This window comes from Scardinius erythrophthalmus, assembly GCF_964197995.2.
Source record: "Scardinius erythrophthalmus genome assembly, chromosome: 18".
Lineage (NCBI taxonomy): Eukaryota > Metazoa > Chordata > Actinopteri > Cypriniformes > Leuciscidae > Scardinius > Scardinius erythrophthalmus.
The window spans coordinates 14129849-14274027 of NC_138238.1; the positions used below are offsets into that span (position 1 = coordinate 14129849).

The 144179-nt window shown below is 37.3% G+C and overlaps 5 protein-coding genes across 8 annotated transcripts in view; 1 reads left to right on the forward strand and 4 right to left on the reverse strand.

Moving 5' to 3' along the window:
- glud1b (glutamate dehydrogenase 1b) overlaps positions 1-4048 on the reverse strand; it is a 20013-nt gene extending 15965 nt beyond the window's left edge. Inside the window, exon 1 of the mRNA XM_081392315.1 lies at positions 3415-4048. Coding sequence (XP_081248441.1) covers positions 3415-3811 — 397 coding nt within the window. The 5' untranslated portion in view covers positions 3812-4048. The remainder of the gene's footprint in view (positions 1-3414) is intronic.
- Positions 4049-13181: 9133 nt separating this feature from the next.
- On the reverse strand, positions 13182-38520 carry epas1a (endothelial PAS domain protein 1a). 2 transcript variants are annotated; one of them, XM_081392312.1, is made up of 17 exons: positions 38216-38520; positions 31229-31419; positions 27493-27644; positions 27274-27358; positions 25640-25758; positions 25345-25547; positions 23627-23733; positions 21105-21252; positions 20810-21027; positions 19728-19942; positions 19343-19453; positions 18229-18641; positions 16406-16532; positions 16197-16308; positions 15951-16106; positions 14778-15353; positions 13182-13984 (listed from the first exon to the last, which is right to left on the reverse strand). In XM_081392312.1, exons 1-16 carry the CDS (start codon positions 38239-38241, stop codon positions 15202-15204), a joined length of 2535 nt encoding a protein of 844 aa, XP_081248438.1. In that variant the 5' UTR covers positions 38242-38520; the 3' UTR covers positions 13182-13984; positions 14778-15201. The 2 variants fall into 2 exon arrangements, with proteins under 2 accessions (XP_081248438.1, XP_081248437.1); XM_081392311.1 differs by having other exon boundaries at positions 13182-14166; positions 14577-15353.
- Positions 38521-41563: 3043 nt separating this feature from the next.
- On the reverse strand, positions 41564-108644 carry prkcea (protein kinase C, epsilon a). Of its 3 annotated transcripts, XR_014032048.1 has the most exons (16): positions 107645-108644; positions 91400-91463; positions 77159-77324; positions 76621-76655; positions 75535-75623; positions 74302-74431; positions 74072-74214; positions 73744-73843; positions 71324-71529; positions 71077-71250; positions 58327-58481; positions 45330-45468; positions 45053-45241; positions 44828-44940; positions 43718-43864; positions 41564-41917 (listed from the first exon to the last, which is right to left on the reverse strand). XR_014032048.1 is itself a non-coding variant. In XM_081392313.1 (15 exons), exons 1-15 carry the CDS (start codon positions 107990-107992, stop codon positions 41771-41773), a joined length of 2232 nt encoding a protein of 743 aa, XP_081248439.1. In that variant the 5' UTR covers positions 107993-108644; the 3' UTR covers positions 41564-41770. The 3 variants fall into 3 exon arrangements, 2 of the variants coding, with proteins under 2 accessions (XP_081248439.1, XP_081248440.1); XM_081392313.1 differs by lacking the exon at positions 44828-44940; XM_081392314.1 differs by lacking the exon at positions 44828-44940 and having other exon boundaries at positions 71324-71526; positions 107645-108640.
- Positions 108645-125276: 16632 nt separating this feature from the next.
- On the forward strand, positions 125277-127446 carry six2b (SIX homeobox 2b). Its single transcript, XM_081393319.1, has 2 exons — positions 125277-126185; positions 126937-127446. Exons 1-2 carry the CDS (start codon positions 125626-125628, stop codon positions 127241-127243), a joined length of 867 nt encoding a protein of 288 aa, XP_081249445.1. The 5' UTR covers positions 125277-125625; the 3' UTR covers positions 127244-127446.
- A 4941-nt stretch (positions 127447-132387) lies between these two features.
- Positions 132388-135280, reverse strand: six3b (SIX homeobox 3b). Its single transcript, XM_081391988.1, has 2 exons — positions 134370-135280; positions 132388-133241 (listed from the first exon to the last, which is right to left on the reverse strand). The coding sequence occupies exons 1-2, from the start codon at positions 135059-135061 to the stop codon at positions 133052-133054; spliced, it is 882 nt and encodes a 293-aa protein (XP_081248114.1). The 5' UTR covers positions 135062-135280; the 3' UTR covers positions 132388-133051.
- Positions 135281-144179: the final 8899 nt, after the last annotated feature.

A 144179-nucleotide genomic window follows, 5' to 3' on the forward strand; every position in this document is an offset into this window, starting at 1 on the left:
AAACATGGAACATAACAAATGGAAGTACATGATATTCTGTCTGACCTGGAGAAGTAAAGGGTATCTGAATGTCATGTGTGCTGGGGGAGTCATGTGCATTTGTGAGTATGTGTGCGTGCGTGTGTGCGTGTGTGTGTAGGCTGTACTGACTCGGGCTACATCATGAATCTTGATTGATTGTGTGAAAGAGTGTGTACGCCCTGGCAGACGTATCAATCCCATTTTACGATTAACATAAATGACACTGACATTCTGCAAAAGCTGTAGAAAATGAGACTGGGAATTATTTAATGATATTTAATGACTGATTTGGTCACAACGTTTCTGTAAATGCAGACGAGGATGCCTGGCCCAAACGAGCCAAATTATGTGCTCTAATGTTTAATCGTATTTAATTTCATAATACTAGTGAGAAACCTGCCAACATACAGGCCAATAGATATGGAACTAGACCACTGAACATGACGTTTTATTGCTGAAAAAAATCAATAAGAAAATCAGCCCCTCTAGGCGTCGTTTTGTCTGCATCTAAAAGCTCACCTGCTGAACAGATGTGTTTTTTTCCGGCTATATCTGAAATGGTCTACACACAGAGGGGAGGGGAAAATGGTGTAAGAGAGCTGGCAGGGGCTCTTAAATGGAGGAATGACTCAGCACTGATCACCTACTAGAAAAATAAAAAACACAGGAGACCTTTCCAGAATCTCCTTCAACTCCACTTATCAAGCCAAATGTGCTTTATCATAACCAGGATGTGCACTTTCTGCACAAGTGTGACTCACAGCATCCTTTTTTTCCCATTACACTTGCATATAAAGGATATACAGCCAAAAAGTTTCTGCTGATCTAGTGATTCTGATATTCACGTGCACGACTTTGGCTGATGAAACTGATGTTGAAATGCACAGAGCCATTAGCTGACGGTGTGTTCTGGCTGAATTGCTCTTGTACTTTGTAATGTGTACCTAATCTTGTCTATTACATACAGATAATGTCAATCACAGCACTTTTGTCAGTGATTTGAGCCAACAAGATCAAGAGTCTGCATCACATTAATGATTAAAAGTGCTGAAACTGATGTCAAATGTTTTGATAACTTACGAACATTTGCAAATTTTAACTACAAACCACCTGAATATGCAAAATGATTGACAAGCAAGCGAGTGTTTCTGATTGGCTGGTTCAGATTCATCCAAGACACTTTGTGTCGGCCATGCTTTAAATGGGGAACCTTTCACTAAATGCAATATTTGTAAGGATATTTTATGCATGAAATTCAAAATTGTAATACATTTGCTAGCCGGCATTGGTTTGTGAAGAGATAATGATCCATCAAAAAAAGGTTGTTGTGCTGAGATGATTATCTAGCCTATATATGGTTTTATATGCATTGTTTGTGGTTTGGATTTTGGGATGTGGGCGTGCACTCAAAAATGGAGGATGTGCACTCAAAAATGGAGGATGTGCACTCAAAAATGGAGGATGTGCACTCAAAAATTTGCTCAAATATATATATATATATATATATATATATATATATATATATATATATATATATATATATATACACACACACACATTTATTATGTAAACAAGACCTTTTATGTTAGATGCGATTAATCGATTTGACAGCACTAGTTATTAGACCTTTTATTAAACATCACAAGGTCAATTTAAAAAGAAAAAGAAACATGCACAGATTAATTTTTTTACAATTAGATCCACAACATGCATTTAGAAAATAGAAAGGATGAATTTAATTTCATGCCAACTTTAAGTACTACTATTAAAAAGGAAATCAGTATCTTTCAGATTGGGAAGCTGTGGCCTTCAAGATTAAGGATTATTATGGACTCACTACAAGACACAGATAAACAAGTGAAAAGAGAGAACAACGCTTAGCTTCCACACACGGCAGAAGATTTCTAGTCAATATCCATTATTATATGCATTAACATGAGAACAAATACACACTGGTGAGTTAGATGTCTCCAAGCAAACACTATTCATTTACTCAGTAAATGTGAGCAGAGTAGTCCTATCATGCAGATGAAGGGTCAGAGCGCCTGAGCCCTACCCCATAACCACCCTTACAACCCTCTCTCACGATACGTCACCTCACAAATCACCCACAATGCAGAGCCATGATGACATCCCCCCCTCCCACTCTGCACAGCCTAAATCTCTTGATTGGCCACTGCTCCTCAACATCTGCTGTTAAGAATGAATGTGATTCTGTGGGCCTCAACGTGATTTACAACGTGCCTCGCTATGGACGTAAACCCCTTCTATTAGAGTATGCATGTCTGTAAATCACAGAAAGCAATCGGGTACAATCACATCTTATGCTTTTGTTTGGACAGAATATAGATTCCATAAAACCTCAAACTTATCAGCTAGCACCAAGGTAAATGTTTATTAACCTAACATGAACGAACCTAACTGAATGACATGAATGATCCTTTGTGTCATGAAAACACACAGTTGACTTGAAGCAACTTGTTTCCTTTGTTTGGCAAGAGGGTAAAATCAGTTGCAAGTTAGTATAAACAGCAGAAACAGGGCTGTTCACATTAATAACCTACAGTATAAACGTGTCAAGCTGGCAGCATATTCTGAGGGCAAACTGAAACCGCAGATATTAAAACAAAAAAAGTAACAAAACAAGGCAAACAAGGAACACTAAAGCCTGATAGTCCTGCTAGGGCCATATAATTTCCCCATGCTATTTCATCTGGAATGTTAAGTTTGATAAAAAAAAAAAAAGAAAAAGATTCACTAATACACATAGAAACACACAGGTCTTCACTTATTTTTCTATCAGCAACAAAATCTCAACTTTTCACACGTGACATTTTAAAAATAAAGACAAAAATAGATTATTACTGTAAAGTAAAATATAATATTTGGTGTAATAGTATAAAGTTGCACATTAAATAATTATCATTATTATTATTATTAAGAAAAACACAAGCAAGAGTGCTGTTGAACTGAATATCAGGCTGTGATTCAGCCATAGAGGTCTTCTGCGAAACTTTTATGAAGTGAAAGACTTTGTTTAATGTAAAAAATAAAATAAAATAAAAATATATATATATATGTTCCTGTCTACACTGTGTCTGGCTTCAGTCCCCAGGTAACACATACACCTGTGCAGGAGCAAGCTGTGTCAAGGTGATTTATTACTGACAGGGGGACCAGTCAAATCTAGCCAAATATTTCAAACATTTTAAAAAAGAAAGAAAGAAAAATAGAATAGGTTTGCAAGTCATTTCGCCAACCACTGTCAGCATCTGTAGGCCTTCTTGCAACTGCAAACTGCTGTGAAACCTTGTTGCGCAAAACACATGACAAGCAACCCGATCTGTTATGCCTTATTACAGCACGATATAAAACAAATATCTCTTAACTTACCTCCCTTGCAGGGAGTTCTGTGCTGGCTGTGTTGTGCCCGGTAACCCTCGATAACCTCCCATTCTCCGTTGTCTCTCTTGATGGGGAAGGACACGCTCAGGACGTGGTTGCAGGGCTTGATGATCTTGAGGATCCCCCGCACACGGTGTCTCTTCTGCTCCGGCGTCTCCCGGGTCTTCAGGTCCTCCACCAGCTTGTTTTCGACGATAGCAGCGCCGCGATCGAAGAAGCCCTCCACCATCCTGAAGAAGTTCGGGTCATCTTCCTTGTCAGCGGCATCGCTGTACTGACGCACCCTCAGCAAAGACGAGGAAGCCGGCAGAGCGGACTCGACGCATCCCGAGGCCAGAGCGTTTCCCGCTCCGCGAGTCAGCAACTCCCCAAAATACCGGTACATGGCGACAAGGGGCTTTGAAAGTTACGGTACAATGGAGAAATAAGAAATTAAAGGATGGTGGGTTATCGACGAGGTGAAAAAGGGAAACGAAAATGGGGGTAAATGAACGAGACGACAGAAGCTCCTGAGCCTGCCTCGTCCAGTGTCAAAGTGACAGCGCTCATGCCTTCTCGCGCTTTAAAAGGCAGCGGCGTGTTTAGAGGAGTCGCGCGAGCAGACGGAAGATCACTGCGTGTCAGGGAGGAGGAGGAAACGCACGCGCTACTTTTAAAACTCTTATTCTTTCAGCTATATTTTAATTTTATCTGATTAATTAATTTATGATATTATTATAAGTATTGCTATTATTTAACCTCGCTTATAACATAAAAAAACTTCATACATGTTTTCAAAATGACTTTTCATTTAGAAACATTAATAATGCACATTAATAATTTTTGTATGAATTGCAAATTTGCAATGGCAAAGAGTTCAATAAAAAAAACTTAATAGATTCAGAAATGACAAAAAAAGTTACAAAGTAAAAATAAAACAGGTCAAAATAAAATATAAATATGCAGATAAAATCAACTACAATACTATTGGTGATCTGTGGATGTGTTTCGCAAGAAACTCTTAATCCATTGAAATGTTCATTATTATTATTAAATTTGAATCACTTACAAAAGTCCATATTGGTTAAAAACAGTCTCACCAATTATAGCACACATTGTTTTGTCATACACACAAATTTATAAAACTTGCACACAATATTATGTTATTTGTTACAGTAGCAAAGCCACAAAGCAAATCAAAGTCCTTCCAGTTTCTCCCTGGAACCTGCCGTCTGTCCACCAGTCTCAAGGTCATTGCTAAATTAATGAGTTCCTGCTGTGTTTTTCAAAATCAAACAACTGAAAATGAATATGGTCTATAAAGTTTATTAAATCTTTAACAGAAAGATTTTTTATGACACACTCTAATAAACCAAGTCTTTACTTCCTGTTCTGTTGATCATCTGATAGGCTTGCTTTAAAGGGACAGTGCACTCCAAAAGAAAATTCTGTCATCATTTACTCACCCTCACATTTTTCCAAACCTGTATGAGTTTCTTTCTTCTTTTGAACACAAAAGACGATTTTTTGAAGAATGTTAGTAACCAGTTGGCGGTAAACATTGACTTCCATATTTTTTTTTACTATGGAAGTCAATGGCTGCCGTCAGCTGTTTGATTACCAACATAAAATATCTTCTTTTGTATTCAGCAGAAGAAAGAAAGTCATACAGGTTTGGAACAACTTGAGGGTGAGAAAGTAATGACAAAATTTAGAATATTTTGGTGAACTATCCCTTTAAATTCAGGCCTCTCCTCCAAGCCCCTATTTACCAGCTGAAGCAGCAAGACCACTTTTGACAGGAAACACGTTGAAAACCAAAACTGCTGTATTTAAACTGTTTTTCTATCCAACCAACTGCTGATTGATTTCTGTTTTTCACTCTTCATTCATCTTATCTAAAGAAACTGAATTATATCACTATGCACTCAGATTGTCTTTAGCCGTACACCTACAATGGCCAATACGGGGGACGTGTTTTGCTGTTATTGAATTCACACCAGTCTAACCTTTACACTGAGCTCACATTACCCCAATGGACTCTGCACAGAAGATAAGATTACGATTGATCCCCATGGAACCTGGTACAAATTGGCCCCAAGTCTAGTTAAGAAAATAAGCAAATATTAACTATAAGCTTTAGAAGGAGTATTTGCTGATTATTTGTCATCCATGGAACCTGATACAAATCAGCAAATACCTTTAGAAGGAGTATTTGCTACCCAAGAAAAGCACAGACTGGCTAGTCTCTTGGATAGTGTTTATGTGTAGCCAGTATGTGAGAAATCAATCCCATCATTCAGCAAAAAATAGCTGTTCATTTGTATGTCTTCCCATGACAGTTTGATTGTTTCTCAATGCATCTGTTTTGTTCTTCGCTGGCTTAAAATCAACCAAATTGTTTTGGTACAGTAAGACAAAACTCTACATTAGAAGCTCAGAGGACAATATGGAAACCTTGATGGTTTATAATGTTTCAGTTTTCTCATCATGCTAATTTGTAAAGTTCATTGTGCTTACAACCTATTCGTATTGACCGAAGGGTCAGTGTATCATGCTTTATGCTACAACCATTGCCACAACGATGAGTATCTATTGTCAAGGGATAGTTGAAGTCTCTCATCAGAGTCAAACAGGATAAGAGAAGATAACAGAGAGAGAAAGAGATGTTATGCAATTTTCAGTACTCTCATTCACAGCTAGTATCTGTGAAGTGGTGAAGAGTTATAAAGATATGGTAGGAAAAACTAAAAGCCAATGCAGTGATATAATAAAGTTGTGCTCAGTGACAGTGATGCCATATAGATACAGTTGCTTATTTTCTAACCAAATTAATACAAAAACACGATGGAATTACAATTATTATTGCCTGAAGGATTTATAAGAACGCATATCATTATTTTTTTTAATTTAATATATATATACAGTACCAGTCAAAAGTTTGGAAACATTACTATTTTTAATGTTTTTGAAAGAAGTCTCTTATGCTCATCAAGCCTGCAGTGAAAAAAAAAAAATTTTGAAAAAAAAATGAAAAAAATTCTTTGGTGTCTTATGATCCTTCAGAAATCATTCTAATATGATGATTTGATACTCAGTTATTATCAATGATGGAAACAGTTGTGCTGTTTAATATATTTTTTGGAATACTTTTTTCAGGATTCACTGATGAGTAAAACGTTAACAGCATTTATTCAAAATAAAAACATTTCTAACAATATAAATCGTTACCATCACCTTTTATCAATTTAACGCATCCTTGTTGAATTAAAGTACTAATTTCTTAAAAAAAAAAAAGTTATTGTTCCCAAACTTTTGAACGGTAGTGTATATTGTTACAAAAGATTTCTATTCTAAATAAATACAGTTCTTTTTAACTTTTTATTCATCAAATAATCCTGAAAAAAATATTATCTCAGCTTATAAAAAAATATTAAGCAGCACAACTGTTTCCAACATTGATCATAAATCAGCATATTAGAATGATTTCTGAAGGATCATAAGACACCAAAGACTGGAGTACTTGCTGATGAAAATTCAGCTTTGCATCACAACAATAAATTACATTTTAAAGTATATTAAAAAAGAGAACCATTATTTTAAATTGTAATAATATTTCATAATATCAGGTTTTTTTTTTTTTTTTTTTTTTTACTGCAGGCTTGATGAGCATAAGAGACTTCTTTCAAAAACATTAAAAATAGTAATGTTTCCAAACTTTTGACTGGTACTGTATATATATATATTTTTTTCTTATTGTTTCAATAACACATCAAATTAAAATATATTTATAAATAATTTAAAAAATCACCAGTAAATAAATCAATAAATAATAGCCTACAGTAACAAAAGCGGCAACAATAACACACACACACACACACACACACACACACACACACACGAAATCTAATATATTTTGCTGTTGCATTAATCTTTGATTAAGATGTTCATTTTACTTGACTTTTTAATAACCTATTATGATACAGATTGTTGTAACGGCAAATGTAATAGGGTACTGTTTAAGAGTAATATTTGATTTAATCAGCATGTTGATGATAGAAGAATAATTAATAGGGCCGGAGTAAAGGAAAGGATTTGTGTTTTGGTCTGTTCTGTCTCACCCCCCTTACATGGTTCCTCTTCACACAAGACTGACATACAATCATTTATCATGGTCGTGTTTCAAAGGGCAAGCGCTTGGCCATTATTGGTTCACACACCGACAACACCCTTTGTGTGATTGGATAAATGGGGAGGAGGGTGCGTTGAGGGCGGGGAGAGGTTGTAAATGAACTGTGCTTTTATGTGTCGTTCCAAGAATGGCTTCCCCTTTACATTGAAAAGAATGTGCAGCCCCCTCTCTTGCATTGTGTAGCATTTCTTCTTTCAGGTTTTGGGAATTTGTTACGTTTTCATGTGAGTCCACAACGCCCCAATGACACCCCAACTCCACCCCCAAGCTAAACTGCAACTCTGCATGTGAAGTCTCATTCAGTTAAAGGGACAGTTCACCCAAATTTTGTCATTACTTACTCAACTCACCCTCAAGTTGTTCCAAAACTGTATAAGTTTCTATCCTCTGTTGAACCCAAGAATGTTGGTAACCACCAGACAGTGGATGACGGCACCCATTGACTTCCATAGTTCCATACTATTGAAGTCAATGGGTGCCGACAACTGTCTGCTAACCAACATTATTTAAAATATCTTATTTTGTGTAAAAGAAAGAAACTCATAAGGTTTGGAACAACATTTTTCCACACTTACTTTTAATTTCTGATGAATGAATATTAGGTCATGAAGAGAACTGAAAAAAATCATTCTTAAATAGGCTATCACTGAATATTCCAGGTTTTAAGTATAGCCTACGGAATGCTCATATGAATAATGCTGTTCTAAAAAACCTGTCTTAGAAAGCATGAGGTTTGTGTGCACTAAATAAAAGGGAGGGTGTCCTGGGTGGATTCTGTCATCCAGTAGACATATGTTTGTCTCTCTGGCCTGTTTGCAGAGTTATTGGGTTGTGGTTATACAGTGTAAAGTGCTCCAATAGTGACATCCCTTGGCCAAACTGAGTAGGCCTACTTGTTAAAATGCACTCTGAGCCAATAACGATCCTGTAAATATGGCCAGGATAAAAGGAGTAGAACATATGATGTGCAGCACAGGGGCGTCGGACAGGGGGTAATAGTGGAACGGGGGGGGGGATATATTTATATATATATTGTGCTGTTGTGAGAGGCCCGCCCCTTGGTTCTGTGACCGGGGCCCAACATTTGGTGCTATGCCCCAGTGCAGCAGAATGCTACTTTAGCCATGACTATATATATTTTCCCAGAATGACCATTTGGAATGTGAAAAACAACAGGCCTACATTGAGCTAATATTTGTTTTATTAGGAAAATATGAAATTTTATAAATTAGGCAACTAAAAATGTTAAGAAGTTGTTTTTATTCTATAAAGTCCATGACATTTTGTTGCTATGCAATAAAAATTACGACCCATAATGCTGATTTGGTGAACAAAATGTTTTTCGTCGTTGAACTATCGAGGAGTTTTGACATGTATTACCAGAGTCGAGCTTGTGTTTTATACGAACATTTGTAGAAAACGAAACAACTGAAGTTTTCCTGTACAGGTCCAAGCTCATTGGATAAGTGAATTTAACTGAGGTGACAAGTTTGACATCATTATCAAACATTATTTTGATATCAGGAAATTCGAAGATGGCGTTTTGCTGTAATTGCCACTAGATGGAAGCCAAACGTCAAAAATGAATCGTTGGCCGTTGAACACAGGAAAAGAAACACTGTGCTAAACTATCTTGAGATTATGTGTATTTCATGTGAATGGTTTCATGTAGTTTCCCTTCATTTAGGTTCATTAAAATTTCCCCTCGCTCATTCGCTTTATAACCTCTTAAACCAATTCACATTAGCCTATATTATAGGCTGCCTGTAACTATGCTGAACTGATCATTATTCTGATTAAAAATAAAGATTTTAATATTTTTTGAATTTCCACAAATGTCCTGGTGTTTTGAATGGTGTTTTACATGACTAAGCTACATGCAGAGGCGACAGTAGAGGTTTCGTGATGAACACACATCTAGACAGCCGCACAGAAGAGTGTGAATATGAGAAAGTCAAGAGGTAAAGTGTCGAACAAGTTCCCACGAGAAAGCTCCAGTCGTGTGCCTTACAGCCGGAAATGGTGGTTATTGTGGTTTGAGTTTTTGCATAAAGTTCAATGCATCTGCCTGGCGGACACGAGTCACTGGTCTCGAATCAGTCACTATGTCAGCAACAGAGAATGTCGAATGCAATGTTTGCAATGTAGCTGAATAACAGTTCTACATCGTCTCGTTCCTGTTTTACAAATCACAGCTGAAATCTTACGCTTCTTCGTGTCTGGTATTCAGGTAGAAGCTGCATTAAGGTCGCCGTCAGGTCAAGCTGCTGCAAAACGGCACAACACCCTGTTGCACCTTGAGAACTATGACCAACGGCAGACTAACGTTAATTCCCCCCATCTATCCACCAAACTAACATTAAAAAAGCCTCACAAAATGGTGCACTCTGAATACCCCGGAAACATAACTCAGACATATTTATTTAGATTATTCCTCTGTGGAAATCATACTGTCCAAAAGGTCATTGTGTTACAGCATAACGCAAAGCTATGATGATGATCATAATAATAATAATAAATCATAACTAAACTATTGTCCTCACAACAAACCGACCAGCAAGACATACATAAGCACTCTTACGCAATGTTTCTATTAATAAGCGAACAATGGTTATTTCATTATTTTCCAGTAATGTTAAACATATAAGCTAACTCAACTTGAGAAACTATAATAAACATGAAAATGATTTAGAATGCCATATGGCTATTCTTATCCTTATTTCTAATAGGTGTAATTTAAATGAACTGTTACATTTTATTACATAGGCCTAATTCTGAGTGACTACAGTTCTTGATTGTGGCTTGTATTCTAATGATCTATTGACTCTTCCTTATTTGTGTTCCCCTTCTCCATGGAAAATAATGGTCTGCCACTAAGACCCTGCACATTATGGGAGGCTCTTAAAGAGGCCTGTAATCCCATTGGGAATAATCCTGCTTGGTTTCCATCCGCATCTTTCATGAGAAAATGCAATTTATTTGCATAGCAAAAATAAACAAGTTTGACAAACAGTCTATCAGTCCCACTTCTGTTATTTTATGTTATGCTCTCAGATACAAGTTTTATGTGAGCAAGAGGTGCTTTAACAAATCAACACATGAAAATAAAGTTAAAAAATAACTAGGCTATACTTGATGCAATGTTTAATAATTAATTTGAAACCTTATACTGTTATAGAGCACAAAATGTACCTGTACTCTACAAAATGTATAACAATGCACAAAATAAAAATAGTGTGTTACTATATATTTATTTATTCACTGCAAATAAATTACCAAAGAAATCCAGAATAAGGTAAGATGCATGGTTAAATATGAGGGTGAAAGGACTAAAAAAGCTAATTTAATAATTGCATGCAAAGTTATGGTGTTTTTGAAAGACTTATAAAAAATATAAAGGATTTGCCTGGTTTACCCAGATTATTTTGATTAATGGCTAGAAAGATTTCCAGGAACCACATGCTAGTTACATAATATTTAAGTTTGACCCCAATTGTAACAGATTGCATCAGTGACGTGATTTAGGTTATGAAACATCTATTGTCACACTGAAACAATTACTGGATACATATTGCTGACTTCATATGGGCAATATTAAACAAAATCACTCACTTTTAACCTCATCACATTGTGGAAACTTCCTCTCTGAAAGTGTGCCAGTGTTCTTGCAATCAGATTGTATCTTGCCTTAAAAATTATGATAATATTTCCATTCTTTTCAATTTTTGTTTCTCAGATAGACATAAACACAATGCCTTTTATTGTGGTTGTAGCATGGACGCACAAAGCCATCCTTGAAAAACAACATCTCAATAGTCACAAAATTGTATGATATTTCAATTCTTCTCTTTTTTGTTTCTCAGCTACAAATGAACACTATTCTTTGATTTCTAATAATAACCCTTATCTTATGTGAGTGTAGCATACCTATTGAAACTCTGAGAAATCCTCACACATCCAGTTCCACACATCCAAATCCATACAAGCCAGTCTGTTTATTCTGAATTGTGTGACATCCAAGCTGCAGCCTTTCAACATCATGATGCTGTTAGCTTTCTGAGGTAGTCAGCATCAAATGTAAGGATCTTACACATCTTACTCTCATCTCTTACTCAAATTATCCCACTGAATTCCCACCGGTGCTCCAAAAAATAAGTGTTCAAAAAGGGTGTTTTCACAGTGATGCCATATAAGAACCATTTTGGGTGACCATTGTATTGAGTGAAAAATATTTTAATAATCTGAACACATTAATAATCTGAAGATACTTCCATTATAAAGAACCTTTTGTGCAATTGGAAGATTTCATGGATGTTAAAGGTACTTCATGGAGCCATATGGCGCCAATAAAGAACCATTATTTTAAAGAGTGCGTCCTTGATCCACACATGAACACCTATCAATTTCATGCAGCCTGTATATTTTTGTTTTATCAATTCTCTCAGGTTTCCTCGACTCCCAGAAGCAGTTGATAGGAAGTGTGTGCCTGTTCAGTGTTTAAATATTTATCCCTTATATGGTCATTTGTGTATTTTGGCGCTACACATTTGTTTGCGGCCAACAGTATCATGGTCTTGTGGGATACAGAGGCCTGGATCGGAATGTTCCTGTAGCATAATTGTTATGTCATTAAAAACAAGTTAATTTTCTGTATCTCTTGCCATTTCTTTTGGTTTGCTTGAACATTCTTAAACTCCCATAAGTAAGGGTGATTAATCATATGCATAAGGTGCAATGATAATGTAAATTTGCTGATAATTCTTTTACATTTATACATATATGCTGCATAAAGGTCTGATAAACATCAATTTATTACCCTTTCCCCCAATATACTTTAAAATCACTATAGTTACTCATACTGTATCTATATGAGGCTCACTGACCAGGGTGTCATTTCCCCAAAGGATCGTAAGCCTACATAGCGTTATGAATTCATCAACCATCGTAATCATTGGCCTCTACGATCAACTTAGCTCACAATACTTTTGAGTTTCACGCAGCCCAGGTCCATAATCCAGCTCTGAATGCAGATGTTCATTTGTTTGAACGTGTGTGTGTGTGTGTGTGTGTGTGTGTGTGTGTGGTCAGTCAGTGGAAGTCTATAAGAACTGCAGTAGTGGAAAGATTGAGCAGATACTGTATCTCTCAAAATTTATATAAATAAAAGCCATACAATAATAACAATAGAACTTGGCAAACTATGAGATTGTTGAAACAATAAAGCAAAGTGATACACATATTTTTAGTACCCAAATTAGGTATCATTTGAAAGCTTAAACACTGCTTTGCATATAAACAGTACTTTAAATTTGGAACACAACTTGGTTAGATATATGGCTTTGATTTTCTAGCAATTTTAGAGTTCAAATAATTTTTTATAGATATATATTTTGTATGAAAAAAAAAATCTTTAGTTAAATTAGTAAATTTTGCAGCTGCTTCCACTTCAGTGTCTTCTTTAAAGAGACCAACCTTAGGTCTGTATTGCAAAGCATTCATGAATTACAACCATTTAAGTTCAGATCTATGCTCATAAAAGAAGGGTGACAGGTGAGGATGGAAATAAGCTGAGAAAGAATGATATGCAAGTAGCACCATTTACGTTTTAATTTGCTTTAGACAATGCAATCTTTCATATCTTTTAATGCTACAAAGAAAGACTGGAATACAAATGCTTGTTACTTTAAATGACTATCCTGAGAACAAACAATCACAGACTCTCTCGAAATCTATACGATAAAATTAGCTTTATATATTTTGTTAAGAAACACACAGAAACCCCAATGTATCACAAGAAGGTGATACACAATACAAAATCGAATAACCGTATATATTAGATATGTACTGTAAATGAGAAAGCTACAGATTCATCTCTGTCCACTGATAGGTGGACAAGACCAAGTACCAAGGCACTTCTGAACACCAAATACAAACATTTTTTCACGTGTTACAGAGATCCGGAGCATAGAACTCTAACCTCATCTAATGTAGACACAATATATGTTTGTATAAGAAAATAATATTTTGAATTTACAATTCAGTTATTACAGAGTAGGGTTAATGTTTGGTGGGCCTGAGAAGATGGCCAAGACATATCACTATACTGGGGCTTTTTCATTTTGGTCTTCCATTTGCATCTTTTAAAATAAAGTGCTTTAAATGACAGAAACTATACATTTATTACAGCATTTTTCTCATTATGATTGTGTTGAGGGGATAGTTGAGGCGTACGATTCCACTAATAATGTTCTAAACAGACACATTTCCGAGAGACACGGTTTTAAGCCACATTTGTTGCTGGTACAAATTCGAAGCAGATATTTAAGGCAATAGTTTTTGCAAAATCTCTTTCACTTACAGTGCTATGCATAAGTTTAGACACCCATACTAAAGTTGACTAAAAAGAGGAATAAAAAATCATCTTTTGGAAACTGAACTTAATGCCTTAATTTAAAAAATTAGGAAAAATCCAACCTTTAAGGACACCAATTTTCTTTGTGAATGAATAATGTATCGTAAAAAAATAAATGTTCTTCCTTAAAATACATGGTGCATAAGTTTGGACACCCCTATGTTAAATTCCCATAGAGGCAGGCAGATTTTTATTTTTAAAGGCCAGTTACTTCATGGATCCAGGATACTATGCATCCTGATAAAGTTCCCTTGGCCTTTGGAATTAAAATAGCCCCACATCATCATATAGCCTTCACCATACCTAGAGATTGGCATGGTTTTATTTCAGTTAGCCTAATAGCTAGTTTGATTTGCATTGAGAGATGATCTTATGGAAAGTACCCCATGCCAATCTCTAGGTATGGTGAAGGCTATGTGATGATGTGGGGCTATTTTAATTCCAAAGGCCAAGGGAACTTTATCAGGATGCATATTATCCTAAAAAAAAAAAAAAAAAAAAAACTTAAAAATAAAAATCTGCCTGCCTCTATGGGAATTTAACATAGGGGTGTCCAAACTTATGCACCCTGTATTTTAAGGAAGAACATTTATTTATTTACGATACATTATTCATTCACAAAGAAAACTGGTGTCCTTAAAGGTTGGATTTTTCCTAATTTTTTAAATTAAGGCATTAAGTTCAATTTCCAAAAGATGATTTTTTATTCCTCTTTTTAGTCAACTTTAGCATGGGTGTCTAAACTTATGCATAGCACTGTATATAAACAAAGTATTTGTATACCAAGCTGAATGAATAAGTTACAAATTAAACTACCATTATTTTATACTATGTATAATATTATAATTTGTATATGCTCTAGTTAGTTGTTATTCATATACATAGCAAAATCTGCAACAGTGAATCTGGCAAATCTGACCATAAATGTTAAGAACACTTAAGCATCTGAAGGCACAAGACAATATTAGAGTCTGAGATAGTAGCACAGAACGTGGTACGTCCGAACACATTCCAAACAAGTAACAATCAGATTTTTCAAATATATATTAAAATATCAAACAGATGTTAAAGGAAAATGTACAAATAGGTCTAAATAAAGGCTGATAATACATGCATACAAGACAACAGCATATACAGACAAAGATGGGATGAAAAAGCATTGGGTGAATGGATCGCTGAAGAAGCTCTGGGTCTACTTGATCTGGTCCAAGGCTCTCAGAAGGTCACTGCCCTGAAGCAAATGCAAGTTTCCCTGTAGAGGCACGTTTACCTCGCAGTCATATCGTGTCAGCTCCGGCAGACAGTACGAGTCAAAGGATGGGCCCAACAGTTGACTTATCATGCCTGTCAAAAATAAAAGAGACCTGTAACTCAAATGTCACATAGATAACAACACAATTGGTCCAATTCGGATCTGGTCTTCACACAAATCTATTGTATGACTTCCGAAATTTGGAATATATACACAAGGATTTTCAACAAGGACCTATTAAACCGGTCAAAAGTGACAGTAAAGACAGTAATGATACAAAAGATTTATAAGGTCGCTTTGGATAAAAGCGTCTGCTAAATGATTAAATGTAAACGTAAAATGTATTTCAAATAAATGCTTTTTTATTTGTTTCATACATCAAAATACATTTTGTTTCCACAGTATTTTTCATCAAATAAACGCAGCCTTGGTGAGCAGAACAGACGTCTTTCATGTACCAACCCCAAACTGTTGAACGGTTTGGCGTGAACATTCTCCTAAACATCTCTTTTTGTGTTTTACAGAAGAAAAATATCATACGGGTTCGGGATGATATGAGGGTGCGTAAATAATACAATTATTTCAACGATCCCTTCGATGCTGCCAAGATATGAATCATGTTGGAAATATCTGTCACTGTTGAAGAGTTGGTAATATTTTGGTTTGTGCTGTGAGGACTGGTGACTGACCTGAGTGTTTGTGTGAAGGCATCATGTGGTATTGTCTGTTACTGGGAGAGCAGAATGACTCTGTGAAATGCTGTTTGAGATCCTCTGAGGTCCCTTTGAGAGATTGACAGCAGCCGTGACAAGCAACCAATCCACTTTGCATGTATGGAAATTTGTCTATGAAGAAGGACCAACGAAGTGTGTAAATTTGGGTATTGAAACATTGGAAAACAACTAAAGATAGAAAGAGAGAGACAGCTGATGTACCTGTGAGCACACTCGTGCTGAGAGACTTTCTGACAGAGAAGGCACAGCTGTCGACGTTCATCGTCTTCATCCTTTTTCGCATTTCATCTGTAGACTTGTGAGGCGGTACCACCTGCTGAACACGCATGTTAAGTTGATATTCCGTCTTTGGTTTCACTATATAAACTTCACTCATTTACATTAGTCTATATTGAGATCTGAGAGCTTACCTTCGGGATGTCGGAGAAAGAGCATGACAAACCGAACTCTGACGGCCGTTTCCGTTTCAAGTTGTTGTGGAGAGCGATCTGTCCCATGCTCATGCCTTTCTGTACAGGGGCAAAGCTCTCAAAAAACCTAAAAATAGCAAGAAGAAAATAAATCCATCAATGAACATTATGACCCTATTTATAGTGCACTACTGTCCAATAGTTTGGGGTCATTAAAGTTTTTTTTTTGTTTTTTTTTTTTAAAGAAAAAGAAAATAATAGTTTTAATAGTTAAAGGGATAGTTCACCCAAAAATGAAAATTCTGTCAGTAATTACTCACCCTCATGTTGTTCCAACCCCGTAAGACTTTCGTTCATCTTCGGAACACAAATTAAGATATTTTTGATTAAATCTGAGAGTTGTCTCACTCCTCCATAGGCTTCTAAGGGACTGAAACTTGCTGGCCCAGAAAATGTATTAAAGACATTGTTAATATAGTCCAAGTGACTCCAGTGGCTCAATCTTAAGTTTATAAAGCGACGAGAATACTTTTTGTGCGCAAAAACAAACAAAAATAACGACTTTATTCCACTTTTCATTTCCTTCTCTCTGGGCCTCGGGTCTTTTCGCGTAGTGTTTAAGCGTAGCGCGTCTGTGTTGTACGTCACCACGTATCACACATGACCAGCGTCGGCCAATAGTGAGCCTACGTGGTGAAGAGACGCGCTGCGCAAAAACACTACGTGAAAAGACCCGAGGCCCAGAGAGAAGGAAATGAAAAGGGGAATAAAGTCGTTATTTTTGTTTTTGCGCACAAAAAGTATTCTCGTCGCTTTATAAACTTAAGATTGAGCCACTGGAGTCACTTGGACTATATTAACGATTTCTTTAATACATTTTCTGGGCCAGCAAGTTTCAGTCCCTTAGAAGCCTATGGAGGAGTGAGACAACTCTCAGATTTAATCAAAAATATCTTAATTTGTGTTCCGAAGATGAACGAAGGTCTTAAGGGGTTGGAACAACATGAGGGTGAGTAATTACTGACAGAATTTTCATTTTTGGGTGAACTATCCCTTTAATAGTTGCATTAAATCAAAGACTTTAGATCTACACAGACAGTGTACTCATTTTACTATGAATGGGAGACAGCTTTGTCAAATAATGAAAATTCAGCTTTGTCATCACAGTAATAAATCTAATTTTAAAATATATTCAAATAGAAAACAGTTATTTAAATTGTAATAATATTTCACAATAGCTGTTTTTAATTTTTTTTTTTTTATCTATCAAATAAATGCAGCCTTGGTGAGCAAAAAAGACTTTCAAAAATGGAGGAATGCATTGAAATTCCTTAAAATTGTCTGATTAGGTGTTTGTTCTAAAGCAGGGGTTTTCAAACTAGGGTCCACAGGTTAGAAAAAAAAATATTAATCTTCATCAAAACAGTATTCTCTGTAAAGCTTTGGAACAATGTTTTAATTGTGGAAATTGCTATACAAAGTCATTTTAATTGAACTCAAAAGTCTCTTTTGTTATATATCGAACAATGCAATTTAAAACAAATGACATTTTCCAGATAATATTTTATATTCTTTTGGCTTAAGTGCTATGAAAATATATATATATTTTTTTTTCAAATTGCAAACAACAATTTTCTCACAGAGTATAAATGGGTCTTTATGCATACAAATATACAGCTGCCTTTATATTTGGTTGCACTTTCATCAAAAAGTTTTAAAATCCCATTCAGCTGTCTGCTTGACTTGCACTAGTTAATCATTGATGCCTAGTTCATGTATTGCAAAAAAAATGCATTTGTTAGGGAATGATGAACTCTATTCACCTTTGCTGTGGCAGTACAGCAGTGAAATTGCATGTTTGTCCTGGATTTGTTGTGTTTCCGTCATCCATGCATCTAATATCTGTGCGTTGATATTGTGAGGGTGGGTCAGGGGGCCACTGAAGACTCTGTCTACCCTCTTCAGAAGAGAGTGGGACATTTGGTGCGGTTTGGAAAGGCTGCACATGAGCCGTGTCTGGACACGTGTGAGGACTGCTCTTGTTGTCAGGAGGGAATGGACTCAGGGGCTGGAAGAGGTCAGCTACACTGCTGAAGCTGTGCTGGAGGGCTTTGCTCAGGCCTGGACTTGTGTCAGGCGCCGGCTCCTCCAGACAAACGGGGTGCAGCTGGAAGTCTTCATCGTCCATTGGGATGTATGGAGCAAGAGTCTCCAGGTCCAGATCGCTCAGGTCCAACTGCACACAGTTAGATATCATGTCAACCAAATGTTCATTTAAAACACTTGATGTGAAAAAAAATTCTTGCAGTGCAATAAGAAAAATTCTGAACAAATCAGTAATAAGTATGCCCAGGAATTGGGGTGAAAGAGCTGATATATCATTATATATTCTTATATAATAATTTTGTAATATTGTCAAATATTATTACAATTTAAAATAGCCTAACTGTTTTCTGTTTGTCTGTCTGTTACTGATTCTTTGATGAATAGAAAGTTCAAAAGACCTTGGATTTTTTTTATAACATTGTAAAATTCTTTACTGTCACTTTTGACCCATTTAATGTGTCCTTGCTGAATAAAAGTATTAATTTCTTTTTAATTAAATATATAGTAGTGTATATGCGACTAATCAGCCATCTCCACAAAGTAAATGTAATATTACTGCACGTCTTGCATCTGCACAGGCATTGAAGTGAATGAAGGTGAACTTGAACTTACAAGCTAGTCATAATGTGCAACTCACATTGTTAAAGAATGGTCTGTTACAGTTTACTGTTTACTTAAGTTATATTTAATTGTAATCAAATAGAGTAAAATTGTCTAAATTAATGAATATGACAAAAGGATAAAGGATAAATCAAAAGACAAAGACTATGACTGAAACTGTGTAGAATCTGGATGTCATCTGAATTATTACGGATGAAATGCCTCACTCACCTGGGAGTCTGTGGGATTTGTTGCTACGGATTCAGGAGCAAATAGCTTCTCTGTCAGTTCCACCTTCAGATCACTCTCTCCACTGCCACAGTAATCTACTGGACTGCTAGGCTGCAGACACACACATTAAACCACTTAAACACCAACATGTAAAACAAATCATAATTACGTCACTATTTAAAGAGGTCACGTTAAGAGGAAACCAATTTTCCTTGCTCTTTTGAGATTTCAATGTACTATAAAAACATACTGTTTAAAAATTGTAATTGTTTGAATTTAGAAATCTTAAAGGTACAGCAACATAAATGACCATGAAAACTAAATGACTGTTTTTGAAAAACAGGACGATAATGTCCTTGGTGTCACAGATGGGGATGGGACGTACTGTAGAACTACTGCTGCAGCCACTCAAGCAGGGTGTGGTACAGGGCGTGCAATTGCCCGCAGGAGGCGCCTGGGGTACGGTGAAGGTGGAGGGAATGCTGGGCAGGTTTCTATCAGGACTGCCATCAGGTGGCGTGTCCACAACCCATGACGGTCCAACCTCAGGAAGCTTGGTGGACTTGGAGAAGTAAGAAGGTTCTTCAAACTCTGGCCTTTCTGCAAATGCATTGGACGCGACACAAGTCAAACAATGCCTCTGACGTCACAGTTCAACATGTGGGATAAAAATAACTGAAATGAGATGCAGTATCATAGAATTACTACATATAGGCTAGAGCAATGGATATACAGTGGATATACACACCTTAAACAACACAATGTGCAAAAGTTTAGTGCTGACTATGATCTGGGTCATTTTCAGAGTGCGAGTTACATGAGAATAAATGGTAACATAATTAATTAGGATGTTAAAAACAACCTCAGCCATCACCAAAAACAATTAAAACTGTTGAAAGGGTCACTAGGTGGTTATTTTCATTACATGCAGTGGTTGTACTTGTAAAGACATGCATTGTGATGAAAAGTGAAATTAGTATACCAATTATAGCCCCGTGGTGAGGGTGATAAACACACAAACACTGCCAGCTGTCATTGGTAAACCTTCAAAAACACAGGTGATGTTGAAATATCATTTACTTTTATTATAAAAAAAACGAACAAACAAAAACTGTATTTTTAATAATACAAAATTGTTTATGCTAAAGCCAACGCTAAGCCATAAGATGCTCATGTGCTGTGGAGCAGAAAGATTCAGCTTCCTTTTTTTTGTCACATATTGCGTACCCTGCAGCAAAGCCAAGCTACAGTGCCACTGAGCTACAGTACAACGTCTGCCGCAACTTATGACCTGGGCAGTGTATGTGTGTGGTTGTGATTGTGAGGTAGAATAAGGAGAGCCAAGGGAAGGAGTAAGAGTTCATGCATGCAGGATGGGAGTAGTTTTGTAATCGGGGGTTGAGGATGTGAAGAGGGTGAAGGTATTGTAGGGGTAATGGTTAAAGTAGTGCCGGGTGGCGCTCTGACCAAAGTCCAGGGCGATGATGGCATCTCCTGGCATGGGCGCTAATTGAGCTAACTCCTCAGGCTCCTCCTTTAGCTTAGTGAAAAGAATGTCCTGAGCTTCTGAAACGGAGGAAGCTCCACCCTGGCTGAACAGTTCTCCCATGCTACGCATGTGGTAAGGCTTGAAAAGAGCCTCAGTCTGATCCAGGGAGAAGATGAGGGACTGCTCCTCAACAGAACTGAAATACAACAACAGCGTGAGAACAGTACCATAAGTATCAATATCATCATTTAATATCATCGTTTAATACAGTACCTCAGGACGTAATTGATGCAGATGATGCACTGTGGTTGGGAGTTGCGGTTGTTGTAGATGACGGTTGCCTGGGTCTCCACCCAAACATAGCCCCCCTGCTTCGCTAGCATTCTGTACTGGCCACTCACCACTTGACCCTTATTACAAACTGAAGAAGAACACAGAAAAAGAGGGAATGGCCTAAATTGTTAAATGTAACTAATAATAAATGGATACACTACATATTTATGCCAATTTTTTTCATCAGTTGATGATCAAGTAAAAATTACATTGGGCAGGCATCTAATAATAAGTTATTATTTCATTTTTAAATGTAACAAACATTTTAAATAATTGTACACAATTTTTAAATAGTTTCATATAGTATATGTGTGTGTGTTGTGTTTAAACATCTTAAACATGTAGTTAATTAAATACAAAATAAAGTGTAAATAAAATCCACACTCATAATCCTCCTCCATAAAATGAAGTTATTAAAGGTCATGAAAAAGTTCAATATCTCCATTTAGGTTCAATAGTCAGGACATTTACGTACATGCATTCAACTAATATGACTATTGACAATACTCAGAATAAGCACTGCAATTGAACAGCATGGTTGCATTAATTTCAATGGCCATATTCAGATCTGGAGTAATAGATGGATTATTAAAGTAAATCTAACCATAATACAACTCTGTGTTTTTACAGTGTTTTGTAACATAAATGGCAAATTAATTATTTCCTTGTTAGACATTATTTGGGATAGGCTCCGGATCATGTAAACAATACTTCTTACAGTATTTATTAATCTTAGTTCATGTTAATCTCAGCATTTACTAATACATCTTTAAGATCAAAAGTTAGACATATACAGTATGTTAACATTAGCTAATGTACTATGAACGAACATGAACATTTTAATTAACTAACATTAACAAAGTTTAATAAATGCTGCAAGAATATATTGCTCACTGTTAGTTCATGTTAGTTAATGTTAACAGAGGAGATCTTATTGTAAAGTGTTACTGAATAGTTTTAAAATGTAACACCATGTAAATGGCTTACACTATACAGTCTTTGAATAAGGTCCATTACTGCAGATCATGTAAGTGTAGTCATTTTTCAAATCAAAAGATCTTACTATTAGGTAATGCTCCAGGTACTTATCACTGGAAGAGGCTAGTGAAGAATACCAGAGCACTGATCTGGATTAAAGACATCAGAGAAACCAGAACAGAGGTGCTGCACACTTCAAAGGCTTGTTAGCCGCTAATGCACTAGCTAATCAGGTGGGCCATCCTAAAGGAGCAAATCTGAGAGCTTTTGGGTTGTTATAGATGAAGTCAAAGGACATATAATGGGATTCAGGCCATCTACTCAGCCTCAATGTGGCAACAACAATCAAATCAGTGTCCTCTAAATATACAAAAAAGAAAATCACATTCAAAACAAGATCTGACAGGAGCATTTGTAAACAGTGGATTCATTTTGTGGTTTAGGATGAAACTGCAAGCTATTGTATGTGAGGGAACTAATCTCATTGCACCTGTAAAATAAAACGTTTATGCACTGCTTATGCCTGAGATAATACATTAAAAATAGAAATAATGTAAATAAATCAATAAGTAATCAATAAAACATAGCTATGGATTTACATAACTATGAAAGCCCATCTCCATCACATAAGAAAATAAATTATGCTTTGGTAAATCATAGTAATGAGATTAAAAATGCATAATTATAAGATAAAAAGTCGTAATTTATATAAAAAGTCAAAATTATGGGATAAAGCCATAAAGATGACATACTAAGTTATGACTTTTTAAGTTTTTATGCAACTTTTCATCTCGTAATTAGGTCATGTGACTTTTTATCTCAAAATTATGATTCACCAAAGCACGTTTTTTCTTCTTACGAACGAAAATGGGCTTCCATATATAAAAATGCACTACAAAATGTAGTTTTTTTTTTCAAATAGTCTTTAAGGTTAGAACTATATGGTAGGTTTAAGATAGCAGGCCAAAGTAAAGTGGCCGAAAACATTAAACGTAGTCTACGGCATCTGCTAAGCAAATAAATAATGCAATGCAACAACCATTCAGTTTATAAATATCCCTCAACAATTCCTGGAGCCCGGCGGGACATCTGTTTCCCTCAGTCATCAAGCCCATGGGAACACCACAGGTCTTCAAGGTTTTGAACTCACGTAGTTTACCCATGGACAGAGATGAGAGGCATGGTTCTGTTCCAGACTGTGAGTCATTTCAGGACGAAGTCAAGATTGCTTAAAAGATAGGTAAATTAGCCAAAACGGTATTCACACAATAAGCTACTGCGTTGTTTCTGGTGTGTTTGATCCAGTGCAGGAAATGGAGGTAAAGAGAACGGATCAAACACTTTGGCTTTGTTCAGACTGGCATCTCCAATTCAAATCTGTTGAGCTGTTTCATGTATAAACAGAAAAGGACCACACAAAATCCGACTTTTAATGTTTTTGTGTTTCCTGGCTTTGTTTTAGTTGGATGTAGACAGGTACTCACGATTTTGGTGGCTCTTTGTCATGCTTTCAGAATCCAAAGCATGGCAAAACTCATACATCGAACGGCCAAGAAGTTCCTCTGGTCGGTATCCAATCAAGCTGCTGATTCTGAAACACAAAGAGAAGTCAAGAATAAAACGAATGGAACCGTCAAAACAAAGTGTGATTGAATTAAAGCACTGAAGCCATCATTAACCAAGATTCATGACTGTTGATTACATCTAGTGAAAGCAATCAAACTTGTGCTGCTGGGAGCCAGGGTAAACTCTCTGCTTAGCTTAGTGAGAACAAATGATTACAAGCAGAACCCTTATTTATTGGAGCTATAAATCTCTCGTGCAAAAGAGTCGTACTTGGTCTGTCTGATCATTATCTGTGATGTCTGTTTGCTGGATTAAAAGACAGAACAGAACAGCACACACGTATCAACACAGTGCCTCCAAAAGACAAAGGCCACATCCTCTTTTGTGTTTGAAGCACTGTAGCAAATGCTAGATTGAAAGCAGATGTGGGCTTCTCTATTAATCACAAACGCATTTGTTGCAATGCTCAATATCTTCACCACATCATTTTTTGTGATGTTGAATACTCCATTCAAACTCATGCAATTGTTATTTTTCTTGTATTTGAACCTCCAGTTTTTCTCTGGAGTAGCCTCCTCTCATTTCCTTTTCTATTATGGGCTTTTAATGAACTCCATGCGGTCAATAATAAGCTCCATTAAATGGAAGCATGCAAATATCTGACCTCAGCTGTTAACCTTCTCCAAAACACACCCACTGCAGTGTACAGATGGGTGACCAGGCACTCAGAGCAGCCCCGGCCCCATATTGCCAGGGGACAAATTAACTCCACTGGTTTGTTATGCAAGATTTGTTAGAGAAGTCAATTGTGCCCCTTAGGAGCTTTCAAGAAATGTAGCAAGAAAACAAGAAAAGCTCATAATCACTCTCCCTTACCACACACTGATAACAATACAGGTAGTAGCACAACAGGATTAGGATAAGAGTTCCCAATAGTGACCTTTGAAACACACATATTAGCTCACTAATGTTGCTTACATGCACTCAACGTAAGCGCAAAACGAAAAACAGCACTGTTTACAGTGATCTTCCATGAAATCTAAATGAGAGCTTTGATAGTCCATGTGTGGCGATCCATATGCTACTGTACTCCTAAATGTTCACAAAATTACATTACCTTTCAAAGGTTTGTGGTCAGTAAGATTATGTTTTAATGCTCACCAAGGCTGCGTTTATTGATTGAAATTTTATATTAACAATAAATAAATAAATCAATCAAATAAAACTGACCCCAAACGTTTGAATGGTAGCATACAGTAAGTGTAAGCAGATACAAACACATAATCTATCAGAAAATAAATACAGTATGACTCATCCTGAACTACATTGATATTTGTCCAATCAAATGCTCTCTAGAATGAGTATGTCCCTCCCTCTAAAACCACCTGCAAATCATGATTAATGGCTGTAAACGAATGTAAAAAATGTCTGTGGCTAATAAATTAATGTCTAAAAATTGTCACTGTCCTTTTGATATATTCTACACAAAAGTCCTGTCTCAATAGGAAATACATCAGAGACTGTGTATTGTCTTCAGAGCTTCAGATATTTTTGGGCCCACTGTACATGCGCACACACATATACGCAAACACACATACACATGTGCATTCGCACTCTAATTACAGAAGTCCCTTGCCTCTCATCGCAGTAGATAAACTTCATGTCCATACTGTGTCTGCTCATGAACGTCTTGCTGTCAAGAGGTGTGTCGATATTAGAGGGGTGTGGGATCGGCGCACACAGCAAAGTGACGCATGTGAGGGGTGGCTCCGAAAACCCACACAGGACTTGAGGGGGTCGGCTGCTGCACACTTGCAGATGCCCCGTGCAATGCAGCACCTGAAAGACAGAGCGGCGACACAGTGTTTTACCTGACAGCACATGCATGTGTACGCTGCATGAAGCTTTATGATATGCTTATGCATTCTTACCTTCCAGCTGGCTGATTTAAGGTTCACAGTGCGACCTCTGTTGGTGACCGTACACTTCATCCTCATAAAGAAATCTCTGCCCGTGCTCATGTCTTTACCTCTTCTGCCATACACAGGTCCTGCCAATTAAACACCTCTTAAGATATATGCTTAAAAATCCTTTTTTGTATTTATAATTGACCATTGTGCTGCCCATAAAGCTTTTTTCTAGCACATTCAGAGGACTTTGCTCTGTCAGTGGGTCGTGGATGCCAGGTGCAAAGTTCAACCGAAGCTGAATCAGTCTGTCGAAACCTTAACTACAGTATATTGAGCTCTATGGGCTATTGCATAGGAATTATCTCCAAGTGGCCAATGAAATGGCAAGAAAATTACATCATTTGCTCTAAGCAGCTCTAAACAGGTCAGGTGACAGGCTCATGAAAGATTACAGGAAGAGACAGTGAGAGACAGATAAAACAAGAGGAGGAGGAACATTTGCTGTGGGAAAGGCCCACTTACTGTCATTATGAGTGTGTGTCTGTGTGCAAACACACACTGCTTATATGATAGCAACAGAAATGGTAATTTACATAAATTTGGGCCAGAGTTCACACAAAGTTTGGTGCCAATAAATGACATGAAAGTATAAAATTCACAAGCTATGTGTAGCACTGAAACTATTCAAATCAAGTCTGCTGAATTCCTGTCATCGTCTAAAATAATTCAATAATAAGTCTTTTAAAAGCCAAACATCTTTGTTATATGTAAATTATTGAATTAAACAAAATGAACGAATGAAAATAATAAAACTGAGTAAAACAATTCAACTTGTTTATGGCAATGGATTAGTCCAGCTCATATGACTGTATTTATAAATAATTATTTTATTTGACAGTGAAATAATATTATTACAATAGTAAACTAGTTCTTATTTACAAGTGTGTGTGTGTGTGTGTGTGTGTGTGTGTGTGTGTGTGTGTGTGTGTGTGTGTGTGTGTGTGTGTGTGCACTCTCAGAAAAAAAGGTCCAAAAGCTGTCACTGGGACAGTACCCTTCAAAAAGGTTCTAAAATGTACCATTTAGGCACTAATATGTAAAATTTTGGAACTAATATGTACACTTTTGGAACTAATATGTACACTTTTGGAACTAAAATGTACACTTTTGGTGCCAATATGTACCCTTGAGGGACTAATATGCACGCTTTAGGTACAAAAGTGTACCTTTTGAAAAGGTACCGCCACAGTGACAGCTTTTGTACCTTTTTTTCTGAGTGTGTGTGTGTGTGTGTATATCTGAAAAATTACAATTAAAATTTTCCCCAAATGTTTTAGCCATAGATAGATAGATAGAAGCTTTTACAGAAACACAAACTGTACAAACAAACTTTCCGAACACTGGTTTGAAAAAATATAGCCCTCAAGTCTTTACAGAAGAGACTACAGGCTGGACTCAACAAAAACGAAAAAAAAATTCGTTGGATTTGTCTTCACACGAACCATCACAGGAATGTACAAAATGTAACATCCTGACTGCGATAAGTGCAATCAGAAAAGGACATCTTCATGGCAAATTACACCCAGAGATAAAGAGGACTAGGAGATTCAGCCATTTTGGTTTTAAGGGTAACAGTGTATCCAAAAAATGCTCACCTGATTTGACACTGAGATTCTCTCGAATTTCTTCATGATCGCAGGGGTGAGTGAAGTCAAAGATGCTGTGGCCTGTCAGTTCCACCTGATGACATTTTGTGAGGCAAGTAAAATGAAATGCTCAATGAAGTAACAGAAGGCTTTTACAGGTTTTCTCTTTAAGAATAAAGAATTGAAGCTTTTCTTCTGAAAGAATAAAGGAAATGAGGTGAGACTCACCTGCGTAAGGCCCATAAATTTACTGACGTTTTCTGAAAGGAATATCATGTCCCCATCTGATGTTACCACAGCAACAAAGCCTTCCAGAGACTTCAGATATAGACTGTCCATCTGGCTGTCATCCTGGTACCGGGTTTGTTGCACTGTGCGGCCTGGGACAAAAGACAAGCCAACTTAGTATGTGTGTCTGTACAGTGTAAAATCGGGTCTTTTTTTGTAATTTACACTGGCAAATTATCAAAACAAATCCAAATCCAATGTTAAGGCACAATCACACACTTAGACTCATATCCTGTACCATTCACAAAAAAAGTAAACATCCCAAATTCAATTAAAAAGTAATTCACAGTAACATGGAATAAAAACGAGCTATTCAGCTGATCGGTAAAGAGGGGATGTTTGAGGTACACAATGCCATGAAAAGAATCAACAACTTGAGAAAATAATTAAAGCAAGGCTCCATGCTGTGAGTTTCATGTCTGCTTCCCTGCAGATAAGACCTCCTCCCATACTCATTCAGATCAGGCACTGAGGTCCTGAGCGCTGAGGCTTTGACCCTGCTCAGACATCAGCACTGTGTGTCCGCATTGTGCGTTTAGGTATCAGCAGGTGGTCCATGTCTGCGCTCCCACCTCAAGCCCCGCTGCATTCGTTCTGCTGCTATAAATACTTCACTGTTATGTCTTACTTCTCTGGCTCTCAGCCAAACCCAAGAACTCAGAATTTTCAGCCTCTGTCCATCTCTATAAGAATCATTTATGCCTCTGGTTGTAAACAAGGTTCTCTGATAGGCTTGCTCTTTCATGTCTCAGGAAGTTACAGTATGTTTAGTGTAGGTTCGTTTAAGTTCAAAAGTTTGAGGTCAGTTTGTCTTTTTTTTTTTTAACTAATAAAAAAAATAATCAGCAAGGACACATTGATCAAAAGTGATGGTAAAGACATTCATAAATGTTGAATTGTCCTTTACAGAACTTTCTATCGAAAACGGAGCCGTTTGAAGCTGGAAATTTGATTACAAGTCTCCATTTGCTCCCAATTTCATCTTGGTCAATCAGTTGTTAAAGTGATATGAGTTGTGATTTTTCATTTTGACAGGAGATTATCCTCTTTGGCTTTTCTGTCCTGGGCCATTTGCTAATGAGGGTTCAAAGATTCACATCTTCAGAAGGACTTTGCTAGTAATTCAGGATATAATATGATGCCCCAATGACTCCTTTTGAGGTAAGTTCATTATGGCAGAAAGATTACGACTGAGATATGGTTTAGATGAGAATCATAACAGCCCTGTCCCAAACGGAACCCTAAGCCCTCACAATCTTCCTCTAAGTCCACACGTTTTGCCGTAATGTCACTTTGACTGTCGGGTATAAGTCTGCAGGGGAGCTTGCATGCTAAGGCTAAAGTGCGCATCGAGCACCCTTCTGAAACCTACAGTGACAAATGGGACACAAATGTAAGGACACACACACGCAGCAGCCATTATAAGTCCACAAGATGCAAGTGCATATGAAGTGTGTCATTTAGGACAGGGCCAACCTCTTTAACACCTATAAGTAATACTATAATTTTATGACAATGCATCCTCACACCTCAACAATGAACATATCAGTTTATACAGCTTCTAGTTTTATAATCTAGTGACCTACAGTATCAAGAGTCAAAGAGTAAAACAGAACATCCAGACGGACACTGTACAGCACGTCAAATATCACAGGCAGACCCGCAAGGCGCCAACACAGAGATTATTGTGGCTAAGAAAAGAGTGTGAGAAGAATTCACTGTACAGTGTTCATAGAAAACAATACCACTAGCAGCCCCTAATTACTCCACATCTCGCTATCTCTCTCTTTCCCTGTTTCTCCACACACATCGATCTTCCCCCACCCACTTCCACATCACACACCAGATTCCATCTCTTCCCTTTTCATTGTTTAATCCCCCTCTCTCAGAGACATGCACACATACTGTACACATGTATGTGCGTCAGGACTGGAGTCTGGAAACAATGTGCAGTGCTCTTTGTCTGTCTTCCTGCATTTCTTATTGTATATATTAAGGAGTACAGGACATATCATAGACCTACCCAGCCCAACTTCACTGACACATAAACATGTTTACTTAGCTGTCTAAATGAGGACACACCACAGACCACTACTGTGTTTATGAAAAGCTAATTATAATGACTACAAACTAACCTGAACCCATTTCTTAGTATAAAACAACATTATTGTATTTCTAAATATCTTTCCAAATGAAGACATCTCCAAATGCAGGTTTGGACAGACATGAACTACAGCTCAAAAGTTTGGGGTTACTTTTGTTCAGCATGGATGCATTAAATTGATTAAAAGTGACAGACATTTATAATATTAACAAAGATAACATGTTGTTCTTTTGAGAAAAATGTATCACTGTTTTCACAAAAATACTAAACAGCACAACTGTTTTCAACATTGATAATGTTTCTTAAGCACCAAATCAGAGTGATTTCTGAAGGATCATGTGACACTGAAAACTGGAGTAATGATGAATGATAATGATAAATAAATGACAATAAAAAAATAGTCGTAATATTTCACTATTTTACTGTATTTTTGTAGCCTAGAAATCTAGACGCACCCTAGCGGCAGCAAAATGTATTTTGCAGCCAGGGTAGTCTAGCAACTCTCCATTGACTTTCGAGCTGCAAAAACCTAAACTGGGTCAGGCCAATCACATCGTGTATAGAGTAGGCGGGGCGGGCTTAACATAATGACGACAGAGTTGCGACGGTTCCTTGCTACTTGAAAACAAAGAATGGTGGCTGCTGCTGGAGAACAGTCTTTCGAATCGGCTTTGGCCGCGCCTCTGGAGGACTTGGAGTTAAGTTTTACTTTGAGAAAAGAGCAAAGAACGGCACTTAAGTCATTCTTAAAAAAGGAAGATGTGTTCGTAGTTTTGCCGGCCAGATTCAAAAGTTGAATCTACCAACTAACGTTAGCTCCGCTGTTGGGCAAACGCTCTGGTTGGTTGAAGCGCTGTCCTATTGCGTGCAGAGGGAATCTAATGCCGCGTTCCAGGCAACCTGTAACCCGTGTTTTTCCAACTCGTAACTGGGAGTACATCGACCTAGTACGAGTTCACGGGTGGGAAGTCATGGGTTTAACTGCCGTTCCAGTGCACTTTCACGGGTATAAGGTTGGAAAAACACGGGTTACAGGTTGCCTGGAACTATGTACTCCAAGTTACGAGTTGGAAAAACACAGGTTGTCTGGTTACAGGTAATCTGGAACGCGGCATAAAAGACAGCCGTTCATCCTGCCCCTCGGATTGAGCCGTGTCTATGGTGAGTTGCCAGACCTAACATCTTGATGTAGGTCTGGCTTGCCAGGCTAGTATTTTTGATCAAATAAATGCAGCCTTAATGAGAAGAACAAACTTCTCTCAAAAACATAAAGAAATCTTACAGACCCCAAACTTTTGAACAGCAGCTACTGTAAATTTGCAAATAATATATACAACCATTTTTTACGACAATATGTAAAGCAGCTACCAAGGTGACAACATACAGAACTTCCTATTAAACATCCTCACCAGCACATTTGTTAATGTTTTTCAAAATCACGATGTCGACCATCAAAAACATAAGCCAAAATTTGGAAAATTGTACAAGCAAAATAACAAAATCAACAATACGCAAATCCATTGAAAATCCAACAGATAGAATATGCACAAAAATATTTGTGTAGCTGTGTACCTGAGTTGAAGAGTTTGTGTGTGCGCAGAAAGCTGATAGCTAGTCTCATGATGGAGGCTTTGTCCAGGTGAGAGCTGATGCTGTGGGGTAAGGGCAGCTGATGGGCCAGCTCATAGAACACCTCTGTCTCTTTACTGCGCCTGCTGCGTGCTGCATCACGAGACTTTTCCTTGCGCCTTTCTGAAGGATGCCTGGAAAACAGAGGAGGCTGATGAAAACAGCATAGCCTATCGGCTGAGCTTCAGCTTAGATACTGTGTGCATGTTTTTAAATTGGTGATTAGAGAGATATATACTCACATACATTAATTGTACATTACATTATTTATTGTTCTTAATACATTTTTATGTGGGAAGGAGAGTAAAACAATGAACTTTAACTTTGATTGAATATTGTCTTTTTGTTGGCACAGTCACAATAGGGAAACTTTGTGGGAAAAGAAAGTCTATTGTCTATTAACAAAAAATTAAGCACTGCTCATGCAGGGGTCACTTCTAAACCAAGCAGCTTTATATTGGTGGCAAATTCGTGTGCCAAAGTTCACCAAACTTGAACCTGATGCAAAATCTGTGAGGTAAAAACGTTTCCGTCCTCATGTGAAATACCAGATTGCACGGATTAAGATTGAAATGATTGGATTTCACCAGTGAAATTTCTCTGTGCAAAGATAAATGTTCATAAAAATGAAAAATTACTTTTGGACCAAACAAAAATTGGCGAAAGTGCTTCTTATTCTCAGCCCAGGTTTACAAACTGCCAGATTTTGGGACAAGTTTGGGTCCATTTTAATAAAAATAAACTATTATTCAAAATATTTTGTTTTATTTTGAGCATACTTTTTTTAAACTACAGACGTCCTCTTTGAGTCAAAGCAAAAGCATTGCAAAAACCACACCTGTGAGAATCAGTGCATCAGGGTTTATTTTACTCACTTGCAGAGGGAAAAAAAACTGAGTCATTACAGGTTCAAGAATAGTTTTTTCTTAAAATTTGACACAATAAATGAAATACAGTACCAGTCAAATCGGGCTGGGTCAGGTCAGGTCAGGTCAGGCTCATGCAGATGTCTATCTTGAGCTTGTTAGTGCATGTTATACAGTATAACCTGACAGTCAAGTACACTACACTTTAAATAGTTTTGAAAGAAGTCTCTTCTGCTTACCTAGGCTGCATTTATTTAATCACAAATACAGTAAAAAACAGTAATATTGTGAATTATTCTTACAATTTAAAGTAACAGTTTTCTACTTTAATATATTTTAAAATGAAATTAATTCCTGTGATGCAAAGCTGAATTTTCAGCATCATTACTCCAGGTGTCAGTGTCACATGATCTTTCAGAAACCATTCTAATATGCTAATTTGATGTTAAACTATTTTTTATTATTATTATTAATTCTGAAAACAGGGGTGCGGCTTAATACTTTGTGGAAACCATGATAAAAAATTGATGAACAGAAAGTTTAAAAGAAATAGAAATCTTTAGTAGATTGTAGACTTTGTAGATATTTTGTAAACTTTTCAATTGTAGTGTATGAGTTGACAAAAAGTAATGCAGCATATACTTCAATAAATTAGTCCATATAGCATTCTATATATAACCGTACAGCTTAAAAGAATATTCACCCAAAGTTGAAAATGTAAAAATGAGAGTGAAAGGAAAACAAAAATGCACGAACATTTATCTTGCCAGGTGACAGATTTCTGCGGTTTGTGGCTTGCCAGTGTGTGAAAGAGAGTGTGGCACAAAAAAGTGAACTCTCAATGGCCTCTGAGTGTGGTGTGCCACAGTGCACTGTGCCCTCAAAACAAAAACCAAGCCACAGCACTGTTTGTTGGCGAAACACCACAAGTGCTATAACAACACACTAACACAGATACCAACACATGACACATGGCCTGTATGCAGCACTAAGTTTCAGTGTCTGTGGGAGACCAGGATCTAGCGGTGTAATTCCAGGAGCTGCCTCCCAGTGTGGGTCCCCCATTCCCCGGCTCTGGGAGTGTTTGTAAAATGTGCACAGCACAGTGCGGGGGTGCAGGAATGCGATAATCAGCCCTCTATTATACAGCAGCATATTTGGCAACCACAACATTCCCCCTTTATGCCCTTCCACTACCCCCATTTTCAGAAATTGTCATTGTAATAGTAACTATGGATACTTCTCACAGAAAATGGCTGATTGTTTTTAAACCAATGGGAATTAAACATGAATTTTCTGTCTGCTTTTTCTCAGGGCTAAATGAGGAATGGCAACTTCCATTTCAACCCAAACAGTTAGCCTACTGCCTTCTGTCTCCAACCATATATGAAACCTCATCAGGTTTTGACGAGCAGAAATCAAGTGCAGCTCTAAAAATACAGACACAATGGTTAAATAAATGGGGAAAGATAATGCAGACTCATACAGAGTTCACATGTTCAATTCATTCATTTGGGGGGGGGGGGGGGACTATTTTCCTTGACATCAGCTGATTCTGCATGATGTCCTTCCAAAGCTCGAGCGCTTATACAATCAATTATATAATTAAAGGAACCGTATGTAAGATTGTGGCCAAAACTGGTACTGCAATCACTTTCAAATTACTGTAGAGCAGTGTATCCCCTCCCCCCTGACTCGAGGTTGCCAGATAGGCTGCAGGATCCAGCAGGAACGTAGGCTGCTAGTACAAGGAGCTTTCAACTAGAGCAGAGCTGGCAACCCGGATGCCGAAACACTACTAACTTCGTGATTGGTAGATAGGTGGAGGGTGGGGCATCAGGCCAAAACACAACATGACAACATCAACATCAGTTGAGGGCTGCAACTTCACTTTCAAATGACAATATCCTGGCCGGACTACTGTTGTCAGTGATATAAGTATTTGAAATGTGACATATTAGGGCCATTTTATGATTAATTGAAATACATTTCTTACATACGGTTCCTTTAATTTACAGCTATAGAGAACTACGCAGCAAAACACTAATGAAATGATTTTATGTAATCGAGAGCGACCAGACAATCTTTAACGGCATCTGCCCTTTTACAAATGCTCTAATTTCTTATCATTTCCTGGAAACTACCCAAATCTTAAATTCATTTTTTTTTATAGCAGGTCATTTTAATTTAACTATAGCACAAGAGATAACAGACAAACTGCACAATATTGCATATGTACAATTTTGATATGCTTTATATTTTAAAATTTGCACAATGTATCAGTTTGCTTGCACATTGCTCATTGTTCCCTAATTCTGATAGTCTGATATGCATTGAAAATCGTGAACCCACCGGTCACAAACTGCTTTGAGACAAGAAGGTTGAGGATCCAAATGCAGTATTTATTGAACAGGGTAATCCAAAGACGTAATCCAAATAACAGGCAAGGGTCATACACAAACAAACAATCCAAACAAGCAATAAAAGATCAAGGCTGAGGCAAAGAGAGAAATCCGAGGGAACAGGCAGAGAATCAAGAAGAAACGGGATACAAAAACGCTGCAGTGAGACACATACAAGACTTTGCAGAGACTGAACCAGGCTTTTATAGTGTGCGCTGAACAGGATAATGAGACGCAGGTGAATGTGATAATGGATGATGGTCTGGGCAAAGGATTATGGGGAATGGAGTATGTGGATGTGTGGTGATTGTCCGGGTCGGAGTGCCCTCTAATGGTTAACCCGGGCACTCTCGCTGGTGATCGTTACACCACCAGACAACATTATAAACTAAAATAGAAACTACATTTTTTTTTCCAGAGAACCCAGGTGGATCTCTTGAGTTTGAAAGCAGTTACACCTATCAATGCCAGAAATGTCACTTGATTCACATTTCATAACTGAACAAATCTATAATAATAAGTTTGTAGTAACTTACATTTTAGAGACAAGTTGCCAGTTACCTTGCCTATTTTACATCCACGGAAATATTAATTTACTAACAAAGTCAAAACAGAATAAACTTCTGCACATCTGCAAGAAGACACCATTGCGAAGTTTAGTTCTAAAGAAATCGGTATTTTAAACTAATCGGTTGAGTAAACGATACTTATAAAGACAGTAGTCATAAGCTATTTGTTTTATTCCTGAATAAATCAGTGGTCCGAATTAATCTGTTGAGTGAATAATATAGATTGACTGATAGAGATTGCTCAATATGGGTTTGATAACATTGACTAAGACTGTCACTTACTGGCATATCGATGTAACCTACCTGTTATGAGTTAACACGCTTAAAAAACCCATCAGCATTATGCATATTGCCCATAACATGTTAGACTTGATTTATAATAACAAAAACATATCTGACCATTCCAGTGGTTTTGTTTTAAACCATATAGAAACATTTCTCTCACAGCCAGCTGAAATCAGAAACCATCACCTAATGTGTGAACTCCGAGTCCTAACTTATTTTTTCAGTAAAACAATCCAGATCTACACTGCCCAAACAGCCCTTGGATGCGAGCTGAGCGTAAAGCTTTATCTCTCTGCTGAGATGTAGTTATTACAAACCCTTTGGCCTCATTCAGACTGGATTCAATCTCTCAAATGAAGGGGAGTTGTGTCCTCTGCCCTCTACTAGGCTACTGAGTTCTGTTCCCACACAGTCCAGCTGCTGACCTCAACCCCCAGTTACGCTGCAAACGCTTTCGACATTAGCTGGCTAAATAACTTCTGAATTATATGCGCTACAGGTCAAGGTATAGCCTGAAGACAGAGGCCTGCTGGCCGTTTTCACTTCTTTGTCCCCTCTTTTACAATCTTTTCACCTTTCGTGGAATTACTAGAACAAAATAACAAGACCGACAGCTATGTAGCCTCTCCCGCCTGTTATCAACATGCAGTGTTCTTTACATCAAAAGTGTCAATCAGACTCTCAACAGGTATGACACGAAAAATAGTCAGTATTTCAGCAAAGGATCTAAAGAACTGTCACGACTCCTAACGACCTTGCAAACACAATGGCAAGATAGCTGTAACTATCACCTATTGCCTCGGGCGTCTTCACGTACAACCAAGGCAAAACCTGTCAAAGGGAGCAGATCATGTGATTAGCAGGCCGACGTGAACCCATTTCTCCCTTTATCTCTCTCTCTGCAACCAGATTAGGCCAGAGTTCACAGAAAGCCAAAAGCCAGACTGTACAGAGCAGCCATTCACTACAGATAATCCTATTTTCCCAAACCTCAAAGAGATGGCCAACCTTTAGTTTCCCAATTAATAAACCAATGAAAGAATCAGTGTTAAACACATATGATAACTGAACCCATGGGTGTCCTAATAATCCTATTGCATATGTATTATATTGCAAATTGCTGAGATGTTGTGATGTATGTCATTAAACAGCAAAGTTAAATGATTACATTACCCCACTGGCACCAATTACAAAACACATCACGGTAAATCACAGTGCTAATGAAAACTCGTAGAGCAAGTTAAACAAACCAGATAAGAGATAAGAATCGGATAAAGTGATGGAAGCAACCAGAGCAGGGACACATCATGGCCTGTTTGCGCTGTCCGTATTAAAAAGAGAGGTGAGCCCTGATCTGATCAACTCAGTTTCAATTGGAACATTACCTTCCTGTTAACAAGCCAGCAAGAAACACATGGAGGAACATATAACCATCTTCAGTATGCCTTAGCGTCAGAGAGCCAGTGCTGGTTTGTTTTACTATCTGGCAATATCTGAATTTAGAATGTCATCCATGCAGTTCACCAAGTCCCAATTTACACCGAGCAACAAATGCATATTTTTAACAACTGATATTCTTATATGGGTTTGTATCTTGGAGGATAAAGACATTTGTGTGATGGGACAGTGAAAGAGAGGGTTCAGTGTCTGAGTAGAATATGAAATGGGATTGAATTAGGTCATGTGAATTTGATCCCAAATGTGTTTGGAAAACAGCAATAAATACATGTATTATTTATTGCTAATTATGTATTATTTAATTATGTATTAGTGTAATAGTTAAGATCAAAATGACAAAGATATTATCAGAAGTGTTGGTGAATTACAGACTAAAAAGACAAAACACTTTTTCATAATGTTTGCACTACTTCATATTGACCTTTTCGTCTAAATTTAGCATGATTGTCCAAACGGATTGTACTGTAAACAATATATTGCAAAAGAACAAACACAATAAAGATTTTTAAAACGGTTAATTATGTTACTCAGGTTAGAGAAAATCACAATAGCTACAATTCTGAAATAAATCGGAATATTTAAAAAATATTGTAAAATTTTGTTTAATAGCTGCCTTAATTTTTTAAGTTCAGTGCACTCTTTTGGCCACTTTGACCAGCTCTAGAAATTCATGAAACGAGTAGAAATGACAGAAAATATGATGGATTTAAACAAAGAAACGTATGATTATTATCAAATATTTATCAGAGTATGATATTTAAATTCAACAGGTAGTTATCTATTATTAGTTCTTTTTATGTTCAGTCTGACAGTCTCTGAGGATCAATTTGTTTAATAAATTGTTTTGTTTTATATAATGAATGTATTTTGAACATGTCCAATCATGATTGCAACATAATTATTTGTATCTAATCTTTTTTTAACCCGTAGGCATATTGAGATACAGCGAGTGTGTCATTCGTTGTTATTTCTTAGTAGCAATGCAACTCTGGTGATGACATTTTAATTTAAGCCATTTATACGAGTCCATTAACAAAAGCGAGCCAAAAATAGGTTCCGCGCGGACCTCTCTAATATCAAAGTCTTGAGAAACTAAAATTAAGGGGGAGATTATGTAAAAATATATATATATAAAGGAGGGGAAATATCAGTTTAAATACAACACCAGTAAGATTAGGAATCCTTTAATTCGATATGTGGCTAAAACAGCAGTTTTTTTTCCGCTCTGGTGCCACTGCCAGTAGCCTATTATTGCAAATCTCAGCTGAGAATCTCAAATTAAGGTAAACAACAAAAGTAAATTCATAACTGATAGTTCAAGCAGTAATAAAATGATTTCTTGCGACTTACCTTTTTTTCTCTCTCTCGGCTGTCATGATGCGCCAATGCTGAAGACAACCTTGTCCTGCGTATAATGAATTCACTTAACTTTTCCGAAAGAAGAAAAACGCGTATTATTCTCACAAATGACTTTATTTAGTTTTCGTAATGTCCATTCTCATGAAATTTCCAGTAATGACCGGAGCAGTTAGTGCAGTCTCAGAACACTGCCGAGGATCGCACTAGCTCTCCAGTGACACTGACTGACCGGACGCTGGTAAAGAGCTCGTGAGCGCCACTCCTGTGTTGCGCGTGCTATCAGCACTATTGCGCGAACTGATTGGTGCACTTCTCATCTACCGGCTGCCTTCCAGCGCGCGATCCCGAGACTCTGGCTTCCCAGTCACACGTCATGCGCGCGTTCTGAAAAAGTTCAGTTTCAGAGTCGCGTATTAAACAAACAACGGCAATCCAATGTGAAGTGTCCAAGATGGATCCAAAATGAGCGAAAGTTCACCAGGGCTGAATATTAATCTTTAAACGTGGATAAACAAGCAAACATGACCGTCGACCAAGGAAAAATAGGCTATAACGTAGCTTCTTTTCCAGGAGTAGGACTTAATTGGATCAAATTTGACTTTAGTTCAACTCTATCCTGGAGCCATTCCCTTTTAATAAGACAGGCTTCTACCAATATGTAAACAAACATGTAATCGATCCCCTTTAACCATATTATGACTTAAACCACGTAGTTGATGGAAAACAGTCATACACTCAAAAATGAATGTTCCAAAAGTGGGTTTCACAGCACATAGAACCATTTTGAGCCCCCCTAAAGAACTTTTCACACTCTTTGCGTGAAGAACCTTTTAATCATCTAAAGCACCATGGAACCATCAATGCCAATACAAAACCTTTATTTTTAAGAGTGTATCAAAATGGTTTATTTTTAAGAGTGTATAAGAACGTTTAGAGAAAGCCACACATTTTGAAAAGTCTGCATCTCTAAGCGTTGCCAGGCCTAAATGACTATTGAACTGCTTACATCACACCTATTGCAAAAATGCACACATATGCATGTTGGTTTCACCATATTAGCGAGAACATCTCATTGACACTGTTTTTGGTGAGAACTCAAAACCCTCTGAGAAACCTATTGGTTTCAGCAGATTTAAAGCAACACATGACTTGGCTGATTTGTGAATCATTCAACAAAAAATATATAGATAAAAAATGTAATGTATATTAAAATGTCCTTACACGTCATTTTTTTACGTTTCACTATATTTGTGAGGACATTATTACAGTTTTAGACTTACAAGTAATCTCTACTCGCATATTTTTCTTTTGCAATTTGATGTTCTGTTTCCTCGGTATGGGTGTGTGCACATAATACTCTTTCAACAGATCACAACAAAACACAGCATTTTTCATACATCTTAGGGTTTAATAGGTTAAACAAAACATTCACATCCTTTAGATGACAGTACATTTGGCACATAGTAAAATGCTTACAATGAGATAACGCTAGTGTATCCAGAAAAGAAATACCTCTGTGCACATGAAGCTTCACCATACAGAAACTAAAGTCCAATACCAGATGTATGTAATACAGAACTATCATACATTTATGTATTTTAATACTGTATGCGCAAATATTCAATATTCAGCCAGAGAAATCTTTGCACTTATTTTAAGAGGTAATTCTTAGTTTATTTATTGTTTTGACTTTGAAGACAGACCATGGATGCATCCTATACATCAAGTTAACTCCTTTACACTTTAAAAGGAAACGACGGGAGAAAATAAAGCTGAACGAGACGTTTGGCATGATACAGTGAGGGCGACAGACAGGAAGGTGCCTGCGAGAGAAAAGGCTTCAAAGACAATCGGCAACATTGACCTAGCTACCATAATCAACCCACAGACGTGGTTAAAAAAAGCAATGGAACATTTTGAAACAAAAATAAACTTCAGATGGAAACAAACATTTAAAGTCAGCAACCACTTTTAAAAGAAAATTAAAACACATCTTCAGATCGCCATTGAATTGCTAAAGCAAAAGTCATCACATTCCAGAAGGTTTTAATTAGTACGCCTGAAATGTACCCTTTTCGTTTAGTTCACCTCTTCTTTAGAGCCTTTCACATTGCACAAGTAAATGATTCAAATACAGGGGGTTCACAAAATGTTTAAACGAGACTGAATAGTTTGAAAGATCTAGGGAGGTGTGTAACAAGGCTTAATAGCCTGAAATAAAGTAACAAAAATAGACGATTGAATTGTTGACGCAAAAAGGAAGCGTAGCTACATGTAAATTGAATAAATTAAGAGCGTACACATTTTCCACTACATTCCACAGCTTATGTAATTCAGAAAACTATGTACACGAGAATGGCAGAGAGTAGCATGAGAGAGAGAGAGAGAGAGAGAGAAAGAAAGCCTTTGGTGAAGCTCTAACCTATGGAACACGAGAAAATCAGCACACACGAGGAAAAAAAATCAAAAAGAAATGAGGGGAAATGTGTTCAGGGTATTGCACATAGAAATCAAAAACATGTTCGTCTTTCCATAAACTGATGCTACTCAATAACGACACAATTTGCAAGACCATGCAAACAATTGCCTATTCTAAGAAGCTTTCACAGGCTTTGGGAGCGAATACTATGTACATGTTACGTTCTGTACAAAACGTTTTTCTTCCCACAACTATACCATCTTATGCATAGCGGTGGGACACGGCGCACACACACACACACACACACACACACGCACACGCACACGCACACGCACACGCACACGCACACACACCACAGTCTTTACAAATGAAAAGCAATTGCAAAACAACATGAAAACACCTGTAGAGCTTCAGGAGGGCAAAGGCCTCTCGCTCTCACTCATGCAAACACATGCACACGGACACATACATGTCATGCACACACCTACTCAGGCCGACACTTCGTAACACAACCCATATACAGCAGGTTATCATTCCTAATGAACCTTGAAAACACTGTGATGGAATATATATATATATATATATATATACTACAAATGTCTTTGTATATTTTATAAAATTGCTCCCAAAATGTCACCTGAATACACAAAAAGGCATTTGACTGCACAGCACAGAATGTCTCATTGTCACGTATGCAGGGTAAATTCTTCCTCAAGGGCACAACCTTTCCATCAGGGGATTACCAAAACCCAACCAGTGTCCGAAATGGTAGTACAATCATTGGTATGGTCAATTTTGGTTTAAGGTAGTGCGTTCCAACCCTTCCTTCTTGGGCTCTGGAGAACATTCGTTTTCTGATTGGTTGTCAAACTCGTTGAGGCCTGGGACGAGATCCATGTGCAGTACTTTTTTTCTTTTTTGGAGATATAGAGAAGACTAAAAGAGCAAAAACAGCAGTAAAGGGGAAGTGAACCACAGGGACTGGCCGTTCTGCTCTGGTCTGGTATGAGCCCCATCTTCAGCGCATCTGTGGATTGTGTGTTCATGTATTGCGATGCGATGTGGGTTTTTGAGTGTTTGTGGGTGCGTTTAACTTCTATTTAAGCTGACAGATGCCAGGTTGGGCTTTAAGACAAAGCTTCCTCTCCGAAGTAGGAGAAGCCCTTGAATTCATCCTGGTTGATTTGTTTGATGATTGCATCGTCAACTGGCGTGAGCACTGGATCCTCGCGAGTGAAGTCCTGGTCGAAGTTATTCACATCGCGCTTGGTTTTCTATAGCAAAAGAGAGATAGATACATGGTTGTATGAAGGTATTCTGAGGTTCAACTTTAAAGGCATTGCTCACTCAAAATGTTTAATTCTGTCATCATTTACTCATCCTCATGTCGTTCAAAACCCACAAGACTTCTGTTCATCTTCGAACACAAATAATACTTTTCTGTCCCTCCATTGAAAGTCCATTCCACAAAAACTTTGATGCTTCAAAAAGATCATTTAAATAATCCATATTAATTGCAGTTTATGAAGAAACACTATAACTTTATATAAGGAGCAGTTTTAATTTAGGCTTGTATTCACAGGCAACATCGATCTATGCACATACATTGAGCAGATCAAATACTGTAAACGAAAGTTCAACCGTACTCGTTATTGGCCAACTCCTGCGTCGTGATGCTCACGTGAACAGCGTCGGCCAATAATGAGCCAGCGTTCTGACGTAGAACCCAGAAGCACTGCACTGTATTTACAACGTGAACAGCGTAGGAGAATGACGTGGAAGAGAAGAAATTGTTGAATAAAGTTGTTATTTTTGTTAGTTTTTTTTACACACAAAAAGTATTCTCGTTGCTTCATAACATTAAGGTTCAACCACAGAAGTCACATGGACTATTTTAAAGGAGAAGTTCACTTTTAAAATGAAAATTCTGTCATCATTTACTCACCCTCATGTTGTTTCAAACCTGTATTATTTTCTTTCTTCTGCTGAACAGAAAGGAGGATATTTAGAAGATTATCAGTAACCAGACAGTTTTTGGGTCCCATTGACTTCCATAGTATATTTTTTTCCTACTATGGAAGTCAATAGGACCCAGAAACTGTCTGGTTACTGACATTCTTCTAAATATCTTCTTTTATGTTCAGCAGAAGAAAGAAATTCATACAGGTTTGAAACAACATGAGGGTGAGTATATGATGACAGAATTTTCATTTTAAAAGTGAACTTCTCCTTTAACTAGCTTTATGGGCCTTAAAAGTTGCAATGACGTTGTTGCCTATAGCTGGTTCAGAAATTTTATTTCATAAAAAATATCTTCATTTGTGTTCGAAGTTGAACGAAGGTCTTACGGGTTTGGAACGACCAAGCTGACTGTTTGAAATGAGTAATTAATGACAGAAATGTCATTTTTGGGTGAACTAACTCTTTAAGACTCATATTTTGACCCAGGTGCTGTTCTAATAAATTCTCTTGACATTCAGTTAAAAGCCACAGGTGCGTATATAAATGTAGAGAGTTGCTGGTAAGCCTATGTGGTGACAGAACACCAGCTCAAAGTTACTCAGAGGGCAAGAGAGCAAGTGGCGGTCGCGTTTTTTCTCAACCTTTCTGTGACCTTTCGATCTAAAGCACCCACTTGTGTACATATACACACGCGCGCATACACACAACACCACCAGCCCTTCCCCCCGCCATGGGAAAGCAGAAGTCGAGAAGCGCCGTTGTGGCATCCGACTTTCAGTCTAGACCACAGACAGTAAAGACAGAGGAACATGAGAGATAAAGTCAATGTGCACATGCTGTATCGGAACATTTAGCAGAAAAAAAAGTTGTGTTGTGACGCTGTGTCATAAAAAGCATTTTGTGATTTATATTTAGTATATAATTGAGTAGCCACAGATACTTTTATCCAAAGTGACTTACATTACATTCAAGGTATATAAAGAACATTTCTATCAGTCCTTGCTTTCCCTGGGAATCGAACCCATAACCTTGCCATTGCAAGTGTCATCCTCTGTAGAAATATGTGATCTTACAGGATTGAGTTCAATGTATGAGAAAGCAAGTATGCTTACAATGCGAGGTTTAAAGGGGGGCTTGACCCTCCTCTGCTCCAGCAAGACCCAGTCGATCTCTCTGAAGAAGGGATGGACTTTGATGGCTTCCTCCAGCCCCTGGGTCACCACACAGCCCAGACGCTTACCCGGGTTCTTTGTCATGAACTGAGGAAAGGGAATAAATGTCATTTTACATAATTCATAAAGAAGTGGTAAATATGAACAGTGTGTGTAAGGAGCTGTAAACTAATTTTGTGAAATTCCACACATGCAATGCAAGGCAGACATCACTGAAAAAAGTCCTGAAGAAATCACAATTGTCTTTCTAACAGCAAAAATGGAAAAAATAAAAAAGGAAACAACAACCTTTTTAGCTAAATACAAAAAAAGTAACGCTTTACAATAAGGTGCATCAACTAATAACATTTCTGAATTTCATATCATATTTTACCAAAGAATAATTGTTTCATAATATTAATTTTAAAACATTTTATACATACTAATACATTTTAACAGTATATAACCACATTTGAACAATATATATTATATTACAGTATTATATACAGTAATACAATTATACATTTATATATATATTTACATATATACACACACATTTATATATATATAAATAATTTACCATTATGTATAGTATTTAAAATGATAAATAATTGTTATTAATTGTGTTATATAATAATGTGTACAATAAAGTGTATAATGAACATAAACTGTGAGCAACAGTATATACAAAAATTTTTGGTTGTTAACTTGTTTATTGTTAGTTCCTGATACCTATGTATCAACCTTATTATAAAGTGTTACTCAAAAACCTAGCCAATCAGAAACACTCTCTGCCTGTCAATCATTATGCATGTTTGCTGACATCAGGTTGGAGGACATGTCTTTGGAGGGCGGGGTTTTGCTGTGAGGCCATGCGGTTTGGCTTTGAATGGTCTAATTCAGTCTGGTGGAAATTAGCAAAGCGGCTAAAACAGCTTACAACACCTTTCAGGTTATGTTGCTAAAGCCTTTCCTGGCAATTCGTGCATTTTTGGTGCAATCACATAAAATCCAGTCAAAGTTTTTTAAATATGCCACAAAATTAGTGTATTTGTAAGTCTGTAAATGTACCAGAACAGAGAGATGAATGAGGAACAAAAGGGAGGAAAATGAACAGAGGAAGGTTGGTGAGGTCTGAGGGAAATTGCAGCCAGGTGCATGACCATATAGTGGAGCTCAATGCACTGCAGGAAGAGAAAAGATTCTGAACAGACGTTGAATAAGAAATGATAAATGGGCCAACCACAAACCACATACACAAACAAATGAATAGATTTCAAGAAATGGGCCGCTTACAGATTTCAGAATGCTGACGGCTTCTTTACTGAGCCACACGGGGTAAAGCACGTCATCGTGGAGGATGGACTCAAAAAGGTCGTCCTCGTTGTCAGCTTCAAACGGAGGCTGACCGGCCATCATTTCGTACATGAGGACACCCAGAGCCCACCAATCCACCGATGGGCCGTACTCCAACTCCTGCAGGATCTGAACGAGAAGAACGCAATAATGAGGTTGAAAATAATGTCAAACACCTCAGCTGCTGGTTTTGTCTATTATGATTTACTAGTCGTACCTCAGGTGCGATGTAGTCAGGGGTCCCGCAGAAGGTGGTGGTCGTGACCCCGTTCAGAATGCCCTCTTTGCACATGCCAAAGTCAGCCAGTTTACAGTGGCCTTCAGCGTCCAAAAGAATGTTATCCAACTTCAGATCTCTGGAGTGATGGAGGGGTAAAAAAAAAAACAATTAGACCATATTTCACATTTTTTTGTATGCTTTGTTTAAACTCTTTTATAAATTGCCAGGCTGTTTAAAATGGTGGTGTGAAGGGGTCGACACGCCTGTTAAGACAGTAAGCTGATAACTGATCTATGGGACCTTGAGGGCCTGACCTTTCTGTAGACCTTTACAACAATAATATATAGCACTGGGCCGCATTTATAGCTCAAGCTGCTCTCTGCTCCATTCCTGAGATGGCTGCATATAAGTATAGGTGTTGGGAGTGTTCAGGGCAGAACATTTGTGTAGGTAAATATGACAGCAGCCTCAGGTGAACTGTTAAAAGCTGCCCCTTCACAACATGCACATCAACATTCTGAGCCCTCATTTACACACACACACACACACACACACACACACACACACACACACACACGCACACACACGCACACACACGCACACACACGCACACACACGCACACACACACGCACACACGCACACACGCACACACACACACACGCACACACACACACACACACACACACACACACACACACACAGTCACATACAGGGGTTGGACAATGAAACCGAAACACTTGGTTTTAGACCAGAATAATTTATTAATATGGTGTAGGGCCTCTTTTTGATAGCCTGGTCCTACCAGACTCTAGTACATTTCATTTGTACAGAGCGTCTGGCCACTCTCCATTGACAAGCGTTAACTTCCTTGAAGGTAGGTACTCTGTTGAAGTTTAAAACTATTGTATCTGCCCAGAGTCACTCTGGATCTGCCATAACCAATCGCTAATGTTTGGTCTTGACGTAACCCTACATCTCAAACTAGTGCACAACCTCAACGTCATCATTCTCAGCCACTCCCTCTGTTCGCTGATTGGACCAGTAAAAATTTGGCGGAGAAAACCTAAGAATATACTGCAAACCCAGACGGATGGTGCGTTCTATTATTGTCAACGAACCGACTCGGACCTCGGATATGACGTCACTTCAACGCTTCAAGCGTTCTGGTATGTTTTGCGCGTCCGAGTCGGAGAAAAATGGACGCCACCCGGAAAGCTGTTGCTATGTAGCTCTGGCCGAGTACCAGGCGCTCCAAAATAAGTAGCACGTGCTTCACCTAGTAACTAGTTTACCTTCTGTTAGCAACGCTAGCCACGTTAGTAACACCTGTTTGAAACAAGGCTTCATTCAATATTGCACTCACAACAAGACCGATTCCCACACCAACAGTGATACGGACGCAGTAGACAAGTGATTAAAATTTAAACAACGTCATTTAAACAACCAAAGCGGTACACAAACAATGAAAACAAGTCACACAGGGCGCAGCCATCTTGGATTCCGTCTCGGAATTCTTGCTCGGTGTCCTCACGGTTGTCCAAACTTCCGAGCGGCAAAATCCGAGGAAAGGGGGTGTGTTGGTGCGTGTTGCTAGGTAACGTCTGTCTTTCTAGTCGGAGCTCCGACACGGATAAATAATAGAACGCAGCAGGAGTACTGAAGGAAAATGAAAATTGAGCGAAAGTACGTAGGAGGGCGGAGCCATGCTATCTTTTTGAGGCCAATACAGCATCAATTGATCTTGGGAATGACACATAAAAGTCCTGCAGAGTGACCAGAGGGATTTTGAGCCATTCCTCTTTCAGAGCAGTGGCCAGGTTACTAGGTCATGCTGGTGGAGGAAAATGTTTTCTGACTGGTTCCTCCTGTGCAGGCCAAGGGAGATGTTCAACTTCACTTTCATGTTCATCAAACCATTCTGTCACAAGTCTTGCTGTGTGTATTGGTGCATTATCATGCTGATACATGGCACCCCGTGTTTGAACCATTAGGTGCACATGGTTCTCCATTATGGTTTGGTAGTCCTTGGTGGTGATGTGCCCAACAAGCACAACAGGGAATGCCATGATGTTGCAACCCAAACCATCACTGATCCACCCCTGTGATTAACTCTGGGCATGACACGGCCAGGGTGGTATGCTTCTTTGGGGCTTAACTGTAACTCTCCCAGATGTGGGAAACACATAGATGGTAGACTCATCAGAGAACAATACATGTTTCAAATTTTCCTTAGCCCAAGATTTCCTCACCTGGCACCATTGAAATCGACATCTGGCATTGGCATGAGTGACTAAAGGTTTCTCTATAGCAGCCTGACCACGAATAATGACCCTGTGGAGCTCCCGACTAACAGTTTTGGTCGAAATAGGAGAGTCGAGGTGTGCGTTTAATTCTGCAGGGATTTCACATAAATGCATAAATACGGCATGCAAAAAAAAGTGAGTCTGTAAAGGGGAGATTATTGGGTATCACCACAACATATATTCATTCTGATATATTGAGGTCCAAGTTCAAGGGACCCCCATTTGACCACCTTTTTCCCCATTGCTAAAATTGAGCCAAACTGGGAGCATTATTTATTCCACTTCCCGACAAGTTAGCATGGCATGGCTGATATCTATTATATTAGCTAATTTAATATCTCCCCAATTCACATTAGATCTCATTTCTGTAATGCAGAATATTATTTAACTAATTTATTGCAAAACAGAAAAAATACTGTTACAATAATGAGAATCAAACAACCATCACCACTGAAAATAATGGGAATTATTATGATTATTTAAAATTTGAATGGAAATTCATCCCCATACTTTCATTTACTTTAACCATTCATGAACATGGACAATACTGTTCAAAACTTTGGTGTCTGTAAAACTGTTTAATGATTTTGACACTTATGCTCCTTACAAAAGCAGCATTTATTTGACCAAAAATGTAGTAAAAACTAATTCTGTGAAAGTTAAAATAACAGTTTTCTATAAATATATTTCAAAATGTTAATTATTTCTGTAATGACCAAACCGAATTTTGAGCAGTCATTACTCATGTCACAAGAAATCATTGTAATTTGCTGATTTCTGTACGTAACAAGCCAAAGGACATGATAACTCTGCCGAGTGTTACAGTAGACTCTAGAGATGTGCCAAGCACCTCAGGATGAGCATGCACACAATGATGATATCTGAATTGCAGCGATTGCAGAGACTTGTCCCGGCGCAGGTAGTTTGTTTTGCACAGGGGGAAGTTTGTGCTCCGTGCTGAAGAGTGGAAACAAACTACACATAGAGAGGGGTGTAGATTCTGTAATGCCATTTTAAAGGTTAAAGGATGAGACCCTAGTACATGTCAGCCAGGACACAGTCACTGGAATCTGGCTGAGGGCATTCAGTGTCAAAGGACGTTTCAAACATGTAGAAACATTAAATACACTGAATGGCGGTCACATGACAGTTTGACATGTCATTTGAGACATGCCGACCATCTCAGTCAAGTGAATAAGAGCACTGACTGCATAGTTTCAGATGGTCAAATCGGCACTATTACAGGTTTGCTGATGATCAAAATATGTGAAGTGATTTGCATATCTCACAACATACATGTACAGTATATGCAGGACACCAGAGTATTCCTCTTTATGTACACATATGTATGTGTGTTACAGTACATGCACCTGAACAAACTAGCTGGAACCTGAAATCATGCTGGAATGTTCAGAGGAACTAATCTGATTGTCATGCCTGATAAATCCTGTTTTCTCAGTGTGTCAGAGCAAAATAAAGACAAGAACTAACAATACAGAAAAAGACCCAGTCGAGCCTGGTGACTGCATGCTCAAGTCAATCCCACGAATGAAACGACTCCATTGTGGTCCACAAAGACACTGATGCGCCGGCAGGGACGTAAATAATATATTTTTACTCCATTTTAATTCCATTTAGCCCTTAAAAATACATATTTTCAGCTTAGCATGACTAAATATATTTCTATGTAAAATGCCTCAGCTATGGCCATTCATCTTTTGAACAGATTGCAACAGTTATCACAACATTTACCTAAAACAATAATTCTAACCATCATTGAAGACAAACTAACTTGACATGGCTGGTGTTCAGTCTATATCCAACCTGTATACTACCTGCACACCACACCTAAAGTCAAACAACTATAAAATCAGTTGCTACTGAATTTAAAGTTTAACAATGTCAGTTAACAGGCTCCAGGATAGACCCTTCAGTTTACCACCTGGTGTGTCCTAGAGCCTTGCAAAGTCTAATAGACTGCTTCTTGTGGAAGCATTTACATTTATGCATTTTATTATGGAAGTTTAAATAAAGGATAAAAAAGGCAACTGTGACTTTTTATCTCAAAATTCAGACTCACAAGATATAAACTCGCAATTGCAAGAAAAAAGTCAGAATTGCGAGGTTATATCTCACAATTCTGACTTTATTTCTTGCACTTATGAGATAAACTCACAATTGCAAGTTATAAAGTCAGAATTGATATATATAAGAGAAAAACCTCACAAAGCTGGCTTGACACTTGAGTTCAGTACAATTTTGACACGGTAACTTAAATATATCTCTCTACTTTTTACACCCCATAATTCTAGCATATGGGTAGATTGCACTGATAAAGAATGCTGCAATACATCTGAAGACGTCTCTTCAGACGGATCAGAGCGTGGTTCATGATCTCTCTGTGATATGTGCCTTCCTCAGATTGCAGTTAATGAGCCATAGAGGAGTCTTATATCAGTGTACTATTCACCTGAGAATAGTCCACTCTAGCTTGTGTAAGAATGTGTAGAGCCATTGTTATATTAGCCTTGCCAATGCATCTGTCCCTTCTTCACAGGTAGCATGTCTTCAAAAGGTGAGTGAGACTGAGAGGATGTGTACAGCCAATAAGCTCCTGCCATGCTCTATCTAATAGATACCTTTAATGAGGGAGGTGGAGCAGAAAGGGTTTGCGGAGAGAAATGTGGGTGCCAGAGCATACAATGACCTCTCGATGACACTGTGTGTTTATATGCGTATGTGGTTATATTGAGAAATACAGAAGCCAGGGTGTAGATCAACACACATCAGTTGTGCATCCATTTAAACACTTCGAAGATAAGGATTCACATACTCCCATAAAACATGTCTATCATACTGAAATATGAGCTATTGTATTTTATGATACTAGTCAAGTAAAGAGAATTAAGACAAGCATTCGTAAGGGAGCTCAAGTTAATTTACAAGTGTGCTCAGTAATTGCTGTCGTGTGCAATTTAAGTACACTTATATGATATGAATAATATATTTAAGAATATGTTTCAAAATATAACTGTTTTTACTTTATTTTACACCGTATCAAATAAATTGAGTTCATAAGTGCGTTTTGTGTGTCAACAGTTCAATAAAGCTTTACAGGACAAAGATAGCACACGAGAGCCAAACAGGCCTGGTCTTTGATGGTTGATTGGCAAAAAAATGTCAACAATCCTTTGCTGGCATCATTCAAGCACAAATCTTTTTGTGAGGCAATGTTCTGACATGAGGGCGGACAGCCCAGGTTTATGTAACTGTTCTATTTTTGACAGCAACCATTAAGGTTGGAGTGATTTTAGAGATAGGCACTTAACATGACAATAGCCAATAGAAATTAGCGGATTGGACCCTAGCTTCTTTAAAGCCAGGAGCTCCAACAAATGCTTCAGTGTTCATGGCTCTTCAATGGACACAACACAGACAATGAATTTCTCTTTTACACATACATAAATCAGTAGGGGCCAAATTGAGATAAGTCTGAGACCAAATAAAAAAATTAAAAATAAAAAAAAAGATCTATACACACACACACACACACACACACACACACACACACACACACACACACACACACACACACACACACACACACACACACACACACATATATATATATATATATATATATGACACATGAAACCCCACTTGGAATTTGCAAAAAGTCACCTTAAGGATTTTCTCAAACTCTCTGGTCTGATGAACCTCAGTTCCAAGCCTCATGTATGGAGGAAACCAGGCAATGCTCATCACCTGCACAATACCATCTCAACAGTAAAGTGTGTGGTAGAAGCATCATGCTGTGGGGGTGTTTTTTAGCGACAGATGCTAGGGGACTCGTCAGGGTAGAAGGAAAGCTCAATGCAGCAAATATAGAGATAGCCTTGATGAAAACCTTGTCTGGAGCATTCAGAACCTCACACAGGGCAGAAGGTTCACCTCCCAACAGGACAATGACCCTAAGCACACAGCTAAGACAATGCAAGAGTGGCTTATGGACAACTCTGTAAATGTCCTTGAGTGGCCTAGACAGAACCAGGGCTTGAACCCAATTGAACATCTCTGGAGACACCTGAAAATGGCTGTCCACCAATGGTTCCCATCCAACCTGACAGAACTTGAGAGGATCTGAGGAGAAGAATGGCAGAAAATCGCCAAATACAGATGTGCAAAGTTTGCAGCATCATACCCAAAAAGATTTGCGGCTGTAAAGTTGCTTAAAAGTACAAAGGGCACAAATTCTCAACTCAACTTTTATTTATAAAGCACTTTCAAAACCATTAGAATGGACCAAAGTGCTGTCCATAAGTAATCAGTAACTCTAAAATACATACAAACATTAAATTACATTAAAACAGGACACCAAGAGAATCAAACAACAAATCACTCACAGTTCTCAGACCTAATCAAACACCAAAAGCTTGATAAAATAAATAAGTCTTCAATTCCTTTTTAAAAATATCCATGCCTGACGAGGATTTTAAAGACAATGGCAACACATTAAAAAATGCAGGAGCCGCAACAGAAAAAGCGCGATCTCCACTACGCCTCAAGCGAGACCGTGGGACGGTTAGAAGCATGTTCTGAGAGGAGCGAAGGTGACGTTGAGACTGATAAGGAATTAACATGTCCTTTATATACTCAGGAGCTTGATCATGTAGTGCTTTAAAAACAAACATTAACACCTTATATTGTATTCTGTATCTAACAGGTAGCCAGTGAAGGGATATCAATAAAGGTGTTATGTGATCCCGTTTTCTGGTATTTGTTAAGAATCTCGCTGTAGCATTTTGGACACGCTGAAGACGAGTAACCAGTTATGCCTAGATAAAGAGCATTACAATAGTCTAACCGGGTTGAAACAAAGGCATGCAAAACAATCTCCAATTCCTTGTATGAAAGGATTGGTTTCAGTTTAGACAGTTTTCTTAACTGAAAAAAAGATGATTTCACAACTCTGTTAACTTGACGATCAAAGTCAAGCACTTATAATAATTTGTAAAAGATGTACAGCCATCACACTCCAAAGGAAAGTACAGTTGTAAATCATCAGCATACAAGTGATAGGTAATATTATGCTGCTTAAAAATGGACCCCAGGGGTAACATATATAATGAGAACAGAGTCGGACCAAGGATTGATCCTTGAGGAACCCCCCAAGAAATAACAGCGGATGCAGAGACATAGTTTCCAATTTTAACAGAGCATGTCCTGTCATGCAAATAAAAGGAAAGCCACTTAAGGGCTACACCATTGATCCCTACATAATCTCTAAGGCCGTCTATTAAAATTGTGTGATCTATCTAGAGTATCAAAGGCTGCACTTAAATCTAACATTATTAAGGCAACACTTTTCCCGGAGTCAATACTTAACAAAATATCATTTGTAACCTTTAATAATGCTGATTCTGTGCTATGTTTGGTCCTAAATCCAGACTGAAAAAATATCCATTATGTTATTTACAGTCAAGAAGTCTGTAAGTTGATAATGGACAACTTGCTCTAAGATCTTATTCATAAAAGGCAATTTCAAAATAGGTCTGAAATTTTTTAAATCATGTGAATCCAATTTTTTTTTTTTTTACTGGCTCAATAACAGCATGCTTAAACCCTGATGGTACAGTTCCATAAAATAAACTACTATTGATAATCAATAATATACTGGGACCAGTAGTATCTACAACCTCTTTAAACAATCGCGATGGGAGAACGTCATAGAGTGAGGTAGTCGGCTTTAAATGCATTATTATCTTTTCCAACTGAGCTAATATCATAGATTAAAATTTACTTAAACAATGAAAAGGATTCATTATATCGGGTACAACATTGCCTACAGGCACAATATTCGAGCGAATAAGAACAACCTTATCAATAAAATATTTAAAAAAACTCACAAAGATCCTTAGACGGGGAAGGAAAATAATTAATACACGGACTCAGTACCTTATCTATGGTTGAATAATACCTTCGGGTTACATAATACGTACAAATACTTAATACGTACTAACAATGTACTCATTTCAGTTTTTCATTTAAATTTTTTTTGCAATGTCACAAATCTGTGTTTTGCTTTGTCATTATGGTGTATGGAGTGTAGATTGATGCAAAAAAAAAAGTAATTTAAAGTAGTTTAACATAGGGCAGCAACATAAAATGTGAAAAAAAAAATATGAAAGGGTACGAATTCTTTTGCAAGGCACTAATCTAATCATAAGTCTTAAACAAAATATATAATAAAATTATAAAAAATATTATAATAAATAGATAAGGAATATAGACAAAATATTATAAAACAATGAAATTCTATTTCTAGCTCACTAATTTAATAATAAGTGGACTTTTGGATCCCTTTTGGATTTGACTTCCACACTTCCTTTGAGCTCCAGTAGACAATTGCACACACACACGTACACATGCCATAATGCATGGACTCCCGCACATACACACATGTGCATGTACACATATAATTAGGCCCTATTGAAATGCCTTCCTGTGTTCCCTTTGTTTGTGGAGTGATTTTTCCATAGAGTCCCTCATCACTTCAACATGAGGCTCTGCAACTGATCAACATTCAGTCAAAAAAGAAATCTCCGATAAACATTCATGAACAGAGAGAGAAAGTAAAGTGAGTTGAAGCTTAGAAACTGAATTGTTTACGGGCTTAATCAGACCGCAAGTCTGTACGGAGGACAAGCATTGACCTGCACAACAGATATAGTCAACCACTTCTTGGCTCTGGCTTTCTCATTCACACCGTTTTCTCTCGTGTCTAAAAGAAGAGAATTAGGTTAAAAAAAATCTAATTTGCTCAAACAGCCAGCAAAAGTTGTGTTTTGTAGTTGCTATCAGTCTTTCCGTCCATCCGTCAGTCTTCAGTGTCACATGATCGTTCAGAAATCATTCTAATATGCTGATTTCATTCTCAAGAAACATTTCTTAATATCATTGTCGAAAACATTTGTGCTGCTTTATAATTTTGTGGAAACGGTGATACTTTTTTTTCTTTCAGGATTATTTGATGAATATAAATTTCAAAAGAAAAGCATTTACTTTTACTGTACTTTAAATATTTTAAACGTAAAAAACAATCTACTGGTTTGCTTTTGAACTGTAGCCAATATATGGTATAAACAGAGGCTCTGTCTCTCTGAGAAATGGGATAGAAAATAATAAAAGGATCTTCTTGACACATTTGATCTTATACACATCTCACACATCAACTGATATCTTAGAAGTGTACACTCAGTGCTTATGCAAATTAGAAGTGTACAGTATATATTTTTTTATATTCTCCCCAATATTACTCCTCAAGATGAGCTGGAGAGAAAAGGTGGAGATAATTCCTAACACCTAATTGGTGTTGCTGGGGGATAAAGAGGCCTCGAATTCATCAGAAAGGTGCTCTAATCCACTAAATCATCCCACCTCCATTTACATTCCTCAACGCTTCCCCGAGGCCAGATCTATCATGTAAAACCATCTACACATTTACAGTGACACTTACAAAACCTAATAAATTACAATCCACAAATATGGAAATATTCAATCATCATATGTTTAAATCAGGTACTGAACTATTAATATAATACTTTGGGGAACTTACTGCTATTCCTGCAACCATTTGTCGGATCTATATTTGGATAACTACTATTAACAAAACCTGCAGAAGGAGATGGACATTGACAGCTCACTTACATTTATGGGCTTAAAACACTTTACCAGACTAGAATAATCAATACAAACATCAGCACACTGATATGGCAAGCACCTTTGACAGGATAACATAGTTAAGTGATAGGAGATAGGGGCTTTAGTACTGCAAAAATGACGACTGTCTCAAAGGGGGTCGTGTGTAGTTTGACCTCTTGTATCTTGCAGCAGTCAGCAGTAGGATTATCACAGTACTACAGTGTCTACCCAAGCTGAGGATAAGAAATATTGCTTTTTGTGCTTTTCTCATGTCATGTGATCCATCGCAGCCTATCTATTCAGCTTCCAGTGGATATTTTAGCTTGTAAGTCTGATTGCGTGATAAACAGACAGAAAGACAGAGGGATTTTGCATATAAATGTATACAAGTTTGTCCCTGGGAAAGAATTAATGTGTTTGGCTACATTCACAACTTCACACAATGTTTGGGATTGACAACAGTATTTATCAACAGGTGTGACTCTCAAATTGTCCTGTGCATATGAGAGCAGACAGAAGCGTATTGAATAATGTATTCGGTTCACTTTGTGAACTGTATTTAGCCATTATCTCTCTAAACAAGACTAACAACTGTATTTTGCCATATTTATCACTCCAAACAAGACTAACAACTGTATTTTGCCATATTTATCACTCCAAACAAGACTAACAACTGTATTTTGCCATATTTATCACTCCAAACAAGACTAACAACTGTATTTTGCCATATTTATCTCTCTAAACAAGACTAACAACTGTATTTTGCCATATTTATCACTCCAAACAAGACTAACAACTATATTTTGCCATATTTATCACTCTAAACAAGACTGACAACTGTATTTTGCCATATTTATCACTCTAAACAAGACTGACAACTGTATTTTGCCATATTTATCACTCTAAACAAGACTTACAACTGTATTTTGCCATACTTATCTCTCTAAACAAGACTGACAACTATATTTTGCCATAGTTATCACTCCAAACAAGACTTACAGCTGTAGTTTGCCATATTTATCTCTCTAAACAAGACTTACAACTGTATTTTGCCATATTTATCTCTCTAAACAAGACTAACAACTGTATTTTGCCATATTTATCACTCTAAACAAGACTGACAACTGTATTTTGCCATATTTATCACTCCAAACAAGACTAACAACTGTATTTTGCCATATTTATCACTCCAAACAAGACTTACAACTGTATTTTGCCATATTTATCACTCTAAACAAGATTTACAACTGTATTTTACCATATTTATCACTCTAAACAAGACTTACAACTGTATTTTGCCATATTTATCACTCTAAACAAGACTTACAACTGTATTTTGCCATATTTATCTCTCTAAACAAGACTTACAACTGTATTTTGCCATATTTATCACTCTAAACAAGACTTACAGCTGTATTTTGCCATATTTATCACTCTAAACAAGACTTACAACTGTATTTTGCCATATTTATCTCTCTAAACAAGACTTACAACTGTATTTTGCCATATTTATCACTCTAAACAAGACTGACAACTGTATTTTGCCATATTTATCACTTTAAACAAGACTAACAACTGCCTCTTGCCATTTTTATCCCTTTAAACAAGATTTACAACTGTATTTGTTGCTTTATGAACGTAGTGTTTGTGTGTGTGTGTGTGTGTGTGTGTGTGTGTGTGTGTGAGTGTGTTGTGAATGTTAGAATGGGTGAGTGTGTATGAATAAAGAAATGCTAAGAAAGGGGGCTTCTTTGTGCAGATTTGTGCAGACCCTGACAAAAGGTTGTGGATTAGTCCTTTGAGACTTTTCACAGTTGTTTCATCTTATCAGCCTCTGTTCAAAAAATCTGAACTGTATCAAGAGCTCAGAGATGAAGTCAGCCCACAGTATACACTGTATCTTCGGCTGTCCCTGGGGAGCATGAAAGCTGCTCTGGCCTGAATGGTGACTTTATTTCATTGAGGGAGGTTAGCTGATACTAAATGCTACAGAGACAATGGCGTGATCTTTTTCTAACTCTCCAGGGTCAAATGGGATTAGCATCTACCTCAGAGTTGGAACAAAAACAAGCATTTAAAGTCTTTGAGTGCCAGTTAGCATGATGCCTGGGTAGGATTGGCATCATTTGTGGGAGCTGAAGTCACACTGCAGTCTCATGGTATGACTAGCGTGTGTCTTTAAAGTGTGCCATTTTTACACAGCTAGTGTCAGCAAAAAATGTAACATGAAATAATAGTCAATTTTGAGACCAGGAATATAAATGGGCATTAAGAACATACAAAGGGTCAATTGTGATTTCATGTTAACGTTTAAGGTGAAGTGTGCACTTTTTGTGCACTTTTGTTTAGTCAAAATGGCTGTTCATACCATATCTTAATATGCAGAGACGAAATATAAGCAACAACAACAACAACAATGTATTATTGCTGTTATTGTTATTATTAAATATTAATGTTTATTACACATTTATTTCTTTTTTGGTCACACTTTAGTTTAGGGTCCAATTCTCCCTATTAACAAACTATTAACTACAACGTTTGCCTAAATAAACTCCTAATTACTGCTTATTAATAGTTAGTAAGGCAGTTGTTAAGTTTAGGTTTTGGGTAGGATTAAGGGATGTAGAATATGGTCATGCAAAATAAGGCATTATTATGTGCTTTATACGCACTAATAAACAGCTTAAATTCTAGTAATATGCATGCAAATAAAAAAAACTAGTTATGAGAATGGGACCCTAGACTAAAGTTACCAATTTATTTTCAATCAAAATGTCTAAACCACCTGGCTCCATTTTGGTATGCAATACCTATACTTTTCACAATCCAGTAGTTTTTTGATTGATAAAATTAAGTCCTGCCCTATATTTTTTCCGATTGAAAATCTATGTCATAAAACTCATCAATCATTCATAAAAATGACACATTATGAAAGTAAAACAGGCTCTGAATAACATTTCCTGTTGACTTCTACTCTGTGTGAGTATACCTGTAGATGACGCCGTGTTGGTGCAGGAACATAAGTGCTGATGTGACCTCAGCTGCGTAGAAACGGGAACGAGCTTCATCGAACTTTCGTGAGCGCTGGATCTGAAACATCAGGTCTCCTCCGTTTACATACTCCATAACAAAGAACAACCGATCCTGCAGAGATGAAGAGAGAATGAGAAAGAAGACAAAAAAGATAGTTCATTTTCATAGAACAGGACTCCACACCCAGTATTAGCGTGATTTAAAATCATCTACAGTTTCACTGTTAATCCTGTTGCAGTTTCTCATATAGCTGTCCGGATAACAGTTAGGCACTGCACATGGCACGCTAACAGACAACAAAGCAAATTTGCTTATATAATTACCAGAAAACACAATAAACATAAAATAATTCCAGCACAGGCACTTGGATGATAAAATGAAACTCACATTCTGACTCACAGTAGGAAACATTTCTTGTAATGTAACTCTAATAAGGAAACATGAAAAGAAAATTTGGGATTCTCGTGTTCCCTTCCAATAAATTAGTAAATAGGCATATCAATATAAAAACCGTATACACTTTCTATCATAATCCATTGATCTATTTATCCACGTAGTTTATGATCAGGAAGTTGAGATACATCTTTTATACTGCCCTTACAATAAAACAACACAAGTCCCCAATTCAGAGAAATGCATTTCCAGTAAAGCTACATGAAATCATGCAGTTCAAAGTTTACCCGGCTATCAACTGTACATGGAGACATTTCATAGACTTACGTTTTTAAAAATATTATAATAAATATGATATAAAATTACCATATTTTAGCAGTTATTTACCACTTATTCAACATCCCCCAAAAAGTTGTCAAAATTCAAATTACTCAACACCCCTGACCAGAAAAACGTTCTGCTGTTGTAAAGTAAATCAAAGTCCCTTTCAAGGAAAGTCTGTTCACTTAGCAGCCATACGTGCAATGCCTCTGGGCAGCTATTTCGGGCACCCAAGAACAAGTCCTATCTATTTGAATGGGGGAATACTGAAAACTCAAAAAACTGCTTGCCGAACTCACATTTAAAGAACATATTTCAAATCAGCAACAAAATCTGACATGAATTGTGCTATAAATGTTGTTTCCTATGCTCAAATAGCACTAAAAAAGCTTAGTTTTGTCCATGTCCATGTGCAGTCCTAAGCGCAAGTCTCTGGATTACATGGGAACCGGAGCTTCTAACGGCAGCTGCAGTGACGCATTGACTTTGCCAATTAGAGATTGGCTGTTTTATTTAGAAGGCGGGACTTATTCTGCAATATTATGCGTTGCAGTTTCTCCCATTCATAAGTAATAGGAGTGCGCCCACACTGTTTTTGTATATAGTCTTCGATTACTTTTTATGAAAACACTTCAACTAAGGTATCAGTAAACTATCATAGAAAGCTTATTAATACACATTTGTGTAATTCTGAGAATGTTAATTAAAAATGTCTCTAAACAACCCCAAAACATCAAACTTTGTAGCAAATCCTTTACTTTTTATAACCTCCAATAAATGTTGCCTCTAAGAGCATTAAAGCTTGTGTCACCTCTCTAGTGGAATCTTAGCCCATACCTCATGCGCAAAAGCTTTCAGATCACTGATAATCTTTGGTTTTCATGTTGCCACTGCTCTCTTAGAATCCCACCAAAGATTTTCAATGAGATTTAAATCTGGAGACTAAGCATGCCATTTAAGAACATTGTGCCGAGCCCTGAACCAGGTTTGGGTAGATTTGGATATGATCATTGACCTGCTGGAAAGTCCACTGATCATCAAGCTTCAGTCCATGCACAGAAGGCACCATACGCTCTGCCAAAATGGCCTGAGACTTCAAAGAATACATTATGTCCTTCATACTGTCAAGATTTCCACTTCCTGCAGAAGCAAAAATCCCCATAACGAGGCTGGTCCAGCTCAATCTTTGACCGTAGTGATGGTGTTCTTCTGGGCATAAGCCCTGATTTTTTTGCACCAATCATATCGCTGATTCATTGGTCCAAAAAGCTTCACACACACCCACTAACACTTAGCTATGCTAAGCAAAGGTCAATGGATTATAAGGAAACAAAACATAAAAACACACACAACACAATTACTGTAAGTCTTTGTTTAAGATAAAATACATCATATCAAATCATATATCTATTCTTAGCTAAATAATCACTTAGGGCCAGATTTACCAAACAGGACAAATTAGCGTTAAACCGCGATCCCATAAAAGCGCCGATGGGAGTGGAGAATTAAAGAGCACAGATGCTGTAGCTCATTTCCATTTTGACCAACGCAATCTACCAAGAGCAACGCAAATTAGCGTAGAGTCGCAAACAAACAGCCGATGATAATCAGGTGAGGGTAATTAACACATTCAGCAAATAAAAAATAATGTGGCTTGACAAACGCTATGTTTGTCTTCCTCTGGCATTCCAAAAAAATGAACACAAGTGAGAAAATTCTCCCTTCTATCACACACTCTCTTTGTTCACTGTGGTTCCTCCTCCTACAGCAAATATCAGCCATGTCAAGTGCAAAAAATTGTATAAAATATGCTTTATTTGGGTGTTAAATAATGGCACAAAAACCAGTAAATCAATCTCATAAACTACCACAAACCTAAGTAAATCACATTGCATAACTTATTTAAATACTCTCCCTCCCATAAATTTTGCATCAGAAAGGGAAACTCCTACAAATGTATATGCAATAAGGTCAGTCGCCTTATCATTGCTAATTTTTCACTGCGTGCCTTTAGTAAATCCTGACAGTAGTTTTTTAACGCCAAAAGAGGGTTTGCGCAGACACAAGCTTTGAGTTAATCTGGCCCTTAATCTCTTATCTGTAACGTGTATGTCCTGTTTCTGTTCAGTTTCTGTTTGCCTATATTCTCTGTCAATAGTTCACTAGTTTGTTCTCATAGTTACTGATTTCGTTCGCCTGTTGTTTAATTAGTTTCCTCATTACTCCATATGTATTTAAGCCCTGAGTTCTCCTTAGTTCTTTGTCCTGTACCGTCTTTGAGTTAATTGGTTGTAATAGCTGATTCTCCTTAGTTCTCCTGAATCACTATAGAATCACTATATTTTATTTACAGTATTCAACAATTGCATAGTACAGAAGTGATGCTTGCCAGTGCAAATGTCAACAACATCATTCTAGACTGGTGTAGGTGGTATTCATACGCAAAAGTGTAGGATTTGAGATTGAAGAGGGTTTCTATGTAGTTTCTTATTCAAGTTAAAAGCTCCGACCTTCAAGTGTCTATACTTTAGATATAAATAAGGTCCCTCACACTTTGTTGATTCATTTTGTTCGATTTTTTAAACATTTTATTGTTGTTTTTAAGTCTTATAAATGTAAAAGCATATATCACATAGTATGCCACATGATTTGAGGTATATAAATCATATCCATTGCACAGTGCGGGACAAACATTAGGTTTGAATTTGAAGAAATTTGAACGAATCAGAGTTTTAAAGTACTTTCATGAAAGGACCTTATTATTTTGTGCCAATATTATACTTCTTAAGCATTATGCATATGCAGGGAGGTTAATTACAATAATAGTATACTAAATCAATCAGAATATAGATATTTTAAATGAACCTTAAAGGGGTCATATAATGGTACATGCACTTTTACAAGTTGATTGTACTGAAATGTGTGTTGGCAGTGCCTGTACACAACCATCATAAAATGATAAAAATCCATCCAGTGTTTTTTTTTTTATCTCCTTATATGTTTGAACCTCTCTGAAATCAAGCCGTTCGACCGTGTGACGTCACACGGTCGGACGCCCCTCCCACGATTGTGATTGACAGCTGCAGCGTTTCAACACACACCCGCCCTCGCTCGTGAGTGAGCTGTCAATCATAGTCCGCGCGTCATTGTTGATACCCTCACTGGAGCGCTGTCTATGAGCATAATGGCGTCTGCGATTGTTCTTCGGTGTAATAAGGAACACAGCAGTCATTTGAATGTTCCTAAATCTGAGCCATTGAAGATGCAGTGGCTGAGTTTTGTTTTTGAAGCGATATGCCCAAAGGATTGACGCGGGGATTCCCTCACGGGGATTCCCCACGATCGTCTGTGCTTTCCTGTTTGCGTGAATCATTTCACATCAGACAGCGTTACAAACGAGAAAAAACGGATCGGTACCAACGTGTTACTGCTGAACCTCCAGAAGATGTGAGTGTAATGTTTTATTAACCTTTATATTAGTATTTATATTAATCTTGGCAAATTTGCAAACCTTGCTGCACGCTTCATGATGAATGCATCTAAGGTTTACACTCCGGGTACATTACGGCATGTTTTCTATGTACGACGTTCTCAATATAATTCATAATCCCACGTTTATAATGAACAACGCGTGGTTATTGTGTTAGAATTGGTGTACGCACAGAACAGAGGGGCGGGGTGAGCAAAGCTCATTATCATTTAAAGCTGTATGCACTGAAACGGCGTGCTGAAAACAGAGCTGTTTTTGAGCAGGTAAAATTAGTGTTTTATTACAATACTAATGATAATTTTTAATTAAAGTATATTACAAACTTTTAATTTAGACCCTAAAGAATCATATTAGCTTGTACAAAAATGGCATTATATGACCCCTTTAATAGTGAAGTGGTGGTTGGTATTTCATTCAGAATACATAATGAAGTGCCGCCAGAAATATCACACTGACATACTCAACATTGCCTGACTGACACAAATTGTTTTAAGCCATGACTTTTGATGAATAAAGTTATCTTATGTAAGTGTACAAAAGCCCACTTGTGTATTTTGTTCATTCAGAGAGGAGGAATTTAAACAGGATGCTTAAATAGTTTGTGTAAATGTGCCAAGAAATCTGAAGGAGGCCCACCCAATCCAATATGAACAAACATTTCCTGCCCCTAATTAGAAATGAACAAATAGTTTCTTCCGTTTGGGTTGGACCACAAGACAGCAGCCCCGATTGGAAGATAGTGGACACAGCACAGCCCCGTTAGGGTTAGTCAAAACTGGCTCTGCTTTGTTAGCTTAAAAGGGGACACAAGACGACTTGTCAATATTGTGTCATGACTCATGAATGTAGAAAAGAACAGAGTATCGTTGCATCTGAAATGATGGTGCGTGTGTGTTATGCAGGGCAGTTCTCTGTCGTGCTGCAATAGACGGGTGGTGCAAGGAAACGTCTGTTTAGTCTCATCCATGCTTATATAACATGTTATGAAAGACATTTTCAATGGCTTATTTTCTAAAGACTGCAGGTGCAGGACGCTTCTGACAAACCGGTGCTGAAAACACAAAACAGACATACAGTACACAAACATGATAAGACCTGTAATCTGCATTATTGAAAGCCTATAGACACATACACAACTCAACAACTTCAACAAATCCGTGTCGGAATACAGCTGTACTGTACGTTCTGCCGAATGCAGCAATAGTTTGTAGTTAAATGAGCGGTAATTCTAAAATGTTAATCATCAATACACTACCGTTTTATTCAGCAAGGATGCATTCAATTGATCTAGTTACAGTAAAGATTTTATAATGTGACAAAAGTTTTCAATTTCAAATACAAGTATCCTGAAAAAATTTTAGGCAGCTGTTTTCAACATTAATAATTAGAAGAAATATTTCTTGAGCACCAAATCAGCATATTAGAATGATTTCTGGAGGAAATTAAACTTTGCCATGACAGGAATAAATTACTTTTTAATCACACATAATTAGAGAATTAATTACAGCTATACTTACATGCAGGTATTTTTAAAAAATATAACTACAATTTAAAAACATGTATGTGCAAAATAAATACCAGTTATCACCTGATGAATTTAAACGTTAAACCATAGTAGTTAAAGACAACTAATATAAAGTGGGACCAAAAAACATAAAAAAAATCCTGGGAATCAGCCCCAGAATTTTAATGGTATTGTGTGTATAGAAATTGTTTGAATTGTACAAAACAAGCCATTAGGGTGTGACAGTAATTTATGACTGTTATGGAAACCTGTTACCACCCAGAAAAAAGTAATTATGCCCCAATGTGTGTAATGTTCCTGTAATTGTGACTTCATTTCTCAATTGACTTTCTTGTAATTCCAACATTGTTGCAACTTAATATCTCATATTGTGACTTTGTATCTCATTTTTAATTTGATCTCACAATTAGTGTCGGGTAAGTTACTCTAAAAGATTAATTAATTACTAGCTTCTTCAACAATGTGATTAGATTACTGTGCTAATTACACTCTCTAAAAAGTACTGCATTAATTATTTTTCTAATATCAACTATACAAGGATAGACATAAAACTGCTCTTTAATTCTTTCAAATAAAGATCAAGACGTTTTAAAAGAATTTTGAATTAGATGCACTGACAATTAACAGAAATAAAGTTGTTCAGAGCCAACAGTCTAACAGATAGGTGTATAAAAAAAAAAAAAGGTTCAAACGGAGAGCAATGCAGACAAAGAGACGGACTAAGAAAAAGCAAAAGATGGAAGGAAAGATGTTTTCGTGCAGGAGAAATATGAGCTCAGGTCTGGCTGCAATACAACATTGTTCAGAGTTTTGAGAGCGAATTCAACTCATCAATTTACTCTGGAAAAAGAGGAAGAGAGAAAGAGAAAGAGAGAAGCAAGAGGGTTGAAAGAAAGAAAATGTGCTCAAATCACGCATTTAATTGCAGAGAGAACACATGAGACCAGCAACTCGGCGTATAAGACAATGACACAAATCTGAAATTTGACAAAAAGAGAGTGATCTGAAACTGCATGTCTCTAGAAATATAGTTCACATTTTGCCCTAATAAAGACAACTCCGAAATTAAAGAAAGAGAGAATAAGAGCAAGAGATCTTAAAAGCATTGAAAGTGACGTAATCTAGATCTTGGGTCTTCATCTCTGTAATTGTTTGCAGTGCATCTGTATTTAAAAGTATATGCAGTTCCACTAGTGTTTAGACACACAGTGCAAGACTACATGTTCTAAATCTTCTTAATCATCAGGGCACAGGTTCACTGAACTCACTTGAGTCTAGATTGCTTCACAGCAGTGGAGGGAAGCACATGAGGGTTTCTGGGTTACGCCAGTGCTAGAGATAGTGAGCTGTGTTAATGACCTCATCTGTGTCTGTCCTCAGCTGGGAATGGAGTCACACTAACACACTGTCCATAACCATAACAAACCACAAGTCAAGACAGAACCATTTTCAATGTCTACTGATCTAATTCTTCTAACTCACTTACCTTTAGAAGTTATAGCTGTACACTATTTCTTGATGTTGGGAAGTTATGCAAATTTATGAAAATGATTAATTAAAATGAACCTAGCAATATAAGAATACTCACTCACATCATCACTTACATAATAGTTTTAAGCTATATCATGTCATACCCCAATCCTACATGAGCTTAGGCAAAATATTTTGTAATGTTTATGTGAGTAATCTGTGACAGAATTTTAATATAATATATATTAATATAATATAATAATAATAATTGTTAATAATCAGTAGGCTGAACATTTCAGTTGTGGCATAATTAGAGATACTGATAACACTGGTTTCACTGGTTTTACATAATACAAGCCTGTCCTCTCTTCTCTCTTGACTTATACTTACAGGCATGAATAAATAACATTATAAATATCTACATTTAATGAGTCTAGTGTAGTGTTTATTGGATTTATCTTGTCTCACCAAAGCTTGTGTGTTATTAGACCACCACAAACATGCTCCTCCACATTTCTGGTGGTTGAATAACACACAAGATTTGGTGAGACAAGACACAGAGAGATGTGCGTGAGTATGGAAAGGGTGTTTTGAAAGCAGCAGACCCTTTGTTTGCGTAAAACACACAAACTAACACAACTTAGCCATGAGCCATGAGTCGAGCCATGCAAATGTATTTGCATTAAAAATCCCCTGTTAGGTAAAAAAAAAAGAAAAAAAAAAGGAAAATGAGACGAAAAAGGATCCGTAGAGTGCATTTTCATAAAATATTTAGGCCTAAAGAAGAAGAAAGCAGTTTAGTAGGAAAGTAGTTTAGATGGAAAAATTAGTTTAGATGTCACTGCCGTCATGTGACTCTGAAATTGTCCTGTTCACACAACAGCTTACATACGGTATTCGAGTCAGTACTGTGTGAATGAGTATAGCCAATGTCAATCCCCTTTCCTCTGCTGAAGCAGAAATTCTGGAAGCATTTTTTCTATTCTATTCTATTCTATTCTATTCTATTCTATTCTATTCTATTCTATTCCATTTTTCCCCATAGGGATTTAAAAACAAAACTTAGAGAAAAGAGTTGTTAAAGAGTTAAAGAGTTATAAACCATGAACCATACCAACCAGCTAGGTGAATCACAACACTACAAACTTAAATTTGAAGCAAAAAGTCTTTGAAAATCAGACAGCTTTAATGAGGGAAAGAACTACTATATATATATATATATATATATATATATATATATATATATATATATATATATATATATATATATATATATATATATATATATATATATATATATATATATATATGTATATACACAGTGGGGAAAACAAGTATTTGATACACTGCCGATTTTGCAGGTTTTCCTTACAAAGCATGTAGAGGTCTGTCATTTTTATCATAGGTACAAATGTGAGAGACGGAATCTAAAACAAAAATCCAGAAAATCACATTATATGATTTTTAAATAATTAATTAGCATTTTATTGCATGACATAAGTATTTGATCACCTACCAACCAGTAAGAATTCCGGCTCTCACGGACCTGTTAGTTTTTCTTTAAGAAACCCTCTTGTTCTCCACTCATTACCTGTATTAACTGCACCTGTTTGAACTCGCTACCTGTATAAAAGACACCTGTCCACACACTCAATCAAACAGACTACAACCTTTCCACAATGGCCAAGACCAGAGAGCTGTGTAAGGACATCAGGGATAAAATTGTAGACCTGCACAAGGCTGGGATGGGCAACAGGACAATAGGCAAGCAGCTTGGTGAGAAGGCAACAACTGTTGGCGCAATTATTATAAAATGGAAGAAGTTCAAGATGACGGTCAATCTCCCTCGGTCTGGGGCACCATGCAAGATCTCACCTTGTGGGGCATCAATGATCATGAGGAAGGTTAGGGATCAGCCCAGAACTACACGGCAGGACCTGGTCAATGACCTGAAGAGAGCTGGGACCACAGTCTCAAAGAAAACCATTAGTAACACACTACACCGTCATGGATTAAAATCCTGCAGCGCACTCAAGGTCCCCTTGCTCAAGCCAGCGCATGTCCAGGCCCGTCTGAAGTTTGCCAATGAGCATCAGGATGATCCAGAGGAGGAATGGGAGAAGGTCATGTGGTCTGATGAGACAAAAATAGAGCTTTTTGGTCTAAACTCCACTCGCCGTGTTTGGAGGAAGAAGAAGGATGAGTACAACCCCAAGAACACCATCCCAACCGTGAAGCATGGAGGTGGAAACATCATTCTTTGGGGATGCTTTTCTGCAAGGGGACAGGACGACTGCACCGTATTGAGGGGAGGATGGATGGGGCCATGTATCGCAAGATCTTGGAGCATTGAAGATGGGTCGTGGCTGGGTCTTCCAGCATGACAACGAACCGAAACACACAGCCAGGGCAACTAAAGAGTGGCTCCGTAAGAAGCATCTCAAGGTCCTGGAGTGGCCTAGCCAGTCTCCAGACCTTTACCCAATAGAAAATCTTTGGAGGGAGCTGAAAGTCCGTATTGCCCAGTGACAGCCCCGAAACCTGAAGGATCTGGAGAAGGTCTGTAAGGAGGAGTGAGCCAAAATCCCTGCTGCAGTGTGTGCAAACCTGGTCAAGAACTACAGGAAACGTATGATCTCTGTAATTGCAAACAAAGGTTTCTGTACCAAATATTAAGTTCTGCTTTTCTGATGTATCAAATACTTATGTCATGCAATAAAATGCTAATTAATTACTTAAAAATCATACAATGTGATTTTCTGGATTTTTGTTTTAGATTCCGTCACTCACAGTTGAAGAGTACCTATGATAAAAATTACAGACTTCTACATGCTTTGTAAGTGGGAAAACCTGCAAAATTGGCAGTGTATCAAATACTTGTTCTCCCCACTGTGTGTATATATATATATATATATATATATATATATATATATATATATATATATATATATATATATATATATATATATATATATATATATATATATATATATATATATATATATATATAAAATGTATGTTAGATTCGATTATTTGTGATTAATCGATTCGACAGCACTAAACATAACATGGCATAATATGATTATTCATATTTGTTAATCAAAAGGCTAGAATTTTCTTATTTTATTTTTTCACTGAAGGTTAAGTTAAATTTGAATATAATAAATATAATACATCATATGTAACACTTGTGTGACATAGGGGTGAATCAGGCTAGAATTCTTTATTTCATCTTATTTTTTATTAGAACTTAAGATTGTAATATGATATAATGTCAATATTCATATTTGTTAATAATCAATAGGCTAGAATTCTTTATTTTATTTTATAAGTCTTAGAACTTAAGTTTTTATAATATAATATAGCATAATAGCATTATTCATATTTATTAATCAGTAGGCTACAATCCTTAAATATATTTTTTTATATTAAAACTGATGTTAAGTTTTAAATAATATAATACATTATAATATAATATAATATTATTTTTTTATATTTATAAATCAGTAGGCTAGAATCCTTTAAAAAATATTTTTTAATTAAAACTGATGTTAAGTTTTAAATAACATAATATAATATAATATAATATAATATAATATAATATAATATAATATAATATAATATAATATAATATAATATAATATAGCATAAGCTAACTATCTTCCCCTCCTTCTTTCTTTTTCTTAGGCAATCATTTAGACTTTACATGTTCCAAAATCCTCCTCACTGTATTTCTACAGGGCCCCTTCTTTTAGCTATTTTGTCTGTGCAGGAGCATGTCTACCCATGGTCCCAACAGGCCTCATCAGAAACAGTTGTGTAATGTTATTTACATTTCTGCAGCGTAATTACAGTTGATAAGAATATGGCTGCGATCCCAAAGCTGATTAAAACCAGAGGCAGCAGTTCAAAAAGAGTACACGACTCCTCTTCCACCCAAATCATGTCTTCCTTCTTCTTTCTGCCCCTTTCCCGCACTACTACCGCCTCCAACCCTTCTTTCTTTGCGTTTCTTGCTTTGTTGCCCTCCGTCAGTTTGTCCTGTGTTCTTAGATGCGGGCGAATGAGAAGGGAGATACAGTGGGTGGTAGTCGAAGAGTGAAAAAGAGAAACGAGGACACTAGATATCACTGTGAGTGTAACTGGGGCATGGGAGGGGAAGCTGAACAAGAGACGGAAAGAAGTGAAAGTGCAAAATAGAGAAGAGGCCGATGATGAGAGCGATAAAAGCCCTAGTGAAAAGGATGTCAGAGTCTTTAATGGGCACAGTTCATTGATAGAACCATACCACTTCTACTTGCCTTCCCTATCCGCAAATACAATCATGTGCAGAAGTTTGGGAACCCTGGGTGATTAAACAAAATTAAAAGTAGTAACCAGCATTGTGAACTTATTGGACGGCCATTTTTCAACTATTTTCACTCACATGCTGTGTTTTTTTTTTTTTTTACTTAGAAAATAAAACTTGTATTTTATCATAAACGACTTATAATTGCTAAACTTCTTAAAAGTTTCATAACCTCATCTGACTTCTCAAGTTCTTTTTATACTGGACTGTCACCCTCAAACCACATTGTGATACGGGTGTCAGAAAGAGGTCACACTGCCACCTCCTGGACAACTTCTGTTATTCTAAATCCTGATCAATCCTGTGTGGCTCTGCCATCTGCTGGACTGTGAGAATAGTTTGAGATTTTTCACATGATATTTAACAATATGTTTCAATTTGAGATCATTCATTAATGCATTAGGTGTCATGAACTTGAAATGTTAAAACATATTTAGTATGCACTATTGTTATATATTTATATCAGCATATTAGAATGATTTCTGAAGGATCACGTGACTCCAAAGATGAGTAATGGCTGCTGAAATTTCAGCTTTTGCTACCACAGGAATTAAAATAGAAATATTAAAATAAAATTTAATCTAAACTGTAATAATATTTCACAATATTACTGTATTTTTGATCGAATTAATGCAGCCTTGGTGAGCAGAAGAGACAAAAACATTCAAAAATCTTTCCGACCTCAAAAGTTTGAACGGTGAATATACAAATTAACATGAACCTTAACTAATAAAAGCTATTATGTATTGTTAGTTCATGACAAATTGAACGTTTTTTTTTTTTTTTTTTTTTTAAAGAAATAGCTCACCATTTGTCATCATTTACTTGGTCTGTTCCTCACATACTGTAGCTATCGTATGGCTTGGAATGTATCATGCATTGCAAGTCAAATGAAGCTACAATGAATCATTGTATAAAGCTCTATTTTAGAGATTGACAGTATGAATCCATCCATTTTCATTCTATGGACAACAGGTGGAATAAAATCTCCCAAAAAAAATTTGTTTCACAGTAGAAAAAGTATACTGGGTTTGGAACGTCATAAAGGTGACATTAGGAAGACTGCAGTACTTAAGTGTTTAATCTGATCAGAAGAAAGAAATGACTTGAAATGTCTAGATTAGAGAGAATCAGGGTTTTGATTCAGTGACTGTTTTACCTTCGTCTGGAAGCAGCAGAAAAGCTGAGTCAGATAGGGATGTTTTCTAGCCAGGGCCAGAATGCGTTTCTCTGTCAAAGTGCAGTCCACATCATCATCTTGAAGGATGACGTCTTTTTTCAAAACTTTCACAGCGTAAACTTCATCTGAGCCTTTCAGCTCAGCCAGCATCACCTAAAGCACAGAGAGGGCAATGTGAAGATGTTGATTTGTTTTCATACGCTAAAACTGAAAACGTGAACCTCACCTTGCCGAAGCTGCCTTTGCCCAGCACTTTGATGAACGAGAAGTCCGTGAGACTCATTCTCTTCGTCTGTACGGTCTTCACGTCTCCGTTCTCCCGGCTCTCGGTCGCTGTGCTCTGAACGCCGCTGGACGAGGAAGAGGAGGAAGACTTGTGCTCCTGGCCAAATGACAGGGCCTTGCGGATACTCTCCAGTTCTGCAAGCTCTGCTACAGACAGACAAATACAATATTAGACTTAAAGGAATAATTCTTTCAAAAATGACAAATCTGTTATCATTTACTCGCACTCTAAACCTGTATGAGTTTATTTCTTCCATAAAACACATGGAAACATTTCAAAGTGCCCCTATTATGCTCCTAATTTTGAAGGTCTCTTACAATAGGTTTACACGCATCCTTTAATTTTCTCATAATATATATTGCATCATCACCTCTTTTCTCACAGTGTCTGAAACAGTTCGATCCAGGACTCGTTCTCTCTAAACCCCACCTTTCTGGGAGCCTACTCTGCTCTGATTGGTCAGATGGCCCAGTCGGTTGTGATTGGTTTACTTAAGACTTTACATTTCAGGTTAATATACGACTTGTGAAGTGAAGCGATGGGGTTTTGTAAGAAAAATAACCATGTTTAAAATGTATAAACTATAATCACTGGCTTCTGGCAACAGCCGTACATGTGTTACTGAGAAAGTCGAGTTCTGGCGGAACTATGACATAGGATGTAGCTCCTCTTCTCTTATATTGTAATCCTCTGATATTTTTCTTTAAAACTTCTCTTTTAGACTTCTAATTCATGACCGGCGTTTTGTTTCGCTCTATCCTCTGCGCTTTAACATTTGTCAATTCTCACCTAAGCCTTTGTCATACGTCGGGTCAGAGGTCACTAGGGCTGCACGATTATGACAAAAATCATAATTGCTGATTATTCCCTTGAAATTGTAATTTCGATTATTAATTACGATTATCACAATTTACATTGATATATAAATTATTATATATATATATATATATAATAATACATGTTTACACAAAAATTGTTAACATACACAAGTACTGTCCCCCTTTACTTAACATACACATAAATTGTAAGAATATGACTAATAGTACAGACTACTAATAAATAAACATTAGGCTTATGCTAAATAATAGCAGTCCCAAACTTTTTGTTAATACAATGTCATTTAAAAATATAAAAAATAACACAAAATGAAAATAAAGTGGCATTTTGGGTTTACTATGGAAAAATACACAATACTAACAAGACCTGTTAATGAAACATGGAAACTTCTCCTGATGAATAGAATGAAAATCATCCCTGCATGCAAATCATTCTCAGCTAACACATGACATTCCATGAAAACGTGATTTATTGGTATTTTACTTTTATTTCATGACTTATTACATTACAACGTAATGACGTTGCATGATCGTAGTTTCTTTTGCACTTTATATACAGTGAAGCGATATACATTTGCGCATGCAATTGAAGAGTGCGCGCTACGAGCTATAACGGCTGACATGACAGGAAAGTCCCGTTTTTCTGAGGTGAAAGACTTTTTATTTCAGTGCACTCTTACGTCACTGCCTGGTAGTTCCTATTGTGCTGGGTTTTCTGAAGTAGTTGTGATTCGCCTCTAATAACATAACATGCTCTAAACACACGCACGCAGAGTGGATTTTCTTTTGTAATCGCGGCTTTGAACGATTACGTAATCGTGACATCCATAATCGTAATCAGGAATAGAAATTCGATTAATAGTGCAGCCCTAGAGGTCACCCTTCCGCCAGAATTCGACTTTCTCTGTAACACGTGTACGGCCGTTGCCGGAAGCCTGTGATTATAGTTTATAAAGTTTTAAATATGGATATTTTTCTAACAAAAACCCACCTCTTCGCTTCAGAAGGCATTTATTAACACACTGGCGTCGTATGGATTACTTTTATGATGGATGGATGCGCTTTTGGAGCTTCAAAAACTCAGGCTCTATTCAATGCCATTACAAAGCTGAGAAGAGCCAGGATATTTTTTTAATATAACACTGATTGTGTTCAGCTGAAAGAAGAAAGTCATATTTACATAAGAAGACTTGAGGGATAATTAAAATTTTTGGGTGAACTATTCCTTGAAGTCACTTTTGAAGCTTGAAAGCTCCAGTTTCCATTCATTGTAATCAGAAAATAATAGAAATAATAGAACATGTGGCATCTAGCACATTCCTAAAAAATGTCTCCTTTTGTATTCCATAGTGGGGGATCATACAGGTTCAGAAAAACATAAGGGAGAAAAAATATTCAGATAATTTATTAAATATTAATTTTTGGGTGAACTAACACTTTAATTATGCAAATAAATGATGAATGATTAATAGTGAATGAGTAAGATTGCAGAGTATGCACAATAGAGTTTGTGTAATTCTGTACCCTGGTCGCAGGGTGAAGTTGGAGCTGATTTGCATCGGTCAGACTCCTCTGATGAAGGGGCTTCTGTCGTGGATTGCTGAGGGTCCTGCCCTGGAGTCAACTGAAGAGAAAACATTTTTTAATATTACTGCTTTTTAATATTTTAATGTCCTAATCCTTTACATCACTGTCACAATCATCACTGGCCTCATTTTACTGCATCATTATTTAGAGTGGTCATACTTTTATTTATTTTATTCCTCTGCTTATAAAGTCATCATTTAGTTTTTGCATCGACCCATGTTCCATCTGGCCACCCCACATTCTGCAGATATTTAATTCTACTCACCTTTTTCCTGCGTTGAGTACTGTTGGAGATTTTGTCTGGTGTCACCCCGAGATCAGCAAGCACTTTAGCAATTTTTCTGGCATCGACACCACAGCTAGGAGCTACATTACTTTCACAACGCCGATGGACATTCATTTTACAGGCTGAAAACAGGAAGATAAATGAATATATGGCAACAAAAGCAGATGTTTGATCACAAATCATTCATCACTGGAATCTGCAACGCTTGCCTTTGCACTGCAGGCCTTGCCGCATCAGTCCCCAAAGTAAGGAGCCGCAGTGGTCACAGAAGGTGGGGACTTTGTAATTGTGAATGCTGAACATGTGTGGAATGTTTACACTGAAGCGCTGGGAGCCAACCTGTAAAAACAAAACATCATTCATGCTACGATACCCACAATTCAACTGATCTCTCTGCTGAGGAAATCCTGAGCAGGTTCAGTAGTTTTAGGAACATGGGCTCAATGTTGGTATTGTTAACTAAAACATACAACTATTAATGGTAACACTTTACAACAAGGTCTCATTTGTTAACATTAGTTCATGCATTAACTTACATAAACTAACAGTGAGCAAACAGCATTTATTAACTTTTGTTAATGTTAGTTTTGTAAAATGTTCATGTTAGTGCATAAACTAATGTTAACAGAAACAAAAGTTAGATTTTAATAATATATTAGTAAATGTTGAGATTAGCATTAAATAAGATCGATAAATGCTGCAGAAGTATTGTTCACTGTTAGTTTATATCAACTAACGTAGTTAACTAATGTTAACAAATTAAACCTTATTGTAAAGTGTTACCTTAATAACAATGTGGTTTTAATAATAAGCTGAGTTTTCGCACCATTGGTGCCTGGGCCTTAAATAATAATTGATGTTAATTTAAATAAAGCTGAAATAAAATAATATTTGTATTATTATATTTAAAAAATGAGAATGAATTTAAATAAAATGAGTTTAAGCTGAAGGACTATAAGTACTAAAACTGGAATAAAAAAAACTTAAAAACAAAAAAAAATGACTAAACCTTAAACTAAAAAACAAAACTTAAAATATAAATGTAGAATAAAATAAAAATACAAATAAATACTATAATAGAATAAAAAATACTATGTGTGTCATTACATATTATGCATCAATCTTTAACATTTAAAACAACCATCATGATCTTGTTACAGTACAGTTATCTCATTATGTTATGTGTGATGCAATCACCACAAAATTGTTTGTAAATATTACAAGAAAGAAAGAATTGATATCTGATATCATTTGTCACACTGTAAAATGAAGGTCAAGTTAGCCACGTTGTATTCCTCGCTGTATTTTCTGTTGTGATAATTGTCAACATTTGGCAAATGTAGTAAGTCATAAAATGATCTGCAGTATACATACTGCAAAAACTAGTATTACTACGCTAACTCAAACATAGCTCAGTCTTTTGAGAGAAAAGTAGAACTGACCTCTTCAGGAGTGTCTTCCTGTTTCTTCAAGCCAGCACATTTTGTTATGATGAGCTCATGGCATCTCTTATGGACCACGCAGGTACACACTGAGAGATTTAAGGAATAGGCAAAAAGTTTACTTCTGTAACACTTTACAATAAGGTTACATTAGTTAACATGAATTAACCATGAAAAATACTTCAAAAGAATGTATCTTAATCTAAATTTCAACATTTACTAATACATTATTAAAGGGTTAGTTTAACCAAAATGAAAAATTCTATAATTAATTGCTCACCCTCATGTAGTTCCAAACCCGTAAGACTTTCGTTCATCTTCGGAATACAAATGAAGATATTTTTGATGAAATCTGAGAGCTTTCTGTCCCTTCAAAAAGTTCATAAAAATATGAACTGAGCTGATTATTCCAAATTTTCTGTAGAGACACGATCGCTTTATATGATAAACAGCGAAAATGAACAAAAGCTCAACCGAACCGGCTTGACATGCGAGAAGAAGCTTGAGCCTAAATTCAATCTGTTCATCATATAAAGCAACCGAGTCTCTTCAGAAAATTTAGACTAAAACGCTCAATTCATATGGATTATTTTTACAATGTCTTTATGAACTGTTTGAAGCATCAAAGTGGTAGTTGCGTAGACTGTCAATGGAGGGACAGAAATCTCTTAGATTTAATTAAAAAAGCTTGATAAAAAAAAAAAAAAACGAAAGTCCTACGGGCTTGGAATGACATGAGCGTGAGGAATTAATGACAGAATTTTCATTTTTGGGTTAACGAACCATTTAAAATCAAAAGTCATCTTTGCTAATATTATTTAATGAACCTGAGCTAACCTGAACTAACTATGGAAAGTTGTATTTTTATTACCTAACATTGACAAAGATTAATAAACAATTAAACAAATGTACTGCTCATTGTTATTTAGTTAAATAATGAATTAACAGAAATGTAACTAATGGGACCTTATTGTAAAGTGTTACCACTTTTTCCATTAGATATCTAAAAACAAAGATGAATCAAACCAGGAAATATTATAATTGATTCTACTATCACTGTACATAAGAGAAGGGCATCTTACTCACCCTGACACTGATACCCCTGTTTCCCCAACACACCCCTGCAGAACCACAGAGAAATAAATGTGTTAAACAACTCTGACACACAGCAGGATTCAGCAGTTCTGTTTTCGACCAGCAGAGGGTGGGTTGTGCTACAACACAAATCTCTATAGCGGATTCTATCAGTGGCAACAAGCAGCATTGTGTATAGCCACAGGGATGCACTAGGTATGCAAATAGTTAGACTGAACAGTTATTACTACTGGGAGGAACTGTTTGCAGAGATAAAAAATAAACATCTGTCTAATCTATAAAATGCCCTCTGCACTGGCACAAAGGACAGTGGCTCTAATTTGCTTTCAATATTAATATTCATTACACAAACTCCTTTGTTGTAATCAGGAGGAGTGCCTGGATTAGCATCAGGTTTCGCCTTTGAAAACGACATAAACCTTTTATATATCTGAAAAGCACCTTATAATAAAGGTAGTCCTGTATAGAAGTAGCTATTGTGGATGACATACAGGGCTACAGGTGAGGAGCAACACGCATCTTCTCTTACCAGATGAAATCTCTGCAATGGGAGCAGTAGGTGGGCTGTCTCAGGTAGGTGGCCATAAACTTGTGACCGTTAACCTGGTGGACACGCCTCCGAACCGCCCCCTGACGTTTTCGTGGACGCATCCGCTCACGGAACACTCTCTCCTCATTTTCATTGGATGATGCAGCTGCAAAAAATAAAGACATTTAACAATAAGTTAGTTGAATATAAGTGTGTTGGATGAATTTTATTTTTTATTTTATGTTTAGTTTATCATCACTCATAACACATTCATCAGAATATTGCACAATTTCTAGTTCTCCTTTTATATTACATTTGTGTGGATTATAAAGATATCTAAAGAAAAATCACTACCATTCAAAAGTTGGAGTCTTTGGAGAAGACTTTTGGAGATTTTTTTTTAAATTAATGATTACTTTTTTCCAGCAAGAACACATTAACTGATAAAAGGTTACGATAAAGACAATCATACAAAAGATTTCTATTTCAAACAAATGCTGTTCTTTTGAACTTTCTAATTGTCGAAGAATCCTTAAAAAAATATAAAGCAGCACAACTATTTTCCACATTGATTATTATTCTAAATTTAGCTTGATAACCAAATCAGCATTAGAATGATTTCGGAAGGATCACACAACACAAGTTGAAGTAACGGCTGCTTTCCACAGCAGAAAAAAAAACCCACATTAACATAATATCTATATTAAATATATAAAAATACATGTAACCATTATTTTAAATTGTAATCATTTCACAATATACTTTACTGTATTTTTGACCAAATAAATGCAGCTTTGGTGAGGATAAGAGACTTCTATTGAATTACATTTTTCAATGAAATTAAATTATACTTCAACTGTCTATGCCATTTTTTCATATATCACCACCAGCCTGACATAGTAAAATTGGTTCAACCAATGGTGTGAGCATGGGGCGGAGCTACCTGTTAGTTCAACCAATAGCAGACATGTGGGAGTGTTTAAGGGAACCTGTTTGAGAACAATCATTATTTTTGCGTCATTATTCCATCAAAGATAAATCACACACATATCCACACACTAGAACCCTGGCCACCAGGGCTCCTCAAGAAGCCTCATGATAAAGGTTAACCCAGCCAGCAGAGAAAGTGAACAAACACATCATTGATTCTCAAGCAACTCTTCCCCTCACTTTGCCCCATTTGAGGGCTGCAGTAATTGTGTAAGTGTGTTGATCATGAGAAACCGGCGGCCGAGGACCACCTGACCAACCATGTGACCGACCACCACGGCTCCATGCATTCCAGCAGTCAGGTGATGCCTTTGAGGGGGACAGCGTTCCTTCATCAGACAAACAACTGTGAAATTACATTCACATCACTACGTGTGTTGTGGCGGTGTCCATAATGTGCCCTCTGTCCGTCAATGAGTGTGAGAGAGAGAGTGGTTTCCTTGAAAGAGAGTAGTTTCTCCCTGTTGTTTGGTTCCAATAAACTTGTCATCCAACTCCTCCCACACTTCTTGTCTTTCAGTACAGCAGCGTATGTGTGGGCTGCATTATTTTAACGCTGTCTGTAAGAGAAGCTGCTGCAGAGGTGTGATTACAGCTAAGAATCCCCATAGGGTGGCAAGCAGCCCCCATAGAGAGACTAGGCTCAGCACAATTACCATTGCAAGCATCCTGGGGGACAAATCGGTAAGAGTGTGCGTGAACGTCTGTGTGTATCCGAGTTCTGTCTCATGTCAGGGTGCTCCTGAGGCAAGTTGTGTGCTTGTTTTGTCTGATATCAGAGAGCGTCCTGTCTTCTGGAACGGGCAGCTGCTCAGGAGAACAGCGTGGCAGCTAAAAGGGCCATTAGTGGGATAGATGTGCTTACATAATACATTATCCATCTGCTCAAAAAGCAGGGCTTAACCAGAACACACCTATACCTCCCAGCACAACACTGTTCACCTTAGTATACCACACACACACGCTGAAAGAGAAGACATGATAACAGTGGAGTTCATACTCTTTGTATTCACTTTATAGATCTAGTCACCGTATTTAATTTGACATGAACATGACGCAGGGAGGAAATCAATAGTTCTGTTTTAAAACCTAGCGTGCTGACTAACTAGACAACATTTTAAGGCATCATAGGCCCAACATGAAGGCTTTCTTTAGAGATTTTGACCAAGGCAGCATCACATAATGTCATGTTAGCTTAGCAACATGTAATTATTAGTATTATTATTATTATTTATTATGTATTTTATATATATTTGGGGTTATATTCTTCACTCACGGTTTGGCACACCTTTCACCGCAATTCATTGTTGATGCATCTATAATATGGCGTCATCATATTGTATATATAGTTCCATAGACATAATGATTTTTATACTGTACAAACTGTATATTCTTTCCCCTAACCATAAACCTACCATCACAGAAAACTTTCTAAATTTTTACATTTTATATCATTTAGTATGATTTAAAAGCTGTTTTCCTCATGGGTGCCAAAAAAATGTCCATTGCCGTCTTTATGAAACATCATGTAAAAGAGATGTGATGAAGGTGTACAGTAGACATACACCTTTACAATCATTATCTCTCTCATTCAGGTCTCATGACATGCAGCAGGTGAGAATGCATGAACACTTTCCCTAGTGACTGTGTCCATGGTGATCAGGGACGATGCGCACGTGCGCTCCACTAAACCACTGTCTCTCCTTTTCATCCACACTATATTCATCCTTCCACAACTCTGTGTTCCTCTTTTTTAATTTGTGTATATTTCACCACTATTCTCCTGTTTGGCTTATGAAAGGCTGAGCTGATGAGAGTTTGAGCCGAACGGTTGTATTCGCCCACGGTCAGACAGCCAAGAGGAGCTCGGGGCAGCCTCCACCCACGCCAATGCCACTTCAGCCCCAGACACGCCACCCACAAGCACTCTCCAATCCAGCCAGAGCACAGCATGGGACCAATTAAAATGGCATCAATCAGAAAAAGAGGGATAGAGAGAGAGAGAGATTCCAAATCTGCTTATAACTCAATGACAGTCAGTTCCATACTTTCAGATTGATCAATGAGTGGCAGATGAGCCACACAACTTTCAATTTAATCATCTCAGGTAAAGTTCAAAGAGTTTAGAGCTGCACAAATAGTGCAAATTGATAGCAACCGCCGGAAAAGAGCATGCTGGTACAAACTGGTTAGTGCTAGTTTTGTGGTAGTCTAGTGGGCCACCGTCACCTTCTTTCTGTCGAAACTGGCTGACCAAGGAAAGTTTGCTGCACTGTAAACCGTAATAAGTTGGCAAAACATTCTGGCAAAATTAACTTTAAATGTTGATTTTGTACTACATAAACATGCTCACTGCAATTTAATTGAAATATTGTCCAAGCTAACTCATACAATTTAAAAGCTTCAACATCATGTTGACTCACATCTTTTGCAGTTAACTATATGTGCTATTGTATAAAAGATACTATCACTATAGACTTGCATGTACACAGTTAAGCAACATAAAGCATAAATAGTCTTTTAAAAGGTTTACAGCCAATCCTTGACCTAATAACAGGCTCTACTCTTTTACCACAATGGTAATCCATGCAAAACTGCAAAATAACAGAAACCCCTATAAAATCCCAACATAAAAGGAACATTAGACTCTAATGCATCTCTCCCTATATTAATACCTTGCAAAAACACACAAAATAACACTTAAAGTGCCCCATTATGCTATTTTAAAGTTTCCTTATGTTGTTTTGGAGTCTCCTACATGCATCAAAGGTCAAAAAACTGTTCAATTTCCTCAAAATATACATTTGCACATCACCACATTTTCAATGATTCTCAAACGACTCGTCAGATGAATCAATCTCTCTAAATCCCTCCTTTCCGCAAGCTACTCTGCTCTGATTGGCCAGACAGCTCTGTCTGTTGTGATTGGTTTACTGCGTACAGCACGCGCGTTCGAAAACAAAACCGCCCATTGACATAACAACGTCAGCTTTGTGTCCTGAGGCTTCCTACACCGTAAACTAAAGACAGAAACGAACAATGAGGAGACCTACACAATGTAAAACTCAAAACTAAGTATTCTGAACACCATCTTTCAAGAGCAAGTGGTTTGCGAATCCTGCATTGAACTCTGAGATTTGAGAAGCAGTTGTCAGTAAAATAAAGGGAACAAAGCAAAAGTTTAGGATTATACTGCTGTGATATTGTGGTAAAGATTAATTTTACGGATTCTTCACATGCTCATCCTTGGGCAGTGAAAAAAAAAAACTGGCTTTACTTTCGCATTGTAGACACCGCATCTTCTCAACATGATGCTATCCAGTATCCACAGGAAACAGCTGCATGTTTGAGGTTCAAGTTTTCCCTGGTGTCTGTGGGCGGGCAATATGCTAATGTTTCGCCTTGACGTCACAACGAAACGGCTTATGACTCAGAGTCGACTTCACTTAGATATATGTTACACACTACATGAAAGGTCATTTTCAAAAATCCATAATAGGGGCCCTTTAATTATACTCCTTATTCAGTCTGATTCAAAACACTCTGTGAACTAGACATCTGTTGCAACTCACTCAGTTTAGTTGAATAAAATTAGATATTACGTTCATGCATTCTTTTCTTTTAAGTATAATGAACTTTCAGTATAATATTCGAGGAATGTGTATATATATAGAAATATAAAATACCTTTAAATATATAGTACGAAACATTGCATATTAAAGCTATTATGTGATTCAGCAAGCTCGAGTGATGTGCGATATTTAAAATTTTTTGGTTTCAGTCAAATTTGAGTGAATTCGAACACATTTCAGTTTAATTTCATTCGGTTTTAAAGTGTGGTTAAACTGTTCAGAAGGCTTTACAACAGCATACCAGCAACCCATGCTGCAGAACAAAACACAAGACACTGTATGTTGGCGATGCTGGTCTTTTCAACAGGAGTGTTAGAGACTCAAGATGCATTTCATTTTCAGCAGAAATACATGAGAACTTGGTCATTCAGAGTTATTACAAATTGATTGTTGCGAAATGTAATTTACATGAGATGGTGAACCAAACGCACAGTAATTAATCAACACAGAATGGAACTCAAACCCCAAATTGCAAAAGCTATAATCTGTTATAAAATCATCTGGACTCAGTCAGATTAACTGAAGAGAAACTGCTCTATGTGCTTGTCAATGTGCACGTAACCTGTATTGAGTGTGAGCAGTTCACTCCAGTACTTTATGTTGCTTCATAAAAGCATATGTAGTAAAAGATTGTGTTAATGAATAGATTAAGAGTGTATTTTCAATTATTAGTTCAGCGGACAACGGACAGCAAAAATAGGCTCAACACACTGAAAGTGTACTTGCAGCTAGTCTCCTGCTGTGTGAATAGAGTAGCCTTTTAATATAGGCGGCAAAATAAATATGCTTAGAAATGCTTAGAACTTAAGTCGTGTGTAATTTTCACAATAAGTGGCTGCAACGTACACAAAGATCACATCATCCAATTAAATAAGGAATACAGAATACACTACTGTTCAAAAGATTAATAGCCTACTTTTATTGAGTAAGGATGCCTTAAATTGATTAAAAGTGACAGTAACGACTTTTATAATGTTTCAAAAGATTTCCATTTCAAATAAATGCTGTTCTTTTGAATTTTCTATCCATCTAGGAATCCTGAAAATGTTATAATAACGGTTATGTTATATATTATCAACATTGAAACTGACCCCAAACTTTTGAAAGGTGTACTTTCACTATGGATGTATGAAAGATTCCTTCAGTCATGTATTTGAGTCACAAGAGTGTTGTATCTGGTAAGCTTGGCAGGTGATATCACATGTCCTACAGTATTACTGAGCCGCAGTGACGTAGTAATCTGAGATGTTATCTAACTAGCCATCTGTCACATGACTCTCTATCTCTCTAACAAAATGATTGCAGATTATTCCATTGAGGGTCCTTGATCGCAGGAAGGGAAATACATTAAGATCACCAGTGAGTCAGAGCCCCAACACCTAGAACAGATATTATCGAACATAATATCGAGTTTTCATAATGCCGCACATACCGAGCTGGATTTGAATGACAAACATCTGTGCGAGGTTATGCGAACTAATCCGAAAACTCTTCACAACGGCAGTGTCATTGCTCAGATTATGACCCTGTCCACTCTTTCACCCTTTACTCCATCTCTCTTTCTTTCTCTCCTGCTCTCAGACCTCTCACCCACTCTATCCATCTATAAGTGTGAGCGCACAGGCTCGTTTCCATGGCAACCCCTTTAATCTAAACCATCTCAGAGCCTGGGCCGCCCCGCTGAACAAACACACGCAGCGACCGCAGAAGATCCCCTCAACATGCAGATAGACAGATTTGGATTTTAAGGGAGGAGTGGGGAAGTTGACGAGAGAAGGAGACAACATGGAAGGGAGCATTTAGTGCACTGAAGCGTCAGACACAGAAACTCATTAAGAAAAATATAAAAATAGCCAATACCACCTCTCCTAGCAGCCCTGCATACATTTGCATGGTAAGCAGCCAAATGCTGACACTCACTGAGCGGTGAACACATGAACCCTGGGAGAAAGTTCAAGTGTAGGACGAACAGGAAGTGGATGGGGACAGCCAATCAGGAAGAAGATGGACAGAAATGGGGTTAAAGGGTTTGTTAGAGGACAGCTGTGGCAATATTTGGTCTTTTTCGTATTGCTATGAATGCACATCACTGTGAAGAGATGAGATGATGCAAACTTTGAATCAACATGCACCAATGCTACATTTTCTATGTATTGTAATCATTATGTTCACAAATTGTAATAATTACTTCAATGAGCTCATTGTTTCTGCCTTAAATTACTACATTGTTAGTTAACTGCACGATGTAAAGTTCTGAAATACATGGACACAGTCACTTCTGATAACAGATTACTCTAAATTGTAATGTGGATTCATGCATTTTGTGTAAAGCTGCTTTGAAACTAAATGTATTGTGAAAAGCACTATACAAATAAATGTGACTTGAACTAAATAGAATAGTTTTTTATGTGTTTACAAAGTGTTCAGCCTTTTAAACTAGGGATACACAATATATAAGTAGCATAATGGTTATCTGAGATATTTTAATTTATCAGGACCACTCAATATTGGATACATATTGATTTATATTGATTTATTTGGGTCATTTCACCTTTTTACATTTAGGTTACTACTGCCATAATCTAACACAACAGATCTGGGTAAAATATTTTATGTTTTTGAAGGATGCTCACCAAGGCTGAATTTATTTGATCCTAAAATACAGTAAAAACAGTAATATTGTGAAATAAAAAAACATTATTTTAATAGTAAAAGATAGAAAATAGTCTTGCTGATTCATTGCTATAGAAACATTATCAATGTTGAAATCAGTTGAAACGATTAAGATTTTTTTGTGGGAAATTGTGATAATTTTATTCAGGATTGAACAAAGTTCTAAAGAACAGCATTTAAAATAAAAATCTTTTGTAACATTATAAATGCCTTGCTGTCACTTTTGATCAATTTAAGGCAATTAGCAAAAAAAAAAAAAAAAAAATTCCTTTAAAAAAAATCTTACAGACCAAAATTTTGAACAGTAGTGTATAAATATGTTTTATATAAACTTTTTCACATGCCACCATTGTTTTGTCTCACCTATAAGGTGTGTATGTCTGTCTGTCTGTCTGTCTGTCTGTCTGTCTGTCTTTTAATCCATGGCTCAGTCCCACTTGCTATTTTCAGACAGTAAATCCTGAACAACTGACATGCTGCACCTGACAAAAACGTTTCCACTCCGTAGGGGTAACACACACACACACACACACACACACACACACACACACACACACACACACACACACACACACACACACACACACACACACACACACACACACACACACACACACACACACACACACACACACACACACACACACACACACACACACACACTTTTCATGTTTTATGAGGACTTTCCATAGACATAATGATTTTGATACTGTACAAACTGTATATTTTATACACTTACACTAACCCTACCCCTCAAACAACATCACTTAGTATGATTTATAAGCTTTTTTCCCTTAATGGGGACCTGACAATGTCCCCACAAAAACAAGAATTTCTGCTAATGCCATCTTTGTGGGAACATTTTGTCCCCATAATGTAGGGTTTACCAGGCCAAATACACACACAGACACACACACTTCCTACTTATTCCTTTTATCAACCTGTGTTGGTTATCCTCTAATATGGTTAAATGTATTGAACGGTGGGATGAGTCAGAATCCTGAGAAAGGAGGAATACATTTGGCTGATGAGAGGATCACTATAAATAGAGGAGGGTAAAGATAGAAGCACAGCGTCTGTGTCACCTCACATCAGAAGGGTGAGCTGATAACGGCAAAAGGGACAAACTTACGCAAAGCAGGTGGGAGTCGGGATACTTTATTGCTCCAATTTTCTTTTCAATATCTCAAGATTTATGTGTATATAAATGCACTCAGGCAGTGGAACAGACAGAAATATATTTCATTTATCCAAATGAAACATCTGTGACCAGCGCAGTCTGTAAACAGCAATGAAAATTCGTGTTCTGAATTGGTCATAACACTAGTGGGACGTGGGTCAGGCAGGTAGGAACGTGGGTAATTTTACAGAAAGCAAGGACGCTGCAGTGCCTGAGCTATTCTGGTCTGTGTAGCTTGAGGTACCACTGAAAATAGCTCAACTGCCCTTCACATCTAAAGAGTATCTTTCCTGTGTGTGAGTTTGTGTGTAATACTCATTGATTGGATCAGTTTGTGGATACAAGACAACACTCTCCCACCTCTAGGTACCAAAAACTGCTCTCCATAGCAGCAAAGATCAAAGGTCATGAGGAGGGATTTGTACAAACCAAAATCTGGTTCTTTAAAATCCCATTCCATTAATTATTCTTTTGAATTTGAGGAAGAAAATTTTGAAAAACAGAAATGCAATTGTGTTGCCAAATTCTGGGATCATTTCAAGTTTGTTCTTTGTTCAAATCAACAAAGAAACCAAATGTGGTAGCATACTTCATTCCTTTATCCTTATATAATACCACTGATAAAACTCATAAACTGTATCTTAGTTTACACGCCATAAAATACACTGATTTAGGTCTCAAGAGCCTCAAGACAATATACAATATACCTTCTGTGAGAATAGGGAGGAACAATAACAGTTGAATCCCTTTCAGAACAATATTTTCCAGCTGATGAACGATGAAAACAAGATTGAAATTGATGATTGAGAAACCGTTCCAACTTATTCACAAGTATGTGTGATTCATTAAAAAGAAACGTTCAGAAGAGTCTTTCACAATTTACGTTCTTTAGCTTTTAGTATTAATCTGTTAAATGTTAATCTGAGGTTATGAATAAGACGTTTTGTTCCAAAACAATGAAAAATTCTGTATTTAGGAGATATAAGCATTCAAAACTTACAGTCTCTCACTTCCACTAAAATGGATCACGGATTTTTATGACATCACCGCAGACTTCAGCTTCTCATCACATCTTCTGTCCAATCAAATGCTCTCTAGAATATAAACGTCCCACTCCCTGTGCTATAAATACCACCTGGCCAAAGCGACCGCTGACACGTCACAGAGCAATATGGGTTGGAGATGTGTGTTCGGTTGCTCAAACGCTCGAGTTTTAATCCGTTTTCCAACTGTACATTAGTTAGGAGTGAAATGGCTAGACTTTATTCACAGCTCTACTATTGAATCCAGCATATCACCAGCGCTCGGATTCGCTTTCATGGTGCTGTCAACTAAATGATATTGGCTATTTGAAAAGGGGGAGGAGCCATTCAATACGTCCCGCGTTAGCTTCCTGTTTCAGTGGAAATTACATCAACGCATCATACAAAGCTGCGCGTTCCAACTTCCAAGGCACTTTCGAACCATTACCAGAAGAGAACATGAAAATAATGTGCTTCTTTAAATGTTCTTAATTAGGACTGGTTCTTGGTTGTCTCGCAGCAGGGGGTGCTCACCCTGTTGTCTTTGTGGGTCCTAACACCCAATTATAGTCATGGGGACACTATACTGTCAAAAAGCGCCATCCTTCGAATGAGACTTTAAACCAAGGTCTTGACTCTCTGAGGTCACAAAAAATCCCAGGATTTCTTTAAAAAAAAAAAAGAGTAGGGGTGTAACCCCGGCATTCAGGCCAAATTTGCCCAGTGGCCTCTGTCAATCATCACGGCCTCCTAATCATCCCCATATACTCTCTCCTCTCCACCAATAACCCGGTGTGTGGTGGGCGTTCTGGCGCACTATGGCTGTCGTTGCATCATCCAGGTGGAGATGTAAAGTGCTTTTAGTGACGAGAAAAGCACTACATAAATGTAAAAAAATATTATTACTATTGGTTCCCAACCCAACTCATGATCTAATAGGGAGCTTTTTAAAAGGTTTTCTTTTTTCTTTTTTGAAAGTGCTTTTTGATACATTCTGGGAGTTCTTTAGAGTGTGCACATCTATTGATATTTTGTCAGTCTCTACTAATATACTGGACTGACCTGATCTTTCTTTTTGTTGTTGGGATTCTCATGCATGTCAACTCACCCCACTCAGGCAGGTCAGAACAAGCAGTGCTTTGGATCAATATGAAAGATCAACTAGAGATCAATAGATGTATGTACAATAATACAGAACAAGGCTTTGCTCAGACCACTGGATATAAACTGGAGGGATGCTGAGCTCTCATTTATGCCCAGAGCAAAGTCACACATTAGCACTAACTGACTGTTTGCACGGAGACGCTAGAATTAAGTGATCTCCAGCCAAGCTCATCCTCAGTTTACTGACACCTTTGAAAAGAGGCCTGTGATTAACGCAACATCCAGACAACACAACTATTATTTAGACAGAGATTGAATGTGTGCATTTTATTGTCTGTTGAGACTGTGTGGATATGCCTTTGTGTGGGCGCTGTGTTGTTGTTTGTTGCTCCTTACATTTGTGCGTAAACGTACACATTTGCAGGTCTATTATCACAGCTCATAGTGTCGAAACACCAATAATCTGTCAAATGAAAAGAATGATTCATGCTTCAATAGAGCTAGTTAAATCTAAAACAAATGTGGTCATCATTTACTCACTCTCATGTCATTCCAAATCTGTATAGTTTACTTTTTTTTTTTAAGCAAATTTAGCAGACTATTATTATTTGTCATAAAAGTGCCGTTAACCGACAAAAAAAAAATCATAACAGTATCATGTCCATATATGACTCCTTTGTTCAAAGTTTTCTGAAACCATACAATACAGTAACTTTGTGTTAAAAACAGACTGTAAAAGGCAGAGACAGTTCACTCTTATACATATGAATGGGAAAAAATGGTGACTGTAGTCTTCTTGACCATAAATTAAAGAAAAGAGCTAAGAAATTCTGGATACAGGCGTTGCACTGTTCAACTATAGCTAAAACAGCACAAATTATGATACCATTATCAAATTCGCATAGCATGACTTGACTTCAAAATTCTGATTTCCTGAAATGTATGCATCTCATTTGCTTTTGGTATCCTTGACGTCAAACCTTGTGCAACATGGACTGATATGCCAAGTTGAAATATACACATGTCAAAATGTGATTTGCAGTTGCTCAATAGGATAAAAAAAAAGTCAGTAACACTTCACAATAAGGTTTCATTAGTTAACATGTTAACTATTTAACATGAATTAAGAATGAACAATCCTTCTGAAGCATTTATTAATCTAAATTAACATTTATTAATCTAACATTTACTAATACATTATTAAAATCAAAAGTTGTATTTGTTACCATTAGCTAATGCACAGTGAACTAACATAAACAAGCATTGAACAACTGTATTTTTTATTAACTAACATTAAAGCAGCACTAGGTAACTTTTCAACCTTCATAATATATTTCCAAGACTCTTGTGATGGTACATCGATTTACAATAGGTTGAATGACATGTCTGCCATAGCCTGACGGGGTCTGTATAGTTTTTAATCGTACTTTTAAACTTCGGGGTTCGGGTAGTAACCCGCGCACAAAAAGAACTATAAAATTCGACTGCTTTACGGCATAGGCTACCTCACTTCCCCCAACACGTCCTCACAAGCTGTTGGACTTGTAAGTATATTGCTTATTGTATATCACTCGGACAAGCTTTCACTCGTTGGTGTGAGCTAAGAAGCACCTGGCGTTCTTGTTGATGGATTAGTAACTTAGACATCCTCGGAGGCTAGCTGTGCTTGTTCGATGTCCGACGATTTGAAACGCATTGTGTTTATTACCAAAGTCCTTTTATATAAATTGTCTCTGTTATTACCCAATCGAACTCGTGTAACTGTTTGTCACACGTTTTACCGTCCACAGCATTACTTGATAGACAAAAATAGGACATGAATGAGCATCAAACAGAAACAATCCGCTTACGTTTTACTTAATGTTCGAGGCGCACATACAATACAGACTGCCGAAAGTTAAACAGGGCGCGCGCAGCTCTTAAAGGGGACACACCTTATTTCCACTCGTTACAGCTTCCATCGACTGAACAGGGACCGGTATACAGGGGGGAGGGGATCAGGCCGTGAGTGAAGAGACTGCTCTGCGTGAGTGGTATTTACGACAGTAACGTTAAATACAAGTAGTCCACAGCGACTCTAGGGGTCGTTGTTTGACCAAAACGGAATTCCTACCTAGTGTGGCTTTAACAAAGATGAATAAATACTGTATCAAATATTGTATTAATTGTTAGTTAATACATTATGTTAACTTACAGTATAAACCTTATTGTAAAGTTTTACCAAAAGTCATATAGTTTTGGAATGGCGTGAGTAAATGATAACAGAATTTTCATTTTTGAGTGGACTATTTCCTTTAAAACACAGGAACACTCCTTTGTCAGAATTTTGATTGAATTGTTATTCAGTGAAGATTATCTGTCATGATCATCTCAATTAATGTATCCAGTCAGTTAAAACCGGAGTGGGGAATCAAAGCTATTCCTGAATCACAGTCCAGCAAGTCTGCATCATTAGTTAACCTCAACTGGAGAAAGGCATCTCCCAGCACCAGCCTCAGGTCTGTGAGTGGGCTCTCAGAACATATGCTCGATACACACCCAGGAAAGAACAGCTTCAGCCCCCACACGCACTAGTTAAAGAGTGGGATTTCCCTAATGGACACTGCTTCTTTCCACACACACACACACACACACACACACACACACACACACACACACACACACACACACACACACACACACACACACACACACACACACACACACACACACACACACACACACACACACACACACACACACACACACACACACACACACACACACACACACACTTCCTCTCATAAGTATCTTGGCACAGGACTTTCTCTTGATGCACTAATGATGTATAACAAAACCAAGAGGATTTCATGAATCTATCAAACGCCCACCATCAGGACAGACAAACCAGTTCTCAGATCATTACTATTCAGTTGTCAATGATAGCACAAAAGAAATGTTCATTTTTTCCCTTTTATTTACAGTTTTTGTCTTTGGATGCCCATTTCCTTTTAAATTGAGTAAATACTAGTTTCATATTAATTCATTTTAGTCCGTTTTACTTAACATTAGTCTGTTTAACATAAAATTAAACTAAATATTCAAGCATTTTATATATTAACTTCATATTTCTTTTGAGTCTTTTATGCTCACCAAGGCTGCATTTATTTATTTATTTAGTAATATTGTGAAATATTAATGCAATTTAAAATAAATTCAGTTTAATTAAATTAAACTAAATTTCTATTTTAATATATTTTAATTAGTAATTTATTCCTGTGATGGCAAGGCTGAATTTTCAGCATCATTACTCCAGTGTCACATGTTCCTTTAGAAATCATTCTGATATGCTGATATAATTCTGATATGGCACTGAATACATTTTATTTGATCAAGAAAAATGTCTTATTATTATCAATTTAAAAACAGTTGCACTTATTAATTTTGTAGAAACTGTGATACATTTTGTTTTATTAATATGATAAATGTCTGTTTTGATCAATTTAATGTGTTCTTGTGGAATAAAAGGATTAATTTCCTTTGAACGACCCCAAACTTTTGAATATTAACATTTTGTAAGCAATTTCCTTGCATGCCTGACGTCACACATACAATTCTGTCAACTTCTTGTGTTAATTTGCTGTGGACTCAAGAGTCTCACCTTCACTGGAGGATCCCGACAGATCAATGATGACGTACACTTTCCCCTCAGGCTCCAAGTCGATCTGTAGAGAGGAAACACAAAAGAAACCAATCAGAGGACAGCATCTCAGCACGAAAGGAAGACGAATTCATCCAGAAGCACATTATCCACTGACTTTGTGAACACGCTCCGTAAACATCTCAATTCAACATCACCTTTACTTTTATCAGCTGATGCCAAAGTTCACAATCCCAGTAATAGATTCCCTCTATGAATCTCTCTCTACAGGGATGGGCCCCTCGCACACGCGCTCACTAACTTCCTGCTCTCTGCCTCTTTTTGTTGTCTCTAAGGATGGAGGGTGGCAGAGAGTTGGCAGGGAAACTGCTTCGGTTTTATAATTCCTTTTCAAACAATTTCCTGCCAGTGCAGCACATCCCCGAGCGACCCACGCAGACCCCACATGGGCCCGACGCCTAGCCGAGATTCGACGCCCACTCTCCATCAACTCCGCGTGGGGGAGAGGAGCTGGGAGAGGCACCAGATCCACAATGTCAGGAAACCACTGCTTAAGCTTATTATGTAGAGAGAGAGAGAGAGAGAGAGAGAGCGAAAATACGGGCCCTGCGGTGCATATGTGGAGGTGGATGGAGGTGTCGGAGAGAGAGAGATATCGAGCTGCATTCATAGAGCGTCTCAAAATAGGAGGCCTGTTTTATTTTTCTCTTCACAGTGATCTAGATCGTCAGGGACACTGCGGACCCGGTGCCAGATCAGCACTACCGCTCCTCTTCCTGAATACAGGAATTAGGACATGAAGAACAGCACAAGCTCTGCAGCAGAACAGATTTCGGTCACAGTTTGTGCCGTGGAGGTTGCGGTTCTGTCGTTTTGCCCTGAGTTTAACCTGCTCTCTACCCTGGAAATCCAGAGTTCACACGAGAGCACAAATTGAATTTGCTCAGCGAGTTACTCTGGTGTCAAGTAATGATGCTCATTAAATATGCCCTTGTATCCGAGCTGCACCAATCACATCGGGTTATCTGACATAGGCGGGCCAGAGGCGAGCTAAACAGGTGGCGACAGCACTGTGACGTCAAAGTCATTACTAGTAAACATTGCAAGATGGCTATGGGTGAACACCAGTTGTTTGAAACGGCTTTGGCCGCTATAATGAACGAGTTAGACTTGGCTTTAGAGGAACAGAAGACGGCGCTCCAATCGTTCCTTTGCAAGAAGGACGTTTTTGCTGTTTTGCAAGAGTCTAATCTACCAGTTAGCTCCGCTGGTAGCTAAGCGTATAGGGCTTATTGTTGTGATTGGTCGTAGTGTTAGCCAATTGCGTGCAGTGAGATTTTCAAATGCATGCTTGGTGCCGCCCCTCGAGCTGGGCGATTTTCATTAGTCGATGCCAGACCCTTAATCTCTCAGATTTGGGTCTGGATTTCCAGGCTACCTGCTCTCTAAGCTAAGGGGAAAACCCTGATTTATCGCTTTAATTCCTGATGAAATCATCAAAATTTGCTGCACTTTCGAAAACCGAGCCTGTCGTGTCGCACTCTCGAACACATCAGGCCATCTACCTGCAGTCATCTGATGAAATTATAATCAATAGCTTTTAAGGGATAGTTCAACCAAAAATAAAAATCCAGTCATTATCAAGACTTTGGTTAATCTTCGAAAAAGTCATTTTGTGAAGAGCTAAAATCACTTTATATGATGAACAGATTTAATTTAGGCTTTTATTTACATCTAAACAATGATCGACACACATACATAAGAGCACAATCACATTTGGCAAAAATTGTGTCCATATGTAAATAAAAACATAAATTAAAGGGACAGTTCACCCACAAATGAAAATTAGCCCACCCTTGAAAACGTTTGGAAGAGCCAGGACATTTTTCAATATAACTCTGTTTGTATTTGTCTGAAAGAAGAATGTCATATTCACCTAGGATAGGGATAGGACTAGAGGGTGAGTAAATCATGGGCTAATTGTCATTTTTGGGTGAACTATCCCTTTAAGTCTGTTCATCATATAATGCGATTGTATCTCTTCACAAGACTTGGATTAAATCACTCGATTCATATTGATTCGTTTTACGACACCTTTATATATCTTAGGTTTTTGTTACCTGGACTTTCAATGGAGGGACAGAAACTCTCAGACTTCATTAAAAATATCTAAATTTGTGTTTAGAAGATTAACCAAAGGCTTATGGGTTTGGGATGACATGGGGGTAAGTAAATGACATCAGAATTTTCTTTTTTGAGTGAACTATCCCTTTAAATCACTGTAAGACGAAAGTTACGACTGCAGAACCACTGGTGATGTCATCTGAAATGCTAACAGGGTGATGACATGTCTGTTATTCAGTCCCCCCACCCCCCCCTTCCTGTGATGTCACGAGATTCCATTCAACACAACAGCAGCCTCCTTGAGTGTGTTTGTCTCTGAGGTGCAACGGCCACTAAATTTAGCAGAGGAAGGAAAGGCCACTGCATGTGTGTGAACGTGCAAGGATAGAGCGGTGTGTTCTAGTCTCTCCAATGACACTCTCCAGGAAACCAGTATCATGCTTTGCTAAACAATGTTGGTAAGGCAGCTTTGCTGGTCGTGTATGTATAAGCTCTTTCCAAAGCTGCTGTCAGGAAAGCCTGCAGACGGCAGTCTAGTTAAAGTCATCAAGGCGCACATTTTCTTTAAAATGATTTTTGTCTAGGTTTCCAGCAAACAATTTCTAAAAATCCTTCAAATAAGACTTTTTTAACTTTTTCCCTAAACTTTATTTTTCTTGTTCCATTTGCAAATAGTTGTTCTTGATTTAAGTATAAACGTTACTAATTATGTTACATTTATGCTTAAAACAATGTTTTTCAATATTAAATCAATATTTGTTTGTCTTTTTCTCCAGTAAAACATTTAAATAAGATTTTAAGTTAAAATCTTTAAAGATTTAAAATTTAAGTTAAGATTTACTTCAAGGGGTCATCGAATGCAAAATTCACTTTTATATGGTATTTGCATATAAATGTGTCTTTGCAGTGTGTGGACACAACCACCATACAATGAAAAAAATCCATTCACTCCTTTTTTTTCCAACACTCTCAATAATCAAGCCTTTGGGATTTTCTGAGCAGTATGATGTCATATTGCTCATGCCCCGCCCACAACCACTGACGGACTGTCTCGGATTAGCATATTTCCGCCCTCAGCCATTTGTATAAAGTCAGCCAAGGCAGCACTTTACTTGTGTCAACACCATAGACAGTATAAGAAGTGGACAGAGCCATCTCATTGGAACTCAATTGAGACAAGAGAAGCCCATTTTTTGCGATTTTTTGGGACTTCCGTTCCTGACGCGCAGACTCAAACCGACTCAAACTGAGCGTGACGACGTAGATGTGAGGTGAGCAACCCGTCTGTCTTCTAGTGGCTGTGGCATGAGAAATCTGAATCATTCCCTTCCGAAACTTGCAGAGACGGAGAGTGTGGGAGGTGTTCATGAGCTAGGAGCAGGAGAAACTTTTGCTAGGTATTCTGATTAATTATTTTGTAATTTTGCCTCCACGTCCCCCCGATTGCCCGCAAGCTTCTCCTCCTGTCCATACGGTAATCTCTCTACTGTGCGACAGAGAGTCGTGTGGTTATGACGCAATCGTTAGCCTACTTTTACAAAAACTGCTTCTACGGCCATAACATAAGCTACAAGGTAATGGAGCATTTTATACATTGTCGTGTTTCTTTAGAAATAAATAATGGACAAATGGAGTCTTCAAACGCCTCAGATGTAAAGTTATTCGCTGTCAAAGTGACGCCAAAATGAATGGGAGTCAATGGAATGCTAACAGCAGGTGAAGTTCTGCTACAAGATGGTGGCATGCGGCCGGCTTCAATTTCCGGTCGACTTCCTTCCCGCTTGGTCAACACACGGCCCACGGAAGAGAGGGGTGGGGTGAGCAGTTGCTCATTATCATTTAAAGAGACATGCACCGAAACGGGTCGCTGTGAACAGAGCTATTTTTGAGGAGGTAAAAAGGGTGTTGTTTTACACAACCATTGTGGAATTTTAACCAAAGTATGTTACAAACTGTACATGAAGACCCTAAAGAATCATACCAACTTGTGGAAAATGGGCATCAGGTGACCCCTTTAATGAGTTTTTTTTTTTTTACCACACTGTAAATCTAATAAAATTTTATGATATTTATGCATAAAACCAATTTGCCATTGGCATAAGGAACAAAAAGAGAAAAAGAAATACTTAATAAAATACATTTTGTTTTAAAGACATATACACATACATATTATATATATATATATATATATATATATATATATATATATATATATATATATATATATATATATATATATATATATATATATATATATATATATATATATATATATATATATACACAAATACATATACAAATACATATATATATATACAAATACATATATATATATATATATATACACACATTACATACACACACACACACACACACACACACATATGCATACATATACACATATATATATATATATATATATATATATATATATATATATATATACACACACACATACATTTTTTTTTTTTTTTTTTTTTTTTTTACTGGGGACCAAGACAAAACATTGGTTAAGGAAATCATTTTTTGGCTCTATCTGCAGAGATACAGGGTTGCTTATAAGCATCAACTGAATCCTAAAATGACAAATGAAAAACAATTTTGTTGTCTTTACTTGCATGTGCAAATGCAGGCAAGCAAAGTCTATGTCACGTACATCATTTGAGACAAGGCCAAATATGACAAGAGAAGAACTCATGTGAAAGAAACAGAGCCTGTGGCATGATACCAGTCTCTCTTATATGGCTCAAAAGATGCTGCTATTAAATATCTTTCTCAGTAAAACTGGGGCAAATTAAGTCTAAAAAGTTGCATTAACTGCATTTTAATGACATCTGAATTGTAAAAATATAATGCGGCCCAAAAGTTTGAGATCACTAGTGAAACTGCAGTTATAAAATATGTAATATAATTATATCATCTGAGATATTTTTCCAGCATTACAACAAATAAATGTTCCATTTATTATTTAATAAGTGACCCAGAAATAGAACAGAATCTTACATTTTTCTAAATAATTTTAAGTCATAACATTTCTTTGTTTTACATTTTTCAAAATAAAATAAAAAATAAAATAAAATAAAAAACTTCATTTAAATGAGAAGAATTTTAAACGTGGTCTCAGACTTCCTCACCCCACAGTGCATTAGAGCATTACTTTAAAATGCTTACTCTTGCTTACTGAGACTGGACAAACTGATGTAGTTAATCTGTCTGTTGAATTTGTGTCAGAAGGTTGTCAAATGCGTACATGTCAACCATGTATATTATACTGATAACATTTAAGAAATATAGCTTTTATACAATGAACAAGTGAAGAAAACACACACACACACACAGACACAGACACAGACACACAGTGCAGACAGATGTACATCAGTCTGTCAATCAATACTGATTTGTCCCTTTTGAATAATGCACAGCAGCACTGCTACAGAGTGTTAGATCACATTACTTGCAAAGAGAAACTGTTTCTTACTGCCTTTATCTTTTTCTGTGCTGTTTCTTTCTTCCTCTTTCTGTGGCATCTCTGAGGCTTTCTCTCTTTTTCGGTCCTTTTTGCTCCCCCTTTTTCATACACAAAATCTCATACGTGCCACTGTAACCGACTGTTCACACCTACACAGAATGCATAGAATACACACAACTTTGCTTTTGAAAAATTATTCTAATTTATCAATTCTAAAAACGCCCAAATTTGCTTTTAGAACTACTAATATATTTGCATAAACATTCCTAGTTTGCGTAACCTTTATTTATCATTACAAAAATTGTGATTTAATAATTATAAATTACATACTAAGCTCACTATAGGTCAATAGTTTTATTCTTTTGCACTGTTGTTTCTGATTGGAGTATCATTTGCAATGCTTCATGGGATGTGTAGTTCACTGCCTCATATTTAAAGGGATAGTTCACTTTGAAATTTAATTTTGGTATGTTTGAGCTTACCTCAAGGGCATCCAAGATGTAGGTGTCTGTGTTTCCGCAGTAGTTTCAATTTTGATATTTTTAGGTCAAACCGTTCTTGTCTGTCAGTCGTATAATGCAGGTCTGTGGTCACTGTCTCAAAGAGCATGCACAGAGAAGTCCAAATTAAACAATTCCCCATCGTAAGTACACATTGATGGCCTAAGACACGAAACAAGCGGTTAGTGTGAGAAAACGAACAGTATTTATATTGTTTTTACCTCTACACAACCACGTCCAAGTGATCTGACTTAGTCTGGCTTAGTCTGACATTCTGGCTTAGTCTGCGCAAGCGCCGGAAAGTGTACAAGAGGTAAAAACGATATAAATACTGTTCGTTTTCTCACACAAACCGCTCGTTTCGTGTCTTAGACCATCAATGTGTACTTACGATGGGGAATTGTTTAATTTGGCATTCTCTGTGCATGCTCTTTGAGGTGGTGACCATAGACCTGCATTATATGACTGCCAGACAAGAACGGTTTGACCTAAAAATATCAAAATTGAAACTACTGCGGAAACAAAGACACCTACATCTTGGATGCCCTTGAGGTAAGCTAAAACATACCAAAATTAAATTTCAAAGTGAACTATCCCTTTAAGTACACCGTCTAAAACTTTCGCACAAGTCACTGTAGAATGCACAAAACCAATTAAAACAGTGGATGCTACTGGGGGTCAAACTAAAGGCATCATATGGATGTCATGAGAACATAACTGGGAAATAAAAGAGAAAAATTCAAAGAGAGAGAGAGAGAATGGGGAGAAAGGGAGGATAAACCCAGAGATAAGCTGTGGGACATAATCAGCTCCTCTTATGCAACACCCTGTGGCTAAACCTTGTCCACACCCACAGCTCAAGAGGCTCACTGTCCCTCCCCTTAGAAAAGAGATATCACATATGAGATCACTTTAATATCTCAACTGTTTCTCCTAGACAGACATTAAAAGACATAGAGAACAAACAGATACTGTGAAGAGTCTCCTGCCTCACAGATTTTCTAAAAGACCCAGATCTGCCAAGATACCAAATCCTACAAATTTCAATATGAACTTTTCTCAAATTCATTCAAAAGACCAAATTATTTGAGAAATACTATCCACAACGGTTACAAAGATCAGTTGTCTTACTGATGTAAAAAATTGTCTCATTTGTGTCTAGTTTTATTTATCCTGTATGGAATGTAAGGACAATTATCAGAGACAAGGTTGTACTCACAAGTATACCTTTCCATGTTTGTAAAGCACAAAATTACTAAATAACACATACAACTATATTGTTCAAAGTTGCAACAAGAAGTATTTGTACAGTTTCTGGAAAGTATCTGGGATGTTAGTGGAACATTTTCAATAGTTAATGTGATGACCACCTACACCTGTGATTAGTCTGTTAGGACACCTGTGAGAACTTGAGGAGAACTGACTTCATACATCCGCTAAAAATCACTTTTTTTGCTTCACACATGCGCATATGTCAGTGTGGTGTGTATGCGGAAAGGATATCAAGTACAACACAAAGAAAACAAACTCTTGCTCTGGTTACTGTCCTCCGGTGCCTGAATTTGCACCCCTCATTGGCCTTAACGCGCCCTCTCTCAGTTCTAATCACCGCTGTGCAAACAGATACCCACAAGCCACAGACAACACATGCCGCTCACGCTCTTCCGAATGCGCGTCTCCATGGAAAAATGCTTAGCACTACTCAGTGGTCAAAAAACAAACTGAGGTTTTTGAAACAACAGGTTTCAGATTTAAAAAATATATTTTTTGATTAATTTAAGGCCAGTCCACACCAAGAACGATGAATATAAAGAACGACAACTACATTAGCATCAACAGAAGATAATGTCCTGTTTATTATAAGCATGCACTTATTCTGTCATTAATTACTCACCCTCATGTCGTTCCAAACCCATAAGACTTTTGTTCATCTTCAGAACACAAATCGAGATATTTTTGATGAAATCTGAGAGCTTTCTGTCCCTCTGTTGACAGCTACGCAACTGCCACTTTGATGCTTCAAAAAATTCATAAAGAGATTGTAAATTAATCCATAGGAATTGAGAGGTTTAGACAAAGTTTTCTGAAGACACTCGATTGCTTTATATGATGAAAAGATTGAATTTAGGCTTTTATTCACATTTTAACACTGATCAGTTAACATAAACAGAAGCTCAATCAAACCTTATCTGCTTGACATGTGAGAACAAACCTCTCGCAGAAGCTCAAACATGCTGCGTAACACGAGAATGAACCTCATTGGTTCTCGCACTTCAAGCAAACATACTTGAGCTCCTGTTTACCACAACTGATGTGTGAGTTGATGAATGTTTATATGTGAATAAAAGCCTAAATTAAATCTGTTCATCATATAAAGCGATCAGGTCTCTTCAGAAAATTCATATGGATTAGTTTTACGATCTCTTTATGAACTTTAAGCGTCAAAGTGGTAGTTGCGTAGCTGTCTATGGAGGAACAGAAAGCTCTCAGATTTCATCAAAAAGATCTTCATTTGTGTTTCCAAAGAAGAATGACATGAGGGTGAGTAATTAATGACAGAATTTTCATTTTTGGGTGAACTATTCCTTTAAATCATCTGCGGATTTAAATGCTTAAGGTCTTTTAAGAAAGATGGATTCTGATTGGCTGTCAATTTTTTTATCATTGATCAGTTGGAAAAAAAATCATTCTGAAATGACTGCAATGATATTGTTCCTCTGTGTTGATATCGTTATAGTTGTGGTGTGGACTGTTCTCATAGAATTAGAACGATTATTAAAAATGTATTGTTATAGTTCTCATCATTGGTGTGAATGGGCCTTTACTCACCCTCAGGTTGTTCCAAATCCATATATGACAGCCAGGGGAAGGAAATCACTAGAAAAATCATAAAATTTCACTTCATGGGCAAAAAAAAAAACAAAAAAAAACAGACATTTTTAAATATATTATTTTATGTTTCACAAAGTCAACATGGAACAACATGAGGGTGAGTAAACTAACCCTTATTGGTAAACTAACCCTTCAATATAAACATGAAGTTTGAATTAGTTTGTATGATGCACTGGGAAGACAGCTTATGCTGCATTTCTATCTTGTACATTCAGTATACACGGAGGAGGTTGCGATTTATGGATCCGCGTCTCAGGACTAAATATAAAAAGTAATGCGTCAATCCATTCCTGACAATACAAAAAGAAAACAGCCTGTTTCTTTAAAAACTAAATATGAAAGGATGAGGATGTGGTCAAGTATATCACATTAAGCTGTTAGTCCTATTAGGACTGTTGATTTGACTATGAGAGCCCACTGTAGGGATGCGGGAGAGAGAGACAGAAATACCGCGTGCGACTGAAAACACTTCTCCTAACTGTGCACTTGGGAAATCAAAACTAGGTCTAAGAAGTTTTAAACACATGTGCCACTGATTTCTAAATGAATCTCTCTGCTAGGATTAAACAGAGGAACACTTTCTTTCCACTCCTCCTCAATTTCGCCCTCTCCTCCTTTATACTCTCCCCATCCTTTTCTTACCCTCTCTTTAAGACAGTTTGAGCTCAGCAACAGTCCTCCTACGTCCATCTGTCAACAGCAGAGCCTCAGCATGACGGCTGAGCGGCACGCACGGCTCCCATTCACACTCAAAATCACACACAAATGTGGCCATACGAGTACATTCAGCTCCGTGAACACACCGGCTCTGAGTGAAACCTTCAGAGCTCCATGAATTACTAATAAGACACCACACCAGGGCTAATTGTGCATTATTCATGATACAGACTAATAATGAGAACCTTTGAAGGTCTGATGGGAATTCACTTTGAATACACACTGGGTCCTGAGAGGGCTTCACGGCTTTAATTTAGAAAATAGCGCAAAAAAAAAAAAAAACCCGACAAAATGAAAACAGCCATCTGGAGATAAAACGTTCATGTAACTGCGAGCACAGGAACAGACTACAACCCTTTGTGTCTCAAACATCATGAGGTGTGAATTACTTTGATTTAATCTCAGGCATAAAGCGAGAATGCCCGCACATGCTGATGGTTGTGGTACACTGGTATGTGTGTGTGTGTGTGTTTGTGCACATGCAGAGTGTGAACAGGGTGCTGAGAGGATTCAAGTCTGTTGCGGGCTCCTGCAGTGAAGATGACTGCAGATATGATGATGGTGATGATGGGATACTTTGGCCTCTCTGTGGGCCTTATGAGCACTTCTTTAGTTCTTTAATTTTTTCAGCAGAAATGTATACTAATACATTTAAAGCTGCAGTCTGAAGTTTTTCCTCTTTGTCGCCATCTCTGTTCGAAATCTGCAACTGCAGTTATTCGCGGAATTATCAACCTTACGTTTGTTGTGCCTCGGCATGCGGATGAATCCAATGTTTTGAGGAGAATGTGCGGCTGTCAGTCACCGCGCCGGTGTGGATACTGTCATTTGGAATCACAGATTCTACTTTTTGGAAGTATGACCATCATAAGAATTTTTAGCGGAAAATGTCATCTGAACAAGTAAGTAACATTCACTTTTTTTTCTGACCAACTAAGGAAAAAAAAAAACATTGCAGTAAATCGCACTGATTAAATCTAACGATCGCTTATACTATCACGTCAAACCGTGCAAATTATACTTTGTTCTCAAATTATTAATATTAACAACATCAGCATAGCGTGACTACATTTAATGCCTTAATATTATTCTTGTTTTCGCATGGTTTGTCACTGGTGATTGTCGTTTGTACCTTTCTGGATCCGCCATCAAATTGATAAGTTTAATTATATCAAGTGCTGTGAGAAAAGGCTATAAATCTCCACCTCCAACATCCTCACACGCAATACAGCCTACTAGCCGAGACGCCTTCTTTATGTGTACAGATGTGACGTAATGACATGCTCGAATTTCCCGCGGAAATCCACCAGTACCACTGGAATTAAAAACATTATTACAAGCTTACCGTTTTGAATCGAGCTAAGGTAAGAAATAGTTTTGAACACTGGCTGGTTGTGTACTTGCTCAAAAATTTCTTTGGGGTCATTTTTAACCCAAAAAAGTTACGGAATGCAGCTTCAATTTGTAACATTAACAAGCATAATATGCTCCTATAGTGCCTAAAAGATAATTAGAAATTCATTTTGAAATATGTACACTACAGTTCAAAAGCCTATTACAGTTTCTTATTTTAATATATATTAAAATATAATTTATTCCTGTGATGGCAAAGCTGAATTACTCCAGTCTTCAGTGTCACATGATCATACAGAAATCATTCTAATATGCTGATTTGGTGCTCATGAAACATTTTGTTAGTATCTTGCGGCTTAATATTTTTGTGGAAACTTTGATGAATAGGAAGTTCAAAAGAACAGCATTTATCCAAAATAGACAACTTTTGTAACATTTAAATGTCTTTACTGTCACATTTGACCAATTTAATGTGTCGTTGCTGAATAAAAGTATTCATTTCTAAAAAACAATCTTGACCCCAAACTTTTGAATTGTACTGACCCCATGAAAGACCTTAAATTATACCCAAAAAGTAAAAAAAACGTAAAACTATGCCAACACTGGAACCAAGAGAAATGGCCTCAAAGCTCTAAGATCAATGTGAAATCCATCACATTGGAATTGATCCCATTTTCCATCACTAATTTTTGTACTACATTAACTTCCCCCTGAATCCACACTAAAGATCAACAAGTCAGAAGTTAAAAACCCATTAGCACTAGCTACAAAAAGAAGATAGATATTCACATGTATGCTGTATTTAGCTGTAGACCTGAGAGTATAAGTGTGTGTGTAACTGGGTCATGTAGATAGCGGTGCAGATCAGGCATATTTGCCAGAGTATCTCATATGTCACCTGTATTGTTCCCTTTCACTGTAAGCATGCTCAATGTGCCCCAGGCGAGAGCTCAACGCAGCATGTGAAAGCTAGACAACCGCCGGCGACACACAAAACTGTAAAGCACACTCGCACACAAGCCAAACTACACAAGATGAACGAATGAGGACAGACACAACAAACATATAAAGACATTTCACCGGTCTCTCATCGAGTCCTTTCATGAAATTAATTAGTGCTGCTGGATGGACTGATCCCTGCTTACCCACAATTCCCCCTTCCCCCTCAAATCCCGAGATTTGAGAACTGATGAAAAACACTGTGAACCGATGTGCAACAAACAGATTGACGTGAGAAGGTTTCTGTCTGTGCAAGTCGACATGTTGCCACCTTAGTCTAGAAGCATAAATACGCTGATGGGAAAGAACTCAATCAACACCTAGCTCTGATGCGCTTTGGCTTGGCAAAAGGATGATATGGGTTTTTTGGCAACGGTATGCCAAGTAGGAGGAGCAGTTGGTGTTTTAGCCTCAGCCTGGCCTATTTGCGCAAATGGCCAGGAAGAAGTGAGGGTAGATGATGTCAATGTCAAGGAAGAACTGTATAGCTAACACCAACATTTAAGAAGACACAATGGAAAGAGAGCTGCTGGGCATAAACCTGTAAAATACTGAGTGCAATCGATAACTGTAATGTAAGCTGTAATGCAGTGGAAAGACATTAAGGAAACTGCAGGCCTTTAAAGCTCATTATCTGTGGCTAAAGCAACACTCCAAGTGAAATGTATTTTAAGCATTTGGAGCTGGTTTGTAATGGACTGGGCATAATCTCAGGAGCATAAATATCTATGAAATTAACAAGGATAGTTCAGACAACAAGATGGAAGGGAAGGAAACCCAGTAGAGAGAAAATGAAGGTAGCAGAGGGATAGCAGGAGGAGGACAATATGAGGAAGCAGAATGAATGAACCCGAAAAAGACAAGAGCGAATGAATGGCTACAAGATCAACAGAAGTTCTCCCTCTTTCTCCAACTCTCCACAGATGATCCCTCAGTAAAAGGCTGGTAACTGAAGGCAGAGATATGCCTAAAGATTAGGGCCACTTTCGCTGGTGATAATGGGATTGTTGCTAACTTGAGCTAGGGGTGTTGTGGGTGATCTCTGCAGGGTCAGACATTCCATAAAGAGGCTGATGGAAGGGTTGTAAATTATTCAGTCTGTTCCTGCCCTTACACAACAAAGACGGGAGGCTGTGTCTTAGTAGTGTCTGAGAACCATCCACAAAGACCAGGCTCCAATTACCTCTTCTGCTAAAAGCTACGCAGCCAGCTAACACATCTAGCCTCAAACCCAACTAACTATCAGCTTAAGAGAAGGTGTGTGTACCCAAAAGTGGTGCAATTTCTGAAAAATGTGTTGCATCATACCAGGCCACCGCAACATGATTGGAGAACGATTACAGGCCAGAAACCCAACAGAGAAGTGGTAAAGCAACAAACGTGACACAATAGCGTCTTCTTTAGAATCAGAGGTCCTGTTTGGTTACTTTTTTCCCTAAACAGTTTTGTAACACTGCTGCTACTGTTTCTCTGTGGGTTTGTATGTGTTTGTTGAAGTAGAGGTGGTTATCCAAATTAGTAAGCATGCTCTCCTTGTTCCAAGCAGAATAAAGCTCCACCTGTGTGGGTAACAGTGGGAGTAAATGTACAGATGAAACTCATTGGATGTGAGTCCACTGCGTGAACAGTGTGGGTTTCTCGGGAGACGTCTGGCTCCGGCCTCTGCTGCTCAAATGACAAGCCAAGAAACAACTGTCTTCCTGAAAATGGCCTCATTTGGTTTCTTTTTCAGACATATTGACCCTCTATTCATTCGGGAGAACACCAAAAACTTCAGGAAGTTTCCATCCTAAGGCTCATTACATCATACGCCATGCATTATAATAGAATAAAAAAAAAAAACAATGCTCCAACAAATTAAATATCACATCACCAACAGGTTTGTGTAAAATCCAGAATTAAAGAACTGACTTCCTTTCAATTCATGAGCTGGAATTTGAATTGAATTGACCATATCCTACAGGAAGTTTAATTAAAATTGGAATTGGAATGACAGGAAGAGGAATTTACTGAATTACAGTTAAAAGTCCACAAAAGTTAATTAAATTAATATTATTAACTACTGTATATTATCTATCTAAATGTTATTCTCGATCTCTGCAAAGCCTAAAAACCTACATTTCCAGGCTTTCAAAGCTTTTTACATTTCAAACACTTTAAAACAAGGTTTTATCAAACCACTAGTTTAAGTTGCTTTTCTAGAAAAGAAATACTGTTACATTCATTTCTTTCCATTGTACTTCTTAATATGTCAATTAAAATGTATGTCACCTCAACTCAAATTTCAGCTCAGGAATTGATTTTTAAACATTCTCAATTCAGATTTGAATGGCGCACAACCCTGATTACCCTCCGTCTCCGGTCACTTGTCTCTTGAAAGCAAACTCTTGCTTTATTAACTTGCATAAACAAGACATGGCAGATGAAGATTGTACATCTCTGACTCTCTGGAAAATTAGACATACCAGAGCTTCTGTCTGAATCGTTGTTATCAAGCGTATCTGTAGCTATGAAGTCTGACAAAACGTTCAGCTTCAATTATGTCAGATGCATTTGCCATAATTAACATATGCCCTTTTTGTTGAGCCATGTTTTTTTTATGATTGGCATAGTGAATGCAATACATTCCCCTTTCAACAGCCAAAACCAGACTAACACTCTAACAGAAAAAAAAACAAGAAGAACTTAGGCTTTACATTTGTGACGATGCATTTGTAAGGTTCGCATTTGGAAAGAAGCAATTTGCAAAAAGCGGAAAATTCTGGGAAGGGTTAACAATTTTTTACTTGTCAAATCTCTTTAGTACACAGGTGAAATAAAGAGCTGACGGTGAGACAGAGGGCTCAGGGTGTGTTATGATTAGGCAGGTCGTCAAAGCCGTGATGGGGGAATGCAGAGATTAAATTGATTTCCTTCTCACTCTCTGGCCTAACACATTTACAGTGCGAGTTGCCAACAGGAGGGGAAGATTGACCAATGCAGCGACATAATCGATATATGCTGACCTTTCCCTGGGTGTCTAACGACCAAACATACAAAGCACTCACCACTGCAGCCCCTCAGCTGGGCGAAGATTATATAACAGACCAACTCATAATTCCAGGCATGATTAGAATGCTAAATTAATCTCTGGCTATTTTTCCATGACACTGAAACACATTACAACACAGCAGCATCAAAACATTCAACTTTTAGACTAATGTAAAACAATAATGACAAGTTTTTATGTGTTATACACCCTATAAAAACACACAATAGCATGTAATTGCAAACAATATTGCAATCTATAATGCATTTAGAAAAGAAAAGAAACACTCAAAAGAGAAGACACTAAAGAGCCCAATACTATTAAAACTCTAATGAAAGCCAGTGAATTGAGCTCTAAATGGGCCTATTTCTACCAAGTGGTCAGAATCCAAAATAAGGTGACTGGCAATGTGAGACACTCAGGTCGATATGGCAGTGCTATCCTACAGGTACCATCATTTTTCAGAAAACATGGCCAGATAAATGACAGGTTGTAACGTATACATCTAGCAAACTGTGTCAAACTTGTTTTACAGCTTGCATAATAGGCATTGATTATTTCCTTTTCTGGCATGGGAGCGTTACATCTCATGAAGGCAATTTGCAAAACAGCTTCACTTGACGGAAATGGTAAATGTAGGTCTGGATTCAACAGCAGCAGAACATGTTTTGTCAAAAAATGGGAAAACCCCCAGAGCGTGAGAACCCGTGAGGAAGGCTGGGAAACAAGGGGCTTTGCTGAGGAGAATCCGAAACCGACCAGTCCCTGTGAAAATTATGGCCTAGACAACAGATGAAAATTATGGCCTAGACAACAGATCAGTGTTTTTTTTTTTTAAGTCTGCAAGACCGCAGAATTGCACATTTTGGATGTCTCCACACCAGCTTTAGGTCTTTGTGAAGCAATATGAGTGGATTATATATATCAGGTGATAAATAAAGGTAGACATCCATTATGTCCAGTGCTGGGCTACTTCAGGACCGGGATTGAGAACCACTGCACTAGATTACACCAGTGTTTCTCAATCATGTCTCATTAGAAGTGCTCCATAACCTTGGGTGTGAGAGAATAGTAAGACAGCCAAAATGTGTAGTGTTGAGGGGCCCCCAGGAGCCAGATTGAAGTGATTACACACCATGCAATAAATTGTGAGATAAACATACCCAATCTTCAAAGTGCCTACTGCCATTCTGCAGCAGGTCCTCAAACTGTATAGTGCAGTTGGCCACAAAGTCATCATAGCCAATTGGTGCGTCGTGAAAAACGGACAGTTCAATTCTCTTCCCATCATAAACCTCCGTTACAAACTCATCATTCCAAGCTGGACTATTCGTCTTTTGCTTGGTAGAAGTTTGGCCCACGCGTGAATCGTCCACGTTGAGGGCAATGTACGTGTCCAGTAGGAAGGTCTGGGTCTTTGGTCCAACTGCATGTCGGAGCGACCATGGAGTGGGCTTCAGGTCCAGTGCCTCACAAACTTTGATCTTCAACACTCCATTAAAAACCACCATGATGACGCTCAAGTGAGATGCAGCTGGCTTCTTTGCAGGAACAGACGGTTTTAGGTTTTGATTCAGGGGGTCGCTATACCCATAGATGTCATCACGTCATCAGTATAGGCTACATGCACATATAGATGGATGCTGTGATGATTAAATTCCTCAAACCACTACACGGATCAACCTGATTCTCTCATTTGAGCGGAACAATCAAATAGGATGCAAAAACGCGATATGCAAAACCAGAGGCTCCTGTGTTTGTTTACGATCCGTCTCTACTCGCAATGGGAAAGCATACGTAAACAATCGGATTCCCTACGTGTGGAATAGCGCTGAGTAGAGGAACGAGTCCAGCAGGCAAAATATCGGCAATAATATAGAGGAAAATATCCTGAATGTGATGGTCTTCAGAAGGGTTTGTCTTGTACTATTCGTTTCCCCGTATGCGTTGAGTGGGAGAGGCGTTTGGGATACCTCCTTCTCCCAGTCTGCTGACGAACCGCTCGGAGACTATTGCCATCCACTCGCCGAGATATTCAGCTGCTTCTTTTCTTTGTTGATTTGAGAAGGCGAAAGCATTTGAGCTACACGCTCATGTAGTCTTCTGCGCTGCAGCCTTTCTCCCTGTTCGCCCTCTCTCTCTTTCTCCCTCTCCCTCTCAATCACTCCCTCTCTCCCTCCCTGCGCTCAAGCGCCAGTTCAGGAAATGCGCAAAACACGTCAGATGATTTAAGCCGCGCCGCGTCGCGTCCACTCTGCACCGGATGGGGGAGCGTGTGTGTACAGACAGGAGCAGCAGCGTGGGGAAACAGAGGGTTGGATTAGAAGAGCCTGGTTCATATATGGACCAAAAAATCTCTAGGCTATAAAGTGTCTGTTAAAGGAAGGGTATATGGTAGGTTGTAATTAAGTCTATTTTAATTAGACTCGTTTTTGTGTATTTTTTATTTTTATTTTATTTTAGGTAGGCCTGGGGGTAGGTTTAGTGAAGGGGGATAGAATATACTGTTTGTAGTATAAAAATCATATGTGTGTGTGTGTGTGTGTGTGTGTGTGTGTGTGTGTGTGTGTGTGTGTGTGTGTGTGTTCATTTGAAATTCTAAATTATAAAATGCCTAAAGTTAACCAGAAAAAAGGTATTTTGTCAGTTGTGTAAAAAGTGTTTGAACTTTGAAATTAACTTTGTTCATTTTATTTAACAATATTAAATAAAAAAATAAACTTAATAATCTATAATAAATAAAGGGTTTTCAGTGTGAGTCAAATTTACCTGAGGATCACACGTGAATAGCCTATGTGTTTGCACTTTTTATGGAAATATGAGGATTATAAGAACCATTTAAGTGTGTGTGTGTGTGTGTGTGTGTGTGTGTGTGTGTGTGTGTGTGTGTGTGTGTGTGTGTGTGTGTGTGGACATGTTTTTCTACACCGGTGGGGACTTAAACCTGAATGCACACAGACTCATGGGGACTCGTGTCACAGTGGGGACCTAAATTGAGGTCCCCATGGGTACAAAAGCTTATAAATCATACAGAATTAGTTTTTTTGAAAATGTAAAAATGCAGAATGTCTCCTGTGATGGGTAGGTTTAGGGATAGGGGCAGTGTAAGGGGATAGAATATACAGTTTGTACAGTATAAAAACCATTACGTCTATGGAGAGTCCTCACAAAGATAGTGCACCAGACGTGTGTGTGTGTGTGTGTGTGTGTGTGTGTGTGTTTCTGAATGCACACAGACTCATGGGGATGGAGGCCCCATGAGTCTTTTTTTTTTTTTTTTTTTTTTTTTGAAAATGTAAAAATGCAGAAAGTTTTCTGTGCCAAGTAGGTTTAGGGGTAGGGTGTAAGGGGATAGAATATTCAGTTTGTACAGTATAAAAATCATTATGTCTAGAGTCCCCACAAAGATAGTGAACCAGACATCACTTGCATTTCCAAAATGTCACATGCTACTTGACTTTGATAAGACAAATAACAACATCTGGGACTTACTCCAAATCAAAACATTTCGGTTGCATTTCTGTCCCTTGTGACAAAATGATTCAGGAATTGTATCACACAGCAACACTGAGTTATTTGAAACTACAGCTGCTCTGTGTCATATGGCCACAATGTCCTTCATTTAAGCTACTCCAAGAGAGTTACAAGTTGTTTGAAACAGAAAGTATTCTAATTATGTAATTTAGTGAACTCTAGTGGTGGAAATTAAAGCTACATATGTAGCGGTTACATTAATTATTAATGCACGCAAACAGAAATCAGAACAGGATTTTCAAATTGACAGATGACAGGGAAAAAAAAACACACCCAATAACAACAAAGAATTTAAAGGGAAACCTATACTGAGTTATAGCAAAGAGATCAGATATTATATGATTTAGACATGCATGAGAATATTATTCCAATAGGTGGCACTATAGATTCAGGCTACAGTTTACCAAGTGGAACATCAGGACCTCTAAAGCAGGGATGGGAAACTCTGGCCCTCGAGGTCCACTTTCCTGCATGCAGAGATTACCTCGAACCCTAAACAAACTCACATGCCAGTATAGCTTTCTAGTAATCCTGAAGATTTTGATTAGCTTGTTCAGGGAGGCTATGTTTAATTAGGGTTTGAACTAAATTCAGCAGGAAAGCGGATCTCGAGGGCCAGAGTTTCCCCCACCCCTGCTCTAAAGCCAAAGTTATACTTCGGTTTACACGTATGCTATATGAAATGCATACATATGTGACGTATATTTTCGCAGCCTGGATTTTTGAAGGGTCATATTGCCAAGTCAGTTCCTGCCAAAGTATCTCTCTTTTTCTGAACTCGGAACCGCATAGGCCTACTGCATACTACTCTTACAATTTTTTTGTCATATCTTTCTATGGAAGAGTAAGAGTAAGAGTAATACTTTTGAATGGTCATCAATGGAGTTTTTTTTTTTTTTCTGGATGAAGAGAAATTTTGCTTACCAAATGTGTACTGTCCACATTTTCCACTATTTTCCTTTACAACTATTTGATCAGACCACCACACCTTTATTTAAATAATTGTTTTCCATGCCAGTCTATTATTGTGGTATGTGGATGGCACACATAAACAAACTGTGATTGTTTGCTTTACATGTAGGTCAGTTTCTTCCTGACTAAGCAGGCAGTTAGACTGACTATGTCAGAATAGCCAAACCCCCTTGGGTGGCTCACCCTGCCCTCACCATATGGCTGCAGTACCATGCCAGCCATCCAGGGGGTAGTGCTGTGTTTATTTAGGCTCAGACTCCAGAAGGGAGATTAGAAATGAGTATTGAGCTTTATTCATCATCACAAATGCATAGATAAATGGATGATACTCAGCCAAGTAAGATTGGCATTACCATGAGAACATGCGATCATTTCCTCAATAATTTGATAACAATTTTCTAACGATTTAAGAGTTGGTGAATTGTGCATCAGTGTAACTTTATGAAAACAGAACATAAAATCAGTCTAAAATTAAATTATTAAAGCATTGAATGGCTTTTGAAAAATAGAGATATATTTTTCCAGTACAAAACACTGTTTCCAGGGTGAAGCTAAAAAGAACAAGTTTCCATTTCATCTTTCAGACATTCAGCTTTCTGCAGTTTGAAGTTTAAAATACTCAAATGTTCCAGAAGACAGAGAGAATCTTGCTTTAATTACATATTCTGCTATAATCATACTCATATCACACTGATTAGCAAATCAGTGCACAACGGAACTTCACTGCTGCTTTCGTCCACTGCTCTGTTTTGGGTTAGCAACATATACTCATGACTTTGTATCCATGAAACTAATTCTATCCTTTGTTGTTGTGGGATCAAGATGCACCAGTGTATTGAGTCTCAGACTGTAAAAGGAATATGTTTGATCAAAGGGGATTATTGTCTTTGAAAGCTTGATCAACATTTCAATCTGACATGTTATATTACTCCACGCATGTTTAGGTGCATTAGATCTGAACGTTGATTGGAAAACAGGTTCTTATAATTCTAGCCACAGATTTATTAAAATGTGCAAGATCTTGCTCTTTAAACTTTCAGATAAAGTCTGAGACCTCGACTGGCATTAGTTCCTCTCTGCTTAAGGTGCACAAAGGTGTATTGATTTGGGTAATTCCAGCCATTGTGAGGGGAAAGCTGGCTTCGCTGCACAGGAGTGTGTGGTTCTTTCACAACACACTCCTTGCTCCTCCTCAGGTGAACAAACCTGCTATCTGCCCACACAGGTGTCCACTGTGGAAAGGTCAAGGGAACCCAAGGCCAAGAGAAAGGTCCCGCACTTGGGTTACCACACGTGTCCACTCAATTAAATGCAATTTTAGCATGCTTTTTGTGGGCTGCAAAACATGTAAAACAGGTGCAGATTATTTGAATGGTTATCATCAGATACTGTAAGGAGCCTGTTTCCGGCTTTACACCATATAAAGCTGCGGAGGCACACACTCTATTTACTTACTGTAAATACAAATACAAATAATATAAAAATTACTTTACTTGCACAGAAAGGCTGCAGCACAGATGAGGCATAAATTCACTGACAGAGAAATAATGTTAGGAAATTATGACCATAAAACATGAAATGGTTAATAAATAAATTACAAACTATTAAATTACTACACACATAAATACATTGCATAAACAATGTTATGAAATTAATGTTTAAAATATCGAAATGTGTCAAACTATAAAATATAAACATTTTAATTAAAATTATTAATTGAAAACAGCATACATAATAAATAATACATCATTTGTTAACAAACAAGAATTCATTAGTTTAATGAGCTCATTGTTTCTGCCTTAAATTATTACATTGTTTAAATGAATACATTTTTAGCTAACTGTGATTTATTTCTGATCAATACATGTCTTAGAGACAGTTACCTCTGATAACAGATCACTCTAAATTATGTGGATTTATGCATTTTCTGTTAAGCTGCTTTGAAACAATGTGTATTGTGAAAAGTGCTATACAAATAAATGTGAATTGAATTGAATATTAAGTGTAAGACAGTTGTGTTGTTTTGCTTAATGTTTGAAACCACAGTCTTCAGTGTGCGCAAAAGAGAGCTATAGTGTCCTTTAGAAAGTTTTGCCCATTGATGGATTATATTTTAGCCAAATCAAGTTGGTTTAAGAGGGGTGTGGGGCTGTGTGGAGGCTGTAAGTTGATGTTCATGCCCTTAAGGGAAGTGTCATTTTCTGGATCTGAACAATAGTGGTATAACATTGCATTGTAACATTAGTGAGAGGATGTGCCTGCGGCATACACTGTAAACCTATACACCCCAAACTCTTCCCGTGTATTACAGAGGACTCATTTTAGTTCAACCCACTGGGCCAAAAATACCTTCTTTATGTGTTCATGAATGTATGAGTGTATATTGCTATATATGTGTGAGTATACCACTATACAAAATCATTTGATTTAAATGAACGTTTCAGTTGTGAGTGATACTGATAACAAATCACTTCACTGGTTTTACATATACAAGTCTGTCCTCTCTTCTCTCTTGACTTATACTTATACAGGCATGAATAAATAACATTATGAATATATACGAAGAGTTCAGATGCAAAAGCCTCTAAGTGCCATCTGAAATTTTCTTCTAGAATAATCATTTTTATAATGCTTGTATATTTAAGTTAAGTAATTTCTCTTAAATGACAATTAATAGGTAATTTGCATTGCCATTTAAGTGAAATTATTGAACTTAAATATACGAGCTTGATAAAAATTATCATTCTAGAAGAAAATTTCAGATGGCACTTAGAGGCTTTTGCACCTGAACTCTTCATAGATTTAGTGAGTCTAGTGTAGTGTTTATTGGATTTATCTTGTTTCACCAAAGCTTGCGTGTTATTAGGCCACCACAAACATGCTCCTCCACATTTCTGGTGGTCGAATAACACACAAGATTTGGTGAGACAAGACACAGAGAAATGTGCGTGAGTATGGAAAGGGTGTTTTAAAAGCAGCAGACCCTTTGTTTGCGTAAAACACACAAACTAACACAACTATGAGCCATGAGTCGAGCCATGCAAATGTATTTGCATTAAAAATCCCCTGTTAGGTAAAGAATGGAAAATGAGACGAAAAAGGATCCGTAGAGTGCATTTTCATAAAATATATAGGCCTAAAGAAAGTAGAAAGTTTAGATGGAAAGATGTCACTGCCCTCATGTGACTCTGAAATTGTCCTGTTCACACAACAGCTTACATACGGTATTCGAGTCAGTATGTGTGAATGAGTATAGCCAATGTCAATCCCCTTTCTTGTGCTATAGCAGAGAAATTCTGGAAGATTTTTATCGATTTTATACTATTCCGTTTTTTCCCCCATAGGGATTTAAAAATACAATAAAAAAAAATTGTTAAAGAGTTTAAAAGTTATAAACCATGAACCAAACCAGCCAGCTAGGTGAATCACAACACTACAAACTTTGATTTGAAGCTTTAATGAAGGAAAGAACTACAATGAATATATATAAATATATATATAATGAATATATATAAATATATATATATATATATATATATATATATATATATATATATATATATATATATATATAAAGAGTTCAGACGTATGATCATGAATGATCATTTTTATCAAGCTCGTATATTTAATTTCAATAATTTCTCTTAAATGGCTATGCAAATTACCTATTAATTGTCATTTAAGTGAAATTACTTAACCTATATATATATATATATATATATATATATATATATATATATATACAACATTTTACATTTATCGCAAATTATGCATATACAAATATTTAAGTTTTTTGAGAGCATAGGCAGATTGATTCTATTATATCATTTGCAGGGCTTCATCTGATTGGTGCAGATTTCTTTGCAGAATTATGGGTAATGTAAAATGTGATTTGTTTTTAAATATGTTGCATTAATATGGACTGATGGTTTCAACAAAAGCATATACCATCGGTTCACAATCTCATAGCTCTCAATAGCTCTTTCTTTAAAGATTTATAGATTAGGCTATATAGTGAAAATCAATTCCCAGATGTAGAAAATGAATATGATTTTCACATTTGAAACCTGCAGTTCATCTATTAATTATCAATAGCATTTGAGTAACGCGCAGACCATAAAGCTTACTAAAACTGTAAGTGACTGGTTGACTTGTGACTGGTTTTGTGGTCCAGGGTCACATATTATATATTAAAATTAAATAGACTTAATTGTGTCTCTTTATTTTTAATTAGACAATAATGCATTCAATACATAGCAATATGTTTTCAATATCATTAGGACAAATTAAATGTAAGATTACAATTAATGATCTATAAGTATTTTTGAGATCAAAGATTTCATGTCAAACTGCATTATTTCAGACTTTATTAAACTTTATGAAACTATTTCCATGCATTTTGTTTTTGTTTTACTACAAGTCAATCCACAGATTTTGAACTGTTTTGATTTTTTTAGCATGTTATGATTTGTTATGGTGGACAACATTATTATTCATCTATTAATTATCAATAGCATTTGAGTAACGCGCAGACCATAAAGCTTACTAAAACTGCACTTGAAAACATGCAACAAAATGCAGAAAATACAATTGTGAGTCCTTTACAGCAGTGAGTTTGGTTTTAGAATGCGGTTGAAACTCTTGTAAATAACCGTGTGTGAACGTAAACATATTAGGCACTCAAATACATGACTTTTATTTTGTACTTTTTATTTGTTGCTTTTTTGATGCTCATTTACATTGCTCAAATAAAGAACTGACAACCGTATTCTACTCAGCGACATTGACAATGAGCACACACACACTTACAAACCAACAAACATATACAGACACACATACGTACACGCACCGCCCCAAACACAGTGTCAAATCCTACCATTTGTCCATTGGGAATAGCACAGGTTTAGAGTGTCAATATCAACCCAACCCTCCATTAACACATCATCATTAGCACACATTTAGACCTATCAGCACAAGCCTAACAACCTTGTTTAGACTTACAAACTTCAAACATACACGCACACAGACATGCATCGCATGCAGACCTAATCTTACGCACAAAGCTCTGTGCACTCAGTCTCCACTGCCAGACTCCAAAAACAGGCCGCTGCTGGTGATTTATATGCCTCCACAGGGCCGTTTCTAGGCATAGGCAAACTAGGCGGTCGCCTAGGGCGCAAACAGCTGGGGGGCGCCAGTGAGAGCCCCTACCACACCAAGAGATTTTTTTCTCGTCCAAGCGAGTGGAAGAAAAATCCTTCTTTTTATACATTTCCTATAATGGAGCATATATTTGCACTAAGTGCCTGTCTTTTTGGCAAAAAGACGCCCATCTCTAAATATCTACAGTGGCCATAGGTCGTAGGGCGTGAAGTGCTTGAAAGTAGCTTTAGATGCGTTCGACCGAAGTTCGAATCCGCCTTTTGCCGAACTCGCTCTTCTTCTCCCTTTTCCAAACACATGAGATGTAAAATTTATAGCCTAACATAAAGGTCTCTAGCGTTATATTTTGCCAACGAACTAAAATCGAAATCGTGATATGGCTTTGTGCCTTTATAAAACAGCACAATACTTTAATTAAGTAGCCTATAGGCATTCTGTTTATGCTGCGTGATTTAAAGAAAAGTGCGCACTTTGCTCACGCGATCAGAATGGTGATCTGGTGTTTTCTCCAAAATAAAAGCTAAAGGGTTTATTTCTTGCAAGTGAAGAAATTAGGACAAAAGTATTGTAATTTTCCTATACTATAGTGTAATGTAAAATATACTTTTGAAATATTCATTTTAATTTATACAGTACATATTATTGGCTATATGGATTTTATGTCATAGGAATACTTATATATTTGCTCTTAATTTTTAGCTCTCAAAGTGCATCAGATTGATGCATTAATTTAACCTTAAAATGTACAAAATTTTCTTGCGGGGGAGCATGCCCCCGAAACCCCCTAGAGGGACAGAGGTCCACCCAACATAGTTTCACAAAATCCTATGGGAGAGAACGATCATTTATTAACTTTACTCCAGCATAGTGCAACAAAGTCCTTTTAAGTGAGTAAAACTGTTAATGCCAAATTTTAATTGGGGGGGGGGGTTCCTTATTACTCAATATGAATCTTGCCTAGGGTGCCAAAAAGGCTAGAAACGGCCCTGTGCCTCCATGACCAAGTTTGATGGAGCCAATTTGTGGGGCTTTGCAAATGCTGCTGGTATTTGAATTAGCAGTTAGAGTGTCACTGCTGAAAGGTCAGATGGCACGAAAAGCGTCATGTACAGATTTCCCCAAAAGCCTCTCTCTGCTTATTCCTCGAATTGCTCTCATAACTTCATGGTTAAATGTGTTGACCCCTGTTTAGCATGGGGAAAGCGGCTTGCGAGCGGGACAGCTGCCTTAGAACAGGTCAGATGACCCAGTCAACTGGACTGATTCCTGTCGCCGAGTTCCAAGATCTGCTTTCAGTCTCTGGCAAGCAGAAGACGAGTATGTAGTCAGAATGTTTTCCACATTGTAGCAAGTGTATGGTTTCACTGGCACGGTAGACGGTTACAAAATATTTACAGAACACTTCATAACACCAGAACAAGCTCTTTGAGAGCACAGTCCCAAACAACAAGAGATATCACACAGGGAGGCTCCGGTCACCTTAAACAGGTTATCTATGGGTTTGGACTGGTCATTAATGGTCCAATGGTGATCAAGAACAGAACGGAGAGTGACATCAATCACTCCTTCCTTTCCATCTTATTCTAGTCGGGTTAGTATGTTTTCTTGACAGCTTTATTGAGAGACAGAGCGTATGGTAACAATTTGTTAACTTTTCATAAAACAAACTTCGTATTTGTGGTTATGAAATATGTTTCCCGTAATCACTGTATGCGAAAGATCTATGCTTGAATTATTTGATGGAATTATAGTGGAATGATGACAGCCACGCACCATACACTGTATGTATCCTTGTCCAACTGTACACATATTTAAAGTATTAAAAAGTAATTATTCAGGCAAATAAACAAATAGCATTACCAGTTAAATAGTCCCCGATAAAGAAACATTTTTTAAAACACATGTGCCAAATAAAAAAAAGTCGCTGTTTGGATTTAAATAGGCATAAGAGTCTTTTGGATCATTATTGCAGTGATTATTATGTTTCTAGCATGTTATACATATGTTTGGCAACAGTATTTCTAACCCTAACAGATGGAGTGTGTAGCTTTTCATTTCTTAAACAACCGTGTAGGAAGACACATCATGGCCATATTCCAGGATGACAATGTCAAGATTCATCAGGCTCAAATTGTGAAAGAATGGTTTAGAGGGAGCATGAAGAATCATTTTCACACATGAATTGGCACCTCTGAGTCCTGACATTAAATTCAATGAATGTCTTTGTGATGTGCTGGAGACTTTACAGAGCGCTTGACTCTTGCATTGCCAATACAAGATCTTGACTAAAAATGAATGCACCCCTTGATGGAAATAACATCACAACATGTGTTTCCATCAAGAGGTGCATACATTTTTCATTAAGATCTTATTTATTATTTGCATGTTGGTTCGACAAAATGAGTTTGATGGCTGTACCCATTTCATTTGGAATCTAAAAGCCTTAAATATATTAAAAAGCAGATTTTGTGTTTTGTTAAATTATATTTGTTAAAGTCACCATGAAATCAAAATTGACAAATCTAATATTGCAGCATTTATTATAAATGATTTATCCCTGAACATAATGTTTTTTTATTGATGTGTCCTTGTAATCTTAAACACATGAATGTCCCCTTCCCCTCACATTGACATCTCTTCTTTGATGACGTGTGTGCCGACACAAGGGCTTGGCAACAAGGTTGTCCGACAGCCAGACAAGTCTCAATCCCTCCCCTCCAGCAACCTGTCACTCACATGAAACGATCGCAGCAATTAGCAAATGACAACGATCCTATCAATTCCCGATGGACAAAAAAGTCCCAACCTTTTTCTGGTTCAAGAAGCCGTTTCACATTTCTCAAAATATAAACAAAAGATAACTACTTAATAAGGTTTTCTTTTCAAGAATGTATTTTTTTAATGAGGCTTTTCCTTCACTCTAATATCAGGGCGGTTTTATCACAATTGCACCCGCAAAAAAAAAAAAAAAAAAAAAAAAAAATTAAATTAATTTAAAGTCAGAGGTTCAAGCACCAACTACTCTTATAGACCATGCGGTGATACAGTCTTTAAATGTATCTAACCTTTAAAGTTGTCCATTTATGTTCGCGATTTTGCTGCATCCACTCTCAAAAATATATATTTTATATATTTACGGTAGGAAATCTTCATGGAACATGATCTTTACTTAATATCCTAATGATTTTTGGCATAAAAGATAGAATTTTGGGATTTTTGACACATACAATGTTTTGTTGGCTTTTGCCACAAATATACCCGTACAACTTGTGACTGGTTTTGTGGTCCAGGGTCACATATTATATATTAAAATTAAATAGACTTAATTGTGTCTCTTTATTTTTAATTAGACAATAATGCATTCAATACATAGCAATATGTTTTTAATATCATTAGGATAAATTAAATGTAAGATTACAATTAATGATCTATAAGTATTTTTGAGATCAAAGATGTCATGTCAAACTGCATTATTTCAGACTTTATTAAACTTTATGAAACTATTTCCATGCATTTTTGTTTTTGTTTTACTACAAGTCAATTTTTGAAGCATGTGTTATGATTTGTTATGGTGGACAACATTATTATCATGACCTTCATTTCCTATTCCCATTTGTATAAATAACTGATTTTGTAAAAAAAAAAATAACAATTGCTATTAGCAATATGCTTACAATATATAGGCCAATTAGTTTTTAAAGGCCACACCCACAAACATATCTGCCATTCAGATTTGACATTATAATCTGCCTAATTTGATTGGCTGCTGGCGGCCATGTCTGTTTGGTTAACCAAGTAATATTTGAAGAATCTAAATGCTTAATCATGTCAGTGCTTTTTCTTTTTCTCTCCCTCTCTCTCCTTCATACACATTTTCATACCCATTTTTAACTTAATTTGCCCCATATGAGTAGAATTTGAAGCAACTTGGTGTGTGTCCTCAGAATTCTGCTGAATCTGGAACAGCATACTAGCATTGTACAACTATTTCTGTAATAGATAGATATGGTTAAAGTAGTAAGAGTAGTACACTAGTATGCGGTTCCGAATTCAGCATAGGCCAATGTGTATCAAGTTTCCATAAACTTTGACTTTGTGTACACAAGATAGTCCATTTGTCAAAATGCAAAATGTCCGACAATTTAATTTATTAATATCCTTGCAATGCTCCACGTATATCAAAATTGTTTCCACTACTTTTCTCAAACATAGTCTATACTGTAACTGCTTTGTGCAAAGTTTGGTAAAGATCGGATGAACAGCCTAGAAATAGTTCGAATTTTTTTTTGGGGGGGGGGGGGATTTTAAGTATATCGGATTAATAAATAAATATTAATAAATTAATAAATAAATAATACATTTTATAGACAGAAATCAAACAGGAGGTATGCTTAATTCGGAACCACATACTAGTGTACATCTTAATGGCAGAAAAAGTAAGAGTAGTATGCTAGTATTCGGTTGTGCGGCAATACATTTTGTAGGACTTGACCTACAAACCAAAACTCAATTGACTTTATTAGGGGGGGGAATAAAATAAATAAAAGGATAAGTAATTAAAAGGTGTTATGGCGTGTCATGTCATCAACCCATTTACAGAGAATTTTACAGTGACACTTGAACAGGACTCAGTTTGCTGTACTGGAAAATGTACAATGCTCACTCTATACCACACATATGGATGCATTCCTCAAATGTATATGAAATATTATGGGAGTCATTTCCTGACCAGGCTACTCATCTGTTATAAGCCAACATTCCCAATAAAACACTTGGGAATGTGGAGGATCAGCTGTTAATAAGACCTGTGACAGCATTAGATTTATATGTCACAGGTGTTTCAACACATTAAACACCATAACAACATTACTATAACTGGTATGGATTAGCAAATATACTTACACTTTTTGACAAAGACATTTTTTTTATTGGATAAAATTGCTAATAATCTTTCATAGTTCAGAAAATTATCCAAAACAAGCATACGAAAGAGTAAGAAAAATATAAGAGTGAGTAAATGAGAGAGAGAGGGAGAATGAAAGATAGTGCTTTGATTACAGTCTGAGAAGCATGTTCCTGCCCAGACACTGGTGGTGTCACTTCCCTATGCATGAACATTTAATCCCTCTGCCTGCCAGGAGGACAGAGGGCTGAAACTTGATCACCCAGGGGGCCAACACACAAGAGGACAAGAGAAGGAGAGTGTGTGTGAGAGAGAAAGAGAACAAGCACTGACATGATTTAGCATCTTAGATAATGGCGCAATGCTCTGATTATGTGTTAAAGCTTGAAATGATGCACGTGTTGGTGGAACATATAAACTATAAAGCAAATATTTCTTCTAGCCAGTCATCGTCTTCAACAAAATTGTCACTGGTAGACTACTATGAATTCTCTCTGTGTCAACCACCATACAACACTGATGAAACTTATGGCCCTACATGTCTTCTCCTACAGCTCTACACACACACACACACACACACACACACACACACACATGCGCGCGGCTGAGCGCAGCCTCTCCCGGCGCTATCAGGTTTCGCGTCCCTCCTGAGAGGGAAGGTGAGCCAGCTTCATTAATCATTTAGAGTGTGCGCTGTGAGTGGAGGACAGTGTGATTGCCGGGTGTTGGGTGTCTCTGCCCATGGCCCCCAACACAACTGCCTTGATTTGAATAAAGAAAAAAGCTTAGGCCACTGCATGGTCAGCAACGGGCCTCCTGGAAAAACGAACGCTGCCCAGCCGCGTGGGCAGATTAGCAGACCTTTTTCTCACTCATGGCCCATGAAACATTAGACAGGTGCAGGTGTGTGCAGAGAGCTGCTTGGATTGCCCTTTCTTCCTCTTTCGGTTCAGGTGGGGATGTGCATTTCCTTGGATGGCAAATCACAGAGTAAAATACTTTTACTGTATCACAAGAGTTTTTTTTGAAAGTTTAATATAGTAAAAAAAAAATTCATAAAAAATAAAGGAAGATGATCAAAAGGTGCATATATCAGAGAATGTCAACTGGTTTCACTGTAACAGATAATTGAAAAGTGAAATTCAATGGATAGTTCGCCCAAAAATGAAAATTCTGACATCATGTGTTCATATTTTTATTTTTTTTTAAATCTGCATAACTTTTCTGTGGAATATGCAAGAGGATGTTTTGAGAGAAATGTAATACAATGGAAGTCATGGTAATCAAAATGGTTTTGTCCATCCAGGGAAATCAGTGGCATCCATTGTTGTTTTGGACCCAATTTACTTTCCTTGTAACAGTTGAAACATTCTTCAATGTATCTTCTTCTTTCTTTTCTTTTCTTTTCTTTTCTTTTCTTTTCTTTTCTTTTCTTTTCTTTTCTTTTCTTTTCTTTTTTTTGCTGACAAAAAGGATGTGATACAGGTTTGCAATAACATGAGGATGAGTAATTGATGCCACATTTTTATTTTTGGTTTAATCTTTTTAAAGGGATAATTCACCCAAAATTTTCGGTCTTTCAGACGAATACAATCGGAGTTATATTAAAAAAAATGTTCTGGCTCTTCCAAGTTTTATAATGGCAGTGAATGGCTGTTTCTGTTTTGACGTCCATAAAAGTGCATCTATCCATCATAAAAGTGCTCCACACGGCTCTGGGGAGTTAATAAAGGCCTTCTGAAGTGAAGCGATGCATTTGTGTAAGAAAAATAACCATATTTAAAACTTTCCCAACTGTAATCTCTAACTTCCTCGAACTGTCGTACGTGCGTTCACGAGAGACTGGCATTCCAGCGTATGACGAAGGACGCAGGCGTAGCGTAAGTTCCGGTGACGAACGCGAAAGCGCAGAGGATAGAGCAAAACAAAAGTTAGAGATTAGTTTGTAAAGTTTTAAATATGGTTATTTTTCTTACACAAACGCATCGCTTCACTTCAGAAGGCCTTTAATAACTCCCCGGAGCCGTGTGGAGCACTTTTATGATGGATAGATGCACTTTTATTGACTTCAAAACAGAAACCCCGAAACACTGCCATTATAAAGCTTGGAAGAGCCCGGACATTTTTTAGTATAACTCAGATTGTATTAGTCTGAAAGAAGAATGTCATATAGACATAGGATGACTTAAGAGTAAATCATGGGCTTATTTTCATTTTTGGGTGAACTATCCCTTTAAGTACAATGATTCACCTTTAAAGGGATAGTCCACCCAAAAATGGGAGTTTATCATTATTTACTCTCCTTCATGTTGTTTCAAACCTGTATGAAGATTAAGAAAATTTTCATTTTGTCCATAAGTCACTGGAGTCCGTGTAGTTTTGGACCCCATTTACTTTCACTGTATGGACAGAAACAGTTGAAACATTATTCAAAATGTCTTCTTTTGTGTTCTGCAGAATAAATAAAGTCATACAGGTTTGGAACGACTTGAAGATGAGGCAGATGACAGAAATTTCATTTTTGGGTAAACTATCCTTATAGGAGAAACCGGCAATCTGTGCACAGTAATTCGTTCATTAAAGAGCTATAGTCCTTGAAAAGCAGGCAAACATCGTCTCCATCATCTCCTCACTTCTCCATCATCAAGGTCAGAGGCTGGAGCCCCAGACAGCAGCCAAGCTCGGCTCACCGTCTCTGATGCAGGTTTAGAATGACACAGCAAAGCTAGCGTGAAGCAGCTCGCCTGAATAAAGAATGGCTTTCAAAATGGACTTGAACTGACTCCTTCTGTCGTGCTGTGAGCGGAAGGCACTCACTGAATGTCCTCCATCGTCCATCTCTGCTGCTGTGGCGGTCTCAGACTGGCTAACGGCTGCTCAGACACCTCCTCCCCTTCACTGGAAAAATGATCCCATCCATGTATAATCAATCAGGTCCTTTTACTGAAAACTCAACCCTTTACGTCTGTGTGTACACGTGTGTGTATGAGCATGTGTGTCGGCGGGCTGTTGAGATGGGTGTGGGCTTATTTTTTTTTTACAAAAAGACATGTAAAATAAGTAATACAATAGCCTATGCCACAATGTAAACCTGAAACATGCCATGCAAATTTAAAGGTAGCTTACTTATGGGAAATACGTGACCACTGTTCTGAATGCAACTGCTTCTGCTTCTTAAAAAAGATTTCTGATTTACTTCTGATTTTAAAAATAAATAAATAAATCTTATAATTAAGGTTATAAAAAAGAAAGCCTTTATTCTAACACTGATCTGAAGAACCTATAATGTAACGTCAAAAACTGTTTTTAATCTCAATAGAACTAAAGAATAAAATGAATAAAATTGTGCTTGATGAGGACTTTTTTTTTTTGCTGAACCTTAAAATAAATATTAAAATATTTTAAGATGTGAATTCCATTTAAAATGCATTAATAGTTACAGTAATAGTTTTATGACTACTATATTTTGTAAAGCAATAAAATATATTAATAGCACTGAGCAGCATATTCGATGTAAAAAGGCCTAATATGTTTGCTTTCATATGCAAACTAACATCAAATTATTTTCATGACTCGGTGAGAGCTGAATATATTAGCTCCCCATAAAACGATTTTGCCAAATATCTGTGTCCCTCTGGAACCAAATGCTAGAATTACAATGTCCATATGAAAAAGTACGCTGGAGTCGCGTTACATTCCAAAATAACTCGTCAGATACACGACACCAGAGACTTCTCGTCACAAACATCAATCCAGCAAACCTCTGGTGCCAGCCATCCATTATAAAATAATGAACTCGAAAAGATATTTAAATGATTTTCTCCGATTTACTTTGTTTTCCAAATTTACATTATGTTTATATTTGCATAAATCTTTGAATATATTTATGATTCCGTATTCGTTTGGAAAATGACGTAAATGCAGTATTAATGTCTCGCCTGATGGTGAAATGAAACTCTAGTATTTCAAAAGGGCAGTAGTTTCCCCTGCACAAACTTTTTGTTAATGATAACAAAAACATGTCACTGTAGCTATAGCTCGATTTCCCCTTATTCTGTGATTATAATAGAGCACGGCAGTGTCTGTTTTTGGAGTGTGTTGCGCGCACTCCTTCCCCCGAGGTGCATGTCATCCAAGTGCCACTCTATATCCAAGAGGCAGGGTCAGTTTCTGCTACACAACTTCTCTCCACACTTGCCCGTATGATTCCCCAGGATGATGCGCTAGCCGTCCTTACACACTATTGAGTCTGTAAGAGATATGATAACCAGAGGGCGGGCTGATAGCTAAGGACAGTCGAGGAAGCAATCTATTGCGCACAACGAGAGCGCGTAAGAATGATTAGCGCGTCATGATATAGCAACTTATGTGATTGAGCAATGCAACACGCTCACTCCAACTGCTAGTTTTTTCTTTGGACTTTTTTTCATGGAAAATGTACATCAAGAACTGAAACTCTTCAGTTGGAGGAACTTCATTGCTTGAGTTTCCAAAGTGGATATCACCTTAAAAAAAAACATTAAGAGTGGGTGAGATACGCACAGGACATCAAGTATCCCATTGCCCTCAACCATGTCTTTGCCACCAACTTTTGGATTTACCCAAGAGCAGGTTGCCTGCGTTTGCGAGGTCCTTCAGCAAGGTGGGAGTATCGAACGTCTCGGACGCTTTCTGTGGTCCTTACCTGCTTGTGAGCACCTCCACAAAAACGAGAGCGTATTGAAAGCGAAAGCCGTGGTTGCTTTCCATCGAGGCAACTTCAGGGAGCTCTACAAAGTATTAGAGAGTACCCAGTTTTCTCCGCACAACCACCCTAAACTGCAACAGCTCTGGCTGAAAGCACACTACGTCGAAGCGGAGAAATTGCGCGGTCGTCCTCTGGGCGCAGTGGGAAAGTACCGAGTGCGCAGAAAGTTCCCGCTGCCTCGCAGCATTTGGGATGGAGAGGAGACGAGCTACTGTTTTAAGGAGAAGAGCCGATGTGTGCTTAAAGAGTGGTACACTCACAACCCGTATCCTTCTCCGAGAGAGAAGCGAGAACTGGCCGAGGCCACGGGCCTCACCACGACGCAGGTCAGCAACTGGTTCAAGAACAGAAGGCAGAGGGATCGTGCCGCAGAAGCAAAGGAAAGGTAGGAAGAACACCATTACGCTCAAGACTTTAAACAAGCTGTTATCTTTCTGATCAATATGCAAAATTACAATGGCCATATGTAAAACATGTAAAGAAATTACATTCATTGGTGTCCTTAGTGGTAATAATAAAAGGCTAATAAAGACAATCAATTAACAATTTGAATGTCAAAGATTTAAAAAATAACTGGACTTTTAGAAAATATCTTTATAACCGCAAATATAACATTCTATAAAGTTCTTAATTGTATGACATCAGTGCACGAAAATTTATGAATTTTTAATCAATGAGTGACGCAAAAGTGATTATTTGAGCACACAAAATGACTATGCCTAAAAAATAATAATAATAAAAAAAGTAAAACTAAATACAAATAATAGCATATTCATAATATCCATTTTATAGCCTATTATTAAAATATAAGGATATTTAATATTAGGCTATTAATCTTTTAAAATCTTCTGATTTAAATGTGTAATCTGAAAATCTCAACTCAGTAGACTCAGACTTGTCACAATCACATAATTACTAATTCTTAAATTATAGCAAATTAATTTAGCCTAAATAGAGCTTTTGCTTAAAAATTAAAAATGACTATAATGTCCTCCTAATGCTGAAAAATAAAAGTATCATACATTTTATTTGCTACATATAATTATGCACAATCCAGGTGTTTGTATGTGCAAGCGTAAGCGGTTATTTTTGAGTCTGCCGTCCTGCTAACGAATTTGACTGATCTGCTCCAACAGAGAAAACGATGGTGCAAATCCAAGCGGCCACAACTCACTCACCTCTCACGAAAACAAATCTCTATGTGAAAGTTCAGAGGATGACAAATCTCCCGCGGCGACTCCGGATCACAGCTCCATGAGCCCAGCCATCCTCATGGGTCCCAGTTCAGGTCTGCCCCCCCTGCACAGCTTTGCTCCTCCGCCCGGGCCCAGCGCCTCCATCATCCCCGTCAGCGGCTCAGACTCCCAGAGCCACCATCACTTCTCCATGCACGACGGCCTCCTCCACACCATGACGGCCAGCCTGGTGGAACTTGGATCATAAGGAATAAAACACAACTTCTTTGACTCTCCCACCAATTACTAGCTTCGTTATCATACCAAACATTCTATTAGTCAAGAGTAGAGGACATTAGCCAAACAAATTCCCAGAACTACCAGACGACATGGTCCTATACGTCAAGAACAATGTTTCCATCAGAAATTATTGTAACAATTCAGTGTAATCAAGGGATAGTTTTTGATATGTCTAGCTAAAAAAATGACCTAATAAAATATATATTTAATAAAGACAAAATGTGTTGTGTCCTTGCGGTTGAACAATATGTTCGTGGTCAAATTTATGGTCACTGCACTTTATTTGTCAATATTAATAGCCTCGAGGAAAATCCCTTCTGCTGATTCATTAATGCAATTAAATAAATGCAACATTAATACAGTAGCCAATAGGCCTATGGTAGAAAAAAAACAAATAAAACGCTTTAACTTGGATGGTCTTTTATAAAGCATGACGTTTTGTCACGTTTGGTTAAATAAACCTATTTTTTTCTTTCTTGTTTGCATTTTGCATAGCCTACATAATATTCTTGATAAAAGGCATGACTGTCCATGTTCAATTTAGCATAACTTTATTATCAGGTGCAGTGCTATCCCAAGGCACCTATTCACACATCTTTATTTATAACAATTTTATTTCCGTCTCACAATAATTTGTCTTCTGTACAATTTTATACACGTTCTTCGTACATTTTTCTCCAGTCAAATTCAGCGTGGTCGAAAAAGGTGCAATTAACTTATCGCTGCAGAATAACTTTATCACAGTGATTTTGACTTTAAAAACGAAGGCAGCAATAAAGCCGTTTATAATAGACAAGCATACAAATAGACTTTTACTTTTTATAGAGAATAGGCCATTTTTGCAATTTTACGGTTTTCACTTTTCACTTTTTTGTTAGGCCTATAGTTTTGTTGAAGCCGAAATTATGGACATATACTGCCGCCTGTTGGTGACGGTATGACATTATAAGCAGCCTAACCCTGCTTTCCATCAAGTTAAAATTCACTACTGAGATCATCTTAACTATTGTCGGACGTTTTTATAGAAAGGAATAACGATTCCCCAAACCAGCACAACATTTGTGCACATCACGTCTAAAAGTCTCCTCAGTGTGAAAATAACTTGGAAATAAAAATGTTGGATTGTTTCAATCCATGTTTGGGTCAATATGGACAAACCCAACCATTGGGTTTAAATAGTTTTATTAAAAAAATGTAATCAAGGGTTGTGTTTGTCCATATTTGACCCAAACATGGGTTGAAACAACCCAGCATTTTTATTTTATTTTTTTATTTTTTATAATTTTTTAATAAAATTAAACTCCATCATTGAGGCACTGAAAGCTATTTCTGGAATGTTATAAAATAAATGATTATAACTTTGGAAAAACAGGGCTTTAGAAATTGTAATGCTCAAATACATTCTGAAAGTGGTGAAAGAAAAAAAGTACATTCAACATGTCAGGTTAGCCTATTGAAGATTTGAACCTGTCCAGAAGGGAGGAGGGGGAGGAGGAATGAGAGAAAAAAAGAATGCGAGGCACCCATTTACAACACTCACATACAAATGTATTTATTCACTGTTATAAGTTGTTTGTGAAATAATAATAATATTCAAATATCACAAGGTCACATGTTTTCCTGAAGGCACTGCACTATAAAGAAAATCTCATCTATAATTAGTTACTATTATTAGCATCAAAGTAAGCATGAATTATGCAGAGGTGAAAACGAGGGGGAAATATGTATTTTATTTAAATAATTTTAAGCTGTTTCTTAAAACATCTTAAATGAGAATAAATCATGATAAATATTTTTTCCTTAAAAAGGAATCTGCATTACAAACAATAGGCTACATTTCATTTTTTTTTTCAAGGCTCAATCAACTTCACAGTTTCACTAATTTCAACCTACTAAAACAAAAAACAAAATTATGTTTTAAGTAAAATAACTGTGGTGCCAAAGTTACAACGTGGTTTGTTATAACAAAGTGTAAATATTACTATAGTCGGTCACCTTTATTTATATAGCACATTATACAATAGAGATTGTTTCAAAGCAGCTATATCTACAAAATAGATTATTATTCCGTTTCTGTGTTTAGTTACATGATTAATAAAGACTGTATGCTATATGTAAAATATGCTAGCCTACATTAATAGGCTATACATATGCTACTTGTATAATAATGTACTAGCTATAGCATCATGTATAATCATGTAAATAAACACAGAAACTGTAAAATTTCTATAGCTCCCTTTAGATTGTTTTATCTAATATTCACCACATGATGGCGCCATAAGCACACGGATGTAAAGGCTTTCTACTGGAAGACAAGTTCACGACATGTCTATCGATTTATAGCCTACTCTTAGTAAAGCTTTACATCTCGTTTAAACAGTTCCTTTCTATATTGCTAACAAATTCACAGTCTAATAAATTTGTTTCATTCGATAGTTTTAATTGTTTAAAATGTCTTGTGAGCCGTGTAGCGTGTGTTCAGCTGAGAATGTTTGGGCTGAAGAGCTGAGTAAACATTTACTTAATGACAAAGAATATGCATATCACTCCATAAAACACATGTGCTTTATCGAAGTACATGCGAAACTGTCACAAAAAGTAGTAGCTTAATTCTTGTTTATCAGCGTGAAACGTTATTTTGCCGAGCAGCTGTGCGGATAGGCCGCGGTCACATTTGCATTTGCAAATTTAAAGGGATAGTTCACCCCAAAAATGAAATGTTGTCACCATTTAATCACCCGCCTCATGTTGTTCCAAACCTGTATGAGTTTCATTCTTCTGTTGGACACAAAAGAAGATATTTTAAAGAATGTTGGTAACCAGACAGTTGACGATAGCCATTGACCTCCATAGTGTTTTTCAACATTCTTTATATAAATAGCCTACATATCTTCTTTTGTGTTCAGCAGAAGAAAGAAAAAAACTCAACTTGAGGTTGAGTAAGCTAAGTAACAACATTTTCATTTTTGGGTGAACTATCCATTTAAGGTCCGACATCTTATTACTGGCGTTCACCCTCATGTCAGTTTGCGAATTATAAAATGTGTTGTTGTTTAGTTTATCATCCTTAGTTTGTTGAGGTTCCTCAGTCAGGCGCAAACATTATTCTGTTGTCGCCCCATGTTTTCCAACTCTCACCTAGGCTATGTTAAAGAGAATGTAGGCCCAAACAAACACTTCAGTTAGTTATTTCATGTGTTGTGGTTTGTAAACCTATAATAAGTGATAATGACAAGGGCTACTTAAGTTTTGTAGACTTACCGTATGATAATGATCTAAACGGAAGTAGCTCGATTGGTGTAGCCTGTTGCTATAGTTGCTTCCTCAGGCTAAACTTCTGTTGGCGAGCTTGTGATTTGGGTGGTTGCTGAAAGGTTGTTTACGCATAGACTATTTACACAGATGTATTACATGTCATCAAATTACCCTTAATTGGTTGGTTGGTTCATTAATTGATTAATATAACAGGCTATTAAATCAAGTTAACAAAACATTGTTAAGCAGATTTAGGTTAAATCTGTAAAAATATATATATATATTTTCATGATTTGCTATCTCAACTTTTTTTTCTTTCGTCAAATCAACTTAGATAATTAATGTTTCCGCTACTTTATAAAACCAGTCTCCGTCATTGCATTAACTCAAATTCTTCATTTTAATGAACTCAAAATTTTAAGGCAAGCAGATTTGGCCTTTTTTTTAAGTTAAACCAACAATTTTTTTTTTTTTTTTTTTTTTTGCAGTGAGGTAACACTGCAACAAAATACTAGTCCATTTTCACTGCATTTACTTCACTATTAACATGTTAAGTTTATACTTAATAGCCTAAGTGTAACCTTGAAATTGCACTAAATTGCTCTTCTGGTGTGCTAAAGAGGTGCGTCGCGTTTATTTTATAGCGCAGCTCCATGCAGCACAATGGATCCAGGTCAAGGGGAACTGCCGCGTGAATAAACACGAATAAAAAGTTGTGCTCAGTTAAGCGATCAAATCAAAGGGGAGAAGAGGGAACAGAAATCCTCTCACAGTAAACGACATATTCTTTCTCTTATATGGAATGCTATTAGGAAACTACAAACAAACCATCCTCTTGTTATTTACCCTCATGGTCGTAGAAAGAGAGAAGACTGAAATTGAATGATGGCACTATAGGCAGATAAATGACGTTTGAACATTGAGGTGATAAGTGACAAGTTCTTTGGAATAATGTGTAAGTAATGTGGTTTTAGTAGACTTAAGATGGCCTGATGTATAGCCTAAGAATACTTTTGTTTTGTATTTATTATTTTTATTTTATTTTATTATAAAAACAATGATAAAAATATTTTCATGATTTGCTATCTCAACTTTTTTTCTTTCGTCAAATCAACTTAGATAATTAATGTTTCTGATAACAACTATTTCGAGTCCTGTTGATTAAACCAGTCTCCTTCATTGTATTAACTCAAATTCTTAATTTGAATGAACTCAAATTTTTAAGGCAAGCAGATTTAGCCTTCTTTTTTTTTAAGTTAAACCAACAGTTTTTTTTTTTTTTTCAGTGAGGTAACACTGCAACAAAATACTAGTCCATTTTTCAATTTATTTAGGCTGTACACTATATAACAACATCACCAGTAAGCGGGCGTAAATTAGCCAACATAAATTTGTTATGATTTAGGCTTACTATTATATAATTTTTATTGCTCTCTACCTAAACATTTCCGACAATTATCGATTATCAAAAACGCACAATCACTGGCAACACGAAAGCTGTAAGCTCTCCCATTTGATTTCCTACTAGAAATAAAATTCATGTTATTTCAAAACCGCTTGCGCCAATGTGCAATTCTACAATAATAATAATAACGTAATAATAATAATAGACTAATACGAAAAATGCGGAGACATTTTTAAAATTAAGCAAATAAAAAAAGAACCCTTATTCTTCACCTCTTTCTTTTTTGAGTCCGATTTGTATGGAATTATGTTCTCGCTAAGACAAACATTCACACTCCTGGAAAAAAAAAACGAACAAGACACTAATGTACAGAATATAATTTTTCTGTATTTTCTGACATAATACTACAATGCCAACTCGTTAAATAAACAAATAATATTCTGATAGTCGTTATATTAAATTATATTTATTTGCATAAAAGTGACCCATAACACTGTGTTTTCAGCGCCATTAACCAATTTACAGTATAAAAACGAGCATAATGAATAGACACTTAAAATCTCCAAGCACTTAACAGACAGTTACTCACGCTTTATGGACACAACATAAAGAAATTTGCAGGAAAGAGAGTGGCGTAATTGCGATATCATACAAGCATACCTATCTAGACAAGCCTAGAGACCTAAGGAAAACTTTGAATCAGACATGGACAATTCAATATAAATCTCGAGATAAAATTAGTATGAACATCTGCTGCCGAGTAAAAGACGATGGGGAATAAAGGTGCTTTTGACTTGAACGATTGTCTGATAAACACAAAATAACAAAATTGCCTCTCCGGTTCACTCGTTTCTTTGAGCATCGAGTTCTACTTTCTCCGACTCCACTTCATAAATGCCTTTTAAAAATGCAAAATATTCACAAATGAACATGCAAAATGGTCGCGTAGGCCTTGGAAATGAAAGGAAAGGGCGTCAGTCCATTGAAGCGCTGGAAAAACAGCATGCTTTTGTCAAACACAAGGTGGCAAAATGGCCGGTCCTCATGTTGCCCACATTTTCTCACTAGTTCATTTTTCTCTGGGCAAAAAATGTTCCATATTTGTCTGACGGTGCATCATACATCGAAATCAGAGTCACTGTCTGTAACTGAGAGGATGGTCCCGCCGTCGCCTCGTTCATTCATACTGGAGACGCTGGTGGTGGGACTGGCGGCCGCGCACGGGGACTCGGCCGAGCTGTGAGGTGTGCACCCGGACTCCGACATGGAGCGCAGGCCGCTTTGACCCAGTCCGTGATGCTGAAGCCTAAAAAACAAAAGCGTTTAGAAACTAAGATTATTTATGCAACATCATTTTCAGTACATACATCACAGACTTAAGTAGCATATTCGACGTGTTACACTCTCTAATAATAACAAACCCGAATTATGATCAATGAAATGTGAGAGGATCACACCAATAAGAGTAAAAATAGATTTAATTACACAAGTCACTGATTATAAAAGGTGGTTTATATTTGAAGACAAGCGTTTGTGTTTATGAAGTGATCATTTATATTCATTAAAAACATATATATTTAAATTGTGTTATTTGTGAACAGAACTGCTTATTATGAGCTCTAGACATCCTTAATTATATTTTATACATGAAGTTGATATATGAAGCCTGTTTGATTAGTTTACACTATGAACATTTCTGTTTGTATTTGGTCAATTTGTTTTGCAACATTTAAAAAAATGCTGGGTTGTTTTAACCCAAATTTGGGTCAAATATGGACAAACTCAACTATTGGGTTAAAACTGTATTAATAAATTTAACCCAATGGCTAGGTTTGTCCATATTTGACCCAAATTTGTGTTGAAACAACCTACAGTGAATTAAATAAAACACTATATATAGCAAGACGCTGCCAAATATACATGTTTTTAAAAAAAACTGTATGGCCTATATGCCTACAATATTTATATTATATGTATATTAACTTGTATTTTAATATTTCTATGAAATGTGTTATTATTCACAAATAAGGTGAAGAAATTAAATGTGTCTGGAGAAAAATAAAAACATAATTATAACGAAATGTGAAATATTTTTGTTGCTTTATATATCACTGATGAATTCCTTTTTCTTAATTAGCAAAGAGCTCCACATTTACTTCTCTTCTTTTATTTTAAAAAACGCCTTAAAATTCTCTCTAAAGATTTAACAATTCAGTCTTAGAGATTGGCTGAACTTCTTATATGCTAAAAAACAAGCAGCTTTTGTTTATTTATATCGCCCAAATGGAAAAAAAAAAAATGTGCTCGATTTCTTTTAACCAAGATCGAGCTCATCATTCAGACTCGGTGACAGCTTGTGCCGTCTATTTCTTTATATCAACACAAGTATTAGTTTTATTTCCTCCCCGATTTCAGTCGAAACCATTAAACTGACCTGTTTTTGGCAGCTGCCGCCCTGTCTCTTTGCCTCCGATTTTTAAACCAATTGCCCACTTGAGTGGGAGTCAGTCCAGTGGCTTGCGCCAGTTCCCTTTTCTTGCTCGGGTTGGGGTAAGGATCCTGTAGGTACCACTCCCTCAACAAGCCGCGCGTTCGTTCCTTGAAACAGTGCGTCTTCTGTTCGCCATCCCAGATGGTCCGTGGCAAGGGGAACTTCTTGCGGACCCGGTATTTATCAACGGGTCCGAGGGGACGACCGCGCAGCTTCTCTGCCTCTTGGTAGTGCGCCTCGAGCCACATCGCTTGCAGCTTTCCATGAGAGTCTTTAGTGAACTTGTGGGTTTCCAGAATGTGATACAATTCACGGAAGCTTCCAGTGTGATATGCGACCACCGCTCGGGCTCGCTGGATGGACTCGTGCTTGTTGATGGCATCGCAGGCTCCGGGTGCCACGGGCAAGGACCAAAGGAAACGTCCGAGTCTCTCGATGTCCCCTGTTTCCTCCAGCGTCTCGCACACGCTGGCCACCTGTTCCGCCGAGAAGTTTAGGGTGGGCAGTTGAAACATCGGTAAGTCCTCCGGGGACCTCGCTCTGGGAATGCTGCCCGCTAGAAGCAGAGGGCGATCCGCGAAATTGGGCAGGAAAATATGTGAGGGATAAAGCTCTAAAGGAGACCTGAACACCATGGAGTCGCCGGACAGACACAAACAGACGGGGGAAATACGGCAAAACTGACGTGGTGTTTGCGCTGCTATCGCTGCAGTGCCACCGAACGCGTAATATCTACCCTTAATCAACTTCGAGTGCAACGGTGAAACATTTTGTTTCGCTTTTCTATTGGTCTTCCCTGAGTCGTGCTGTGGTTGTCATGGCAGCCCTGCCAATCACTGTCAAGCTTGCCCGTCATTAGCCAGTGCGCGCTGCCCTTCTTGCACATTCGCTTTGCGCGCAGGGTTTTATCGTCGCTCCAATCAGAACTGGCCACTCACTGCGGGATGTTTTCAAGCAGGCGAATGGCGCGCCAGTTCACTCGACGGTAGGAGGATTAATAGGTAGAATATTGCTATATTAGTGCGAGTATGCTTCCGCGAATGGGTGTGAAAGTTGGCGAGCTAGTCAACAAATAAACAGGATAACACCTCGTTTAATTACTTACCAAGTATTTATATAACGTAGAAGGAGTGATGCAATTATTTAATTAAATTTGTGAAAAAAATATTATAATAATTATAAATTAAATTTAAATTTAAAAATTAGTTTACAGTTGTTAGTGCACGTGCAACTTTTTTTCTTCTTCCAGACAATACTACGATTACAAAGGCGTTAACATAATAAACAGCCTATAGGCTAGAATTTATCCATTGAAGAAAAAAAAAACATTTATTTTCAATCTGTACAAATATATTTGTATATTATATCGTAGTATAAATATATAAATATATTTTAACGCGTTTTTATTAGCCTGGCACGTGTAATTATTGGGCTATTAGTTATTTTGTCTCCTTATCAATTTAAACGGCAAGATAAAATATCAGGAGGAAACAAGATCGGCTTGTTAGGCCTGAGTCAAAAAACATTCTTTCACTAGGCTTTTTGTTTGCACAAAGCGTGTAATTAATTCCACAAACAAGTTAATTCATTTGGCCTAATTGTCTGTTTATCCTGGGGTTTAGCGCTTAATGGCCTTCTCTCCAGTGGGCACACCACAGTCTTACATTAAAGATGAATGTGTACAGTTAAAAGGGGGGTGATGTTTGCAAAGTTATCATTTGTGATTAATTGGCTATTAGTAAAAAAAAAAAAAAAAAAAAACTGGCGCTATAATAATAGGCCTATGCGTTTTGAACGATTTTAAAAACGGCATTGCTCCAAGGCAAGATTTAAACATTATCTTCTAGGCTATAGGTGTTGGCATAATAATAACTGCAAACAAAAGCACTAATCTCGCGCCCCGTAGACAAGTAACGAGACGTCTTTGTTCACCAGGATTAGTTAATTGGTTGAATATCGTGTTCACTGCAAATATGAACCTCTATTTACACACGAACTGAGCACAAAATTGACCAAAGCGCTTTAAGGAGCACGTTTTGTAAAGTCGCAAGAGACTGAAAGATGTACATTTAGGATAAGTATATTGGTCAATGCAGTCCTGCAGCGGAGCACAACTTAAAACAGAATACCAACATTTTAAAGCAGAAAAAAATTAATTATTTGATGTTTCAACAGTTTCCTAAATGTGTATTTTTTTAAATCTGGATAATAAATATTGAAAGTTTTATTTGATTGGTTGTTTTCCAATTGAGCTAACAAACACACACAAAATATACTAACAAAATATTAAGGTATAGCCATATGTTGAAATGACATTGAAATGTAACGGTCAAGGGGAAGGTCACATCCAAAAACAAACACTTGCAAACACTCATTAGGTCGACAGTCAAAGCCATTTATTAAAGTTACAGATAACAGGATACAAAATTAATCTGCGATTACTTTTGGATTTTCGTCGGTGGAGAAGTCTTAATAATCCACGCGGTAAAGCTTAAGGCAGCTTATCAGTGTGGGTCGGCTTAACAACACTTACAAATCTGTGGCAGAATTACAAAATAAACACGAAACGTAAATTTGCCTGGTGAACTTGTTCTTCGTGAAATTAGTTCCGTTGTAGCGTAATTATTCCGTGCTGTGCATCAATACGGCAAGGTATCAACATATGCAACAAGTCGCCCTTCACCTTCACAGAGTGCTGAGTTTCTAGCTCTGACGCCGGGAGGAGTCATTCTACCATAATCTGCAGACTAACAGTTAAACAAACACCCATCCACGGTTAAAAAATAGATAGCTGGCCTTCAGACATTTTAAATGAAAAAGGCTTTTAATTCAATTGATTTTAAACGTATCTTTTTTTTTTTTTTTTTTTTGGTTTTGCCTGAATAAATTATAATCTAGTCACTGAAGGCTATTTGAAGCTCAGCCTCTGTTTTTAATTTCTTAATTTTTCACTTCAGAGATAGCTTTGTGTGCCAAAGATGTAATCAAATGAGCTGAATATTCTTTATACCTTAGTCTCACAACTAATGGCCCTTGAAAACATCACAAATTTGACATAAACATGCTGTGAATGAAAAATTGAGAAAAAACATGCAGATTCAAGAGCGTGCATTAACACTAAAGAGAATGAGAAGTGAGTTATAGATGGGATATCAAAATTGACAGGTTATTTGCATGGCATATTTTAGATACCCCATACATATTTAATTAAAGACGGCCTTGTGTTAATACTCTCCCACAGAGCAGATGTTGAGCCATCTGAATGTTTGAATGTGACTTGCTTTGCTGGATAAGAAGACATTACCTGGGCACTAAATTAATCATTCATATTGGACAGCTGTCTACAGCCACCAACCATATTCATCAGTTCATATTTAAAATATTTATTGCATATAATTATATCTGCCCTGCTTGTTTCACCAGCCAATCCTCTAGTCTGAAGCACACTAAACCATGATCAAAAAGCAAACACTTACTATATAAAGTCAACAGAGTAAGACGATGCTTTTTATTTCTCAGAAACTATAAGTTAGGATGGAACTGAGCAGAGATAAAATACCAGTTTACAGTAATTCTGAGATTAATCTGCCATTGTCATTTCACACTGATCCATAGCATATGGCTCACACGCATGTGTTTTAGTGAGAATGAGGTAAAATGATATTGAATAAATCCTCCTTTGTCAAAGCTATTCTATTAATCAAAGCTATTAATCCAAACCTCTCATCAGAAGTGACTATGATAATCTTATTTTGTTTAAAAATGCTGTTCTGGCCTGAACATGGCTGGCCGGGCCATTGCAAATGTAAATTGTGGCTGCCTACTTAGAGAAACATAAGCTCATCCTGTCTGAAGTGAGATTTTCTGCAACAGTGGCCCATAAACCAGTGTTTAACAGTATTGTCATTGGGACAAGCTGCTTAATGGTACTGTGCAGTTTACCTTGATCCATGTGGCCAAGGTTCAGAGCATAATTTGTTTAATAGCGGTAATGGCCATATGACAATGGATTTCACCAACGAGATGTATTCTGTGTGCGTCAAGAGGTTTTTCCATGCTAAAATCTGTCTTATAAATGGGTAAAGGCAATGCCATGCAATTATTTTTTTTTATTTTTTTTTTATCTGCACCTGAAACTGAAGCTTCAGGCATGTTTATTGCTCAGTCATGAGTAAGAGCCAAAGGCCTGCCTGTCCTTGCACTGTAGTACAGCGCCTCTCTCACTCACTCTCTCTCTCTCTCTCTCTCTCTCTCTCTCTCTCTCTCTCTCTCTCTCTCTCTCTCTCTCTCTCTCTCTCTCTCGTTCATTTTCTCATTTCCTTAATTTCCTTTAAAGTTCACCATAAGAGCAATAATCCTCACACACTGAAGAATGTAAATTCACATGCACTTTGAGGTAATATAAGCGTTTATCAGCTTTCTCTTTTAACAAATAAAGACATTAAAGTATTTTGATTATTGTAAAATTAATGCAAAACAAATTATATCCAAGATTTTAAAAAAAATATGTTAAAATCAGTTAAATTATTGATAAACCTTCTGCAACACTCCTCATCCTCTTCCGTTTCCAATAGCAAGTTTAAATTTACTCTTGGTACAATGTAAAACATTTAAAAAGTAAGTGTTTGTTCTGCCTTAAAATTTTAAGTTTAGTCAACTCAAATATCCAATTTTAAGGAAGCCCGAATACTTTTTTAAGTTGAAACAATACTTTTTTTTTTTACTGTGTACTGCAGTCTTACAAAGACCTTTTATATTTTACTGTTTTGTAATATATATAAAACATAATTGACCTATTCTCATGTTTTTTCAAACCTGTATGACTTTCTTCTTAAGCGTAAAGGTGAACGTTTAAAAAAAGACTGAAACAAAGCACCATAAAAGCATCATAAAGGGAATTCTAATGACTACACTAGCATTGTATGAGGAGCAAATTTCAGTAGGCCTACATTTTAAACCCAAATTTAAAGTCAGAATTTAAAATCTCACCCAGTGAACTGTAAAGCGATCATTTAGTTTGTCAGTTGGACTTGCAAATCGGATCAGTTTGATTTGGGAATGAAACATTCAGTCCATTTTGTGAACCGAATCAGCTGATTCCTTGAACAGATGTGACTCAAAAGAAAGATTTGTTCATAAATCGACATTGCTACTACTTCTCATGAACTCTCAAGATTACCACTGAGTAATGAATAATATGCGTCTTTCACACAAAGATAGTATTGCTTCAGAAGGAGCAGGATTGACCTCCATCATTATACTTTTACAGTGTTTTTTTTCTGTCATTTTGGAGCCCAAGTGGTCATTTACTGTCATAATATTTTGAAAGGAATGGCCAGAATATTCTTCAAAATTTGTTACACGGTATAAAGTCACAAGGACCAATATGATAATAAGTAATAAAAACCCCACACAATTTTCATTTTGAAATATGAAATATGTATATGATTACAGTGATATATGCCTATGTTTACCAATCTGCTCTGAAATAGTTAATTATTCCTATGATTTCTGAGAGATTAATAAACTCTTGCTGAGTATGAACCTTTTTGCATTTTTATAATGGAGATGAAACCATTTCTCAAAATGAAAAGAATGGAGAAAAAAGAGAGAGACAAAAGCTTCACAGAGGAATATGAACTGAATTTGTCAAGGCATTCAACACAAAACTAGTTTATAATAGATGTACGCAGTGGAATGCCAACATGGAGGCTATAACTGAGTGTGAAGATAGAATGACCTCAAGACTGATGTAATAAAAAATAACATAAATGAACAAAAAACACTGCCACTAACCAGGAAACACATCAAACAGAGGTGGCACAACAGCTGGGCGAGATTTCAGGGGTGTTAATGCCAATTTATGTTGGTAGCAGATGTCGTATTGCGCAAAGCACTAAATCCATTCACATCATAATTAAAGATGAGATGTTTACATGATGACTTTATGACGATGTTTCAAAGAGCCTCCAGCTGTTTCACAAAGCAAAGCCAATGACATTCATTGCATTTACTGTCTCTCTATTAATATACAGTTAAGTGAATATGTCCAAGCTTCATTACGGTTGCTTTAAGTCAATAATGTGCCTGATGTGCTGAGTCCATATATCGAGGTGAACTCATAAACCACTCCACAGGTGGAAAAAAACCGCACGTATGCTAATACAGAGCTCAGGATTGTCAGAACGCACCAATCACTGCTTTCAGGACGAGCGCCACTCCACAAGAGGTCAGCGTGTAGGCTTAAACAAGAAAGTCGAAAAGGAGACTAAAAACGGAGTCATGAGCAGAGACTATGGAAGAGAGAGAGGACGAACGCAATTAATTCTCAATTCAGCTAACACCGAGAGATCAGAGCAAGGGCCGGGCTCATTAAGTGTCACTTGCGAAATTAAATGCTAAACAGTCGCTAAACGGCAAAAACATTCAATTCCACCTCGACAGGCAGTCCCCCTGCATGATTTCTTTGAAAGCTCAGCCCCCTCTTCCTTCCACTAACCGATTCCTCCCCCCTTCAATTCGTGCGTCTGCTTCTTGTAATCAAATGACAGAGGCATGTTCTTTATAGTATTTAACACAAGTGGTGCTTTACCACTCGTTCAGTCGATATTGGGGCTGTAATTAATATTATACAAGTTGATTAATGTCCCCTTCAATCTTATAAATCACAAAAGGGCAGAAGTCAGATGCAAAAGAGATACAGTAGTGTATCAGTGGCTCTTTGATTCAGACTCCCCCATTAGGACTCTGTTAAAATATGTATTTAAAGACCTGACAGACTGCTCACCGTTCAGTCGGTGTGTATTCCTGGAGAAGCCTTGAGACGACAAGAGGACGGCTGGCTCAGGTCAGGCAGGCCGGTGGAGTGCTGAGGGAAACCACAGCCTGGATCTACATGGAAATGCACTCTTCAGACAAGCTGATTTTGGAGAGCTAAGGACAAATGCACCCCAATACCACAAACCCTGTCCCGGGCCTTATAAAATAATGATAGGTCAAGGTCTGTCCCAATTCTAACTCAGGAGCTGACTTAAAATTACCGTGTCTTTAGTGAACATGAAGCACGTACTGCTTATAGTCTGTTTGAGGACCTCCTCATGGAGTCTCGTCCGATTAACAGCGTATACGGTAATCCTTCTGATTCCTCCTTGTGGGGTCTCTGAGGACAAGCAGAAGCGAGACTAAAGCCTGCCGAGTCAGGACAAAAGGGGGCTGCGATATACACAGCCTGGGGTGGAGATTGTAGGTTTTAGCCCCTCATCTTCAGATCCAGGCATGCTGTGTAGATCAATATGGAATATGGAATGCTAACATAATCATTATGGCTTTTAACGTATGCATGTCTGTGAAATTTTTCTCTGATCTTCCTCGTTTAACATGCTTGGCAGGCTTCCACACTCAGTCCTTTGTTGAAATGCAGTGCTGAAGCCACCAAAGGTCACGCTGTGATGAGAGTCAAACAAGAGCTGACTTATTGTCTTGAAAAAAGAAATAGTTTATTATATAAATGATGCTGAGATAGTATTGGCCAAGTATTATAATGGGAACCCAATGGCTCTTTCAGAGTTTAAATCAGGGGGCTTTCAAATTTTTGTTTTCAAACTGGATTTTATGTCTTTTGCACTAAAGCCAAAATACCAAATTGTAAAATTATATTATTTACTTTGTAGTATGTTGACAGTTACGTTATAACTGTCTTTCCATACTATATTTGAGTCTGATACTGCTTTGCTACTCCTGTTTAACTACTTTAAATTTGAATCTGATACTGTTTTGCCACTCCTGTATTTACATTTGAGTCTGATACTGCTTTGTTACTCCTGTTTTTTTTTTTTTTTCATTCTATATTTAAGACTGACACTGCTTTATCACTCCTGTTTAAGGTTTCGCTTAGCTTTTCTGCTCTTATTTGTGTTTTATGTGTTGTTATGCAGGTCTTACTATCTTTTAATCTGATTGTTCTGTCAGCCTAGTGGCTGTTGTAAATGTGCTATACAAATAAAGTGAACTTGAAATTGAACTTGTTACCATTTAAAAGTTTTGAGTCTGAAAGATTAGTTTTTTATATAAAGTTAATACTTCTACTCAGCAAGGATGCATGAAATTGCGCAAAAATCACAGTAAAAAAAATGATAATGTTACAAAAGTTTTTTATTTAAATAAATGCGGTTCTTTTAAACTTTCCATCCGTCAAAGAACACTGCAAAAAATGTATCATAGTTTCCAAAAAATATTAAACAGCACAACTGTTTTCAATTTTCACAATAGAAATGTTTTTTGAGCACAAATTACACATATTAGAATGATTTCTGAAAGATCATGTGACACTGAAGACTGGAAATATGAGTGAATCTGGATATTCAGTTATTTTAAATTGTAATAATATTTCACAATATTACTGTTTTACTATACTGTATTAATATTTATTTATTTATTCAATCAAATAAATCAAGCCTTGGATAAGAGAGTTCTTTCAAACCCTTTTTTTTTTTTCAAAGACCCAAACTCATGAACAGTAGTGTCTTTTAATCTACAATATTAAAGTAATAGGTCACCGTGTTGCTGTAAATAGGATCAAATAATCATGATTAATCTCATGACTTCCAATCAGTCTTCAGAAAGCACAATAAAACAGAAATGGACTTACTTTATATTCAGTGTGTCTTACTATGCACAAATTTTAAACAGCATTTTAACATGCTTTTACATTGTACTTATATTTAGAAAATACATGCATTACAATGCCACACACTGGTACACTGCTTCAGCTGGTGGGCTAAAGTGAGGGGGTGGTGTCTACACTGCATCACTGGGCGAATAAACTCCCACGACGGAGTCACCGGCCACCGACCAGCTGTGGTTTGAAATAGCAGGGAAGGCAGATCTCTTCAGCCTTAGCAGGCCATCTGCCTAGGAGAGGGAAACTCTGATGTAAAACGTCCCGAGGACCTCGTTGTCACTGTCCCAGCTTGCTAGGCCATGGCAGATGAACCCCGGGTTTAAAGGGTGGGGTGAGTTCTCACACTGCACTCCACTTGAAAGCTCCTCCGCGCAGGCAAGAAGGAAATACCCACGAAAGAGTGGCATATCCCACTCGCCTTAAAAGGTGGAAAAAAGGGCTCAAACTCGCATGCTGGAACATCAGAACCATGCTAGACTCAGCTGACAGCACTCGACCTAAGCGACGATCTGCTTTAATTGCACACGAACTTGCTAGGCTGAGCGTAAGCTTCGAGAGATTCAGAACGAGTGGTGGACCAACCTCGCAGTAAGAACTCAGCTTTGCGCTGATACTGGTGACTACAGGAGATTCTACGAAGCTCTAAAAGTGGTATATGGTCCCTTATACCAAATCCTGAGCCCCCTGCGGAGTGCAGACAGAAAAGAACTGTTTACCGAAAAGGAGTCGATCCTGAACCTCTGGTCTGAACACTTCTACACCCTTTTCAATGCTAGCCGCTCAATCCAAGAACCAGCAATTGACTGCATTCCACAACAACTAGTGAAAACTGAACTGGATGTGGCACCAACATTACAAGAGACTGAGGAAGCCATTAAACAGCTGAAGAGTGGAAAAGCTGCAGGAGTTGATGCCATCCTTCCTGATTTATGGAAGAATGGAGGCCCAGCGCTGCACACCAAACTCCATGAATTCTTCGTCTGCTGCTGGGAGCAGGGAAAACTCCCTCAAGACCTCTGTGATGCAGTCATCATCACTCTGTTAAATAACAAAGGGGAGAAGTCAGACTGTTC

Bases quoted from the DNA above. Each gene is read 5' to 3' on its own strand.
- prkcea (XM_081392313.1), bottom strand. From the start codon at position 107,992: ATGGTGGTTTTTAATGGAGTGTTGAAGATCAAAGTTTGTGAGGCACTG. The intron at 75,624-76,620 runs GTGAGTAAGATG...TAAATCTCTCAG, and splicing joins ACAGGGGTATCAGTGTCAGG to TGTGTACCTGCGTGGTCCAT. The intron at 71,530-73,743 runs GTACAGAATTAC...GTCTGTCTGTAG, and splicing joins AACTTCACCCTGCGACCAGG to CAGAGCTTGCAGAACTGGAG.
- epas1a (XM_081392312.1), bottom strand. From the start codon at position 38,241: ATGACAGCCGAGAGAGAGAAAAAAAG. The intron at 25,759-27,273 runs GTGAGCATTTTT...TTTAATTGGCAG, and splicing joins GAATCTCAGTGTCAAATCAG to GACCTGTGTATGGCAGAAGA. The intron at 21,253-23,626 runs GTGAGTACCTGT...GTTCTTCTTCAG, and splicing joins GACAAAGAGCCACCAAAATC to TTTGTAATAAGGGTCAAGTG.
- six2b (XM_081393319.1), top strand. From the start codon at position 125,626: ATGTCTTTGCCACCAACTTTTGGATTTACCCAAGAGCAGGTTGCCTGC. The intron at 126,186-126,936 runs GTAGGAAGAACA...CTGCTCCAACAG, and splicing joins GCCGCAGAAGCAAAGGAAAG to AGAAAACGATGGTGCAAATC.
- six3b (XM_081391988.1), bottom strand. From the start codon at position 135,061: ATGGTGTTCAGGTCTCCTTTAGAGCTTTATCCCTCACATATTTTCCTG. The intron at 133,242-134,369 runs GTCAGTTTAATG...TTTGTTTTTTAG, and splicing joins GCGGCAGCTGCCAAAAACAG to GCTTCAGCATCACGGACTGG.